We start from the raw sequence: 144,179 nt of genomic DNA on the forward strand, positions 1-144,179 counted from the left end.
ACTTGGTTGTAGAAAAGGATGTCCTCAAATTTGAGAACCATCTTTTATCAAAACATAACGAGTTACTGCAAAAGCTAGAGGGCTATTAACAGAGGATTCATTTGTTGGACAAACATATCAAATATTATCAACGAAAGAAAACTATTTTAGGCCTTTAAAATCGACAAAAGGCTCTTAGAAATATTGAGAGTCTCAGACGAGGAGGAGGTGGTTATAGTAAAAGAATGTAAGCATTAAGATATATTTTTTTTCACTTTAAAAATATGAAATATGACTTTGTTTATAATTAATTATATTGATTTGTAATGTTGAATTTGTTTAGGTCTCTTCTTCAACTGAATGCAAGTGAAAGAGATTCTTTGAAAGCATCTCAATTTTATTATCATCTTCTTCCTTCAGTAGTTTCAAAAGATATTTTGGAGAACAAGAAATTTAAAGAAACAATACTTGGAGTCATTTTTAAAGGATCATTCTTTGGATACTGAGTTAGTGCGGAAGACACTAGATAATATTGGTATTAGTTGAGATGCTTATATACAACTTTTCCAGCTTTTACAGTCAAATATGAAGCAAAGACAAGTACGTAATTGCATACTTCCAAGGCCATTTGTGGTTAGACAGAGAGTGAATAATAAAGTGATAGAGATTTTGGGTGAGACTTTCCATATCAAGGCTAGCTTCAAGGGTAAGAAAAAGGAAGTTGCATTCAATGAATTTAACAATATTTTCCTTGGCTTGCCCACCCTACAATGTTTAATGATTAGATTCTACGACTTGTCACTAGAAGAGGCACAAGGAGTGGCTAGATTTGTGGTTAAACTTGATGAAAGTGAGATTCTAAAATGTAAAAAACTAGAGATGGTCTCTATTACCTTGATGAATAGAGCACTTTCACTAGATCATTACAATCACTCAATGTCATTTAGTGTTCAATCGAAACACAATATCTGGTGGCTAGGAGCATTCGAAGTAGATATAGAGGATTTTGATATATTGTATTGGGTTTTTCATCAAACACCAATACCTGATGTTATTAAGAGACAAAAAGTAGGAGAAGAGCTATTTGTTGAAGGATTTGGGAACTATAAGATAGAGTGGCACATAGCTGGTGACTTAAAGACACTTAAATGTGTGTACAATGTATCAAAGGGAGCCAACTCTAGATCTCCTTGCCTATATTGCATGTCCTCATCCATAGAGTTGAACTCAAGCAATTGGAATCGAGCTCTCTCTAAGCACAACAAGGATATTCCTTTAGTGAATGCCCATATTTGTACATTTCATGCGCTTTGTGGAATAATTGAAAAGCTTGTTCATATTTATATAGGATTTGCATGGAAGCTGAAGCCATTATGAGCGCTAGAACATATGATATAACAAAGATTGAAAAAGTCTTATCTGCAATTGATTTGCATGGTGTTAATGTTGTTATTGAACCAGATTAAGGATGGCAATTGTATCTCCAAAAAGCCATCTATTGGTGGAGTGAAGGCTAGAAGGTTCCTAGACTTTCATGGGGGACTTGGTAAGTTAAACTCTAGGAATGGTGACTCAACTATTAGATACAATCTGTGGAAGTGCCTACATAATGCATCTAAGGATCATGTTGATAATGGACAAGTTTGAAATAGAATAGCCAATGTTGGGGAAACACTAGACAAAGTATTCTTTTATTGTGATAAAACTGAGTGGAATGATGATGATCTCAAAGACTTCAAAAACCAATTGAACTTTTTAAAAAAGCAATGATAAAACTGAGTGGAATGATGATGATCTCAAAGACTTCAAAAACCAATTGAACATTTTTAAAAAAGCAATGACAGAAGCTTGGAGTGAAATGTGAGAAGGATCAAAGCTTGCATGAGAGAGCAATAGCGAGAGAGAGAGAGAGAGAGACTCACAATGTGGGAACTCCAACAGTCACAATGTGTGATCAGCCTTCCCTTTATTCATTTGTCACTAAAAGAATAAAGAATAAAGTGATGATGATGGGCATCCCGCACCTGCAATGTGCAAGCGCAGGTACTGTCAGTGTAGTAATACACGAGCGGCGAGGCGGAGGCGCCTTTACCCCCAACAACCTCCCACTTAAAGGCAAATCTGTCCCAATGAGGAGCAAAAAAGAAAAAGAAAAGACAGTACAACCTGTACACATGTACAACAAGATGAGGAAAGGCATCATCTCATCCCACGCCCATCAATCTCCTGAGGAAGACAAAGCAATCCGTAGAGAGGTTTTTGGTGAGCAAATCTGTAGGATTCTGGTCAATCGAGATCTTGACAAGGTCAATAGACTTGTCCTCAACAACCCCACATATGAAGTGATACCTCACCTCAATGTATTTCATATTCGCATGAAAGACTGGATTCTTGGCTAACTGAATAGAACTCATAGAATCCGAATGCAATGTAGGGATAGCATCAATACCAAGGTCATGAACCAAACGGCCTAAGCACATATTTGCAGTGCCCTTCAGGTATCTCATGATACCCTTCACGGCATCCCAATGCTTCTTGCTAGGTGTAGCCATATAGCGTGCCACAACACCAACTGCAAATGCAATATTTGGATGAGTGGCTATCATGGCATACATAAGACTACTACCGCAGATGCATAGGGAAACTTGGCCATCTCGGCTCTCTACTCATCTATATGCGGACAATCGGCATGTGATACCTTCAAATAAGAAGGCAATGGACAGAAAATAGGCTTCATGTCCTACATGTAGAAGCACTCAAGGACTTTATGAATGTACTCCTTGTCTGACAAGTAGAGGAGTCCCTGATGCCTGTCACATCTAATGCGTATACCAAGTATGTGAGAGGCCTATCCCAGATCCTTCATCTCAAAGCTCTTCTTGAGCTAAGTCTTAAGAGCATCTAGCTCATCATGAGCTTTCCTTGTTAATAGCATGTCATCCACATAGAGTACCAAAATAAGCAAAGATCCATCACAGGCTTTCTTTGTGTACAAGCACGGATCCATAGCACTACGGCTATAGCCCTCTGACTGCATAAAAGTATCAAACTTATGGTACCATTCCCTAGGTGCATGCTTCAAGCGATAAAGGCTTTTCTTCAACCTGCACACTAGGTGCTCCCTACCATGCTCTACAAAGCCCTTAGGCTACTCCATGTAAATCTCATCATGCAAGTCCTCATGTAAGAAAGCCGTCTTGACATCCATCTGGTACAAGTCTAAGTCGAGTTGTGCAACCAAGGCCCAAACTAAGCGTAGGGTGGTCATCTTAACCACATGAGAGAAGACCTCATCAAAGTCAATACCATGCTCCTGCTTAAAATCCTTTGCTACCAATCTAGCCTTGTATGCTGGCTTGTGGTGTCCAGGGGTACTTTTCAGCTTGTACATCCACTTGCATGGCAAAGACTTCTTGCCAACAGGCAAGGAAACCAAATCCCAAGTCATATTCTTATGCAAGGAGTCTATCTCAGACTGCATAGCCCTTTCCCAAGAGTGACTATCACCCCTGCGCATGGCCTCATCATAGGTGAGAGGCTCTCCTACATCTATAACCAAGACATAATGCATGGAGGGCTCAAATCTAACAGGTGGGCGTCTATGTCTAGTAGATTAGTGCACTATAGGCTCTGCTGCTTGCCCAACATTCTGTCCAATACCCTGGCCATGAGCATCTACTATTGATGTAAGCTATCCAGCTAGCTATATGGAAGCACATGGCTCCTCCTGAAATATAACCCTGTGTATCTCCACGACTCTCTCAGGCTGCCTATACATCTTGTCTTCATGGAAGACTACATCATGGCTGCGGATGACTTTCTGTGCATGTGGATCCCATAGACGGTAAACCATCTCTCCTGCATCTCCATACCCAAGGAATATGTATTTAACACTCTTAGGATCTAGCTTGGTATGCTTGTCCTTGGGCACATGGTAGAATGCCTCACATTTAAAGTCATGAAAATGCACTTCGAGGGAGGCTTTCCTATCCATACCTCCTTTGCAACTTGAAAATCAATGCCACTACAAGGTGATCTATTAACGATATGTACCGTTGTGGTAACTGCCTAGGGAGGGGTGTAGGGGGTGGTCAATTAATGCTTAATACCCCTCTCATCACATAACTACTCAAAAGCACGCGAGACATACTCACCCCCATTATCTGTCCTTGGAAATTTCAACCTATGCCCAAACTAATTTTTTGCCAAAGCAAGTCATCTCTAAAAAACTTCCAATACATCAGACTTCTGGTTTATGGGATAGTCCCATACTTTACGTGAAAAATCATCTATGAAAGTAACAAAATACTTCACAACCCCCAAACACTAACAGAGCATGGGCCCACAGACATCAGAATGTACCAAAGCCAATGGCTCACTCATGCGTGACATACCAGACTTCTTATGCGAAGACCTAGTCTGCCTGCCATTAAGACAATGATAACAAGAATCAAAATGAGAATAGTTAAGGGGTGGTAAGTACTGCAATGTAACATCTCTCCCGTGTCTCCCCCATGAGAATCCCCCCCTTTCAAAATTTTTTAAAATTAACTCAAAATTTTTTTACCTCTCTCTTTCTCTCTCTCTCCCTACCGACAGCATGTCGGGGAGAGAGAGAGAGAGAGAGGGAGTAAGAGTCGGAGAGGGGGATATGCACCCCCAGCTGTAGGGGTGGCGACCGTTAAATGGCCGTCTCCCCCCCCCCCCCCCCCCCCGTGGTCTCAGGCGCCACCCCCCTTCTCCATCTTCAACACCAGCCCCCCTGCTCCGCCTGACGTGCCACGCCCCCTGCTCTGCCCGATGTGCCATGCCCCCTGCTTCGCCAACACTCCCCCAGGCTGCCAAACACCGCCACGTACCCTCACCACCATCATTCTCGCCATCATAACGTGATTGAGGAGGAGGAGATGATGTCGGGCTCGACTATTAGAAAAGAAGAAGCTTCCACAAAGAACCTTCTTCAGGGTGCTTCACCCGCGGATCGTGTAAAGCACACAGTTTGCCTGTGAAGGGAGTTTCCTTGCAGGAAGCGAGGACTGCCAACTTGCAGAAAACTTCAGCACACCCTCCACCTGGCCGCGACTTATTCCCAAGTCCCAATTGCAATGGCCCCAAAGTGCCACACAAGAGGAGCACATGTAGGAGCAAGAGGAGCATGTACACCCAAAGTGCGGGAATCGATAATACCCCTCCTGCGGATGTTCAGGTTCCATCAAATTCACCCTTTTCGTTTCCACATGATGTGGGTGCATTAAGTATAAATTCGCATAGGGAAAACTTAATGGCATTATTTAGAATGCTTTGTTTTAAAAAGATCATAGGAATGTTTGAAAAAGTTTTAAATTTCATGACAAGGTACTTATAATTCTCACACCATCATGATGAAAGTTGTTGCATTTTTGGATATATGGTTCATGTGTTAAAAGATGCACCTATGCAATAATGTCCTAGCTGCATCTCGCATATAGGTTAAATATAAATTGCGATGTTCTTGTGTGTTGGAAGGTTTGCATTGGGTAATTTACATTGGAAAAGAATGTATTATGTTGTATACAATGCATTTGTGCAATAAAAATCCCTTGTGACGATCGTAAATAGGTTAATTCATAGAAGGATGTTTAATTAAAGAATAGATAGTTGCTATGGAGAGGAATAAAAGAGTTATATTTTATTTAGAATTCTCATAAGCAACTGCATTCTTATTCGCATGACTTGCATGGGACAAAAAAAGATTATGTTTTTATAGCATTATTAATGTACGTAGCATAACTTGCATATATAAGTAGATGTATGAAAAAAAAGGGTTATATTTCATTTGATGAAAATCATATAGGATGCAATACACATGAAATGATAGTTACATTCAATATGAAAGATAGGTTAAGTTAAGTTAAAATGTTGCTTAGTATTGCGCTTGCAGAGTTAATCCAGTGTTCTCGTACTTAGATTGTTCTATGTTGCGAGTAAGAGAGGATACCAGGTCTTAGGACACGAATACTAGTAATATCGACAAACGAAGGGATGTAATTCCTCAAGATAGGCACTGCTACCTATCTCGTGCAACTAGTTTGCAAGGTCATATGCTATTGCAACTAAATCATAAGATGCTACTATTACATCCTAGGCCAAGGGAGGCGAGATCTAATTACAAGTTAGATTCGAAGTCGAGTAGTCACCCTACTACAACTCTCTCTCTTGGGGACCGATTTGTCAAACTTAGGGAAGGTATAAACCCTAACCCAGAGAAAAAAGGGAAACAAGCAACTTAGCTTGCCAAGCCCTTAGAATCTCGCCAAGTCGCGAACGATCTAGGATCAAATGTTGGGAGTGTTCGGGAAGAAGGAATCACACCTTAGTAGTTGGTCGTACGAACGACCACAGAAATGATCGTGATTGTACACTTAGGTATATTGTTTGAACTTCTTTGCTCAAGGAACTAATTCAAGGCCAAACACGTATTGCTTCAGGTTAATAGCATGGAGGGAAAGGCAGGTTCAGTTACTTTCGACTGCCTGCCTGGCCCTATCCAAGGGGGTTGTTAGCCGCGCGGGGTATATGGACCGAACCCACCGCGAGAGGTCTCTTCGTGGGTGCTGCTTGGAGCGGGAGGACGCTTGGGTGCTAGGGGAGGCTTTGGCCGTAAATTCCTTGCCTCCGGATCCCGCACAAGAGACTGACGGGACTCGAGATGGGATCTCGAGGCCCGTGTACTAGTCTACGGGCAAAACTTGGAGTAGCAATCCTGATGATTGCTGGGATAGCCTTTGGCAAGATACTTGATGTATTTCAAGACCATGATAAATAAAGATCAAATATTTAAAAAAGGAACTTGCTTGACATTTTTTTTTATGTCAGTGCCTAAGTTACGTGAAGGAATTTGTGTTTAAATTGATTAATTAAGGAAGCTGCCTTTGTATGTCAAACATAATGTGGTAGGTAATTAGATAACTAAGCAACCCGAGGAAAGTGTGGTGGACGTGGCTTGGGTCCATCCTACGGAAGGGTGGTCTCGGTTAGCTGGGAACTTTTTTCAAAAGACGTGATAACGAAACTGTGAAGACCTAGAGTCAATAGAGTTAGAATCCCGATTTATGCTATTTTAGGGGAACGGAATGGGACTATGCCTTATGGGCAGAGAGGTTGAGCTTTGCATCCCTCTCATTTCCCATTCTCCATGAACCAAGTGCAGCATAAATCCACTTCGACTCTGATGTTCCTACGCGAAGTTGTTCATCTGGAGCTCGACGCTAGCCACTTCCTAGAGACTTGGCTGATAGGAAAAGAAAACCCTGACTTCAGGTTGGTCCTAAGTGGGAACGGCCGGATACTTCCGCTTCGGGCCAGACTCAGGAAGACCTAGATCGCAAACCCTATGATATTCCTTGCGAGTGCCAGGTGGCACTTTCTAGACTCTCTTCCCAATGGGCTGCTAAGACGTGTCCCACAAGTGGACAAGCAGACCCGTTATAGTTGGTATCAGAGCAAACCAACAAGATCTAAAGATTATAAGGGAACTTAATGGAGGAAAATAAAGGGAATAAGGGGGATAAACAGGGGAGGGTGAGTAAAACAGAGCAGTGTTTTCTATTGAAAACATTTCTTTACTCACTTATGGATGCTGGGTTGCAGAGTCACGAAGCATAGAGCAAGTTCTTGGTGTTCCAAGTCATGTTCATGATTGCAATACATGCTTCGAATTATTGTCAGAGGCTTGGCATGATGAATATTCTGGACCACATCTATAATCCTTCGCCCCTATATGAGGAGCGGAGATGGACGGGAGACTCGGGAATATACTACATAGCAGCCCACCAACTCGCATAACTTCAGACCAACTTGAAGAGAATCAAGTGGATGGAGGATTTAAAGATCGTGAAGCTGTTTATCTTTGTCGAAGCTCGCATAAATGCAACTTTGCATGTTAGCGGTCCTCAAGTCAAGCAGAACAAGTATGTCTATGAAGAAGTGACCCAGGTGATCTCTGCTGATAGAATCAAAGTGTTAGGGCGCTATGAGAAGAATGGATATCAAAGGAAGGGATACCCCAAGCTTCCTACGACTTACCGTTGCCTAAAAATTCATGACCCCACTCCATATTATTATTCTGTCCCTGTAGCTGATTGTAACACAATCCTATTTTCCCCAAACTGATTTATTAATCAGCCTGTCCTACTTATCCAAAATAAATGTACTCAAGGGGGTTATGCCTTCATGAATAAATAAGACCTTTTATAATTGTCTATCTTGATCATAAATGTTAACTAAGGTATTAAGTGATTAAATCACTTAGCTAAAAAGCAGTGCTAATCGTATTAACGTAAAATGAGAATGTATGATAAGATGTTAACATAAAGAATCTTATTGTTCAGATGCAACCCCAAGCGCAGGTTCCAAATCCGACTCCTACACTAAGTCCAACTGTGGCTCAAGAGAATAAATTCCTTCTCAAACAAATTAAGCCACCCAAGTTTGATGGCAGGGGAAGGACTGTTCAAGCCGATGCTGAGATCTAGATTGAGTCCATGGAGGACTATTTTGAGGCAGCAAGAACTGCACCTGCTAACCAAGCCATGCTCGCCAAACTTAAGCTAACAGGCGAAGCGAGACTTTGGTGGAAACAGTGGTACATAGACCAAGCGATCTCGAAGGGGACAGTCACTTGGGATAAGATTAAGGAAGCTGTGCGAGGGAGGTATCTGCCACCTGCCTACCGCACACAAAAGATGAATGAATTCTATGACTTGAAGCAGCTAGGATTATCCCTTGAAGCATATTATTCAAAGTTTGTCTCACTCCTAAAGTATGCACCTCCAATGGATATGACACATCAGGTGTCAAAATTCTATATTGGATTGAATCCACCCATAAACACTCAATTAGAATCAATGCGCCCAAAGGACCTACAAGATGCACTCATTCGAGCTGCTCCAATAATACAGGAGATGCAAACCAAACCAAGGAATAGCAGGATTTGGCCTTACAAGGATCAAAATAAGGACATGTCTAAGGCTCAGACTAGGAGAGCACAGGGTTAGAATCAGGGCCAAAAAAAGAAAGCTAGAGTCAATGATGTCAACAACTTTGTTCCAATACAAAGCAATGATCGCAACCCACGTTGCTTCCATTGCAACGAGCCCAGACACTTCAAGAGGGAGTGTCCCAAGCTTGGCAGAGGGCATCGCCAGGGGCAATTCCAAGGTCAAAATAGAGCCACTCATGGCCAAGGAACCACCGTTATGGCCAGAGGGAGAACCTCCAATGTTTCCACCAAGGAGTTGGACAATGAAGAAGATCCATCCATGAATGCTGGCATTGAGAGGGCAACGGTTCACGCCACTCTTCACAAGAAGGGTCCGAATCGCCAATTCTCAGCGATTCAAACTCCATCAGAATATCAAGGTAAAAGCTTCAAAACCTTGATTGACTGTGGCAGTATACATTCCTTCATTTCACCAATCTATGCAAAAAGATTATGGATAGCCACAATAGATGCACCTACTTTACTTGTAGAATTAGCAAATGGTCGTGAGGTCACTTGTACTAGGCAAACTGCTAAGGTGAAATTCCTATTGGGTGAGAAGCCAACTTCTGTGAGATTGAGGGTAATTAACCTAGGTGTCCACAAATGTTTACTCGAAATGAATTGGCTAATACCCAATGATGCCCACATCCACTGTGGGAAGGGCCAAGTCTCCTTCCGAAATTTTGAAGGGGAACTAGTCACGACTCAAGGTGAGGCTGGTAAGCCAAAAATACAGTTGGCAAAAGCAACACGGATAATAAAAGGTGTTCAAAAGGGTCTACATGTCTATCTGATTAAGCTGAATAAGCTAGATCAGAATCAGGAATCTGGAGAAGAACCTTCATGGTTAAAGGAATACGCAGACATATTCCCTGAAGATCTGACGGAACTTCCTCCCCAAAGGGAAGTCGACCACGAAATCAAACATGTGCCAGGAGCTGCACCGGTCGCAAAGAGGCCATATAAAATGTCCATCCCGGAAGCTATCGAATTGAAAGAGCAACTCAAGCAACTGTTAGACCAAGGCTACATCCGTCCTAGCAATTCTCCATGGGGAGCTCCGGTGTTGTTCCTAAAGAAGAAAGATGGAACGCTTTGCCTATGCATTGACTACAAAGGGTTGAATCAAGCAACCATCAAAAATAAATACCCCATTCCAAGAATAGATGAATTACTTGACCGTATTCAAGGGGCGAAGATCTTCTCAAAGATAGATCTCAGATCTGGATATTATCAGATAAGGATCAAAGAAGAAGATATCCCAAAGACTGCATTCAGTACAAGGTATGGACACTTCGAATTCCTAGTGATGTCATTCGGGCTGATGAATGCTCCTGCTACCTTCAACAGGTTAATGCAGGATATCTTTACCCCCTATCTTGATGACTTCGTACTCGTCTTTTTTGACAATATCCTAGTCTACTCAAAACATGGAAAGGATCATGAACCCCAACTTCGCATTGTTCTTGAAACAGTGAGAGCACACAAGCTTTATGCCAAGAAGAAGTGTGCATTTTTCAAGCGACAGATTGAATATCTGGGATTCATTATATCAGCAGAAGGAATTTCAGTAGATCCAGCTAAGGTCAGAGACGTTCTGGAATGGCCAAAACCAACTTCTGTCAAAGAAATACGTAGTTTTGTTGGGTTGACAGGGTGGTATAGAATTTTCATCAAAGATTATGCTTTGATTGCAGCACCTCTGGACTGATCTACTAAAGAAGCAAGTAGCAATTGTATGGTCGCCTGTGCTGAACAGACAAGCTTTGACAAACTAAGGCAAAGCTTAGTATCAGCACCCATCCTAAAACTTCTTGATCTTAGTAAGGAGTTTGACCTGGTAACTGATGCTAACGCACTCGCTTTAGGATGTGTACATATGCAAGAAGGTCATCCCATAGATATTCTTCAAGAAAATTGAAGAGCCATGAAAGGAATTATGCTACCCACGACCTGGAGCTGTTGGCTGTCATCCATGCTCTCAAACTTTGGAGACATTACTTGCTAGGTCACAAATTTTCCTTTGTAATGGACCACAAGAGTCTAAAATGGATTTTCACCCAGAATGAGCTCAATATGAGGCAACGTCGATGGATCGAAGTGCTAGAAGAATATGATTTTGAAATCAAATATAGGCATGGAAAAGAGAATGAAGTTGCCGATGCACTCAGTCACAAGGCATTTCTAAATTCTCTCATTTTGCAAGATCCATCAACAGCAAGGTCTCTAGCCACAAAGGTATCAATGCCAAACAACCCGATTCTTGAGCTAGCAAAAGAAGGGGCATTTCATGACCCAATCTATCAGAAAATGCTAAGGGGGATCCCCATCAAGGATCAAGATCCGAAGCTAAAGACAAAGTATCAAGAATTTTCCATCAATAGTAGTGGATTGGTCTACTTTAGGACAAGATTATGTATCCCTGCAAGCCAAACTCTCAAGTAGAAGATACTTTGGGAAGCCCATGACTCCCCTTTCTCAAGGCATCCTAGTTATGCCAAGACCCTTACTACAGTCAGAAAGAGCTATTATTGGGAAAGGTTCAAGGGAGACGTACTCAAATATGTCACGGAATGTTTGTCTTGTCAACGCATTAAGGCAGAACATGTTAAAATCCCTGGGAAATTGCAACCACTTGACATTCCACAAATGAAATGGAAGTTCATTATTATGGACTTTATTGTTGGCTTACCCCAAGTTCAGGGAGGATATAACTCTATTTTGGTTATAGTAGATATGCTCACCAAGGTTGCACATCTCATCCCTGTCAAGATGAACTATAAAGCTTCAGACATCGCAAGATTATTCATCAAGGAAATATTCAAATTTCATGGGTTACCTAGAAGAATCATTAGTGATCGTGACTCTCTTTTCACATCACACTTCTAGAGGGCTATCTTTGAGGCTATAATTTAACATGAAAAATACATGACAGTCCAGAGATATATGTTGGCTATAATTTATGACAGTAGTGTACAATGAGAGCTAAGAGTAGGCAAAACCCAATATTCAATTTAAGTCAATCACTGATTTTCAATGCAAAACCAAGTGGGCATAAATAAGCATGTAATAGTAAAACTAACATGAGCCAACACCCAAGCATGTCAGACAAAGTCCGTCAGTAAAGTCGGTACACCCCTAATCAATAGGGTAAAATATACATACCACTACCAAGACCTGACACAAGTCAGTGTTTGCTCAGTGAATACAAAGTTGAATTAGCCCAAGTATATCTACACAGACCAAGGTATATCAACCATACATCATCCGCCACCAGGAGATCCCGGTCTCAAAGATCCAAAAGCTCAATATGCATAACCCGCACTACTCAATGTCTGATAAGCATACAAAGACACTCCCACTGGCACAAAAGTTGTAAGTGTCAAGAAAATAAGCTCAAACAAAGCATGTAAAAGCACCAGTGATGGAGTATCCAAGATCATACATCAATAAGACATCCAGAGCATATGAGCAATCAAGTATCCAATATCATGGAGACACCCAATCAATCTCTAATGAGCCAAAGCAAGACCAAAATAAGCTCTAGAATATCCAAATTCAAGCCCAAACGAAGCTCCAGTAGCATTCAAGTTCAAACAATGTAACTATCATGTGTAAGCATCAAGCATGTACCAATGGGTCATACATAGACCATAGGTATAACCTCTATCTCAAAGCATGCCAATGTAGGCCAATATCAAGTAAATGTCAACCAATACAGAGCTCAAACAAGGCTCAAAATACATTCCGGAACCATCCAAAGCATTTGCCAACCTTCATTTGCATCCCAATAGTCATATGAAACACCAGGGAAGCACCCGTGTGATGTAAAATTGAGTATTTCAAGCCACTAAATCAGCTCCAAATTATGGCCAATCAATAGGCATACATTCCCCTAACATTTGGGGACTATTCAAGACCAACATGGCATCAAATGTCAATGCCAACCAAGCATAAACATAAATTGTTGATGTAACATTGTTTCTGGCTGCCTGTGGACTATGAAAATTTGTCTTGGACTGAGGTAAATTATTCCTCAAATCAATGCCAATGATAACCACCATGCCGAGTATCAAGGGGGTATTCCCAAATGCCAAATGAAGTGTTTTCAAGCTGCCAAGGGAGGGCTGAAGTAAAAAACAAATTTTTGCAAGTCTTCAAGCTGGCCCAAATAGGGCTGATGTTGCTAGCTATGTTGCTGGTTCATGTGGCATTAATGGGGTGGAAGGGGGGCTCAAGTAGGGCCTAAAGAAGACCTACACAAAGCCTTGTTAAGCCTAATCAGGCAAGAGCCAAGATATGAAATGGGGAAGCTCCAATGGTTGGAGTTATGGCTGCCCCTTCCTGCTATACCCTGCAAACTGAAATAAAAACTCAAAATAATGCTTCAATATCTCTGAAGTAATGCCCTGAGGGTGCCCAAATGGGCCAGTAGGTAGGTGTTTGAGAAGTCGAGGAGCGATCAGAGAGCTCAAAGGAGTTGGATATGGCTGCCAAGAGTGAGAACCAATGGTGTAGGGATTCGAATGAATGTTGAAGGAGTCATAGACCAAGCTCGAAATTCTCAAGAAACCATGCTCTGATACTAGTTGAAAGGTGAGAAGGATCGAAGCTTGCACGAGAGAGCTATGGCAAGAGAGAGAGAGAGAGAGAGAGAGAGAGAGAGAGACTCACAATGTGGGAACTCCAACAGTCACAATGTGTAACCGGCCTTTCGTTTATTCATATGTCACTAAAAGAATAAAGAATAAAGTGATGATGATGGGTGCCCGCCACATACAATGTGCAGGTGCGGATACTGTCAATGTAGTAATACATGGGTGGCTAAGCAGAGGTACCTTTTTCCCCAACATGGGATAATCAACACTTCACTTTATGGTAAGAAGTTTGCATATGTATATCTCTTTATTGTCTAACTCATATAGGGTTTTCTAATTGAATTTCTTTATTTTTTAACTCTGCAGCATATTTTATACAACCATGCTCCATATTTTATCAAGAAATATGGATCTCTATCTATCTAGTCAACCCAAGGTATGGAAAAATCACATTATCAAGTAAGAACAAAATACTTTAGACACACAAGACATGGAGGTGGAAGATACAAAGCAAACAATTTATTAGAGGTCTTTCCATGGTTCTACAGAAAAATTTGGCACAAATTCAAGCTCAGATACACAATCGCATCATGTAATACATCATCTTTGGCAAGGACTATATCCACTATTACCCAAACAAGAAAAGAGGGATATTTAAACTCTTGTGCAAAGGAAAGATATTCAGAATGGTTACAAACTAGACAAAGAGATGGAAAAACATGGGTTTCAAGAAACCCTTAACATCTTTTAGTCTAACTCTGTTGCAAAAGAGTCTTTAGTTTCAAAGAATTCACTAGGTCCTCTAAAGGAATCTTTTGTTTCATCCTACTCAATGAGACCTATACATTTCAGGAACTCTTGTTTTCTATAGCCTGGAAGGAGCTTCAAATTCTTGGCATCTCCTATATGGGAGAGCAAATAAGAGCCAAGAACTCCAAAATATCTTGCCCTAGATCCACTATATCCAGGCATGAAGCCAAAAACTCTTACAAATTCTTCCTTCTCCACCAAAATTATCTTGCCTGAATCTCTATTGAAAGCTTGGAATCCAATCACCTTGGAGATAGCTTTCAAAGCCATTATTGGCAAGCTTGGAGAGCTTAACAACCTACTATGATAAATTGCAACTATTTGATTATTTAAGCTTCCAATATAATGACCAAGGCTTTGACTTTTGCCAAGCTTCAATGGCCTTGAGCCCTTGGCTCTTCTCCAAGGAAGTCGTCTGCATCTTCAATTTCTATATGCACAATAAACCATAATAGTATAACATCTTCAATTTCTTTATGCACAATAAACCATAATAGTATAACATGTCAATAGATAAATATCCAATAATATTTGTCTATAATGCATAACATACTCTAATATAAATCACAATGGATATCTTAGAATTACCTTTCATACCTTAGGGTTTTCATCTTCTTCAAGAAGACTATCATCATATAGATTTATTGAACTTTTTGGTTTCTCCTCTAATGGAGACTTCAATTTCTCTTCGTACCCCATGTTATTAGTACCAAGTCTCTGCTGAATTTGTAAGTACTCTTCCTCTGTATAGGTATCCCCCCTTTTCATATTCCACAATCTGATCAATACAAGAATACAAGGCTCCAGAGCTATCTTGAAAATTCTCTCCCTCAACATCAAGAGTTGCTAGCAATTCCTCTTCATAACCTATATTAAAATTATTATCATTTTGACCCCATATTGCAAGGATTGCCAAGCAGTAATCTTCTCTAAGATCAAAAAGGTGTTGAATATCATTTAGCAATACATATCTCTTTTTGTTGATGAGATAACTAGAAAATGTTGGGACACATTTAAAAGGACATGTTTCAATCTCTACACTCAACTCTACCTCCTTTTCTTCCACTTTTGTAATGTTCTCACTTTTGAACAAAGCAACATAAAATCCTTGCACTAAAACTAGTTCTCAATATTCTCTTGAAACATTTCCCCCTTCTCTTCAACTTCTTTGTCCTTGCATGCAATATCCTCTATCTTTTCTTCTCTTATATTATATCTGAAGAACAACTATCCATATATTGAAGATATACAAGAAATCCAACATCCTTATATATAAGAAGACATTGATACTCATTCTGATGAAAAGGGCAATCTGCTTTCCACTTCTTGAATTCCTCATCAATAAGGCTCAACCTTTTCTGCAAAGTTGTTCTAGCAGCATTGGTAGCTTCCATTACATCACTATAATGGACAAATCCCTCAATCTCTAGGCCTTCCACATGTCTATCATAAAACTCCCTAAAATCCTTCAGTTTATCTTCAAAATCCTTCAAGAGCTCTTGCAAATCAAAGGGAACATTGAGCATATCTCCGATGTAAACAAATCTAGATGAATTTCCAGTTGCATGAAGAAAATCAAAGAGCTTTTCATCATAGGTATCCTCCAGATCCTCCTCCTCCATTCCCTCTAAAGAAAACTTCCTTTTAGTCATCCTGATTACTCACAAAACCAAATCTAAAAAATAGAAAATTAAAATTAGGGGCATAATATACCAATCCGCATTTGCTCATATGCAGAAGACTAAAGAAAGAGCGCTAAAAAATTTTAGTCAAAACCTACAAGGCACTGCTTTTGTATTTTGATAAATTTAATAAATTTAATATATTAGAGATTTAGAAATACAAGATGAATGAAGTGAATTTGCCCTTTATGTAGCATAGAAAGCATGTAATTCCACGTCTCATCAATCAAATTTTGTTTTACATTCACGACTCATGAAACGCAAAAACAATGATCCAAACCACTTCACAGTTCATAAAATCGTGTTTCACACATCACTTTAACAAAAAAACTGGACAAATTTGTATTTTATACATCCGAAAAACTTGTCCAAAACAATGCATCAAGAACATCAAAACTCCATCGTTTAACATGTGTACAAGACCAATATTGATAGAAAAACTAAGTAGAACCCTTATAGAATTTCTAAGTTCCTGATGTATCTTTCTCCTCTTAAACCAACTAACACATATTAGTGTTTAACAATGACACCTTATTTCATTCATCTTGCATGTCAAAATTCCTAAGATACCACACATCGTTAATTGATCAAAATACAGTGCCTTATAAAAAGCAAGTTGACTAGTTGAGGAGTAGAGGAGGCACACAATTTCGCATTTCATCGATCAGTTTTTATTTGACATTGAAGACTCATGAAACACGACAACAAACTTTCAAAACCCTTTGCAAATGGTAAAATCATGTCTCATACGTCAATGAATCATCTTCAATGCCTCGAAATTCACCATTGCAAATAAAAAATGTTAAGAAAAAGTTTGATACTTGATATTTGAAGTCCCTACTACTGAGAATAAATGGTTTTTTGTAGTTGTCATATATATATATGCCAATGGTTACCACACGTTTGTTCAAGAAGTACATTGCACTAATTTAGAGAAGATGCACTTAAAATAGAAAAGAAAATGCTAATAATTATCTTTTACCTTTAAAAAATGGAGCCATAAAAACATTATCATGCCAAAAAAAGTAAGTGACACGTGGCACAACTTCCCAAGCAAAAACAGCCTACCCATCGCACATGTGAAATTCACTATACATTACAGTAGCCACATGCATAAACCAACAACCTTTTAAACCCAATTTCCGAACCGCAAAAGAGTTTTTTGAAGACAAAGCTCTTTCTATGCTCGATCACACCAACACAATGCTAACTTGGTCACAATGCAAAATTATTCTTCAGCGCAAGGCGACTAAAGAAGGTTTCATCGCCTAGCATATGCGTTGAACCCTCGAAAATGTAAGTTTTTTGAAAAATATGAGTTAGCTCTGAATCACTTGACAATACTTGCCAAATCATCCCAAAAAAAGCCAAACGTTTGAAACACGATTAGTCATGGCTCTTCCCATGGACAAGAGTTATTTTGTGTTTCATACGTCACTTAGAATGTAAGTTTCTTCAAATAGAATCATGGATCAACAGAGCTTGATCACACAGAAGAATAATTTTTTTCACTAATATTAATAAGATTTAGATGGATAAGATTTAAATATTATTTATGTGAACATTTAGATAGATCTCATTGAGAATAAGATGTGAGATTTGCAGAATGAGAACTATTCTATTGTGAGACTTGTAAAACTTCATGACATGAATTGTCTTTGATCAAACATGTATCCAAAAAAGAGGTTACGTGTGAAACGCGAGAGGGTGTTTGTTTTTCTTGTCCAGAAAGAAGGCCTCCTCGCATTTCATATGTCTTATGCCTGCATTGTTTTACTGAAATTAGAGGTAGACTATGTTATTAGTGTTTGTTTGTTACTTAGTGATTGTAGATAACATTATATAAGAGATTTGGAGATTTTTTCTAGTTTGGTTTTTTTTTTTTTTTAATGTTTCAGATGGCTAGAACTAAGGCAGATGCAAGGAAGCAGAAAGTTGATCCTAGAGGTCTTGCTTCAAAGTTCCATTGGTCCTCCAAGCCTTCCAAACTTACAAGGAAATCAAAGCCAAGGAGAAGGTTCTCACAGCATGTTAGGTGCCTAAAGGAGATTAGAAGTGCAATGAAGACTCTGAATAATGCAATTCCAAAACTATCTTTTGAGAGGCTTGTCAGAGAAATTTGTGACAAGCATAGTCTTGATAGTTTTAGATGGACTAGGGCAACTCTCAACTATATTTAGGAGGCTACAAAAGATTTTTCAATTGAGTTTTTCCAAGATTCTTATATATGAGTTGCTCATGCACATAGGCTTACACTTATGGATAAAGACATGATAATTCTCAGGAGATTGAGATTTAGGTTTTCAAAGGTCCTTGAGCCAATCCCCCTTTTGATGTGAAGGCCTTCAATATTTTAATGTGCCTCCATATAGAAAGAAGAAATATGATCCAAGTCTTAAGATTGAAGATGTCACCCATGAAAAGGACACAAGACAACATGAGAAAGAGGAAAAGGCCACAAAAGAGCAGGCAAATGAATGGAGGGAGTACAAAAAAAAGAAGGAATAAGAAAAGGAAGTAGAACAACTCCCATCTTTTGAAGAGGAGTTAACTACCCTTCTTGAAAGGGATGACCCTAAGGGCTCCAATATTTGTTGCTTTTTATCTGGTGATATTAACAAAATATCTGATATGGTATTTTTGGACTCTAAATGTGTTCGAACTCAAGAATAAAGTGAGAGAAGTAAACGACTCTATTCTTCTTGTTGGGATGAGGTATAGTATACCAAGATTTATTTTTACTCACTATATTTTTCTAGCAATAGACTTTCATGTTGATGCTTATGAAAAGACTTGTCATACTTTTCTTAACCATTGGTGCCCAAATAGCATATGTATTCATAATGACTTGTATGAAAAAACTCATTGCACTTTTCTTAACCATTGGTGCCCAAATACCATTTCCAACTACTAATGTGATTTTTTTAAAATCATGTTCCACCCATTTTTTGCTTATTTTTTGCCTATTTGGTTTATTAGTTTGCATGGAAACTCTTTATGAAAGAGCCTCAAGGTTCAACCCTCACTCACCAAGCAATAAGTTATCACTCTTCCCTCCTCTTCAGCATCAAGGCATGAAGCTTTCACTCTCTTCCCCCTCGAGCAAAAAATTCACTCTTTCTCTCTCCCACCTCTCTCTCTTCCCCTCCTCTTAAGCATCAAGGCATGAAGCTCTCACTCTCTTCACCCTCAAGAAGCAATCGCTCTCTCTCTCTCTCTCTCTCTCTCTCTCTCTCTCTCTCTCTCTCTCTCTCTCTCTCTCTCTCTCTCTCTCTCTCTCTCTCTCTCTCTCTCTCTCTCTCTCTCTCTCTCTCTCTCTCTCTCTCATGATGTCAAAGAAGCATAAAGCCTTTACTTTGCATGCATCCATGCGAAGAAGCATAGAAAAAGTCCAAATCTCATATTTGGATATGCAAGTATTGTGGCAAGCACTATAAGTAGTAGGACGATGCTTCTTAAAGACCTACCCAAGTCAAAGAGGGCAAGTTTCTCCATGCAAAGAGATCCCCCAAAACATCATGGATATGATTTTTGTCATGATCAGTGGGGGATTTCTAGCGATAGTGATGCATCGACAACAATGTCCACCACCCATGATGGAACCTCAAACATTGTCATATCTTCGTATGAACACCTCCACCATTGGTGGTTCTCAAGGAATGTTTTCCCTTTTGTACCTTGGTGCTTTCATTTTCTATCATTTATTAACAACAAACTTCAAAGGTGTCACATGCACTTATCACCTTCAATGCCTCGCCACCGCTTAGAAAGTTCTCTTCAAGCTTCAATGACTCTCTCAAAATAATTCCTATTGATTTTTAGATTTTCATTTTGGGGACTATAAACCACATCCAATTGCAGGCTTGGATCAATTCTTGGTAACTCGATTGCAAGCATGGATAAGCATAAACATCCATACAACCTCCATATTGATTTAGATGATGAGTATCTACATATTTGCAAAAGAGACAAGGTATCTGGTAACATACCAAGTGTGTTAGAAGTAATGAGATCAGAGGGTAGAAAGAATTTATGGGCTAATGGCAATTTGTATCCTAAGGATCCTACAACAACAAACACTCCTCCATTCTCTTCATGTTCCTCATTGCTAAGGTTTGTTGGATATGGTCGTCAAGGGCTTCTAGCTTATACCTAGAATCTATTAGGCCATTCAAACATTTTGAAGTTGGAGAACTAATGGTTACACCAAGAAATATATATAATGAGAAAACAATTAGAGGAAAGCCAAGGAAAAATAAGGAGTCTCAAAACCCAACTACATGCAGTTAGACATAAGAAAACGATGTTGTTGTTGCATGAAAGGTAGAGAAGTCTAAAGAATATTGAGATACTTGAGCCTAGAAATGAAGGTTGCAAGAGAAGAATAATAGCAATACAATAATAGTTTGTCACTCACCCTAAACAGGTTGTATTCTCCTTATGTGTTTTGGGAGCATCAAGTCCAAAGCAAGTGCTTATTCTTGCGAATGCATTATGAATCCATATGTGTGTCATCATTTTATTGTAACTAATAGGGCCATTCTCCATCTGGACAAAGCCAAAAGGAATGTGAAGAATGCATTGCAAGCCTACAACAACATCATTCCTCCCAAAGCTATAAGAAACATGTTAGCCAAGTAAAGATTTAAGAAGGGCAATGAAAAATGTGTTGAAAAGTTCTTGCAAAGGTCTTGGCTGGATAAAGAGGGCATCCAAAGCACCCTAGACAAAGTGGGGATTAGTAGACAAGGCTACACTTAGCTCTTCAAAGTTATGCAAGAGACATTGAAGAATAAAAGGATCAAGGTGTCTTTACTTCCAAAGACATCCTCAATTCAACAAACAAGATGCAATATCAACTAGAGATTCTTGGGAGTCCTTGGTGAGCCCTTTCACATCATAGATAGCTATCTTGGAGTGGAGAGTGCTAAAGTATGGCAATCGTAACATGTTCTTTGACTTAAGGACTTTACAAAGAGCTATGATTAGGTTTTAAAGGCTAGAGCATATGATAGCAAATGGGGTTGCCATTTTTTTAATCAAGCTAGATGAAACTAAGATTGTAAAGGGTAAGAAAATGGAGAGAGTTTCTATCACTCTAATGAATAGGACTTTTCAACCAAGAAGGCATGCAATGAAGGCACAAAGCCCTCAGTACACTTTAGCATACAATCATAGCAAGACATTTGGTGGTTGGAAGTGTTTCACGTTGACACTGAAGATTTTGATGTATTACACTAGGTATTTCAATGAACTTTTATACCTAAGATGATAAGTGCTCACAATAAGGAGAGAAAAAAATAAGTGCTAAATGGTTTGGAAAATACAAAGTGAAGTGGCACATGGCTGCAAATTTAAAGACACTATAGTGCATGTATAACATGTCAAGAGGTGCTACTACTAAGAGTCCTTGCATTTACTACACAGTTGTGACTAAGGAGTGCCATACTACTAATTGGAATAAGGCACCTGATAGACATATCAAAACTCTCAAGCCATTCTAGGTATTCCTTTAACAAATGTCCAGACTCCACATGTGCACATTATTGCATGCATTATGTATAATAGTAGAGAAAATTGTGCATCTCTACATTGGATTTTCATGGAAATTGCAATCCCAAAAGGCTAAGGATGATGTTATCCAGGCTATTGAGAAGGTTCTAGCAAACACTGATCTCCACAGGGACAATGTTGTGATTGAGACAAATCCTCGAAGATCCAAAAATGGAAATAGTGTTCCTAAGAAACCCTTAATAGGTGGAATTAAGGCCATAAGGTTTTTGGGCCTCCATGGCAAGCCCGAAAAAAGGAATTTAATGAAAGGTTCTTCTCGTATTTATTACAACCAATGGAAAGCACAACACAATGCAGTCAAAGACCATGGGGATGATGAAAGACCAAGGAGTAGGAGGGCCAAAGTCTGGGAGGCACTAGACATAGTGTTCATGTTGTAGTGTGATAAAAGACCTTGGCCCAAGGAGAATCTCCCAGCCTTCAAAAAGGCCCTCCACAAATTTAAAATCTCCACAAAGGATGCCTAGAGAGTAGATCATCTCATGCACTATAAAGTAAGGAACTGCATATTTGGTTTCTATGCCTTGAACTTATTATTTAACTCTTAACTAACCCCATCTCTCTCTTTTTGTGAATAGTATATCATTTGTAGTCGCAGTTCATGGTTTGTATGGCAGTATGGGAGTTTGTCAATCCTGTCCACCCAAGGAATAAAAAAAGTCTCATTACTAAGCAAGGACTAAGAACTTTAGACATACAAGACACAGTGGTGAGACACAGTGGTGGTGCACAAAATGCAAATAGCCTACTAAAAGTTTTTGAGTGGTTTTACAGAGTAATTTGGCATAGAACAAAACAGAAGAAGCAAAGAGGAGGTGGAAAAACTTAGGCATAGCTCTTTTATTATAAATATCAAAGCAAAAGAGATAAAAACCATCCAATAATTCATGTGCAAATGAAAAGTTTTAACAATGGCTTGGCATGTAGGGAGATGCAAGGCCAGAGATGGGGCTCAAAGAATGGATAATCAAAGCTTTTATTCCTTGTTACATGGGCTCAAAAAGAATGGCTTTATCTTCTTTGTTGGCATTTCATCATCCTCATCCTTAGAGGTTGGCAACTATATAAGTAGTGCCGACACTATTGAAAGTAGTGACCACACACGAACCCTGTCTGTCATTCGTTGCAAAAATTCTCCTTTTGATTAAGGATGCAAATTGCACAAAACTTCGATCCCTGTTGCAATAGTATAAGCAATGTATGATATGTAGTAAGGGGCCCTTAAAAATTGGCATCCATACCCATTGATACCAAACACCCATAATGCAAATTGCTTGTCAACCAAAATTATTTTCTTTACATTCGTTGGAAGGGCATAGCCTCCACAAGACCTAGTCATTACCTTCAGTGCAAAAAGAGGGAGCCTTGCATTATCAAGGAAATACTCATTATGAAAATTTATAATTTATGATAATGAACATTAATGTTCATCATTTATTCAAATTAATATAATATTTCTCTACAATACATCACATGACATAATATTTGTGTGTATGTATATACATTTCTATGATCCAATTTTCCAATGTATTGTGAAAGAGCTGCATCCTTTTTGTACGCTATTGACTTGGAACTACTAACATCTAATGTCCTTGAGTCCTTTTCTCAAGTAAGAAATTTGTTAGTCATTATACACCAAGACCAAGTTGTAAAGATATATTCTTAGAAAAGAATACCAAGTACTATCATTAATCAAGAATAAGGAGAGCATAAACTGAATACTAATTCATTTTTACTGATTTCAAGAAAACATGGCATCCACAACGGGATTGTACCACTCCCATCCTCGTGTGCAACCTAATGCCTTGTACTTTTTTATGTTGCCTAGGCCAAGCCTTTCAATTATTGCAACTCTTTTTTCTTTAGTATGCAATTTTCGCCTCTCATAAGCCCCAATCTTTGCTTCAATGCATTTGAGAATCTACTTGCCCATAACAAACTTTACATCTTTGACAGCAAAATCAGCCAAGAGATGCAAATTTATCTCATCAATCGCCCTCACTAAACTATGCTAAGACAATGAGATTGTAATCCTCACTGATATCTAGTGAATTCATTGTATTGGTCAACAACAGATAGTCAATCTCATCCAACATTGTAAATATAGGCAAAGACGAGACAAATAAGCTTCCTTCCTCACATGCATTGATCAATTGCATACTCTCTAGGTCATCAGGGGCAACTAGGGCTCGATCAAAACTCTACAAAGTAGCCTTCGCTCTCTCCTCCTCTACATCAAAGGGTATTATCTCATTTGCCTCTTCAACCTCTCTAATAGAGATGGCACGTTGTCTTCTATCTCAACATGTGATCCTTGTGTAAGTTCCTTCTCGGTCATTTTTATCCCTTAGCATATGCAAATAGCAAAGGAATGAAAAAAGAAGATTGCAGAAGATGACACCTCTTTGAGTGTATTGCGCATTTCTCTATGTCCTTGTGTGCATAGCCACATAATTCATACAATGCCAATGCTTTCGAGAAACCACTCACATGTAGAAAAATTTGCATCTTCCATTGCAAAATCATCCAAGAGATGCATATCTATCTCATCAACTATCCACCTTGAGTCAATCTCACTAAACTATGCTAAGGCAGTGAGATTGTAATCCTCATAGATGGCTAGTGAATTCATTAATCAGTCAATAGTAGATAGTCTAGGTCATCCAACTTTGTAAATATAGGTAGATAGGCTTCCTTCCTCACATGCATTGACCAATTTCATACTCTATAGGTCATTAGGGGCAACTAGGGCTCGATCAAAACTTTCCAAAGTGCCTCCACTCTCTCTCCTCCTCTACATGAAAGGGTATCACCTCATCTACCTCTTCAACTTCTCTAATAGTAATGGCATGCTATATTCTATCCTCAACATATGATCCTTGTGTAAGTCCCTTCTCGGTCATTTTTAATCCTCTAGGAGATGCAAATAGCAAAGGAATACAAGAGGATTGCACAAGATGTCACCTCTTTGAGTGTATTGGGCTATGTCCTTGTGTGAATTGCCGTGTAATTTATCCCGTACCAATGCTTTCGAAAATCTCCTTGCCTATAATGAACTTCACATATTCAATCAAAAAATCAACCAAAAGATGCAAATCTATCTCATCAACAACTCACTAAACTATGCTAAGGTAGTGAGATTGTAATCCTCATTGATGTCTTGTGAATTCATTATATCAGCCAACAACAGATAATCTAGGTCATCCAACATTGTAAATATAGGCAGACACAAGACATATAGGCTTCCTTCCTTACATGCATTGACCAATTGCATACTCTTTAGGTCATTAGGGGAAACTAGGGCTCAATCAGAACTCTACAAAGTAACTTGTGTTGTCTCCTCCTCTCCGTCAAAGGGTATCATTTCCTCTACCTCTTCAACCTCTTTAATAGTAATGGCAAGCTATCTTCTATCCTCAACATGTGATCCTTTTTAAAGTCCCTTTTGAGTCATTTTTATCTCCCAAGAGATGAAAATAGCAAAGGATTGCAAAAGATGACACATGTTTGAGTGTATTGGATAGTTCTCTATGACCTTGTGTGCATTGCCAGGTAATTTATCCAACATCCTAGCTATCTTTCTCTTCATGACTGTGTTGATTGCAAAGTCATTAGTGTGTGAGCACATTCATGTGCCTCTATGGTCATTGTGCCACTTGAAGTTATTCTCCAATGTTCCTCCATGTGGATACTCAGCACATTCATATAGGAACACAAAAGATTCTCAATAGGAAGTGACATAGTAAGCATATACAACAACTCAAGAGCATAGAAATGAAAGCACGCATTGTAGAGGAACATAAAAAGCTTTCCATCTAGGGTTTCCTCCATAACATCCTCAAACTCCAACAAGTATTTCATCCTATTTCTTGTTCATAAAAGAGAAAACAAGCATAAAGGGTTGGTCAAAAATTTCTCTGAGGCCAAACAAACCACCTAAACAAATTCTCACCCATACCATAAATGAGGGTCACCACCAAGCGATATGAGGTCTCTCTGCAAGTGGGAGAAGTTTCCCTCACTTGTTGGTGGTGACCTTTGCAGACTTCACTACATATAAGGGTCCACCAAGCAATATAAGATCTCTCCACAATGGTCTCTCCACAACTAGGAGGGGCCTCCCTTTGCTTAGTGATGACCCATGAGGGCTTCACTACACACGAGGGTCACTACCAAGTGATATGAGATCTCTCCACAAAACAAATGGGAGAGTTGTCCCTTGCTTAGTGGTGATGCATGTGGGCTTCACCACACATGAGGGTCACTACTAAACAATGCAAGGGCCCTCTGTAAGTGGGAGGGGCTCCCCTTGCTTCGTCATGAACCATGTGGGCTTCACCGCACATGAGAGTCACCACCAACCGCATGACAGGGGCCCTTCATAAGTGGAAGGGGCCTCCCTCACTTGGTCATGACCCATGCGAGCTTCACTGAACACGAGGGTCACCACCAAGTGATACAAGGATCCTCCACAATTGGGAAGCCTCCACAAGTTGACATGAGTGTCCTTCACAATTTAGAGGCACCTTCAACTCTTGGTCATTAGGCATGCAATCTTTTCCACATACAAGGATCACCACCGAGCAATAGGGAGCTCTCCACAAGTATGAGGGGGGGCCTTGCTTGGTGATGACTCATGTGGATTTTACAGTATACAAGGGTCATCGCCAAGAGATACGGGGTTCCTCTGCAAGTGTGAGGGGCCTCCCTCACTTGGTCATGACCCATATGGGCTTCACCACATACAAGGGTCACCACCAAGTGATACAGAGGCCCTCCACAACTGGATACAAGTTCCCTCCACAAATGAAAGGGGCTCCATAACGAGGAGGGGTCTCCCTCTCTTTGTCCTAAAGCATGCAGGCTTCACTGCATATGAGTATCACTAACAAACTATAAAATGGCTTGCCACCCATAATAAGAGGGGCCTCCCTAGCTTCATGGTGGGGCCAGCTCGGGTTTCAGCCCACACCAAAGTCACCAGAGAGCAATATGATGACTCTCCACTTAGTGGAGGCACCTCATACCTATTGTGGATTTACAACACATGAGGGTCACAAACAAGCCTATCCTAAACTACCATTGAGGGCATCCCCATTAGAAAACTACATGCCCCTTTAATGAGTGTCTAGATACATGAAGTTGCTATTCAATTTGGCTAGAAATAGGACCAAATTAGAAATAGCCCGCACCTATTGCCTCGTCGAATGGCACCTCGTGCAAAGAGTCGACGTCCATTGTTGGATTAGAAATCCTTGAGATCTCCTATGCCTCTATCACAACAATGAGAGTATAGGGTTGAACTAGGAGCCAAATGAGAGCAAATTCAAGAGGAAGCAAGAGAGCTAGCATAGTTGAATGAGATCAAGAGAGCATGAATGTAGTAGGAGAGGGCTACCTGCTCAAATTCTGAACCCTAAACCCTTTTCTAGAGATCCCTATAGTGCAACATACACTTATATAGTCAGTGGTCCCCCTACGGAGTTAATGTGATTATCTCTTTTAGTTACATTGCTAGTTCCAATATCCCATTTTGTAGCATTTGGAATTTGGAATTAATGAAAGGAACACTTTTCTAGGATTCTCTCTTTTTTTGTTTTGTCTTGCGTGTGCGTGTGCGTGTGCGCGTGTGCGTGTGCGTGTGCGTGTGCGTGTGCGTGTGCGTGTGCGTGTGCGTGTGCGTGTGCGTGTGCGTGTGGGTGTGCGTGTGCGTGTGGGTGTGTGTGTGTGTGTGTGTGTGTGTGTGTGTGTGTGTGTGTGTGTGTGTGTGTGTGTGTGTGTGTGTGTGTGTGTGTGTGTGTGTGTGTGTGTGTGTGTGTGTGTGTGTGTGTGTGTGTGTGTGTGTGTGTGTGTGTGTGTGTGTGTGTTGGTGTTGGTGTTGTTTGGGGGAGGAAAAGGGTTAGGATTATCAGTCTCCAATATTTTTTATTACATTTTGTTCCTTACCACATGATTAATCCATATGCTTTCCTACTCCCATCACATCACCATATCATCCCCACCACGTTAATGAGTGGTGGGGCTCCTCTTGGTTGCATCCTCGAAGGTCTTGGCCCTGCCCTATGAAGATCAAGGCCTAATTTTGATTACTATTTTTCCTATTTTTTGGCTTCTTTAGTATTTCTATAAACTTAGCTATAAATGGCATGCTTTGTTGGAGATTATGCATGTCATTTTTCACTGGCATTACATATACTAGTCTTAGATTTGTAGACAATGTGAGACTTAGTCCCTTTACCTTATGCTCCCGAACAATCTCCCATGCTCATCATTTACAAGTGAGAGGTGACCTTTCCCTCATCCCGATAGGGATTGTTGTCTGGCTCCGAGGTTCTAGATGAAGGTGATAACCTTCTCAAGTCTCCTCTATATATTGATACCTCACTAGCTCCAGTCTCACCCCTGACCACCCTTACATTTGGGACTTTCAGTCTTGTCTCTGAGGATCACCACCAAGTGATTCATGGCAACCCTTTGCCTAGGGTAGTCTTTATCGCTTTGGTGGTGACCTTCATCCAGTGTTCTTGTCTTTGAGAGTCACCACCAAGTAGTTCTTATCGCTTTGCCTAGGGGTAGTCTTTATCGCTTTGGTGGTGACCCTCATCCAGTGTTCTTGCCATGGGGAAACCTTTATTGCTTGGTGGTGACCCTTGTCTAGTGTTCTTATCTTTGAGGGTCACCACTAAGCCATTCTAGTAAGGGAAGCCTCTATTGCTTATGTTAGTGACCCTCATCTAGTATTCTTGTCTTCGAGGGTGATCACTAAGCAGTTCATAGTAACCCTAGACATAGGGGTAGTCTCTATCACTTGGTGGTGACCCTCATCTTGTGTTCTTATCTTCAAGGGGGGTCACCATGAAGTAGTTCACGGACCCTTGCCACCCAGGGACAACATATATTGCTTGGTGGTGACCCTTGTCTAGTGTTCTTGTCTTCAAGGGTCACCACCCTACGATTCATAGTTCATAAATGTAAGGGAGAAACCCTTGTGGCTTCATGGTGACTCTTTATGGTATATGTTTCAGGGTTCATAGCAAGGGATCTCTCCCATGGAAAGGTACAAAAGATAATAGGCTCACTACGCAGTTCCTAGCAAGCCACACAAGATAGAGACTTGAATATAGCCTACAATACTATGCTTGTCCTTCCAAATATTGGTTTGAGAAATCTGTGATCTTTGGGCCATAAATATGAAATGGACCTTCTCATTAATTCGCACACATCATGAGATTGCTAAAGACTTTTTCATCAAATTTTTTGAGGACGTATATTTTCTTGCAATCCATGCCCAAAGGGTGATAGTTGTGCCTAGAAATTTTGATAGCTTACACCACTTCGACTCTAGTATGACATGCTTCTAAATCCTGTGGAGATCTCAAACTATCGCACGTGGGAAATTCTTACTATCTTGCCTCCACCAATGATGAGCTAGGAAAAGATCCCCTATCTCCCATGAGAGGGACACATGCATACAAAGAGCACGAGTAGAATCCCAACTTGAGCTTAAAATAGAACCCACTAGACATGTCAAAGCGTACAAAGAGCATGAGTAGCACCCCAACCCCACCCTCGAATAGAGGTCACCAAAACCCATTGGCCTAAGACCAAGCCCCATGAGTCCAAGCTCGATCCCCAACCCCAACCCCAAGTGGCCCCACCCCATGAGCCCCAACCCCAACCCTAGGCCCAAGTGCCACACTCCACTTCCATAAGCCTAGCCCTAGCCCCCACCCCACCCCAACCCTAGGCCCAAGTGTCTATGCCCCACAAGCCCGAGCTCGAGCCCTAGTCCCATCCCCAAGTGCCCTTGCCCATGAGCCTAAAGCCCCAACTCGAGCCCCATCCCCACCCCAAGTGTCCCTGCCCCAAAAGCCTGGGTCCCTCACAAATAAAGCATTGCCACATCCATCAAACCCCACCTCTTCTACATAGTCTTTATCCTCTACCTCTACTTCAACTTGTCCCTGTGAACCTCACTAACCACCACCATTTTTGATAGAGAAGAGTCATGCTCTTAATAGGGAGCTCAACACCATCCTCAACAAGTGCATGGCCTACCTGGGGGGCATTGTGGCCCCCGCTCTGGCCATTATATGCTTGAGAGGCCAACAACTGGAGGCTGAGCTCGACAGTCTTAACATTCAAATGCTTTGTCATCCTAAGAAGAAAGGTTGATGGACTCCATTATGGTTTCCATACAACATTAAGTTCTTACTATTTATTATCTGGGCATCTTAATCCTTGATCTTAGTAGTAAGTATGTATGTTGCTTTAATCATCTTTTTTTATCCCCCTCGTTCTTTATAGCTATGTCATAACTTTGTTGCCACTGCACTTACACAATTCCATATATTGTCTTGATTTTCTAATATCAAGGGGTATACAATATGATGCCACCTCATGTCATGTACTTTTGAGGATGTTTCTTTATATGAGGATTGATGATATGCAAGTTGTTTTCATTTTCTATCATGAGTAGTAAGTGCTTGATCAAGAGCATTACTTGTTTGTGTTCATTGGCTTCGTCTATCCTAGTTTTGGTGCTAGTACTTTGGAATCCTTATCTTGTTCAATGATATTTATAAATAAGGATCATTGGAGTCTTATCATGTATAACATACAAACAAATATATGTTTTTACAAATACTATCGGCAAGGGCTACCAACGTTGATAGTAAGTATCTACATCTCTCCTTTGACATTAGTTTGTGCTCTTTGAATGTATCTTCAAGAGAATAAACTTGGCCTATGTCTCTAGAGCCACACACAAGCTTGTAAGCTAATGGAGAGCCTTGCATACAATCAGGAAGACCTTGTGGGCACCATGACTACATGGATTGTGCAAGTCCCACAACAACCCAATCAAAACATCAATTGTGGATGAAGAACATGTCTTAACGCATTTCTTATCATGAACACTCTATATGATCTTCCAAATTTGAGTGGTTTCTACAATGAAAGCTTATTTTTGCCAATTGAAGCTCGCATTTTGTAACTCTATTTTTGGTGCAGTATATTAATATACAAAGCTACTCTATGTTTGATGTTAAAAAGTTCAAAATCACCGCCCTTCAATTTATTGTAGCTTGCATTGCCCAACGTTGCAAGGAGGAGGTAGTGCGAATGGATGAATGGAGAGAGAGAGAGAGAGAGAGAGAGAGAGAGAGAGAGAGAGAGAGAGAGAGAGAGAGAGAGAGAGAGAGAGAGAGAGAGAGAGCGCAAAGGTGGTGCAAGAAGAAAGAAGCTTAGTCAATGGCCATGCATGCATATAAACAAACCATGTGACAATTTGAAGTCAACATGACATATGTGGAAGAATGGATATCCAATCCAGGGCAACTATGGAGAACATGTTGCAAGTGGTGGATAGCAAGCCGCAGGAGGAGAGGGCCAAGGTTGGAAGCTTTGTGGTGTGATATGGAGGATGTCGCACATCAATCCTTCCAATCCTAACCACAATCTCGCTGTAAAGGCCAAAACCACCCCCACTCTTGACCTTTCAACCCCTCCCTCGAGGGAACTCTTGAGCCTAGCCTTCATGGCCTTTACACTATAATTTTGCAATGGTTTATTTATTCATCACTTTGTACACAACACATGAGAAAATGAAAATATAAAAAAAAGGTTTCCATTCATATTGCTAAACTTGGTGGCTATAATTTTTTTGTAGTATCCTCTTTCTTATGTGCAAAAGACTCTTGAAATGTGTCTTCTTTATGTGAAAAGTGCATGTGTAATGGCCTCTACTAATTCAAGTATACAAGTCAAACTGACAGCTTTCTAATACAAGACACAACATTGTCTGTTATCTCTTTGCACGTAAAGTTATTTTCCTTTCTCATTGGGATCTGGCAGACATCAAGAGAGAGTAATTATAGATAATGTGATATAAATAAACCATTTGATCATATAAATGTAAAGCAAAATAAACAATGCAAATAGTAATGCACCTTTTTATCATCAACATAAAAGTTAAACGAAGTAGAAGTTGGATGTGTTCATTGTGCAAATCCCTCCTAATTGTCATAATGTGCACGTTGACCCTAGCTTCATAATGATCAAAAGTTCACTATTTATCTAAATATCAATTTTCGATATTAAATTCCAAAAAATATCATGTTTTAATCTAATGGCATCGACTTTCCGTAAAGGCAGTGCCATCTTCTATAGGAGAATGTCATAATGAAGTTTTGAATGGCAATCATATACTTGCAACCTTAGAATCTAGTTGCACCCTATAGGAGTTTCCATCTTGTACCTTTAAATGCCAGCCTGCATCCACAAACTCTAGGATACTATTTGTATTTGGGCACTTCACTAGGAACATGGTTCGGACTTCAGTGCTAGACAAGAAGTCTATAAAAATGGCTATAGGCATAAAAGTAGATATTTTGCTTTGCCTACTTGAAATGTTGGGCTTCAAGCATTTCTGCATCTCGTGAAAAATTTTACACATATAACTCTCACTTATCCTTGAATCTGCTAGCGGACACTCTCTGCTCTTAAAATTTGAAAGGGAAAGATTAGACAAGGTTTTCCATTGCTCATTGGAGGGAGGTTGTATATAAAAATGATCGTAAAAGAATATGCCCCCGTCGACCCCTTGTTAAACTCTTAACCAACAGAGGCATGGATTATATTTACATTTATCACACATTCCACTGTTTGCCACTCTTTAAGGCCAGATGGATACAAGTCTATTAACATCAAATGGTCTTATCAATTACAAGATGAATAAGAGACACAAATATTTATTCATACCAAAAAGTAAACACAACGAGATTGCACTAACAATTGGGTCTGTGGAGAGGGAGATTGGAGGCATTGGGCTCAAGGTGAAGCTCCTTATACATGAAAACATGCTACATACACACATCTTGAATTTTCTTCTTGGAGCCATCGAGTCGAAAATCTCTCATCTTTCCCTTCTAGCATGAGAAGAAAATGTTGGCTATTGAGGATCTCTTGTGCTTTTTTGGCTGCATGATTATCCAACTTCCCTTTGTTATGGTCAGGGAAACCCACATGTCTTGCTCATGAAGCGTATTATAAGTGACTATGGACTTAATAGAACCACTAGGTTTTTTGCATTGAGAATATGCCTCCATGGAGTAGAAAGATGGATAACAAAAATGTGCAATGGAATGGAGAGAAAACAAAAAGCAACTACAAGGGATGTCGAGTAGAGGGAAGAGAGGAGGAAATGAACACTGAAATATTTTAATAAACAATAGCATTCCACCACCTTTTTTTGCCTCAATAAGAGAAATGGTTGAAATGCGATGACAAAACATTACTATTGAAAAATGACAATCACTCCAGCCCATCTCAATGAGACTAACAATTAATCTAGTTTACTACTAGAAAGTGGCAATCAGTCAAGCCATTTCAATAAAACTAACAATTTCAAAAATCCCAAAATTGTTTTTTACGTAACGGAGCCTTCTCCTCATTGGTGTACCCAAAAAGTGACCTCAAACTCCCATTAATACATGTACGTAATTAAGTGCAATCTCATCTTCAATGTTCTCAAGCAAGAGCAATCTAAGAAAATGGTGAAGGAAATTGCAAATGTGGTTCCATGTGAGGGATGGACTGGTGTCACAAACACTATGGACAAAGAAGATTTATAAAGATAAGGAGAGAATCGATAGAGCAATTGTAAAGGAATTTCCTATGGGTCTTATTTTCCATTTTATAGGGTGTTACACAAAAGCAATTGTAAAGGAATTTCCTATGGGTCTTATTTTCCATTTTTTTAGAGCGACACAAAGGTATATACCCACACAATAGTTACAAAGGTATCACAAAGAGAATATAGAAATGTACACATAAGCCCATTCATGGTTTTACAACATTGGCACTTCTAGCCTATAAGTCAACCATTATGAATATCAAAGCTCTAACCAGACTGGCTTGTTTATATACAATCTCTTGTGCCATAAATAATCACAACAATGTGTTTGAGAATCTTGGGTGTTAGTATACATATTAAAGAGGGCATGTATCATTTACTGATCATTCTTATTGGAGAAGAGATTCACTTGTGGAACCTCTCTTTTGGTGGCAAACTTTTTTCTATACACTTGGAACTCTTTAACTCATAGCCTTAAGAGTCCTGGCCCAAGATTCCTCCTCATGTGCATGTAAAACAAATTACAATGTCTATTCTTTCATCCACATAGAGACTTGCAATCAACTTAGCACACAATAGTTAGAACAACTACATTATTGCTACACTAGCTTGCCTATACTACAAGCAATGCTTGGTATAGATAATAACAAGTAAATGGTGAATTGTAAGAGTCGAGACTCATCAATGATATTTTTAATGTTCTAAAGAGAGCTCACAATGAGCACCATCACGCATGAGAAATTTGAACAAGTGGCAACAAGGGCTTGATCATTTGCCACCCTTCAACATCAAAGGAGAGTAGCAAGAAAACATATGTGAGATGGAAGCCTAGTCATTTCAATCTCATGTTGTGATGATACCTTATTGCCTAGACAACCATCATTTGATGATGATGGTAATCTCATAATTGAGGATGAGCTTGATGGTGTCGATCATTCACATTCCAGATATCTTTGAAATCTCTCTATGAGCACTCCATGTGAACAACATTATTAATGTTAATGATAAGGTAGCTCATCCTACGCCTCTCTATCTGTCCAATATTTTCTCTTTTTTATATGATGCATCATGCATCTATCATAATCAAGTTGCATCTACCGCACGTTGCACATGTGACATATATCATAGAGTTTCTATTCATCACCCCTCTTGGATTCATTTACTCTAATGATATTGCTATTTTGGCTTTAAATATGTATTCTACCATCTCACTGTCCAAAATAATTAAGATGATGTGTCTGAAATGTATTTATTTGAAGGTACCTTATGAAATCTTAAGGTATCATTTAGTATGGAGTCCTCTCCTATACAATAATGGACCTTTCCAACTTGACAACTAAGAGAGAGAAAAAGAGAGAGAGGAGAGAATCCTTTACGGAAAAAAAGAGAGAATATCCTGCTCATGTGCAGCTAGACATGGGTCTCATTTCATTTTCTTAGATTTTGGGGCTGTTGGCACAATTGAGTCACTCCTAATGCATTCATCTTGGATTTGGCCTCCGGGGTCCTATGTCATATTGCTAAGCTCAGGGGTCTTTTCCATTGGCAGTTGGCTCTTGTTCAGCACGCTGGCCTTCTCCCTAGAGAGGATTTAGTTGATTGGCATATGGCAGTATCTTCTTCTCTGCCATGACTTTTGCATGTCTTATGTGATTGATACAATTACTCATTATGGAGAGAGAGAGAGAGAGAGAGAGAGAGAGAGAGAGAGAGAGAGAGATCATAAAATCCCTGAGACAAATACTTAATAGTGACATGCATACTACAGTAAACCATAAGGTTGCACATGGCAACAAGTACACTATGAAACAAGGACACGTCGTAAGAAAACTGCCAGATATTGAAGTACCTGAAGAAATGCGTTAGATGAGAGCCGCCTCTACAAGAAAATATGCTACGCAGCCCGCAGAGAATACACCTACATAGTGATTGAGAGCTTAAGTGGGGCTGACGAGTTCTTCATTGTCAATATCAAAGTTGTTAAGGTTCCAGCACTACTGTGTTTTTGGTCAGCGCAGATATCCTGAGCTGTAGTACGCATTGCAGCACTGTATTTAGTGGTCAATTGCATTTCGGACAAGAGTCCTTGCATCATGGCATGTCATATGAGTGTCAGTGTTCACGCTCAGCTCGACTCGCAAGGAATTTCCTCCTCCATATACCGGTTTGGCGCAGAAATTCATCTTTGAGACCTGGACGCGCTTGATTTGCTTTTTGGCAAATACCCACTTCCCCTCCTTCAGGCTCCTGAAAGTGTTTGCATCAACAATTTTGCTCCTTGGCTTTATAGCATTAGCATGACCCATGTCAGCTTCGCCTTTCACTTCTGCACACCATTCACTTGCACTCTTTCATTTAAGTACAAAGAAGAAATTATCTCCTCATCATCATCCTCGTCTGTATCACCAGCATCCAAATCATACTGTGTTGACAGCTCATTGTCTCCATCCTCATCTAGTTGAAACTCTGACTCATCCTCGTTATCCTCATCTGTTTCACCTGCATCCAAATCATAATGTGCCTCAAAATCATCCTCCTCATCTGCCTGTGCCTCGAGATCATCCTCCTCATCTATCTTTAACTCAGCCTCGCTCTCCTCATCAGACAGCACAGCAGTGCTGTAGTTTTTTCCTTCGGCATTTTCTGAATCAGGATACTCACTCTTACTGCCAGCAAAAAGGTGACTGTCAAATACATCATCATCCCATTCCTCTTCTGCTTCCAGAGCAGCTCGCAATTCTGGGGACAGTTCTTCTAGATTTTCTCTCGATGGTATGTCCTCTCCCTCTGGCCAGCCTCTGTACATTATAATTTTGCAATTCTCTTGAGAGACTAATACTCCTCCAGTCAACTTCTGTAAAGAACCAAAAACACACAGGCACACTATGTTTAGTCAGCAAATCTCACCAGCACAGGACAACTAAACCCAGTTATCTTTGTCACTGATTGGAAATAACAAAATACCGACCTCCAGTTCAGAGACTAGATCTTGAAGTGAAGTTCCGCGACCTCTACCCTTCACTCCAATCTTCACGAGTGCATGATGCAGAAAATACACACGGATAGCTCTTGCCAGCCCACTCATCATGTTACTCTTGCCTGTGCATCAACAGTTCAAGAATGATAAGCATCACGAGAAAGGGCATATAATGAAGCAAGCACATACACATTTTAATACATGGTCACTGTCAGGTCAGTCAAATAAAAGCAGCCATAGGAACAGCTGTAAGAGACTTCAAATGCAAGGGTGGTTAACCAAGCGAGCAGTATGTCTACAATAATTGGTCCAAGTCAAATTAGATTGATTTAAACATGAATAAGACCATTGCTGACAGAGATTGGGGTCACAATCATGGAAACCTTTATTCCTGGCAGCTACAATGGTCACATGACCTTTTTTTTATTCACCGCTTGAATACACCAAGTACCCATAAGAAGGGTTCAGTGGTAAATGCTTTAAAGTCCAGAATGACATGTAGATAAAAGAATTATATACTGTCTAGGGAATACAAAGACCTATGGTGTCGAACAAATTGCATCAAATTATCATCAAAGTAGCCACCATTATTGATGAAGCAAGGGTGCCTCATATGGTGAAGACCGTCCTTACCAACTAAGTTTGCTCCATGAAGCACACAACACCCCTACAGCAAGTCATCAAAAAGAAGTTCCACCAAGGAAGATCTCAATGCACCAATGGGCAGCAATAAAGCAAAATGTTTACATCTACACATTTCGATGAATCTGGTCAGAATCCTCTGATGCTATTTTGACAATGGTCATAGGCCTTCCAATATATGGGTTCCATTTCCCGAGTATCTCTTTGCTTTTGAGTTTTTTGTGCAGGGTTCTTTTCTTTTGCAGTGTTTCTCTCTCTCTTTCCTTTGTCTCTTGTGTTCAGCTATCTATTACAACAGTTTTCCACGCTTCCATCACTACATCCACTTCTTACATGGTATAAAATTGCAGGATCATTGTTCTTGCTGCTGTTTTATACTGTTTCAGGTCTGATTTTTTCCTTTTCATCTACTCTTTGGGCCTGTTCTAACTGTTGTGACTGATTTACGGCCTGGGCAACCATCCTCTGCTAATTTTCGGCCTGTTCTTCTGCTATTTTCTCAACATTTCGCAGTCTGTCATCTCCATTTACAAATTTTTGGGGCTGTTTCAAGGCTGGCGACCTGTTCTTGACCCTTTCAAATCTGCATTTTGGGGACAGCAGGCTGAGGCAACCTGTTTTCTTACAAGCCAACTGCATTTACTGCTGTTCCTATCTGTGTTTTACTGATCAGCATCTGCGTTTTGTTTTTTTGCTTCAATGTAGGACTGTGAAGGGATGGGTGACAGGTTTCAGGCTATTTTTTTATGTGCTTGGTATGTATTTTCCTTTCGTGATACATGCTCAGCTTTAGAGAGGGTTCATGTGCATCCGGTTGTTGTGTTCTCATCACTACACTCCGGTTACTATTGATCTTTTCTCTATGTATTTTGGGCATACTTTTCTCCCTAAAGATCCCTTGTCTTTCTTCATCTTCTCGGTATCTCCCTCCTCATGGCTCCTCCGGCCTCTCCTCCTCATGGTCAACATGCAAACATTCTTTACACATCTACAAGTGTTATGTTGGAGACTTGTTGTGATGAGCTTCAAGAATCTGTGAGGATGCTATCTCTTGGTACTTCAGCTATTCCAGTTTCAGAGAGGGGTGCCATTCAGTGAAAGAAGAAGAAGTCTCCGTGCTATTATTGTGGCAAAAACGGACACCTCTGAAAGGACTACACGACATTAGCAGCTTTACGACAGGAGCTAGCGAAGACAGTGATGAAGGGTGATAACTCTCTCGACAAGTCTTCCTCCTCTCCATGTCCAAGTTTAGGCTCTAGCTCTGTGGCCCCGGCCATGGTTGCAAGGGCCTCCCAGATTGCTAGTACAAATGATGCATTCGTCCCTCACAACTCTCCAGTGCCAAAGAGGGAGTGTGAGAGGGTGGTGCGATGGGATCAAAGAGCCTCATCTATACAAGTATACCAGTGCATAGGTTCCCAAAAGGGGTTCCCCTGATGCATCGACCGAAGTTTAGCAAGTTTAAATCCTAGAGCTAGGATTGACATCCAGGATCATGATGAGCTAGTTCTTTGATAGAGAGTGGATTTGGCTCCTAGTCTGAGCTCACATGAGACACTTTGGCGGTCAAACCAAAGGTGGGGAATCCATGGTCACATATGTTTAGACGTATTTTTGACAAGATAATCTTGTATGCTATTGCGAGACAATATTGACAGATATTGAGAATTGCTATAATTCTTCTCTATTTTCAGGAGTTGATATGATTGACATCGACGTCAAGTTCTCTCCGAGGCACCTTGGTGGTGACTTGCGTACCCACTACTTAGGTAACCATGGTTCTACTCTGATGGTCCTTGTTGTATATACTATGATGAGACCTTATCATTGTATATTGTATTGTATTAGATCACCCATGGTCTGAGAGAAGGTGTAAGCAGATATGTCAGTTTATGGTCAAGTCTATGCATACCAAAGAGGGGTGGGCACATTCTAAATATTTTAGGTGTTTTTTATTTGTCATTTTGACGGTGTTTATGGCATTTATTCCAGGCCAACCAGCATTAAATGCTGGTCGACCTAACATCATTTATGGCATTATTTTTGCCTATTTATTTCAAGAACTCCTCCACCACAATTGGTATCATGCATCATCTGTCATTCATCATCTAACATGTCCTAATAGAGGGAGAGAAGCAGGTGTTAGTGCCTTCACAGCCGGTGACTGACATTGGTTTTGTACCATCTCATATCTTAGTATATGGATTCCATTTCCCAAGTATCTCTTCGCTTTTGAGTCCTTTGTGCAGTGTTCTTTTCTTTTGCAATGTTTCTCTTTCTCTTTCCTTTCTCTCTTATGTTTAGCAGTCTATCTCAGTAGTTTTCCGCACTTCCATCACTGCATCCACTTCTAGCACTAAGAACCATGATGATAGGATGAAAATGAGGATGAAGCACCCCAACTGGAAGAGCAAGGTAGAAGCCACGGCCATGATAGCATCAAGAGAGACGTTGCACGATCCACCTCAAGAGCGGAAGCCTCCCTACTGGAAGAAGAGCAAATCTCCTAGAAAGATAAAACCACGAAAAGAACGGTATGCATCCCATGTCCCCAGTCCAAGAAGGACCAATGCAAATCTGTATATTAGCCCTATGCTAAAATACAAAAATCTTGCAAGAGAGAGGATGAAAATGAGGATGAAGTGCCCCGACTGGAAAAGTGGGATAGAAACCACCGCCATGATAGCATCAGCGGAGATGTTGCACAATCCGCCTCAGGAATGGAAGCCTCCCTACTGGAAGAGAAGCAAATCTCCTAGAAAGATAAAACCACAAAAGGAACGGTATGTATCCCATGTCCCCAGCCCAAGAATAACCGATGTGGATCTGTATATTAGTCCTATACTAAAATACAAAAATGTTACAAGAGAGATCAAAATCTGCAAAATAAAGGTTAGCAACAAAACAAGTAAAGCTAAACGAAAGATAAGCAATGAGAGAGAGAGAGAGAGAGAGAGAGTGTGTGTGTGTGTGTGTGTGTGTGCACGTAGTAGAAGACTAAAAACCTAGAGGAATGCTAGACTAACCTAGGGTGTTAGAGAAAATCCAAAGAAGTGCTAGCCTAAGGGTGTGGCCACCAATGCATACGGCCATCAGCAACTCTCTGCCAATGAAATGCATGACGGGATGGAAAAATGTGTGTCTAGGATGGGGTGCAAGAGGAGACCCCGGAATGGATGCAATGAGTGCAATAAGAGAGGAAACAAGACCAATTAGTTAATCCTTAAGGGTAGCGAAAGATATGGGCTGCTAAGGCTGTCCATGTGTCACATCCCCAACGGCAACTCTGCCAAAAGAGGCACAGGGGGCATCAGCAAGAGGCATAGCCCCAATGGACTACAATAGAAGTGGAGACAATTCACAATAGTCTATTGTGGTTTCTTTGGGTAGAAGACCATGGGCCTCGGTATGACACTCCTCATCCACATGGCCTGATCTCTAGCAATGTGTGCAAATCCTATTCTTTTTAACGAGTTGTTACTAGATGGATTTAGTTTCTTTGGTTCCCTCAAAGGAAGGGATAACACCCTTCTTTTGAGTTGCCTTTGCATCTTGAGAGTTCTTGCCACTTCTAGTTTTCCCTTGCAAAGAAGAGGCAACCAAACCCCTCTCTAAATAAGAATGTGGGGAGGACTTCTTGTGGGCTTGATCATGTAACATCACATAACGCAAGAACTGACATTCAAACTCATAGAAGGTTGGCAATTGAGGCAACAAGATGATGTACTGGGGGATGAAGTGAAAATACTTTTCATGAAGCTTATTCAAAAATAATGTGACCTGATCATCATCTAGCTTCGAGGATCCAATAGTGGCAAACTCAACGAGTAACTGATAATATTCGGCCACCTTGACTTTTAGACCATCCCCTTTCTTATTGGAAAACTCTTGAAGCTCAAAGTTAAGATTGATACGTCGAGTGCAATCTTCTGCCGTGTAGCAATCAATGAGATGACTCCAATGCTTAGATGCAAGGGAAAAATAATGCAACTAAGAGTGGAACTCAAAAAACAACCCCTATATTTAACTCTGCATTGGTTGTAGCATTGCAGGCTCTCCATTGACAGATGTGATCAAGGTGAGCCCATCATAGGCTGTAGACCAACGACTAGGTCCCAAAGTCTCTAAGATTCAAACACATGTTGCATGAAGTTCAACCACATGGTGATATTCGACACCCATTAAAACGAGTCTTACCTGTGAAGGCATTCTTAGCCGTAGCAACAAGAGTGGTAGTGCTCTAGGATGAGAAAGGTGGGAAGGGTGGATGGCTAGAGTACACTTACGATCTAATCCCAAGGTGCCCACCATGCATGCGTGAAGTATGCACAATGGATCCAATAGTGGAAATGGACTAAGTGCGCAAAGGCATGGTGACCTTATGAATAGCCCATTGAGGAGGGACAGAAACATGTGGGAAGAGGATGAAAATTCCTACGTGGAAGTGAGCCATAGAGCATGTAATAGCACACCATAATCAAAGAATGGAAATCCCTATGTCTAAGAGGCTAATAGATGAGGAGGTGAGTTTTCAAGGGATTTTGAAGGGGATGCTTGTCACCGCCATCCAAGGGTAAACAAATGTGCTCACTTGCCGATATGAGTAAGGCACAGTGTTAAAGGATGGCATTCCCACTAACGATGTACCAGGGTGCAAAGTGGCATTCACCTGGGAATAGCTAACATAGGATATAGAGAAAAAGAAGAAACTAGAAGCAAATATGAAAAACCCAACTCACAATGTGTTGGATGCAAAAGTGGAGTGCAATCCTAGATTATTGAATGCAAAACAAAGAGATTCGAGAGATGTGGGTGGGATGGAAAGTAAGTATGATAGAGAAGTGCCAACTTCATGCTCCAAAGAAGCAAAAGACACAATTCCAAGTATACATGCAGATATATATATCTACATCTAGAGCCTCCTCAATTAAAATTGACATACTAAAATTTATCTGGATCCTGCATACCAAAAGGAGAAACAGAGGAGGGTTTTGATTCATATGACTCAAAGGAATTATACGAACCTGACACTGAGATTAGCTGAGATAAAGATGATTTACCAATCATCCCAAATGCCATATGTCCTCCTTGATCAAAGAGATAGCCAACCTCAACAACCGGTTCGAATGTACAAAAGCTAGTAGAAGGGAGGTAAGTTGAACCATACTGTTGCACATGAATTCTTCAAACTCCTCATCTATCATGAAGTCCAAAAAAGGATAAGAAAGTGAAGGTGAAGGTGAAGCATCATTTTCCTCGTCGAGTCCATAATGCCTTCTCGAGGCCTCTAGTGATGGAGAAGCTTGAATAGACACTTGGGGATCCCAAGGAGTCTAAGAAATTATACAATGGTTACGTGTCATCTAGGTATCTCGAGCAAAACCAGGCCTTCACAATAGCACAAGATACTCGTTAAAAGAGCATTAGCTTTGATACCATGTGAAGTATGCTAGGGTTTACATTCAGAAAACACAATGTACAAACATGAATAAAACACAATACCTTAGACAATAACGCAATAAACGCAAACCCTAAACGCAAAACGCAAAACTTAAAATTCAAAACACAAACACAAACACAATCTAAGAGAGAAGAGAAGCTCTAAAGTGAATGAATCAATGCAGTAAATGAATGTAAAAGTGTACAGAATGCTCAGGGGCAAAGCTGTCCAACCACCGATGGCTCTCATGGGAGCAGGCTAAGGGAGGTATCAATGTGTGTCATCCACCGAAGACTAATCCCAAGTGATGTAACCACCAATAGAAGCTGAAAGAGTGCTGAATAATGAAGGGTAGTAGGCTACTCACAAAAGCACAGCAATATGGAAGCTGAAATCTGGTAAATGAAACAATGTACCACCAAACAGAATCCGAAAATTGTGCGCTAGAGCTATAGCAAGGCGACAAGCTGGGACAACAAATGCAACAATCTAGAGCAGTTGCCAACAGGACACGCTAATAATGACATAGCAGCAGTCAATAAGGCTGGACAGCCACTGAGTGAAGGCTGATAGCTGAAATCTACACGTAGAAGCGAGAAACCTGCACAAAAGGATGGGGCTGAAAGGTGGGCAGCATGTCTATTTATAGATGCAGAAGGATCCTCCCAACTTAGGGTTTTGCATGTGGGACACAAACTCTCTAGAACTGCTCCCTGTTTAGTGAAAACTTTGGTAATTTATATGTTTTGGAGCCATTTTAAAGAGCTAATCAGTATGAAATGAATTTTTAGCTCAACAGATGGAAGCATGCCGAACTACTACAGGTGGCTGTCCACCCAAAATGCAGCAGCACTGACACCCTCTGCAAATGAAAACACAGTAACCAGCACAGCATCAGCTGCTGCTCCTTTACCAAGGAATAACATAGTTGTGCATTTGGCTGAAACACAACTTCTGAATCCTGTGAGAGAAGAAAATTCAGCTGTCAATGCTTGTGACAGCAGCAAGCAAAAGCAATCTGATTCCGAACTGTTGCCAATGATGAGATGAAGCTGTGTGATGACCTTCAGGGGCTGGCAATCGGTATGCAGGAAGGAAAAAAAAAAGGCTGCATCAGTTCTCCATCTCAATTGTGAGAAATGGTGATAGTACCATGTTAAAATGGCAATAGAAGAAGGAAAACACAAACAAAAGACAGAAAAGCTGAAGAGCAAATTTGAGAGCCATGAAGAAAACTAAAAGAAAGAACTAAAATCTAAGGAAAAACCATATTTGGGTGGGCCAAAAGTGTGGCCACAACACAACTCACCACAACAGACTAAAATGTTCAAGTGGACTATAAAATGACTTGCCACAATAGACTAAAATGGCCAAACTGACCACAGATAACCAAAAAATGTGAAAGCTCCATAATGTCCCTAAATGATTCTGTGATAGGGCTCACAACTAGGAGATGGTGTACACATGTACTGCTTTCAAAGAGGACGAGAGCTTCTGCTCCTGTAACAACAAAATATCAATATTCCAGCAAGGGCTGGTTGCAGCTCCTACCGAACTATTTGTCAAAAATAACAGGTATGCTCTGATACCATGTCAAAATAAGCGATAGTGCAAAGAGACAGTAGGGTAGAAGTGAAGAACACAGAGTGTGGTACAGCACACACTAAGAGAGGAGAGACTCAGAAACACAAGAAGAGCAGAGTGATGATGACTAAATGGAGGAGGAGCTAAGCTAAAAAAACGCAGGTCCCAACAGCCCTTGTGATAGATGAGTGACGCCAAGTGATGGAGGAGCTAGGCTGCAAAAACGCAGATCCCATCAGCCCCTGTGATAGACAAGTGATGAAATCACTAACGCTTGATGATGTAGACTATCACCAAAGGCTAGGATGTTGACGCCAAGTTAGGGATGATGACATCACACAAGAAGAAGGTCTCCAAATTGAAAAATGCAAGTGAAGGTGGAGCCTAAAGGAGAAGGATGCTGATGCCAAGCAGATGATGGTGACCCGATGTGGAAGATGCTCCAAACGCAAGGCCTGATGCTGAAACAGAGCACCTGAAGTAAAAGAGGAAGGTTGAAGGTAGTCACGAGCCACGAATCGCAATGAAGGGGTGTGAGGGTAGTGGAAGGGGCTACTGAGAGAAGGAAAGTGGTGATGGTGACTAAAGAAGGAGGTCAAAAATGACTAAAGAGAGAGGTGGCGGTAGGAGTGCGAAGAATGAATAAAGTGATTGCCTATTTATAGGCATAACCTATCTAGGGTGGCACACCACTGTGTGGGCACCCACCGAAAAAGTGGCCAAAATGTGGATACCGGCCCTTTTTGGGGCTGTTAGTGCAAAACCCTAAATGAAGTGTGTAAACTAAAGAAGTGGCTTCTCAACGCTATCAACTTCCTAGATCCTTGTGCTCCATTGCAATGAAGGTTATGGATGTTCTAGGATGTTGTTAGAGGAGCAATAAACAAGAGTGGAACAAAGAAAGAGATGGTGCACATGTACATAGGATCAGGAATCTACTATGAAATCAAGGGGTACAACATTTGAGCAACAGCTCACACAAACCACGGGCTCCTTCTCTCCAGACCAAGAATCAGGAAGTACAAGACAACAAATGAGGCTACACACCCTTTTTTTATAGGGAGAAACATGGGAGAATACTAAAGAAGTCACCCATGGATTATTTGGGTGCCCATGAACCTGTGAAATGAACTTCCAATACCCTCTCTCACAGACACATGCATAAGCCATGGACAAGTACACCTAATATGCACCATGGACACTCTTGCGAGATCAGGGCTGGATGCACCTTGAAGAAGAAGGCCAATGCAAAATTTCCTCTCTGAAACCCATCTTGCACCACCTCTAGCCAACACAAGCTCCATAGATATCTCATATTTACACTGAATTCCTCTACTTAAGCATAGTCAAGCCCTTCAGATCCCCTCATGGGAGACCAAATGAACACACCATGTCACACATCCCATCATGAATTTGGTGCTAGACACGCCAGTCCAAGGTTTGAGTTGCAAAAACATATAGATCTGACAATGCACATCAAATCTACCAAACATGAAAGCGCATTGACATGCCCTCTTTTAGGAGCATTTACAAGTGTGCAGCATCACTAGATGCTGAGATAAGCCATACACTCTAGTCAATTCACCAGCCCTTCAGGCCACACAACACACTGGTAATGTGTCATCAGCCACTAACACCAAGCAGACATCACATGAGACACATGCAAACCCACCACCATAGGGTAAGTTTTATACCTGGAGCAGCTCATCACCAGGCCATGTTAGCAATGCAGACCTCTAGACAAGTAGCCACACCATAGGGTTAATGCACAACACATCAAATATGTGCAACCACCTTAAACACACATTAAAAACACAAAACGTGTTGCTGCTAGAATATGCAAAAAAATGCACAATGTTGACAATCAAGCATGACTCCTAAGCATATCTCCTTCAAGAAACCTAAACATCTGATACAATGTTAGAAGAGCAATAGAGGACAGAGAACAAACAAAGGCAGAATGCATAAACTGTAAAAGGGAACAAGAATAAAATGTGATAATCAAAGAGTATAACTGTTGAGCACCAGCTCACACACTCCACAGGCTTCCTCTCTCCACACCAAGAATCAGCAAGTATAAGACCATGAATCAGGTAGCATACCCTGCTTTTATAGGCAAAACAAGACATGGGATGACACTTACAAAAAAGCTGCCTGTGAATTAGGGTTTGGGGGACCCTAAACCTATGAAATGACCACTCTCAATAAATGCTAGGTGGATACTCATAATGAAATCTACAATCAGCCACACAAGTTCCTGCTCAAAGTAGTCGAAGACAAGGATGGACACTTGGCTATTGCTTTAGAGGGCAAAGTCTGAAACTAGCTCAATGGCATAGTAGGGGGGTTGATGTTTGCCCCTTGTACCATGAAGTGTGCCTCCATCAGCCAAGCCATCAGTTGTGTCTCTATCAGCGCATAGAAGAGTGGCCTAGGGCAATAGCCACTCAATCATGTCTATGGGAGGGTGCCACTACTGTGTGGCACATAGTGGGATGCTAAGATAAGGGCACTCTGCTCCAATCCACTAGCTGATGTCCATTTTCCATCTGGGCCACTGTTCTGAATGCAGCTCTAGCCCACTTGCACCCAAGCAGTATGGCAAAAGCTCTATTGTGCTAGTATTGGGTGACCTCCACTACTTTCTCCTCAAATCAATACCTGGTGCATGTGTTCTGAAGGAAGGAGTAGAAGTTTGGCGCATTCAAAAGGGCCAGCAAGTGCAGCTTGCCATTCCAAGATTTTCAAGTCACACACATTCCCACCTCAAAAAGAAGGGGAGCTCTCTGCAACCTGCAACTCTCATGTGCAACCAAGGAACATCATGGAAGAACTAAGGTAGTAGCTGAGCATGGTGTGGGAATGTGTGGGCTGTCAAGGATGAAGTGCAGCTTCTCTACAAACGGGATATACCATGGGACATTCCTGCTATCTAGGTAAGGTAGTCACCATCTCAACGTTGAGCACAAGAGGGGGATTGTCCCATGAGACTGATCGAAAGACCACAGTCTCCTTGCAGTCCTCTGTTGCTGAACAGATCAAATCTACCCAGATAGGGTCACGTGTAAGGTTGTTGACTGGGGATGCAACATGGAGTTACGTTAGGATTGGACAGGAGGCTTCCATTGTGCTTGCCCAAGGGGCACTCCCATCTCAGGGACCTGCCAAGAGGACAGGAATGAATGTCGTTGCAAGGAAGGCAGAAGTGAGTTGATGCAGCCAAAGGTGAGGAGAAGAGCCAGAAGAGGGCAGGAGGATGGCAAGGCAGTCGATGATGAGGCAGCATGGAGGAGTGAAGGAGGTGACAGGCAGCAGACACGTGGAATAGAAAGGGGAAACTGACAGAGAAGGAGGTGCCTGTCACAGAACACACAGCATGCTGCCTGTTTACCTAGAGGAAGGCAGTGGCGAGAAGTTGAGAGGGACAGATTTTTTTGATAAGTGTGGATGCACATTACCAAGGGTTGCAATGCTAGGAACAGCAACAACAGGTATAAAAGAGGAAATGAATGCAAGGAGATGGGAGGCTGAAGGCAGTGAGAAGACAGGAGGCAACTGTTCGGAGAGGTGACTACTAGCAGGGTTACAGCAGATCAACAGTGGCAGGGAAGCTTCATGTTCGTCTAGTACCAAAAAACGCAATGCCCCTCCTTAAAAGAATTCCAAGGCACATTTTTTAGCATCCCTATCAATACTTATCACCATAACTATGGAAAGGTGAAAAAGACAAAACTTTGGAAAATCTTGCAGACCTTCGACACCTCACACACTCAATCTCACCATTAAGATGACAATCATCATGACTGCACAAATGCTTCAACATTATGACAACAAACGTCATATAACTACAACCCCCCAAATTTCAAAAGACACAAAACTTCCTCAGTTGAGCACTATACTTGAAATATCACAACCACCAATGCAAACGTTTAGAAATATTAGAACCCTTAGATATAACAAACTCAACCAAAACCGCACAAAGCCTTATCCAGTTGACCAAAAGTGGTTTGACCAACCAACCCCTAACATAGTCTGCTAAGAGCAGGACTAACATTCTTTAAATATCAGGAGTGAGAGAAAATGCTAAAAGCTTGACTGGAAAGGTCATTGTGACCCTGAAAACATACATAGCTAAAAATACTAGAAAAAGGCAACGTGAGGAGGGGCTAGGAGAGCTTTCACCATCTTTATTCAAACTCAAATTTTTAACTTGGAACCATATGTTTCATATATAGCAGCAATTACTGAACACTTACCAACGTGGAACTGAGATACACTCCCCATATTGAGAGCTTCTTTTCTGAGTTTGAGCCGCTCAACATTTGTCAACGGGTCAGCCCTAAAGACTGGACCCAATTCGACAAGCTTTTCCAGTTTTCTCATTTTCTCTGAGGGAGTTTCTGAAGACCTTTCATTCTCAGAAATTGTAGCAACCTCTTTTCCAGCATTCCCAAGCAGAGGGTCATCCTGAACTCAAAACAGACAAACTATGAACCAACTCGAGTGACTGTTCTAATGCAAACATGAGTGCCATCTTTGAACAGAGTAGCATAGAATAACATTCTGACAAAGCTGCAAAATCCATTTGGCTCTTAGGTTCACTCATTTTTCTCGCTGGAGTCAAACAATGCTATATTCAACAGACTGAGAATACTTCAAGCTTATTTACATCAATTGCTGGCTGTTTTTACACAATAGTTACAAGTGAAGAAGTTCTCATAGGTAGTTGGAAGCAATCCATCAATACCACATAAGATAGAGCAGACAGAATTTCTGTTTATCATCCTCTGTGCTGATTCAGACAATCTCATACACATAACACTAGCATTCCTGGACAAACTTGCTGAAGGGGGAAACAAGAATTGCTGTACACTGCAGTTCTTTTAGAGGTACAACTGCATAGCTAGCAATGGTCCACCATCCCCGCAACAGAAGCACCTGTCAAGAATAGCAGATGCAGCAGGCACAGCAGGCACAGCAGGAACAGCTAAATGAACAAAGCACAAGGCTAAGTTTTGGTGCAGGCTGGTTGATACAGCAGTGTTTGATTACATGGAAGTAGCATGGATGGCTGGAGCAGCCAGAGCAGTTACCATGCAGCAGCAATGAACTGCTAGAGCCTAAATTGCAGCAGGACAGAAACATGGAGCAACAGGGAAGGTCATCCGGCAGCAAGCAATCAGAGACTGAGCAACAGGTAACTACAGAAGCTGCCACTGAGATGTTGGAAGAAGAAGAATGGCCAGACCTTGGTCCCTTCATATAGAAAATTTTGGCAGATTTGTCCTACTGAAACCTAAGTTCTGTTTTGGTTAAAGTTTTGGCCCTTGGGGCTGTATAACAGCTTCCTCTATCAAAGACTCCTCAACACTACTTCATCCAAACGTACTTGAAGAGAAGGACATTGGAGTTTCAGCTCCAATAAGGGTGGACACTGGACTCCACATGCTTGGGTGACAAACTACAGTTCATATTTGAAATAAGAACAATACAGACTCCAAACTAATTCCTGACATGGCAGATGATCACATGATAAGTCATAATGTGATTGAGAAAATGCCAAAGAAAAATACCCGATTAAGCTGCCTCACTTAGGAACTCATATTCTTGATTGTAGTTATAGGTCGAAAACCTTTATTGTACAAAAGTTTTGCTGCACAATGAAGTTATATGTGTGCATTCTTTCCTTGAAGAAAAGAGAAATCTATCAATAAACATATCGCACAGAAACATTCCATTTAAAATACAAATGAAAAGTAGCCATGTAAAGGAGTCCCACATTACAACAACATAAAAGGGAAGCCTAATAAAAAGGCTGGGTGAACAGCCACTCAGGCAGTCTATAATGCCAAACCATTTATGCCTCTAGATGGAAGTAGTTGCCTATATATGACCTCTCCCATCTGCAAAGAATGAACAATCTCTCTCCAAATCTTAGAAAGAGTCTTTGCAGTAGAAATGTCTTGTAAATCAATGGCATGACTGCACCTTGAAGTCCAAATGAACCAAGCAATAATGCTAGCAATCCACCCTATCCATGGCAATGCTCGTCTCTGCCTTGTTGAGCCACTAAAATTAGACTTTGCACTAATTAATAATTACAATGCATTACTCCCTACTTTACTCTCCTTAACACAGCCCCAAAAAGCATTGATTCCTGGATACCTAACTAAATTGCTTTATTGGCATCCAATCATCCTTGATTCATTCCACACTCAGCCTTCAGCAATCACCCCTCAGCCCTTGCACTGCTTCCACCTTCTTGGAGGACATCGCCACCAATGGAGAGCAGCTGCCAGCTGCCACCTGGCCTGTTGCCACACTTTTGGAGCTGTCATTTTCTGTCGACTGTCATCACAACCTGCCTAGGCTGCAATTTCACTTGCTGTCAGCTGCGTCTTTCAGCCAGACAGGCTGCCCAGCTATTGCCATCACCTGCTGAAGCTGTTGCCATCATCACTACTGCATTTTCAGCCACCTGCTCTATGTTTTGCTGCCGCCCAGCCTTCTAGCATCCCACCAACTGTGGAGGACTGCATATCACTCCCTCTATTTCCATTGATATCATTTTCCAGCCTGGTGGACTGCTGCTGCTGTGTTTCAGAACACCTTTGGATCTTCAACACATTCGAGCCTTTGGTAAGACCTATGTATGGATGTAGACGAACGAACATCCATTAATAGGGCTTGGAGAGAGAGAGAGAGAGAGAGAGAGAGAGAGAGAGAGAGAGAGAGAGAGAGAGGGCGTGGGGGTAGAGAAGGGAGGTTAGACAATACTTAGCCGGCCTTTGTTGAGCGACGTGTGCATGTGCTAAGGCATGGCCATATATGCATTTGGTATGCGTGTTGGGCCTAATACGTGTGCATTCTTTCACTTTCGAGTCTAGAATATCCTAAAGACTAACATATCTTCAAGTTTGAGTGATGCTTGCTGGGCCTTTTTCACAGTTTTATGCAATGACAAGGTCTTTTCATCATACAATGGCTATTTTCATGGCATTCAAGTTTCCTTTCTACAACTTCTTTCATTCTGTTGTTCCACTCTTTCTACTCCTTTGGCTTTCAATCACACTTGGGATCTGAGAGCAAGTGTTAGCACACAAGTTATCTCCTATCTTTCTTTGTGTTCATCTCTTGGTTGAGCCTCCAACAAAGCCTACCAGAGGACAACTGGAACTTTGGCATCATCTTTATCCGTCAACCCTTTGTGTACTACAGCAACCTTCACCCTGGACATATCAAATGGAGATTAGGGTTTCTCAAAACATGCCCAATGCTGCCTATGGCCTTCAATCTTGTTCACTCTCTTCATTGCAACCCATGTCATTTATTGGAAGTAGATGACAACATTTCCTACATTGCGTGGCCACTTTCCATGCCATGTTGGTGACACATTACAGACCTGAATGTACATATTCCGTACCAAGTATGAACATTGCAAGAAAATTCTGGAGCACAGCAATCAGTCACATTATATGGGCAGTTACCAAGAGGAGTTGGAGTATGTGGATTCTTGTACACACCTAGGAGTCTTATTTACATGTCCCACTTTCTTTGTGAGAAAGGCAGAAAACACTAGACTAACAAAAGGATACACAACATTTGGTGGTTTGGAGAGGATGTGCTCATAGGAACCATTTCAAAAACCCCACACGAAGTTGTGGCTCTTTGATACACCAGTCAAATCCACATTACTCTATGGATTACAGATATGGTGGCCCAATCTCTATCACCACACCTGATCAGGTTGCACTTATAATGGATAGAGGTCGATGGAGAGACCCCTTGTATCCATGATCTCCAGGATGATCAAATGCAATGCCTTGGTCCCACATAGGATCACCAAACTTGAATTAGCGACCACACGAATTGTAGGAGAGGACCTCACCACACCTAATCAGGTCACACTTATGATGGATAGAGGTCTATGGAGAGACCCCTTGTATCCATGATCTCCAAGATGATCAAATGCAAGGCCTTGGTCCCACATGGGATCACCAGATTTATTTGAGTTAGCAGCCACATGAATTATAGTAGAGGACCTCACCCAATTAGTCACATACATGCACAGCTTATGGGATCTACCCAAAATAGGTACGCACCACGGCCTCTTGAGTCCTCCCAACAGCTTGCCAAAGAGAGTGATGCCTCATATTTGTATGCATAGATGTCACCCTAGTTTGAGCTACATTGCTGAAGCATGGACAAGCTACCCCCCATTCTAGTACTCCCTCGATGCACCATCCCTCACTTGGAGACACTCAAAGATTGGTAGGGTCATCAGGATGGACTTCACCCAGCTAGATACTAGGAGAATATGCTCGGCACCAAGGTAGGAGCTTGGGATGAAGATGGCTTTCTATAGAGAGCACATCTTCTAAATACTACAAATGATGGATTTATTGCCCACCCAAGATACACGGACACCCACCTTTCACATGGGATTAGATGTGCTATTGTAAAGTTGCACACCTCTTCACATCAGTTAGAGGAGTCGAACAACTTAGAAAAACTTTTACTACAGCTCTAACTAGAATCTTTTCAATTACAGCAGACTTTCGTTGTGGCTCCTTCAAGCTCAACAGAGTATGAGTCTAGTCACTTTCTAAAATCCTGTGACGTTTGCTATCCAAAGCTATGACTGCTATACACATAACTCTAGTTTGCATATGAAAGCAACAATATTGAATGCTGTTGGGATTTTTTTTGTCTCGTGTATTTGGTTCTGCATGCCTTTTGGATCCTATATAAGTACAATCAAGCTTGTTTGCCATTTTCCAAGAAGAGGATATATTACAAACATGTGAGTTTACTCTTGGTTCTTGGCATGAAGGACATTGCATTAGCACTGCAAGACATGCATGCTGGGTAAGACCTTGGAATTATTAATAGCCAAAGTTTAGAAGTAAAACTTTCAATTTAGTTGGCCAAAAGAGTGGTTAGCACATCAAATATGATGGTTTGGCAAGACATTAAATTAAATTCTAATGTTTGAATGAACTATTTGAAAGTTTGAGCAACACAATTTCATTGAAATATTAAGAAAATCAGCATGGATTTTCATGTGCAAATAGGGAAAGTAGAAGACATCATTTCCAAACATTTCTTCCCACCAATTGCTACATGCAAACTAAGATAGGCCATTATGGGCTGCATGTAAGCTAATAGAGAGCATTTTGGATCAAGGAAGACAATTTCTAGTAGTGTAGAGCTCAGGAACAACATCCTAACCTCCTGTTGCTGATTTTGATCGCATTCAGCTGCATGTCACTTTCTCTCTCCTCTCGCATTGATTTGCTAGCTTGGATTAAAGTAAGATCTCTTCTTCTTCTTGTAGCAATGTGTTCTAGCTCAATAAAGCTGATTGGGGTTGCTAGCTACTGTAAATGACCCTTGACAGGAGTATGTTGTGCTAAGAAATGCACTTACCCACTTAAACAGCCCTAAAACATGCTTATTTTAGGCTTATTTTAGCCAAAACCCTAAAACAGGGAGCGGATCAAGAAAGTTAAGTGGGAGAGGATCTAGAACCCTAATTTTCTATAAATTAGCAGCCAGCCCTCCACTCTTTCACAATCTCGTTTTTGCAAGTTTCAGGTGTTACCAGCTTGCTGCCCACACCCCGGTCACGGAGGACATCTCAGTCCTTGCTGTCCATCACTATTCCCTACAATCTAGCGCCTGTTTCCAGCCCTCCACACACTGATTGCTGTTGTTTCTGCCTAGCGACTGACTACTGTTCATCTACACTGCTGTCGTACAACCTGCCACGCCAGCAAACCGTTGCGTTTGCAAGCTCCAGCCACCGCCCTGACAGTTTTCTCTCTCCTATCTGCAATCACTGCAGTCTCTCTCTCCCGCAAGCTGTCCTGCCTGCGTTTTCAGTCTTTCTCTCTCCTGCAGGCTCCGTTTTTAGTCTTTCTCTCTCTTGCAGGCTGTCCTGCCTGCGTTTTTAGTCTTTCTCTCTCCTGCAGGCTCTGTTTCTAGTCTTTGTCTCTCCTCACTACTGTCTACATCAGATTCAGCTTCTCACTGCTGCGTTTGCTGGTGTTTGACATCCAGAGGCTGCCTTGCTGCGATTCGGGATCCATTCAGAGTACGACACACTCTTCGGCTCATTACCCCTGCCTTGATCCTAGAGATACAGGAGTTCGAGGTTCAGTATTCACTCACTGCACAGTGTGTTTGTTGCATGAGCATCATATTATTAGTAGTCATATCATTTTATTTATTCACTGTGTTCATTGTCTCTGAGTTACTCTAACCCTAACCCTAACTGTGTTCTTTTTATCAGTCTGTGCTTTGTCGTATGGTTTCTGTTTATGTTTCTGTGTTAGGGTATTTTTCTTTACATGGTATCAAATATTGGTACTCTCTGAGAAACGTAGGCCTTTGATCTGAAAGCTCTTCGCAAGAAGCAAGAACAATAGTAGGTTCAAATGACTTCGAACACATCAACACCGATTCAGTCTCCAGATCAGCCTATGCCAAGAACCGAGTGAGAGTGGGCTGATCAACTTGCTCCACAAAGTTCCAACATGGTGGGAGAAACATCTGAGTACATGGAAGAAAAGATAGGCAAGCTGACCTCTGAGGAATATAAACTGATCATAGCCTATCGACAAAAGAAGATTGAGGAGCTCGACCGAGGGATTGCCCTTCAAGAAAGGCTTCTAAATGAAGGTATGCATGGATTTCACTCTTCAAATGTTACATGTAAGTCTGATGATGTTGCAAGGCCCCCTCTTGGAGAGCAAGATCCAGAGTATGTTCCATTTTTTCAGACTCTTCCGTCCTCTCTGGTGCAAGGTACTTTTGATTCGTCTTTTGTGCCTTCTTCTTTTACCTCTTCTGTTTTGCAATATACCGGTAGAGATCATGTGGAAGAAAGAGTCAAGTCTGTTGACTACGGAAAAGGTCCTCTAGAGGACCAATTCTTGTATGTTAACACATGTCACAGGGATTATAAAAAAAAGCCAGGTAACTCTTCTTCTGTCCTTCCTTCTTTTCCGTCTACTTCACATAATCAGAATGAATTTGGTGTTCCTTTAACTTCATTACATGGTGTATCATCATCTTTACAGTTTCATTTTCAGTCTTTAAATGATAAAAATGAACAAAAAAGAATCTGCACCTCATACACCTCACTTTCAAAACCCACCCATCCCACCACATTCTTCCGCTGCTTCACCACTTCCATTTACACCATTTACATTTCCATTTCAGACACTTCATGTTGCACCGCACATCACTCCGGGGTGTTATGGAAACATAGGCACATCCTTTAGGACCTCATCCTTCCCTCAGTCGGGTGGTGTTCCACCTACCTCATACACACTTCCAGGATCATTGCAGCCTAGGTATCCCACTCAATCTCTCCGGAGTGTGGATCAATTGCCTCCACAGTTTGCCTCCATGGCATTGCCTAGTGGACCTTCCGGTCATAATGTTGTGTCCAAGCCTTACTTTGGACAAGGCTACTGTATCCCAGTGCCTCCACCTACACCGGCACCTTATGAAAACATCCATGTTCCAATGCCTCCGCATCAATTGGTACTCATTGGACACTCACAGCCTACTTCTGCCTACCCACCTCTTCCCTCTCCTTCTTACTCTTATCAGACACTCTCACCTCCACCATCTTTCCCACCATCATCTTACTCCACCCACCCAACACCTCATGGTTCTAGCTCATCTTCTGCCAAGAATGCATTTAATGACAAGACTTAGTTTAACGGGTCAAACTTTACTACTTGGTCGAAGTTGATGAGACATGTCTTTGATTCACAGAACCTATAGGATCTAGTGTAGGGGTTGGAACCCCAACCCGATCCCGCATTTGTTCCATACGAGGTCGTCCGCTCATGGAAAGCTAAGAATGTCTCCGCTATTGTCGAGCTAATGCAGGGCTTATTGCCAAAGTTTCATTCTCAGCTTCAACATTTTGACTTAGATTCAGAGCGATGGGCACACTTGACTAACCGCTATGTGGCTCGAGATAGGCCCCGTCGTATTAATCTTGACCATGAGCTTCAGCTTTTCAAAATCACTGACCAAGATGACTTGAAAGTCAAGTTGTCTGAGTATCGACGTCTCCTCGCTGAATTCTCCACTATAGGGACTCCCAAGTCCTCTGACAATCAGGTCACATTGTTCCTAAATAAACTCCCCAAGAAATACTTCAATTTTGTGGAAGGAATAGTTTCAAAGCCTACCATGCCTACATTCTATGAATTTGAGTGTCAGTTGTTGCGTTACGCACGGTTGTTCGATCAGTTTCATATGAATTCCTCTTCAAGGGGGGCTCTTCTTGCTCATTCTCAAAAAGGGCAACAAGGCAAGGGCAAAACAAACCAAACCTCCACTCAAAATCAAAATCAGACTCAAAAGCTAAATCAATCTGGGAATTCTCAAGGAAACTCCCAGTCACAACTCAAACCTGGGTGGCAGAATGTACCTAAAAAGAAAAGGTATTATCAACATTGTCAAAAGGCTGGCTATTTTGACGACGAGTGTCAATCAAAGGCACGAGGCACAGCACCAAAACCTTAGTCTTAGACCCCCGCCCCTCAGTCGGGCAACCCCCAGCAGGAGAGGCAGGGTGATGGCAAGGGGCAGTTTAAAGGTCAGACTCACACTGCCACCGCACAGCCATCTCAGTCGACAGCGTTCTCAACTCCAGAGGGCTTGTCTGACTGGTTTGCAGAGGCCCATATCGTCTCCATAGAGACATCAGATGCGAGTCTCGTCCACATCTGTCAGTTGCCTCCCGACGAGATTACTGCAGAGGCCCACTCGTCACAGCCGAGCACTTCAGCTCCAGTTTGGATTGTGGACAGTGGAGCTACACATCACATGACTCCTATAGAGGACATTTTCCGTACCCGAGCCCTTGCAGTTGGGCGGGTCCGTGTAGAAACAACTCCTCAATCAAGATTTAGGCTCAAGGTTGCATCAATTTTGCCACTGACAAGGGTTCGGATCTGGCTTCGCTGGACAATGTATATCATGTCCCTCAGCTTGGGGTGAACTTGTTATCTATTCAACAGCTTTGCCGGTTGGGGCGAGCAGTTTTCTTTACAGCGACCACAGTCGAGGTCCTTGACTCTCTAACTGGTTTAGTGATTGCTCGCGATGAGGCACAGCCTAATGGCCTATACCACATGACACTTTCTAACTGAGCCGACCGCTGAAGGCTCTGTGTTCCATAGCTTCCAGGCCTTAGCCACATCTCGGGAGCCTACGCACAATGAGCGTCTTTGGCATTTTCGCTTAGGGCATCTTGGTTATGACTCACTTTATGAGTTGTCACGCCGTGAGCTGGTTGAGGGCCTTCCACGCCTGAAGCTAGCTCAAGATGTCTGTAAAGCCTATCAGCTCAGGAAGCAGCACTATACCCCATTTCCTCAGCAATCTACACATAGAGCTGAGGATCCCCTTAGACTAATTCACGTTGATATTTGTGGGCCAACATCCACTGTTGCTTTGAACGGCGCACTGTATTTCTTTTTTATAGTGGATGATCATTCTCGATACATGTGGGTGTACTTCCTCATGCATAAGTCAGATGCTTTCACATATTTTTCTGCTTGGGTGCTGCTGGTTCATAACCAGATTGGTCATCATGTTGGGTGCAGAAGGAGTGATAGCGGTGCTGAGTTTATCTCCCATGAGTTTTCCGAGTTTCTACAAAAGCATGGCATTTCTCACCAGCTCACCTCTACCAACTCCCCCTCTCAGAATGGGGTCATAGAGCGTCATGGAAATGGCGCGCTCTATGCTTTTTTCAGCAGAGCTTCCTGAGCGCCTTTGGATCGAGGCTATTAACACTTCGATGTACATCCTCAATCGGTGCCCGACTGCGGCTCTTTCTCAAAAGACCCCGTATGAGGCATTTTTTGGCTCTCGGCTTGTTATTTTCCACTTCAGAGTCTTCGAGTGTCGTGCATACGCACACACGCTTGATGACAAGATAGGTAAGCTTACCACTTTGGATCAGACACGGTCAGTGGCCATGCCTCTTGATCCTACTGTCCACTTGTCGAAGGATACCCTAGGACAGCTCTTCGATGCACACTCCTATTGTTCTGTTGTAGGAAAACTTCTTTGGTTAATTCACACTAGGCCAAATTTAGCTTACTCCGTTAGCATACTCAATCAGTATTTCACAACACCTAGGATGTCACATTGGATTGCATGTCTTCGTGTATTGCATTATTTGCAGTATACTTTTTCTCATGGCTTGACATATGGTTCTGGCTTATGTTTGTAGGGGTACACTCATTCTGATTGGGTAGGAGATCATGACACCCGGTGTTTCCATGGTGGCTACCTCTTTACCTTGGGCATGGCTCCCATTTCTTGGTCCAGCCGTAAGCAAGAGACGGTACTGGCTTCCATGGCCGAGGCTGAGTATCGGGCTCTCTTCGATGGCACCACCGAAGCCATCTATCTGAGGAGTTTACTGGCGGCGCTTCATTTTTCATGTGACTCTCCCATAGTTGTCTACTGTGACAACCAGAGTGCCATTGCCCTTGCGAACAATCCGATCATCACACCACAGACACGGCATATGGGAGTCCACTTCCACTTTTACAGCGAGTAGGTTGAGCTAGGCACTATTCGCCTAGAGTTTGTGCCTTCATCAAATAATTTTGCAAATATCTTAACCAAAGCGGTCAACCAGCTGGTTCTTTAGTACTTGCTACCTAGGATCGGCTTGGGTACACCCTCCCCTACTTCAGCTTGACGGGGAGAGGGTGCTTCCCTCTTGCTTTCCCTTCCAGTTTCAGAGGGAGCGGCTCCTACTCTTGATCGTGACAGTGATGATGCTTACAGTTTTTTAGACATTACATTCACTTATTCTTTTGTATTGTATTATGGGCATTTGTAACTTCATCCACACTATCAGGATGACCTGATTGTAAAATGGCACTTGGACAAGTGAACACTTCCCCTGTGAGGGCACTGTCCTAATGGCACCATTGCATAGTATATTGTATGAGCATGACATCTTGCATCTCCCTTTGCATTACCCTATGCATTGGCATTCAATTCATGTCAACATGCATCTGTGCACATTTATCCCTTTTCGGTCTTTTGGAGTGGTTGACTCTAGGATCCACCATATTCATAGCATAACACATGGCAATTCTCCTAAAGGCAGTTTCCCTACCCTTGCTTGCTTGCTTGCTTGCTTTGCTTGTCTTGCTAAGCCCACCATTTTTTTTTTTTGCCTCTCACATATTCAACACATGATTGACACATACACTCACTTTTATCATCCTTAGGCACTTATCCTCGTCAGTGCGAGGGATTGGCTTGCTAGTTTTGTGAATAACTTGGATTTAAAACTCTCTTTATCTTTTTTTATCTGTCACTTAATCAATCGCTGCCCCTATAGTACTTATGTATTATCAAAACACTGTTCAACAAAAAAAAACAAAACAAGCAAGTTCATTGTTGATTCCATCCGCCTTTGTAGGCCTTGGTAGGCCCTTGGGCAGCCGACGAGCACCCTTGGTCCGATGCCCTGACCTCTTTGGGGTGATCACTTGGGCTCCCTTGGTAAGATATCCATCACCTCTGTAGTCTTGGTAGATCACTGGGCAGCCGACGTGCACCTTTTGTCCAATGCCCTGGCTGCTTTGGGATGGGACGCCTTGGGGTAAATCAAAATTTAGGCTCGCCTACTTTTCTCACCCTATTTTGGGCTTGAGAGGGGGTGTTGTGCTAAGAAATGCACTTAGCCACTTAAACAGCCCCAAAACATGCTTATTTTAGGCTTATTTTAGCCAAATCCCTAATACGGGGAGCGGATCGAGAAAGTTAAGTGGGAGAGGATCTAGAACCCTAATTTTCTATAAATTGGCAACCAATCCTCCACTCTTTCACAATCTTGTTTTTGCAGGTTTCAGGTGTTACCAGTTTGCTGCCCACACCGCGGTCACGGAGGATATCTCAGCCCTTACTGTCCATCACTATTCCCTACAATCTGGCGCCTATTTCCAGCCCTCCACACGCTGATTGCTGTTGTTTCTGTCTGGCGACTGACTGCTCATTATCTGCACTGCTATCGTACAGCCTACCACGCCAGCAAACTGCTGCCTTTGCAGACTCCAGCTGCCGCCCTAACAGTTTTCTCTCTCCTATCTGCAGTCGTGCAATCTTTCTCTCTCCTACAGGCTGTCTTGCCTGCGTTTTCAATCTTTCTCTCTTGCATGCTCCGTTTTTAGTCTTTCTCTCTCCTGCAGGTTGTCCTGCCTGCGTTTTCAATCTTTTTCTCTCTTGCAGGCTCCGTTTTTAGTCTTTCTCTCTTGCAGGTTGTCGTGCCTGCGTTTTTAGTCTTTCTCTCTCCTGCAGGCTCCGTTTTTAGTCTTTCTCTCTCCTCACTGCTATCTACATTAAATCCAGCTTCTCACTGCTGCGTTTGCTGGTGTTTGACATCCGGAGGCTGCCTTGCTGTTCGGAGCACAACACACTCTCTAGCTCATTACCCCTGCCCTGATCCTAGAGATACAAGAGTTCGAGGTTCAGTATTCATTCACTGCATAGTGTGTTTGCTCCATGAGCATCGTATTATCAGTAGTCATATCATTTCATTTATTCACTGTGTTCATTGTCTCTGAGTTACTCTAACCCTAACCCTAACTCTGTTCTTTTTATCAATCTGTGCTTTGTCGTACGGTTTTTGTTTATATTTCTGTGTTAGGGTCTTTACAGAGTAGACATCAGTTTTGGAAGAGAATAGCAAAGCTTTCTGTTGTGTATTTCCTCTAGAGTGGAAATTGAACATTCATGCAGTCTTTTCAGGCCATGGAAAAGTTGGGAGGACTTTACACTGAATATTGAAGCATGTCAATGCCTAATAGAGAACCATTAGATCAGTTTTGTTATGTAAAAGATTGGTGTTTGTAAGAGAACAGTGACAAGGTCAAGGGACAAAGCTGGACTAATTTGTAAGAGCATACATTGAGGATTCAAAGACAAGACAAGGACTAACTTTCTATAAATAGATAGGCTGCCCTCCATTCAACCCAAGCTAGTTTTGCGGGTTTCAAGCCCTCTAGCTTCACTACCCGCACCCCGTTCGCGAAGGACATCTCAACTGAGATTGCTCGACCTTGTCTACACCCATCCATGGCCTGTTTCCAACCTCCATCACGCAGTCTACGTTGTTTTTGCTCTGTTTACTACATCCGCTGCAGCATCTAAAATGGCGACCTGTTCTACTACTGCATTTGTGATTTGCGGCTGTTGTACAGACTTCCATATCATCATACTTGCATTTTTGCTGCCATCAGCCTGCCACATCATCAACCTACTACGTTTGCAGTTTTCTCTCTCCTCTATCTATATAACACTGATCCAACATCACTTTTGATATGTCTGCTACTGTCAAACATCTTAGAGGCTGCCTTGCTGCAATTCAGGATCGATCAAGGGTACAATACACTCTCCATCTCATTACCTTTGCCCCAGTCCTCGAGACATGAGAGTTTGGGGTACACTTTTTGAAACCAGCCTTCCTTCTTGGAATGGGTGGTGATAACCTGATTTAAGAGTTAATTACTGCAATAAATAAATGCACATAAAATGAAATACACACTTTACCATAACATTCTTGGACAGCAGACACCCTGTTGGCCCCAAAATTGGCGCCCCTTGCAGTATTTCTTTAACTTTCATTCAATTGGAAGGAGTACAACTCGAGATTCTTCAATCTCCTCCTACTAACCAATTGCTCTTGCTGTCATAAATAACCAGCAAGCTTTATTGGTCATTTACCCCTTGATTCACCCAGGACTTCTTCTCCAATTTGACCCTTGGCTGGCCAAATGCTGCCCCAAATCAATTTGGGATGGGCTGGCTCCTGAAATCCCTTGATAATCCTCAATTATCAGCTGCTGATTTCAATTCCTTGAGCCTTCAATCTCTGGCACGGATCCCAAGGTGGTTGCTAAACCCTAATTTCTACTGTAAATTAGAGTTTACTGCAGAAATTATAGATCAGCCCACCAAAAATGGCTGAGATCTCCTCTGAATGGCTGAGAATTGCTGAGAATGGCTGAGCATAGGCTGAAGGAGATGAGATAATGCTGTAGAGAGAGAAAATTTTGAGATTTGTCGGGAAGAACTGATCAAAATCAGTTGCTGCCCTGCTGTACCAGCCCCAAACGGATGTACCAACAACAATAGGAGCATCAGAGACTGTGATCTTCAAGAGAAAGTGCATCAGCAGCAATTCTCAGCTTCCCAAGGTCAAGAATATGCAATCTCCATCACCAAAATGATCTCCAATGGCTGGGAATTGGCCCCAAAAGCTGGCAGCAACAGTCCAACAGCTCCAAAATGAAAAAACGAGATTTCCCTCTCCCTTCAGCCCTATTTAGCCTTTCCCCCACTTGCATGGGAAGGTTTTGCCAAGTGGCAACTTTCTTAATCCATTTTCAGCCATTTCCAGCCATTTAATTAATTTTCAGAATTAATTAATTCTGAAAACTAATTCAGCCCTTAATCCATGCCCAGAAAATTGACCTTGCCCATCCAAAAATTAATTGGCTAGGCCATTTGCAACCCAAAGTGGTCCCATGCATTAATTGACCCTTGGACAAGCATTAATCCATTAATTAATGCCTAGTCCCTAGTGTCACCACTGACACTTAATGGCCAATTAATGGTCCTAGGAACAAACTGACACCAAAATTCACCTAGAATCTAACAAGTGTAACTTGTTACAACTTTTGCCTTTGACACCCATCTTTTTCACAGCGTCCTTGGGCCTTCAACAGTAAAAAAGTAGCTTGCACCTCATATGTGCAACACATGTGCATCTTTTAATTGCACATTTAATTAATCCTTTAATCAAATGTCAATTAAACATAAGCAAAGCATCAAATTGTCATGTCCTCGTGACACTTTTCATTTCTTGCATAGTTTGTTTGTTGCATGAGGATTGTATATTCAGTATTCATTCATTTATTCAAGTTCCATTGTGTTCAATGTCTCTAAGTTACCCTAACCCTAACTATGTTTTGTTGAGTTTATGCTTTGTCGTATGCTTTCATTTATATTTCTACGTTAAGGTATTTCTTCCTTCTAGCTTGATTATTTGTGAGGTATTTGTTTGCTAATTTACAATTTAGTTTATTGTACTTGCTAGTTAATCAAATGCATTCGCTCCTCCAAAAGTCCCTCCCTCTTGTTCACACCTCAGAAAATCCCATTAAAGATCATATAAAGCCATCTCAAGTAGGCCTCAAGAGCCAACTCTAGGGAGCCCAACACCAACCTTGACTACTAGACTTGACTTTACATTGTCCTCACAAGTGTGAGAGTGAGTGCGCAACGGAAGAGAAACACAAACACAAAGAGAAGTAGAAAGAGAGAGAGAGAGGAAGCAAAAGATGAGGGAAGAATATTGCATTGATTGAAGAAGAATGCTGAATACAATGATGACGACTGATCAATCCTTGCACATAGCCCGAAGCGTCAGTGAAGATGTGAAGAAGAGTGTGGAGGCACTGCTAGGGTTTGCACACAAAGTGTATAACCATGACAAAAGCACAATGAGACAAACATAAACGCAAAAAGCAAAACTCAAACCCTAAACGCAAAGCTCAAAACTCAAACACAAAAACTCAAACACAAACAGAAGAAGGAATAGAAAGAACACAACTCTAAAGTGAATGAATGTTGTAAATGAATGTAAGAGTATACAGTGTGCCCAAGGGCAGAGCAGTGTGTCGGAGAGTGACGTCAACCGGAGACAAATCCCAAGTGCTATGACTACCAGTCAAAATGACAGAGTGAGAGAAACACCCAACGTTGATCACCAAAGTGTGAGGAGACTGAGGCAACTGCAAAGGATGATGCCTGATGATGTGAGCGAAGCAGCAAAACATAGTAGTAGAACGCCACAGTAAAACACCGCAGTAGAATGCCACAGTAAAACACTGCAGTAGAATGTTGCAGTAAAATGCAGCAATAAAACGCCGCAATAAAACAACAAACAAGGTGATGGCAACAATCACAAAGGCTAGGACTGCCACGTGGTGGGAGACTGATGGCTAAGATTTATACACAAGGATGAGAAACCTGCACGGAAGAGATTGAGGCTCAATGGGGGCAGCATGTCTATTTATAAATGAGGATGGACCCTCCCCAATTAGGGTTTCATTGAACTCTCTCAAACCGCTCCCCATTTAAGGATTTTCATTAAATTAAGCTTGTTTTGGGGATGCTTAAGTGGCTAATCAGCATGGAATGCATTTCTTAGCTCAACAATAGACACCAGATCAAGTTGATGACGATGGCAATACCAAGCATAGAGAGTCGGAGTGTGACCTGCAAAGGGGAAGGCTGAAGACTAAAGAGTGCGTATATCTGCTAAGTGGGGGGCGAGCTATAAATAGACATAAATGCCCAAATCTGGCCAACCTCCGTCTATTGAGGCCAAAAATGTTGGCTGACCAACAATAAATGCTGATCATGTAGAAAGAAATGCCAAAAAAAATAGGCCACATCCCAAAAAAATCCCATGTGACAAAGACAATGTGTGGTGGATGTAGGCAAACTGTGGAAAGTAGTAACTGGCCTAGGAATGCACACAAGAAGCCAACAAATAAAGAAAATGCACCTAAATTGCCAAAGCTCCTATGTCTTTGTCAAACTCTAACAAGAGCTCACAACCAGGAGATGACAGCTAACATGACTAACACAAGTAGGCTAACACCTCCTCTCATATACTGGGAGTGTCTAAAGACCCAACAACCTCACGTGATGAAGCATAGAAGCCTCGGGCAAAGGCTTCATGAAGAGATCAGCTGCGTTGTCCTCCGTGGGACAATAAGCCACCACCAACTCGGAATCCACAATCCGCTCTCGAACAAAGTGATATTGAACCTTGATGTGCTTTGTGCAACCAGGAGACACAGGGTTCTTAGCCAAAGCTACAGCACTCTAGTTGTCCACACGTAGCTCCATAGGGCCTAGCTAAGGAAAGCCAAGTTCTACCAACATGCGGCAATGCCAAACTGCCTACATAGCTATGAAACATAAGGCATGATACTCTGGGCCACAGTAGGCTGCTTCTTACTACTCCACAAAATGACGCCTAAGCCAAGGGAGAAGGCATAGCCTGTAGTGGATCTCCGTGAATCCACATCGCCTTCCCATTGAGAATCACTCCAACCAAAGAGAGTAACCCCCTCTCCATACATGATGTCATAGGATCAAGTCCCTTGTAAATAACAAAGAACGCGCAAGGCCGCACTCCAATGCTCCAGAGTGGGAATCATCATGAAATAAGACAACAGAGCCGCAACAAAAGAAATATCTGACCGACTGTGAATAAGCCACATGAGGGAGCCAACAAGACACCTGTAACAGGTGGCATCAGTAAGGGAAACCCTGGTTGTCAAAAGCTTGGACTCTGGATCCATGGGGCATGAAATAGGCCGACAATTGGCCATACCAAACTCTGAGAGAAGCTCGAAAATGTATCGGTGCTGCAAAACAAAAAATGCCATGTGTCATCTGATAAATCTCCAATCTAAGAGAAGAGTGAAGAATCCCTAGATCCGTCATGTCAAACTCCTGTGGCAAAATCTTCCAAGTACGATCAACCTCTTGAGTATAGCTCCCTGTAATGATAGGATCATCCACATACAAGATGAGCAAAACACACCTTGCACCCTCAACCTGGAAATATAGGTTGGGGGGTCATGAGTTGATCGATGGAAGCCACTCTAAAGTAATAAGAGATCAATCCTCTAGTACCAAGCTTTGGGAGCTTGCTTTAGGCCATAGGGGGCCTTCCGCAATTAGTAGACATTGTTCTCCTTCCCCTGCACAAGAAAACCAAGAGACTGGGAAACATGAATCTCCTCCTCAAGGACACCATTCAAGAAGGCAAACTTTACATCCATCTAATAAACAAACCAACGATGTTGGGCTGCAAGAGCCAAAATAACCCGAATAGTAGACATCCAAGCCATAGGTGTAAAAGTCTCAAAATAGTCCAACCCTACCCTCTAAGCAAAACCCTTGGCAACAAGCCGACCTTAATAGGCACATCTTGCTAAAAGGGAGACTATATAGCCTCCAATACCTACAATGCACATGTCGAAAGGAGAAACTCCCCATCACCAAGGGAAGAGATCTCCTCCTCATCTGAAGAAGGCTCCCCTTCTGACGACGGAACATCCCTAGAAGACTCTAGAGGGGAGACAGAAGGGGTGGAAGTATGCAACGAAGTGGAAGTAGTCACATCCGTCAGAGGTGGTAGAGAAGCCAGAGTCGAGGATGGAGGAGGAGGGGGAGGAGCTGAAGATGAAGAAGAGGTGTAAAGAGCCAACCTAGAAGGGAGAAGTGGAATGAAAGGTAGAGGAGGGTCAGTGAATGACAAAGAATCACCTGCAATAGAACAATCAATAGGATCCTCGGAGGCCAAAGTCTCTTCGAAGATCACATCCCTACTCACCTCAAGCTTCCATGTCATTGGCCGTAGAGTCAATAGCCCTTCGTGGTAGTATTGTAACCCACAAAGATAAGCTTCCTTGACTTCGAGTCAAGCTTCGTCTTCCTCTTCTTCTTGTCCACATGGACAAATGCATCACAACCAAAGATGCAAAAATGAGACACGGAAGGCTTTCGACCAAAGAATGCCTCGTAAGGTATCATGTCATGTAACACATATGTCCAGGAGCAGCTACGGACGTGAACCGCAGTAGCCGCTACCTCACGCCAAAGCGTATGAGGAAGACCCCGATGCTCTAACATCAATTGAGCCATCTCTAGCATGCTCTGACTCGCACACTCCACCACACCATTCTCCGAAGGTGTGTTCGGATGGGTATACTCCACCTGAGTGCCGTGGTCCTTGTAAAACTGAGAAAAGAGATTAGTAGTAAGCTCGCCACCATGATATGCTCATACGCCATGAACTTTGAAAGTAGTCTGTGTCTCCATAAACACCTTCCCCTTGCAAAAACAGGAGTACACCTCACTTTTGTACTCCAAAAAATAAGGCCATACATAACAACCAAAGTTATCTATAATTAGCATCAAATACTTGGCCTTCCCAAGGGAGGCTGTATCCGTAGATCCGCAAAGGTCAATGTGAATCAACTCAAGTGGGGAATAAGCCCTCCTAGCGGTAGTTTGGGGATGTGGCTGCCTATGTTGTTTGCCCCTCACCAGAAGTGTAAATAGGAGGGAAATCAAAACGTCCCTCCACCTTCTTCTTCTGAGAAGTCTGTTTAATCGCATCAAAGTGAAAATGACTATAACAAGCATGCCAAAGCAACCCAAGCTCATGGGAAGACTGCGCAGCTAAGGTTGTGAGAGTGTAAAGCCCACCCTCTCGGGAGCCTATCCAAAGAACACCACCTGTAGAAGGATCCTTCATTGTCACCGCATCCTATATAAAGACCACACGGATACCAAGCCATGTAAAACCATGAACAAACAATAGGTTAAAACCTAAATCCGGTACATAGAGAACTTTGGCCAAAGAAGACTACCAATTAGGCAATAAAGGAATAGTCCCCACTCCAAAAACAAGAACAATAGAAATGTCACCAATGGTGACTATGCCCCCCCTAGCACTCAAGTCCTAAAGCCAATCCTGTCTATAGGTCATATGAGAAGAGGCAGCAAAATGTAAAATTTGATGTCACCTGATGCTAGAAAGTTGTCGCCTATTCCCTAGAGACCATCGCCTAGCTGACTGGGAGTGCAAACGGGCAATAAACCACTTGTTCGAGCAGTAGCGCCGGCTAAAAATCTGTGTTTGGGAGATTTGGGCTGCTCCTCCACGATGAAAACCTACTCTTCAAGAAATATCCAAACTGTATCCTCACTTGGGCGATGATACCATGTGAAAGTGCGCAACAGAAGAGAAACACGAACACAGAGAGAAGCACAGAGAGAGAGAGAGAGAGAGAGGAAGCAGCAGATGAGGGAAGAATATTGCACTGATTGAAGAAGAATGTTGAATGCAATGATGAGGACTGATCAATCCCTACACACAGCCCAAAGCATCAATGAGGCCACCAAATCAAGCTGATGACGATGGCAGCACCAAGCACAAAGAGTCGGAGTGTCTAAGTGTGCACCTACAAAGGGGAAGACTGAAGAGTGTGTCTATCTACCAAGTGGGGGGCTAGATATAAATAGCCATAAATGCCCAAATCTAGCCGGCCTACATCTGTGGAGACCAAAAATGCTGGTCACATAGAAAGAAATGCCTGAAAAAATAGGGACACCCCAGAAAAATCCCAGATGACAAAGACAATGTCTTGTGGGTGGAGGCAAACTGTGGAAAGCATTAGCTAGCCTAGGAATGCACACAGGAAGCCGACAAGTAAAGAAAGTGCACCTAAATTGCCAAAATTCCTATGTCTTTGTCGAACTATAACAGGAGCTCACAACTAGGAGATGACAGACTGACATGACTAACATAGGCAGGCTAACAACAAGCCCTACAACTACATCCAAAAGAGCCGTTCAACTAAGCCACATCTGCCCTAGCCCTAACTATCAAGGGCAGTAACTTTTTTTTTTGGGGCAAATAAAGTGTGGCTAATTATATTACTTCAGGAAAAACCTGAATACAAGGAAGTGCTCATGCTCAACAAACTAGCTGGAGCTGATGCAGAGTTACAGATATATCAAGTATACAAACCTCTCAGGGCGGTCTAGGGGGGATGGGGGCAAGAAGCCATGGAGGGGGGGTGTATCGCCATCCAGGGCTGCCTCCCTGCATCACGAAAAACAGGTCCTGGCCACCCCAAGTGCGCATGAAATGAAAATGGAGCTCCTGCCGAGCTCGAGACTCACCCTGCACCTGGTCCCATCGATCACAAAGGGAGTGGATGATGGAGGTCCAGAACTCTGCTAAAGTCGTCTGTATTGAAAGTCTCTCCCCACCAAAAACCTCCTGACACCGAGCCTTCCAAATACGCCATCCAGTAAGACTCCCTATGATCTCCCATACCTCAAAGCGGTTTGTTGTGGGCTCCAATACCTGGCGAATGGGTAGAGCCTCCAAACCAACCATTGCGCACGACCCCTGCCTCAATAATGAATTTCATGTCCTGCATCCCAACCTCATACAGAAGGTGACGGCCCTGGCTAATTGCCGGCCAATAGAACGCTCCCCATGAGATATATCCAAGGCTGGGTGCTATACGGCAAAGGATGCGACATGCTCCTCTCCACACAAGTTGCATCGCCTCACATGACCAAAGGCAGTGCTTTGGAGACTCAAGAGGCTACTATGTGCAGCGTTTACAACCTCCCTCCTGCATCTAGGCTAACCAACTCCCCACCGCCGGGCCTCCATGTGCCACTAGTCATAAGAAATACGATGCCCTCCTTGACCTCCAGCTATCCCATAAGCGGCACCAGAAGGTCTATCGGAAAGCCTGCGTAATGCTGTGCTCCGCCCAGTACCTGCTACAGGACGACGCCTAATCCATATCCTCCTGCATCAATACGTGTCTGCCAATCCTGGTTGTGTACTCCAGGAACCTCATTGGCTTCTTGGTGACCGTAAGTGGCCGGCCATAGCCGCTCTCCCGGATTCCACTCCAGCTCATCAAGTGGCCTACCCTCCCAAATTCAGAGGGGCCACTCCCTGAGCTCCTCCACCTGCATCTAGGCTAACCAACTCCCCACCGCCGGGCCTCCATGTGCCACTAGTCATAAGAAATACGATGCCCTCCTTGGCCTCCAGCTATCCCATAAGCGACACCAGAAGGTCTCTCGGAAAGCCTGCGTAATGCTGTGCTCCGCCCAGTACCTGCTACAGGACGACGCCCAATCCATATCCTCCTGCATCAATACGTGTCTGCCAATCCTGGTTGTGTACTCCAGGAACCTCATTGGCTTCTTGGTGACCGTAAGTGGCCGGCCATAGCCGCTCTCCCGAATCCCACTCCAGCTCATCAAGTGGCCTACCCTCCCAAATTCAGAGGGGCCACTCCCTGAGCTCCTCCCAGACGACATAAGGGTCCAGCCGACATGTCTTCCCTTGAAGGCCAACCACCCGAATCCTCCTCCATGAAAGGACAGCTATCCCCTCGTCTTGCTACCCTCTGTCAAGGGCCAGACGCCCCCCCTCCTACACGGTGAAGAAAGTCCCATGTGGGGCGTCTCCCACTCTAATTGCCACCTGTAGGGGATACCTGCTAGTGAAAACCTAGCGGTCATACCTCCTCAGGCTCTATCGGCTCTTGTCTCGAGGAGCCAGCCACTCTTGAGGTATTGCTGCGTCTATCTCCTTCCTCCTCAAATCAACTCCTCTCTAGCAACTTGATGCCCGCTACAGCACCTCCTCATCCACCATCCTGTACACCTTCTGCCATGTCTTAATGGTATGAGCCGGGCCGCCGCCTCCCAACCAGCCCACTAGATGTGGGGGCACTCACCAATCTATACCCCATCCCGATCTCTGACCTGGGGGGTCCAGATCGCCGGCTGGCGGTCTATCTCCTCCTGCGGCTTGGGGGGCTCTGAATTAGGGCCCTACGGAGGCCCTGCCACACACGAAGCAAACTGCGTAGAAAGGGGGATCGGGGGGGGTCATCTAGGCTGTCGTGAAGATCCATCTCAAGGATAGTCTCCAATCACCGCCAAGCCTCACTCTACATTCCTAGAGACCCTCCTGCAATAGGACCTTCCAGGTTTGCCCTCCTGGTGTGAGGCCGCTGACTACTAGCTTGCCCAAGAGAGCCATACTCTGATATACTCTAGCTCTATGATCCCAAGCCCTCCCTCTGACCGATGCTAGATGATGGTTGCCCACGCCACCTTGGCCCGGGATTCCCTGGAACCGTCTAACTTGGCCCAGAGGAAGTTCCGCACTAGGCGACGAAGCTAAACTACACAAGACGAGAAGAAGCACCAACACAAGGCGATGTACCAAGCCGTTGCTAGGAGAACCTAGTTAACCACCAAGGCTCGGCCTGCTAGAGAAAGGTGAGCAGTACTTCAATAGGTTAGCTTCCTCCGAATAGAGTCAAGGATTGGAAGAAACTGTTGGTGGGAGCGATGTGAAGTCCCACCTGGAACCCTAGGTAACGGATGGTCTGCCCTCTGCACACCCATCTAAATCCCAAGTGGACGCCCCACTCCGTGCTAGAGTCCGGGTCTATAAGAAAACTAACCAGTTGACTTTCGCTCCCGCTACAGTACTAAACACCTCAAGAGCCATTCTCACTCTCTCTAGCATCAACTCATCGTCCTCTACGTAAAGTGTTGTATCATCTACATACTCTGAGTCTAACAACTTCGTCTCCTCTCTCACTCGAAGTTGGAGGCCGCATAACCCACTTACACGTGACCATCGCCTCTGCAAAGAGTAATCGCCTCTGCAAAGAGTAAGAACAGGTACAGGGCCAAGGGACAACCCTGCCGGGCAGATCTCTCCAGCCGAAACTCCCCCCCTTGCCTGCCACCTATGAGAACCCTGCTGGTGGCTGATCTGTAAAGTGCGGAGACCCCGTAGATCCATGCCTAGGAGAAGCCCAACCTCACCATAGTGCCCTCTAAGAAGTCCCAGTCCACCCTGTCATAGGCTTTCTCAAAATCCAAGAGTAGTACAGCCAATCCCTAACCACTGTGCTGGACCCACTCTATCGCCTCAAAGAAGGTGAAAACATTGTCTAGGATGCTCCTATTCTGGACAAAGCATGTATGTGTGTCATGAAGCACAGGGCAGAGTCACCTACCAATCATCTTTGCCAATGCCTTATAGGGTACTGACAACAAGGTGATCGGTCTCCACTAGGATAGCTCCAACCGGTCTCCCCCTTTAGGGAGGAGACTGATAAGACCTGCCGAAAGACTTCCTAGCATCCATCTTGAAGTGAAAATCTCCTGGAAGGCTAGCAGTAAGGGGTCCTTCACCACCTCCCAGTAGATAGTGAAGAAGGCCTTAGAGAGACCATCCTCTCCCACGCATTTCTACCCGTCTTGTGTATGGAAAGCCTCCTCTAGTTCCTTCTCTGTGAAGGGGGCTAGGAGGGAGCGTCCCATCTCCTCTGTGATGAGGGATGGGATGTAATCCCAGACCTGCTGTCTACATCGTTGTCCTCTAGCTGAGGCTGTCTCCCATTGGAAAAGGTGTTTGTAGTAGTCGGTGGCGATCTCCATCACCTCGACTAGGCTAGAATGAGTCCTCCCATGCTGATCCCAAAGGCTGCGTATCTGCTTTCCTAAGGTGCGGGGCTAGTGCACCTGGAAAAACTCCCTGCACATCGTGTCCCCCTTCCGCACCCAAAAGGCTGCCGAGGTGTGGAATGAGAACTCTGAGCACCTATCCTCTAGGTCGGCGATGGCTACTCATGTGCGCACCTTTTGTGCGTGGAGGATGGGGTCCCCTGGTGCCTCTTGTAGTAATCTCAACATGGCTGCTAGGTCCCACCGAAGTGCTCTCTCCTCCTCCCAACTCTACTGCTTGACCTGTAAGGCTGCCTCCTAGCAAATACTGCTCGACTCGGCTAGGACCTCTGCAACCTCCTTTGCGATCCAGCCCCTCCTATCCCACTCCCTAGTCCAAATCTGCCACATAGAACCTGTCCAACCACTCCAGCAAGACTCTGCCTAGCCGCTTGTATCCCCAAGAGAAATCCAGTGACCTCTTCCTCCCGTGGAAAGTTGGGTCTCTCCAAGCATTGCGTGCTCCTACTGCCATTAGGAAGACCTCCCATGCCTCATGCTCCTCCCCAACCATGCCCTAGTAGTTTCTGGATCTACCCTGCTGGTCCTCTAAGGCCTCCAGGCTGTCGAAGTCTCCTCCAACAATCCAAGAGTCCACCTCTAGGAGTCCTACTACAATTTCTACCCAGAACCTATTGCGTGCCCTAACCTCAATAGGGGCATAGACATTGAGGACTCCAAGGCACGAGTCCCCAATATCCAATCTGATCCATAGAACCCTCCTTGCCACAATCGTCCCGTGGTCTCATACACACGCAGTGAGGCTCGGGCCGATAGAGGTGCATATGCCTCCACTCCTCCCATGGGCACCGATGGCGTGCTCCCAGTAAGTGTGTGAGCTGCCCAAAAGTACCTTCCCTACCCGTTGGGCCTGAGCAAGAGTGAGCTCGTGCTCCTATAGAAGTAAGATGTCGATCCGTTCGGCAAGGACAGGCTACAGCTCCTACCGAACAATCAACTTCCTGGAACCACGTGCTCCACTATAGTGGAGGCTATTTACATTCTAGAATGCAAGATGTAAACTCATGGGGAAACTTGTGACTAACCGAACAAACATCTGTTCAGTGTGGAAACTGTTGACGGAGAAAAGGAGCTATGAGGCATGCGGATACGCTTCATTGCAGGCCTGGATGGTGAACTCCATTCCCCTATGGTAGCCCTCAAAAGGACCATGGGGATGATGGATGCGCCTGGTGGTACCACCAGGGCATCTATCAGCCAAGCTGAGAGGCGAGACTCTGTACACTGGTAGAAACGGGCTGCCTATGCCAAGGGCCACTCAATCACATCCATTGGAGCTCTCACTGCAGAGGGGCTCAAAAGATAATGCTCAAATATGGGACCTCAGCCCCAGCCCACCAGTTAATGTCCATCATGCAACCTAGCCACTACTGGGGAAAAAGTGCCACTCCACCTACTCCCATCTCTTGGGAGATGTGATCTGCCACATGGCTCTTCACCTCCTCCTCTATCTGAGTCGACATCCAGTCTCCTATATGAGAGCTCTGAAGGAAGAAGGCGTAGTTTGGTCCATCAAGTGGTGCTAGTAGATGGACCTTGCTACTCCTTGACTTGCGTACCACGAAGATTCCCACCTCCAAGGGTAGTGAAAACTCTCCGCGCTTCGCAACTCTCAGGTAAAACCACGGCCCACTCCGAAAAAACTCGTGGTAGCAATTGTGCCTGTCTCGGGAAAGTGTGACGGGCGGCATGGACGGATGCGCTGGTGGCTGTGTGGGGAGGGGGAGGGGGAGGGGGGCTAGATTGCCAGTGAGTGGAGGATGTCGGCGTACGGGACTCCTCACCTCCTGTGGGGGGGAGGGAGGGGTTCACCTGTGCCAGGTGGGGATCAGGGATACTGGTCGACAAGGGTGATGGTGGCCAGGGGAAGGATCGAAGGATGGTGGGGTGGTCGGAGGTGCATGGCGGGTGTCGGATAGGCCGGTAGCTGTAGAGGGGTGGAGGTGTTGAGGACTAGGGTCGGGGGGGGAGTCGTGGGAAGGGGAGATGTGGGATGTGGGATGTGGGATGTGGGATGTGGGATGTGGGCCCTCGGGTGAGGTGGCCCGTGATGTCTCGATGGGGGGTGGATGTGTAGACCTGTGGTCCTACCAGGTGGGGCAAGGAGAGGGGGGCACGTGATGTTCTAGCAGGGGGGTGACGCTCGCCCTCCTACTCCCTACTACAGTGACTGTGTCTGAGGAGCTAGCTGCGGCCCCCCTTGCCGTCTCCCTCGCTATCGTCGTCTTTGGACCCATGTAAAGTCGTCCGCATCCACCTATGGGCCTGTCAGTGAAGCTACCTTGGCTCCGAAGCGCATACACTCTGTTGCCAGATGCCCAAAGTCATGGCAACACAGGCACTGCCTTAGCTTCCCAGTCACAACCACCTGCTGCCTAAAGGAGTGTGCACCTACCTCAATCTCTAGAAACTGTGGTATGTTCTTTGTCTCTTTCACTGCCACCTGTACCTTTGGGACTCCTACGGCTGTCACTGCGTCTGCAAAAGAGGCGGGAAGGACAGTTCCGAAGAGCTGTCCAAAGTCTTCCACAAGCTGGCGATACACTATCACCGGTCTGGGGAAGAGTAGGGTGACCAAGTATCTAAGAAAGTTGTTTGTGGAGCGCGAATGCCTCCACTGTGAAGCCACTGTACCAAGGGACCATGTAGATGACGCCCTTCGTGGAACCATAGGGTGAACTGGCCACTAACTCACGGGCTGCGTCTATCGAAGTGAGTCGTACCATGAAGATCCCTTGCCCCACGAGAATTACCTCCACAATCTGCGTCGTGTCGATGCGCAACGTGGAGTGAAGCCAATCCCAAAGCTAAGCCCTGGATGGGGAGTGTCCTACAACCTGACCGAAGATTGTTGTTTCTTTTAGCTCCAGCTCTGTGGCGCAAACTGCTAAGAGCTGTTCCTCACAGAGGACGACGTGCAAGGTAATTGATTTGGGGGGCACTCGCAGAATGCACCAGCATCTAACTCGAGGTTTCCATTGTGCGTCCCTTCTAAGAACCTACCAATCACACTGCTGTACTACCAAAGGAGGGGGTGTTGCTGCAAGTGGAGGGAACAATGGGGGAGGAGGTGTGATAGCAAGGACCGAGGGGTCTATTTTTGAACGACAGTGGAGGCACCGAGCGCCACGGGTGATTACATCATGCTAGAGCCACACGGGTGGGGGGGGGACCTGGAGCCACAGGGTGAAGACCAATGGGTGCCTAGGGCTTTAGACTCATGTCACAGAGTGTGGTGGGCCCGAAATGTCTCGCCTGGGGGGCATCACGGGGAAGATACCAGGGCGGGGAGGGGAGGGAGGCAACACAAAATGGGGTGCGGGCGGGCCGGCGGGGGGGGGATGAACCTACACTCATTACGCACTCAACACGGCACAGAAAGGTAACACGATATATGAGCTCAAGGTATACTCTTGTATTATTCAATCCAAAAAGAGGGACAACATAGACACATCCCAGGACTACACCCTCGTGACGCCGCATATAAGAGGATTCACCACTGGGTATAGGGAATCACATGTAGTGTGGAAACAAGGCAGGGCTTGAGTCACTACTACTCCCTATATAGGTGCATTCGGTAGCAACAGCATGGTATAGCTACAAAGCCCTTACACTCACCCCCGCTTACTAGATTGCTGTCCTCAGCAATCTAAGGGTAGCGCTTGTTATTGACTCATCCGGGGTCTTAACACAGCTTTTCCTATCAAGCTGGTCAGTGTCTGCCGGTCTATGTGACCGCGGGGTCTTAACACAGTCTCTACTATCAGACTGGCCAGTGTCTGCTGCACTAGGACTTGGGGGTCTTAACACAGCCTTTTCTAGCAAGCTGGTTAGTGTCTGCCCATCTAGACTGGATTATTGGGGCTTTGTTTTGCATTTATTGATGTTTATCACCATGAGGGTCCACCCTTGACTCAATTACATTTGAGGAGTGGAGGCATATTGGGGTCTATGATTGAGAACCGCTTTGTTTGGGTTGGAGAGGCTCAAGGGTCATTGGAAGGAGCAGGGGGGTTCTCCTCGAGCCAAAGGGAGAAGGCATCTTTGCCGCGTTCGCGAACCTCCGCTTCTGAGATCCAAGTGGCCTCCTTGAGTGGACGCCCGCGCCACTTGGTGAGGTATTCAGGGAAGCCTCTTTGTTCCCGGCGTCGGAGAAATACTTTTACTTCGAAGGGACCGTTGGAATGGAGCATTGGTACGCGCCGTCCCCATTGGTTATCTTGATAGAACCTGCGTAGAAGACGAGCATAAAACGCATTATGAACACAAACACTGTCTGGCAGGTCCAGTTTGTAGGTGACTTCGTTCAGCACTTGAGTGATTCGGTAGGGTCCATAGTAGCAGTGATTGAACTTGGGAGTTATGTTCTTGGGAAGTGACATATTCTTAGAGTTGACTAGGACCATGTCTCCTTTGGTGAATAGTACGGCCTTTCTTTTCTTGTTGGCTTGCTCGGTCATGGTGATTTTGCTCTGCTCGAGGCTCTGCTTAGCCGCTGCATTTCGGTCTCTCCATTTCTTCAGGAACTCTTCTGCATCTTGATCTTCCGCTTTGGCTGCTCCAGATGCTAAGGCCAGTGGTGTGATGACTTCTTTTCCTGTGGCTAACTCAAAGGGGGATGTACCCCGTTGCCAAGTGGATGGAGCTCTTGTAGTGGAATTCCAAGACATCTAGGTACAAGGCCCAATCTTTCTGGTCCACTCGGGCATAGCTCCGGAGATAGTCTTCGATGCCTTGGTTGACTCGTTCTGTCTGTCCATCTGTCTCCGGGTGGAAGGATGATGAGAATCTCAATTGTGTTTCCAGGGTCTTAAAGAGTTCCTTCCACATGTCGCTTATGAATCTTCCATCTCTATCTGATACTATTGCCAGTGGTAAGCCATGAAGTTTGAATACATGTGTGAAGAAGAGGCGTGCTACCTCCTTGGCATTTAGTGGTGGTTTGGCCGGGATGAAGTGGGCCTGCTTGGAAAAATAGTCCACCACTACAAAGATGATTGTGTACCCATGGGACTCGGGTAGTTCCACAATGAAATCCATGCTGATGACATCCCATGGGCGGTTGGGTACCAGTAATGGTTGTAGTAATCTTGCTGGTTTTGATCGTGGTGCTTTGACCAGTTGGCAAGTGGGGCAGGTTTTGATGTAGTTTATTACTTCTTCCTTCATATTCGGCCAAAAGAACTGCTTCCTAAGGGCCTCCAAGGTTTTGCTTTGCCCTTTGTGTCCTCCAAGTCTACCATCATGTATCTCATGCAAGATGAGTTTCTTCAACTCCAAATTGTTGGGGATATACAATCTTTTGCCTAAAAATAGGATACCCTCCTCTAGGGTGTATATTCCATGCACTGCTTTCACATCTCTGATTATGTTGTACATTCCTTGGTCTTGCTCTAGGGCCTCCTTGACTAGTTCTATGAAGTTGTTGATGACCACACTAACAGCTTTCAGGTCAGCTTTCCGGCTCAAGGCATATGTTATTTTATTAGTGGAGCAGGGCTTGTGTTTAATCTCCAAGTCGAATTCTGCTAGGAAGTCTAGCCAACGGGCTTGCTTTGCCGATAACTTGGGTTGCGATTGGAAGTATTTGAGGGAGATATTGTCGGTGAAGACTATTGTGTGCTTGTCTTGAACATAGTGCTTCCATTTTCTAAGGCAGTGGATGACTACCAACATTTCCTTCTCATGTGTACTCCACCTTGTTTCAGCATCGGTAAATTTCTTGGACTCATAAGCAATGGGGTGACCTTCCTCCACCAGTACACCTCCTATGCGTAATCTGTGGAAATTTCAAAGGGCTTGGTGAAATTCGGCACCCTTAAGACGAGAGTTTGGCTCATGCACTTCTTCATCTGCTCAAAAGCTTCCTGTTGCGCGCTCCCCCATGTAAAAGGGTGATCTTCTTTGGTGAGGTGGGAGAGGGGGGCTGTGATGAGGCTATAATCTTTTATGAACCTTCGGCCAAATACTGTGAAGCCATGGAACTCCCGCACTTCTCTTACAGTTTTCAGTACAGGCCATCTTTGGAGAGCTTTCACTTTCTTAGGATCCACTTTGATTCCAACTGCTCCTACAATAAAGCCTAAGAACTCCAACTCTTTCACTGCGAATTCACATTTTTCAGGCTTGGCATATAACTGATGCTGCCACAGTTTCTCAAAAACTCGGCGTAAGTGTTGCTTGTGCTCCTCTAAGGTTTTGTTATAGACTAGGAGATCATCTATGTAGATAATGATAAAGATATCTATCTTAGGTCTAAAGACTCCATCCATGAGGCCACAAAATGTGCTTGGCCCATTGCTTAGGCCGAATTCTAATACTATCCACTCAAAACTACCATATCGGGTACGAAAGGCTCTTTTCGGAATATCTTCTTCTGCTATGCCGATCTAATGGTATCCTGATCTAAGATCAATATGGCTAAAGTACTTGGCCCCATGCAATCTATCTAAGAGGTCTTCCACTAGGGGCATTGGGTATTTGTTCTTAATGGTGATTTTGTTAAGAGCCCTATAATCCACACAGAGTCTAAGTCCCCCATCCTTCTTTTTGACAAATAACACTGGGGCACCAAAGAGGGGATTTACTAGGGTGGATGAACCCTTGTTCTTTTAGTTCATGTAGTTGCTTCTTCAATTCCATGAGCTCGGTGTGGTTCATGCCGTAGGGAGTTCGGGCCGGTGGGGCAGAACCTGGGATCAACTCAATCTTGTGATCCACATCCGTCTGGGTGGTAGACCTTTGGGTAGCTCTATTGGCATTACATCTCTGAATTCTTCAAGTATTTCTATCACTTCTGTGTTCTTGCTTTGGTGTTTGGACTTCTTGCCATCTTCTTTTTCAATTGGTTGGATCATACATAAGTAGACCATATCTCCTTGTTTGACTGATTTTTCTACTTGCTTGGCACTACATGTCATGATATGCGGCCTGATAACGGTCCCTTGGACCGGTGCATTTTGGATCTGGCCTCTTGGTTGGGTTGCAGTTGGCTTCACCGTTTGGCATGACACTCCTAGCTTATTCTCCTTCATTTGCACCTTGATTGGCGTCCTGCCAAGCAGTTGCATTCTTTCGCAGGGTACTCTGACGCCTTCTCCTTGCATATCTAGCATCATTTCATTCACACCTTTACCGAACATTGCAATTACATATTTGTCATAGAATTCCAAGCCCAGTATCACTTCATAATCATCCATGGGGATTACTAAGAAGTTGAGTTTTGCTTTCCACTTGTCAGCTTCTACTTGGACTGCAAAGACTTGTTTCACTTCCTTGGCTTCTCCTTGGGCGAATGTTCCTGTTAATCCTTCTGGGGCCTTAGATAATTTCCTTGTGTCCACCATGATGGGTTGGTTTCCTTCGCTCACTCGGCCTTTGATATATAGATGGTGGACGGCCCCGCTACTCTGGCCGCCATGCATTGGGGTCGGGCGTGACTGTCCCTACCCTTGGATGATCCATACTTTCCTCACTTCCACTTGGGATTTCTTGGATACGCGGTGGTTGTGGTTCTTCTCCTCCGTATGCACTAGTCGCATTCACCCTTAACCCGCTTAATGACGTTGTATTTCTACCGGGCATATGTTTTGGTAGTGTGGGCCCCTGCATTTGAAACATCTGATCCCGATGGACGGGCCTGGGAGTCTCCACCATGATGTATTTAATCCTATGGGTCCATACGATGTGCTAGGGGTTGGCCCGTAGTGATTGTTTCCCCATCTTCCTGCTGCTGCTCTTGGTACTAATGCGGTTTGTGACACGGCCGTTGTGGTGGTGGTGTTTTGGCTCCTTGTATCTGTGAATGACCCTCTAGGGGCATTGGGCCTTTGGTTCCATGAGTTGTTGTTGAAGTTGTTGTTGAACCTGCTTTGGTTCCCTTGGGCCGTTCTTCTGCCTTCCAGGTCCACTAGTCTTTTGGCCATTCTCATGGCTTCTGCTAAGCTTGTTGGCTCCTCTCTCTCCACATCTCTTCTAGCCCATTCTTGCATCCCAAACAAAAATCCATGTAATTTAGTATCTGTATCCATGTTTGGTAGCTGCAGTATAATCTGCCTATATTCGCTTATGTATTCTTTTATCTTCCCTTATGTTTGTTTGAGGTTCCTCCATTCATCTCTCACTTCGAATTTTTCCATCTTTGGAATGAAGTAGTCTTTCAGTTCTTCCTGGAGTTCTTCCCACGAAAAGATGGTGTGGCCCTGCCTTGCTCCATTAGGTACCAACTGGCAGCGTCCTCCTCCAAGTAAATGGTTGCCACTTCTGCCTTCCTATCTTCAATTATTCGTGAATACTTCAAGTACCTATCCACCTTTGCGATCCATTTCTTCAAGACCAGCCCGTCTCTCTCTCCTTTGTACTTGGCTGGTTGGGGCATCTTGAATTTTCCATAGTCGTCTTCTAAACTGTCACTATCTTCCTTTTCTCTACGGTGGTGCTTCTTCTCCTTCTTCTTGTCTTTCTTCTTGCTTCCTGCTTCTACTACCTTCTCCTTCTCTTTCCTTGTATCTTGCATCCTCCTAGATGTCTCCTCTCTACCCATTCTATCCATCTCCTCTTGCATTTTGTGTCTTTTCTCCTCTTGCTATTGTATCACCCATTCTCTATAGCCCTGCTTCACTTCTAGTTTTTTCTTCCTTTCCTCTTCCTCTTCCTTCATCTGCATGTTCCTCTATATTGACTCCAGCATGCCTGACATGCCATCTAATTGCCTTTCCACTCCGGCCACCTTCTCCTCTTGGGCCACTCTCCATTCTTGTCCTCTACTCTTCTTCCTCTCCTCCATTGTTGGGAGGGTGACATTCTCCCTTTCGTCCTCCATGTGGTTGGTGGTGATGTCGGCACAGGGAAGCTGCGATGAGGTCAGCGCGGGGAAGCCGCATCTCGCCTGTGGTGGAAGTGGTCATGCCATGGGGAAGCCATGTCACGTCTTCAGACGGTGGGGTGTCGGGGTTGGGACGTCGCGCCGGGGGCCGACACGCCGGGGTATCGCGACGTGGGGCGACGCGACGGGGGGGGACACGACATGGGGCATCGTGCTGTGGGTCGTTACGACTTCGTTCTCTTCGGGGCACTGGATCTTCTCTCCTGCTTCTGTGAGCACTCCTTCACTCCGAGCAAGAGTTGCTCTGATACCAAGTGTGATAAACTTGCACTCGTTACACACTCAACACGGCACAAAAAGGTAACACGATATGTGAGCTCAAGATATACTCTTGTATTATTCAATCCAAAAAGCGGGACAACATAAACACATCCCAGGACTACACCCTTGTGACGCCGCACATAAGAGGGTTCACCACTGGGTATAGGGAATCACACGTAGTGTGGAAACAAGGCAGGGCTTTGAGTCACTACTACTCCCTATATAGGTGCATTCGGTAGCAACGGCATGGTATAGCTACAAAGCCCTTACGCGGGGGGCGGGGGGAGCAACGGCCTATCAGCCAGCACCGGCCTGTCAGTGGGTGTTGTTCAACAAGGGTACGATGGAGGGGGTGAGGGCAGCGGTAGGGAGCCGTCGTTCAGGGGAGTAACATTATTCCTCACTAACCTCAAAAGTTGCACCCTGTCACTACACCCACCTCTCATGAGGGAGTAACTTTATCCACAAACCAATACATTTGCCAATTCCAAAAGTTCCTACTTCATGCACACTCCTCAAAGAGTCCACTTAAGCACATCCTATAGAGCCATCTCAAGTAGGCCTCAAGGGCCAACTCTAGGAAGCCCAAAACTAAACCCAACTACTAGACCTCTCTCCGAATTCTCCTCAAAGACTCTATACAAGGGTGCATCTAGAAGAACCACCCAACTAGGCTTCACCTACCCTCACCCATCTTAGGGAGTACCCATATCCCCTAGTAGCCTCACAAGTTGCAATCCTGCCCTATGCCTAACTGTAATGATGAGCGAGTAACCTTATCCCTGGATGTGAGTAGACATCAGTTTTGGAAGAGAATATCAGAGGTTTTTGCTATGTATTTCCTCTAGAGTAGAAACTGGACACTCATTCAGTGTTTTCAGGCCATGGAATTGCTGATAGGACTTTATGCTGAACATGGAAGCATGTCAATGCCTGATAGAAAACAATTAGATCATTTTTGTTGTGTAAAAGGTCAGTGTTTGCAAGAGGAAAAGTGACAAGGTAAAGGGACAAAGGTGGACTGATCTGTAAGAGCATACATTGAGGATTCAAAGACAAGGCAGGGACTGGTTTACTGTAGTTTATTAGGGTTCATGTGTGATTTGTCCATTGCAATCAAATGTGATTGCCAAAAACGGTATTTGGGCACATGCACATCGGCAAATATAAGCATGGAACACAACGAGCATCAGAATTCTATACTCCCAATTGAGAGCTTTTCATAATCAAAACAAACACAGCAAGCAGTGCCAGGGTTTGGGGCCCATGTGTCATCTTTTAGTGTGAGAGTAATCTAGCTCCACTATTTGTGGGTATTTTTTTGCTAATTTACAATTCAGTTTATAGTGCTAGCTAATTAATCCAGTGCATTCACTGCTCCAAAAGTTCCTACTAGAACTCACACTACATTGTCCTCACAAACCCTTTAAGTGCATCCAAAAGAGCCGTTCAGGCTTCAGCTAAGCTTCATCTGCCCTAACGCTCACTGTCTCTTCAAAGGGTCTACTTAAGCACATCCTATAGAGCCATCTCAACTAGGCCTCAAGGGCCAACACTAGGAACTCAAAAAAAAAAACTCCAACTACTAGACCCCACCCCAAATTCTCCGCAAAGACTCTATACAAGGGTGCATCTAGAAGACCCATCAAGCTAGGCTTCACCTACCCTGCCCCATCACCATATCCCCTAGTAGCCTCACAAGTTGCGATCCTACCCTACACCTAACTATGATGATGAGTTCAGAGCCAGTAACTCTACTAGAACTTTTGGCAACGACTCAAGCAAGCCGAAATTTGACATCAATGTCATCAAGAATGATTCTACACCAAACAAGGGTATCTTGAAGGGGTTGCAAAGCCCCCAAGCATGAGCCTAAGACCCCATTGGCATACAACTCTAGGCTGTAAGAGTGTGGTGAGGCATTAATACCAGTACACATTGCAAAAATTTTACAAACTCGTGCCTTTTCTCTGTATAATGGCTGGCGAACTCCCTCATCTCACAACATCACATACTGCTGCCAAGTCACTCAACGCATGCTAAGTAAATGAGTTTCTTCTTCTATTACATTCACAATCTCAGCTCATGATAACCACTATTTTCATTTTTTAGTTTTCTTGAGGTCTTTTGCAGTCGTTCATCATTGCTATCTTACTTTTATTTTCACTTCTTCCTCCTTGCCTTCTAGACTACTGTTATGTACATGAAGTTCAAAGCATACAATCCACAAGTTTTTGAGATATACCTCAAAATCCTCATCCAAAAACAAATTTTCCATGTCATGCTCTGATTGCAAACTTGAAGTATCATCCTCAAGCTGTCCCACGTCACTCTGAAACAGAAAAAATAATCAGAACCCCATCTATGAAGGACAAAAGAAGGTACAAAATTGCATGTTCAGCAACTACATTCATCATTCCCTGGTACTCATAGATTTATCACCCTTAAACTAACACTTCATAATCTTACCAATCCAGCTTTTAACTTGGCTATTTCCTGTTCCAGCGTTTGGATGTGCTGTGAAAGGGACTGCAATAAACAAAACCTTGATTAAGGTACAGTCTTGAAAAGGGGAACTGCCAGAAAAAAAAAAGGCCAACTTGAAAATGCCCACTCAGTATCTTTTACAATAATGGCCAATAAAAGATCAAGAAACAATAAGTTCAATTTCCTATTCTTCCAAGCGAACATGTCTTGAACTCGTCCACATAATAAAACAAAATAATGTTTTACCAACTTACTGATGGGACAATTTGCACAATAACAAGCTAATACATTATGAATCTGATAGAGCTGGAAGTTTGAAGTGTGCTATAATTGCTCTACCACAAAGGCTTCTGTGCAACAGCAACCATAAGATAAAATCCCCTCCCACCATAAAAAGGTAAAGCTGCAGCTGATTATTGAAAGGTTGAGCTCATGCAAACGACCGAACACTAGGAGAAACCACAAACCCTTGACAGGCTGCTTCAGCGAAAGACACTAACAACATTGCTGGAAAGAATCAGCAGTTCAACATAGTTTGGCCGACATTTGCAATTCATTGCCCAACAAACAATGATAACAGATCTAAACCATGTATCACAACTATATTAGTTCTGGAGTAAGATGAAAGCACTCGTGCACACAATGTGTAGTGACCGGGAGGCACGAAGATCGAGACACACGGTGTTCGTTACACGTGGAGAGATAGAGAGAGAGAGAGAGAGAGAGAGAGAGCAGAATAGAGAGTGTGCACAATTTGTGGGTACAAATGACAAGTGTACCTCTTTAGGTTTTTAGATAGATATATATATGTAAGTACAAGTGCCAAGGGTGTGTTCACACCCGAGCACATTAAAAGGCACGGGAACCTTTATTCCCAATAACCTCCCACCTAAAGGCAATATGCCTTAAGAGGAGAAAAGAATCAGCTAAGTCTAGGTATGTATAAAGCTGAAATACATATATCTATCCAATTCCCATCATCTGTCGGCAATGAGCAAACCGCTCTGTTAGAAGACCCTTTGTGAGAAGGTCTGCAGGATTATCATCTGTATGCACTTTGACAAGCTCAATGCTCTTGCTGTCAAGTACATCTCTAATGAAGCGGTACTTCACCTGTTTGTGCTTCGTCTTTGCATGAAAGACGGGATTCCGTGCTAGCATGATAGCACTCTGACTATCACAATGGAGAGCAAGTAACTCTGTGATGCCAAGCTCTCCCACCAAACGTGAAAGCCATAAAGCCTCCTTGCATGCCTTAGTGGCAGCCACATACTCTGCCTCTGTAGTAGACAATGCAACACACTTTTGTAGCCTGGATATCCAAGAGATTGCTCCTCCTGTGAAATTAAACACATCCAAAAGTGAACTTTCTACAATCCGCATGACCAATATAGTTTGCATCCATAAAGCCAACAACAGATGCCTTCTGCTTTCCAAAGTAGATGCACAACTCCTTTGTGCCTTTGAGGTATCTCATAATACCTTTCATTGCTTCCCAATGCTTTTTGCCAGGGTTTGCCATGTATCTGCTAACCACTCCCACTACAAAGGCAATGTTAGGACGTGCAGCAACCATGGCATACATCAATTGCCAACAGCTGAAGCATATGGTATCTTGGCCATTTCAGCCTTCTCATCATCAGATGTAGGGATGTCCTCTGCACTGAGTTTCACATATGGAGGCAATGGAACCCCAATTGTTTTCCCCCCCTCCATATTGAAACGCTGCAAAACCTTGGAGATATACTCCTACTGAGATAGATAGAGCAATCCTTTTGACTTATCTCTAAGTATTCACATGCCAAGAATGTGATTTGCATCACCAAGATCCTTCATGTCAAAGCTGCCATGAAGACTTTGCTTCAATGAGTCCAAGGCATGAGTATCCCTGCTAGCAATTAGCATGTCATCAATATACAGAACCAAGATAATCAGGCTGCCATCTACAGCCTTCTTTGTGTACAAGCAGTGATCTACTTGACTTCTATAGAAACCTTGAGATTGCATAAATGTATCAAATTTATAATACCATTCTCTTAGTGCTTGTTTCAACCCATACAAACTCCTTTTAAGTTTACATGCCATTTTTTCTTTCCCTTTTTCAACAAACCCTTCAGGCTACTGCATATATATATCTTCATACACATCACCATGTAAGAATGCAATCTTTACATCCATCTGTATGAGTTCCATATCTTCAGCTGCAACCAAGCCCAAAATGGTTCTCAATGTAATCATCTTGACTACAGGAGAGAAAATCTCATCAAAGTCAATTCCATGCTCTTGCTTGTACCCCTTTGCAACCAATCTTGCTTTATACTTTGGTGAGAAACCAGAAGTGACCTTCATCTTGTAAACCCATTTGCATGGAAGTGTTTTTTGCCCTTTAGGCAACTGCACCAAGTCCCAAGTGTCATTTTTCTCAAGAGATTCCATCTCTGACAACATGGCTTTATATCATTTCTTGTTGTCCTATTTATCCATTCCTTCCTTAAAGCAAGACGGTTCACCACAGTCTGTCAACATGACATAATCAACCACATTATTTGCACCAGGAATGGATCTATCTGGTTGTCTAGTAGCCCTAGACGATCTCCTAACCCAATGATCATTGTTTGCTGGGTGTCGAGCATTTTCAGCTTGCTTTCTTAGCATTTCAACCTACAAATCAGCATTAACAACTTGCTGTCCTGGCTATTCTTGCACATGTAGTGGCTCATTATCATGGGCAATAGCTGGCTGATCATTTCCAGCATTATAATATGCATTTACAGGTTCATTTACAACAGATATTTGCTGCTGTACAACGGGCACATTTTGCTGTCCAAAAGGTATTTCTTCTCGGAATACAACCCTATGAACCTCCTCAGTCTTTTCGGGCTGTTTATGCATGCAATCTTCCTGGAAGATAACATCATTGCTACGTACTACTTTCCTTTTCTAGGGATCCCATAATCTATACTCCATTTCACCCTCGTCACCATATCTTAGGAAAATGCATTTACAGGACTTTGGCTTAAGTTTGTTGCGTTTTTCTTTATGAATGTGCACAAAAGCCTCGCAACCAAACACTTTCAGGTGAGCATATGAAGGTGGCTTGCCCAACCACGCTTTTTGGGGAACTCCCCCAACCCAAAGACCTGTTTGGTGACCGATTAATCAAGTGTACGGCTGTCATAACAGCCTCTACCCAAAAATCATGGGGTAATGCAGCATGAGACAACATCGTACAGACCTTATCCTTTATGGTCCGATTCATACGCTCTACAACTCCATTTTGGGATGGATTATGAGGGGCAGTGAGCTCCCTTTTTATCTCTTTGCTGTCACAAAATGCTTGAAAGGCCTTGGACACATATTTCCTACCATTATCAGAGTGAAGACACTTAAGTGTCTTATTAGTTTGATTTTCAACCAATGCCAAGATTTTTTTAAACTTGTCAAGCACTTCATCCTTGCTACGAATAGGATAAACCCATACCTTCCGTGTAGCATCATCGACAAAGGTGACAAAATATGTATTTCTCCCTAAAGATAATCCTGGCATCTAACATACATCTAAATGTACTAACTCTAGAGGAGAAGATTTCAACGAAAGAGACTTTTTGTGAGACGTTTGTGCATGTTAACCATAAATACAATGATCACAATGCTCAAAATCAGTATAGTGAAGACAAGGCAAGTAACCCAAACGAGAAAGCACTTTCATTCCTGTTTGACTCATGTGTCCCAACCGGCCATGCCACAAAGAAACGCTTGGCTGCTCGGTCACGGCAACAACATGATCACTCATACTAGATACATGGAGAGGATACAAAGTATCACTTTTACAACCTCTGGCAATCACTCTAGATAACTTACAAATCTTCCATTTTCCATCACCAAAGGTGGTATGAAAACCATCATCATCTAGCTACCCTATGCTAATCAAGCTCTTCTTGAGCTGAGGTACATGCCGTACATGCTGAAGTGTGAAGACAGAGCCATGCTGAAACTACAACTGCACACTGCCAATACCTGCAATGTCACATGCATTGTTGTTCCCAAGATGGACAACACCATGTCAACCCCCTCTATAGGCAGAGAACCACTCTCGATGAGGGGTGACATGAAAGGAAAAACTTGAATCGAGAATCCAGGTATGCATATCCTCGTCTATATCTGCAAGTAAAGCATGTGCACCAAAGTGTGAAGAGACCAAAAGTATGTCATTCCCACTATCCTAACCGTCCAGAGTGACTACATTCACCTCTTCAATTTTGACACTGCTCTTCCTAGGTTGACCCTCTTTCTTCTCTTCCTTGCTATCATCTGTCCTCTTGCCCTTTCCTTTCTCTTTCTTCCATTTGTAGCAATCACCTTTAAAGCCAGCCATGTTTCAGCCCAGATGTGACCAAAAATCAGCAAATGCAAGCCTAAATTGTCACATAGGTGACCAAGGTACAAACAAGTACCAACCAGCAATAAATGACCACGTAGAAGTAGAGATTTCAGATCTCTAATTAAATTTTCAGAAGCACCAAACCATGTGCTACAACATTCCACAACTGATTACAGCTGTTCCAAGGGCATATACATCACATTACATGAGAAATCCCAAATTTTAGCTGCAATTTCTGTTATACATGTACCCACGGGCATAAAATTTGACACGAACGGTCAAAAGCCCCAAAATTTTTGTACTCAAAGCATCAACCACACATCTGCATTTTCTCTGTCATGCATAGAACAAGCCAATTTTGCCAAAATAGAGCAATTTCAGCAAAACCCCCAAATTTTCCAAGAGTTGGATGTCCAAATTGCATGGAATTGAGCCTGCATGTATATAAAATGACCAAATGGTGCACAAATTTTGCCGAAACTGCAAAAGCCCCAAATTGCGCGGGGTCCAATGTGCATCAATGTCGAGAAATTGGGTAAATTTCAGCCCAATTTGTGCATGTACATGAAAAGCCCCAAATGTGGAGGACAAAATGTCACAAATTCCTGCAATTTTTTAGATAGATATCACTGTTGTATCTTGCTTGCACCATTTCTCGACAAATCCCCAAATTTTCCAAGCCCTACATGCACTAATTTCAGTGAAATTGAAAGAATTTCACTAAAATGTGAAAAGCCCCAAAATTCCCAGGCAAATGTGCACCGACTTTGCAATTTCTGAGTCAAATTGTCCAGTTCTGCGTTAAGATCCCAAAATTCGGGAAAAGCCCCAAATTTCTGGGCCTAAATCTGCCCAAAATCCTGACTGTGCCTACACGCACGAATCCCCGTAAATGGGCAAAGGGCTTGTTTGCAAGGAACCTTTGAAAAAATTAAAAATTTTTGCAAAGGAAAATGATGAATCTGGTCCTGTTGACCAGATGCAGCCGTCGTGACCTATCGCCTTGCAGAAAAAGTGCCGCCTAATGCCCCGGGAGCTATCACTTGCCAATCGCCTGCTGTTGGAAGCTGCCGCCAGTCAGTCGCTAACCTGTCACGTGCTTGAAAGCTGTCGCCTGGTTCACGCCTGCTTGCCAAGTCAAGAAACAACTTGTCGTTTGTCTAGAGATGACGTTTTTAACCTGGCCTATACCCTGGAACTATCGCCTGATAGAAACACGACCTATTGACCTACACGAACTTCGTGAAGTGAACGCCTCAACCGCAACTCTAATACCAGTTTGTAGTGACCGGGAGACACGAAGATCAAGACAATCGGTATTCATTATGTGTGGAGAGACAGAGAGTGAGAGAGTGCAGAGTAGAGAGTGTGCATGATTTGTGGGTACAAATGACGAGTGTACCTCTTTAGGTTTTTAGATATATATATGTAAGTACAAGTGCTAAGGGTGTGTTCACACCCGAACACATTAAAAGGAACGAGGGACTTTATTCCCAACACAATCAAGAAAGCACACATGTACAAGGAGAGGGAGAGAGAGAGAGAGCTAGAATGATAGCTTGTATTAGGATAAGTGTTGAATGACTACATTACAAGGTATGTTTCTAAGGTACAAAAATATCATGCCTTAGAGGGGTGGCCTCATAAGAAAAAGACCCTTCCCCCACAAGAGGTAGAAACTATTCCCAAGTTAGAGCACATACACATCTCAGCAACCACCAAAAAAATACATAGATGCAATCATCCCCAATGTGAACAAAACAAGATCAGATGATCCATCCCCAAAAGGAAGTAAGCATGATGCCTTGCAAAAGACTTAAACTTTTCTCGAGAAAAAGTTTTTGTGCAATCAAGTGCATCTTGCAAAGTCATCTCCTACCTATGAGCCTCAGTTTGAGTCAGACAAGGACATTAGGGGCTCAGACACTTAGTCTATCGTGTGTTTTGGAGGAGGCCACTCTGTTTAGAGCATGCATTTCTTTTTTCATTGATTCTAGGTGTGTTCACACTGGCTGAGTTATTTTCCAGCCCACTGCATTTCTTATTCAGTGACAGTTGATTGGAGGTCGTGTTTACATTGGCAAATGGGGCGATCAGCCTTTACAGTTGACAACCAGCATTTCTTGATTATTTTATTACAGATGATCAGGTTGGCCAGTATGATCGGGTGCCCTCACTGATGCAATGACTAATCAATCCACCTTTGTATTCAGCATTCTTTTGGACTTCAGTGCAAATTTCTCTTCTTTCATTGCAATCTTTCTCTTCCCTTCCCTCTTCATGTTCACGTTACCTCTTCTGTTGCGCACTCTTACATTGTATCATCGCCAAAGTGAGGACTCTGACGTTCTACCAAGAGAAGATCACATTCTGTAGGTGGTCCCATAGGTAATTACCAAACACATGAGCTTTTTGTGTGCTTGCAGGTCTATTTGAAGAGTTATGGAGTACCGGTTTCAACATGTTTGATGACTCAGATGAGGAGACCATTCAATTACCTTCACTAGGCAATCCCATAAGTTAGACCATCGTGATGAGCAGCGCAAAGATCGACATTCAAAGCCTCATTCGCGCTCTGATGGATAAAGAAGATCAGAGCACCCTTCTCCCCCCTTGCTTCTCTACATGTTTCCCACAGGACCTATATTACAAGTCCTCACAAGTCACATAACCATGATGGCACCTTCTATTCAAATGCTCATGCTTCCTTAAAGAAGATTGACTTGATGGTGCAAACTACTTCCTTTGGTCTTGCAAAATGGATTGTATACTTGATATCTTCAACTTGTGGGACTTTTTTAATACCCCAGTCCCCCATCCTATGGAGAATCCCCGTATTGGTTCCACTCTAAAGCCCGATCCTATTATGAGTTTGCAAGATTCTATCCTTATGCATGTGCACAAACTTCAGCCCACAACAAAGGTGTGTACGAAGTTGTCTTCTCTTTACCATCAAAAGACCTTTGCCCACCATATCACCATAGAGAAAAAACTCCGAATACTTTCTATTGATGATTCCCCTTCTAATCACATCAATGAGATGGAGGACACACGAGATAAGCTTGCATTCCTTAGCAAGACAATCTCATTAGAGAACATGACAATGATTCTCCTTACTCAGTTATGGTCTCCCAACCTTAGTCAACTGTCATCTCCCAAGTATGATGTCTTCTACACCAGCTTGCTTACCTCCAGGGTGGGGGTTTGGGAGACTCACTTACACAAAGAGCTAGCTCTGATTGTTTTGGAAATGAAGAGCAACTCAAGAAGATTGGTACTAGTGGATCCAGCCTTACTAAGGATTTTATTGCAAGTTCAAGAGGGGGCAATAAGAAGGACAAGAAGGCTAAGGACAAGCCTAAATACTCACACTATGGGAAGGATGTACAAAAATACTCATCTACAAAAAACAAACACAATTGTACAACAAAGCACAAACCAATATAGAACACAGTTAGGATTAGGGTAACCTAGAGACAATGATTACTAAAGAAGATAATGAATAAATGTTGAATATATATACAATGCTCAATGCAACAAACACACTATGCTAAGGTGAAATACTAACCCCTGAACTCTAATGTCTCTAGGGCCAAGGCACAGAGTATGAGTTGTGTTAGCCTGCCATTTATGAGTTAGTCATCTCCTAGTTGTAAGCTTTGTCAGAGTATGACAAAAACATTGGAGCTATGACTCTTCTAGATTATTCAGTTTGTGTGCATTACTTTCTCAGTGAATGCCAAGTATGTTCACACTATGCATGTAGGCAATTATCTAGCTTTGTCAATGGTATGCAACTACATATTTACGATTTTCATCATATCCGCGAGTCAAAAATTGGTCAATGGCACTATTATGTCCCTTATTTGCTCTATCATTGTCATATTCTATCAGTTTAAACTTTAACTTGTATGTCAATCTTCTCCATTTCAAGCATATTAGTTGGAGATTAGGGTTTCCTCTCCATTTCATGCACACTGATCACTTTAGTAGAGTGCCTTCTATTTTTGCAACGTGGGCAGCTAGGTGGCCATTTTCAGCAAGCGCCATCCTTTTGGCTTCATTGCCATGTTCTTGGTCTTGGTCTTATTGCCTATTAATAGGCAGCCCCAGTCCATGCCTCCACACATCCATCACATTCATTGATCACACCATTCCAGCCAGTCATTCTCTCTCATCTTCCTTAAGTCACATCCTCTACTGCAATCTGGCACCCTCATTGACACACCTCCATAGCGTGCAAGGGCTGATTATATGCAGCCTTGATGTTTTCCTTCCTCCCTTCCTCCAGTTCTCTTTTGCGTTTTCATTTGCTCCTCTCTTCTCTCCATGTTCCTGCTTCTATTGCACACTCGCACACAATCTTAAGACTCTTAGCCTTCAGTGTTCCTATGCTTGCTTCCCTTTTATATTATGTTTCTGTGATTGGACTTGCTAATGTTTTCACACGTGTGTAACACAAGCATATAACTTCTTATATTTTGAAGGGATCTACACACAAAGACTTCCTGCTTTTCCATTATTGGCAGCACTGTGCTAATCTCGGCCTCAAAAATAGACCTGAAGAGTAAACTTTGTTAGCATATCCCTGGAAAAGTAGGTGTGATCACCTAAGCTATGGTGATACTTAAAACCTTTCAATGATTCAAAAAGCTTGGTGCCAAGAGGATGATGGTCTAGGATGATGGCCTAATCTGTGCAGGACTGATGTTTCTTGTGTGGCTGCTGAGAGTCAGCAAACTTATAGCTTCAAATTTATCATTTCAACAGCAAGACCATGTAATACTGCATTAGCCTAATTTGAATACACAGCAAGAAAGCACCTAAACATATACACATACCGCTTGGCGCTGAATTTCCAGAGACCGCTGAAGTGCCTTACGCTTAGTCAGAAGGTTTCTTGGCCTCAGCTCTGCTGGCCTTCGATAATTTTTACCACGATAATATATCATTGCCTGCCCTTTAGATGTAGGCACTATTGCAACCAAGATTCCTCCACTTTCAGATTCCAAAATCCTGGCAGTATCTTGAATCTGTCTAGGATTCCGTTCTTTGTAAATTATTTTGACTAGTTCTCTGTGCTTCCAGTGCAAATGCATATTTTCAATAACCCCGTCAAATACTCCACGCCTACCTGTAAAATAAAATTTGCATAAGGGTGTAAATGTAATGAAGAGAAGATCAGACAGGAGTAAAATCAATGTTGCTACGATGAAAAATACACATACCAAGAAGAAGGAAAGCTTTTGTCTTCAACCCAAGTCTTCGAAACATGAACCTCTCTTCTTCTGTGATCGTTTCAGTATCAACTGGCCTACTGATGGGCTTCAAAAAAGCTTCAACCTTTGCAAGATCTTGTTCTGCCTTTGTTTTTTTCTTGACTGCCTGTAAAAGAGTACCAGGGAATGGTTAAGAGGATAATCTCAAAGGAACCTTCACAGAAAGTATGTGACCACAGCAAGACTGTTGGAATTAGTATAATGCCTAAAAGTGTCTCGAAGCAACCTTAACAGAAAGTATGTGACCACAGCAAGACTGCTGGATTTAATTTCAACCAGAATCCAAATTGACTTCAAACAATTTCTAGCATGGCCATCCACCAAACCAAGGCAAAATTAGGTTGTTATAACAGTATATTAAATGAGCTAGCTTGCTTACTCCTACACACCTTACGCCAATTGATGCAAGCTCAGCAATAAAAATGCGATGTCAAGTGAAAATTTTGAAAACAGCTACCATCATATTGCCATTCACAATTATCAAAGTTTATATATATACACATACTAGTACATCAACCCAGAACACTTTACTGTTGAAGATGCCAAATTTTTCTATATGCACGGACACACTTGCAGCAACCAATCTACCTACTTACCAACATGAGCTTCCTCTCCATATGCCTTGCCAAAGCAAGCCGCCTTGCTTTGGCAGCCTCTTTTTTGAGCCTATTCTGCTCTTCCATGTCCATGGTGAGTACCCAGGATGGCTTCACATCAGGTGCTGCTTCTGTGGTTACGGCTACACTAGGTTGGATAGGTGAATCTCGTGCCACTGCAATGCTTCTGTCTTCACGTGCTTGCTCTTCTTCCTCCTGAAGAGATCGCACCATTGCCTCTCGCTCCGAAAGAACAGCAGCCACTTGCTGAGGTAGAAAATCTTTACCTCTATAAAACGTGATGAAGAACTTGTCTCTAGAAAGAAGAACCCCGCCAGTAAGCCGCTGCCTCAACATGAAACTACTGTCAGTACAATAGAGAGAGGATAATCACAAAGAGGTCAAACTGATTGCTTCTCATCCTTACCTTAATTTCCTCAGCCATTCTTTCATTGCTAGTATTTTGCACACCCCTTTTGATGGCTATCTTTGCAATCTCAGTCTTCTCCCACAGCTTTACCATTGCTGCGGCAAGACCTTGGTTGCCTTTATTCCTCCCTTTCTCATCCATGCCAAACAGAAAAGAGAACACAGAATATTAATATAGGCTGTATGTTTCACAAACAGTGGAACAAGAGCAATTTAAAAAGTCACATAGCAATAGCAAGTAAGATTACCCAATACAAAATGTGGAGCCAAGGGCCTTGCTATGCGGCGAAGATTGGTGAGTTCTGCATTTGATAAGCTGGGTTTAACTCCATAAGGCAGGAGCCTGTATGGAGGTCGGAAATTTGGAACAACTGCAGGAAGCAAATCTGCATCCACAGGAATTGGCTTTAAACCTGTCCAGTCCTGAAACCTCGGTCCTAAGTCTTCCAAAATGCTCTCCACCTCCATTTCATGGTCACGATCAACAAAAGGGTCAGGTTCGACATTCAATCTCCTAATAACCTCCACAATTTGAGACTCTCTCTCCTGCTCAATAGCATCAATGCAGTCTTTCTCAGTATCTGCTTCAATGGGTTCAATGGTTTTAGCTTCCCTTGAATCAGAGTCACATCTTTGCGGCTCATGTGGAGATTTCACAAAGGGTTCATTCTTGCCTTCTACGACCCTGCCAGATGTTGTAGCATCCTGCAAGCTGCCTTTCAACAAAGTCTTCTGCCTGTTTTCTGGTGAAAGGAGACCCTCCAACTTCTTTGTCAAGGTAGTGGGACCTCCATGTTCTCTGTTATAGTCACTGCCTCTGTAAATAACAGCTGAACTTCCTGATCTCCAGACTACTAAGCCACCAGTCTTTCGCTGTTGAATTGCACAAACAACAAAATCAAAATCCACACGTATACAAGCTGTGACAAATATATATATATTGACTTGAATTACAAGTCATGAACTGAAGGTTTGGATCCCAAACAAGTCATGACGCAGTACCACAAACTACTTACACTTCTTTTCTTTTGCCTAAACAAGTAGTGCCTGCAAATTGATTAAGTTTCAAAAGAATTTAACAATTTCAAACACTCTGCTCCGGCATTGTTGCATACACTATCATCAATGTCATATACAGCCTGCCCACACTGCTTGTTCTCCATTTGATCACACTGACCTCTAAGTCCTGGTGTGTCTTTTTCATATTCAATGCTGCAGGCCCATCACATTTGACTCTGACGAGCTCAGACGTCTGCCATCTTTCTTTGATACCTTGAACCATGCCATCAGTCACCCCCAATCTCCCAATTTTGATTTTTACTTGGATCTTAAGAGCTGCTTCCCGAAGCCTTTGAAGCTCCTCTGGAGGGATAGTGAGCTCAGCCAAAGTGGGAGGCTTCACCCTTTTACCCTTCTCTGCTCTCTCCTGTGCCTCAAGCTGCTCATCCCTTTCCCATGGAAACTTGGTGTCCATTACGTCTCTTCCTGGTTCCGGGACAGGGTGATCAGGTGTGCTCCAACCTTTTCGTATTGAAAAAAGGTCTTGATTTGGCTTCGGAAGGAAGAGCTCTCCAGCTGTGCGGCCTGCCAGTGATCCCCTTCCGGGCCCAGCCTTCTCTGGCAATTCGAAGGACTGCTGAATGCTGCGCAACTTCTCAACTATTCGCGCCATTGCTGACATGTCCTCTGCAGCTTGTCTATCTCCTTCTCCAGGTCGCTCCTTTTTTTCGCCCTCTGTGTTTTTCTGTTCTCTGCCCCCTTGCTGCCATGGTGCAGGCCGGAATGCACAAGCGACATCCCTCTCAGCCTGTGTGCTACTAAAATCCTCTACTGCAAGGCCCTCCCAGGGGGCCTGCAATGATGGCAAGCTGGTGGAAGGCTCTTGGGAGCCATCGGAGAGATCACGGGGGTTGGCAGGAGGCTCCTTGTCAATGTGCTGCCGATTCTCGGCCTCGATGATCTTTGCAAGGGCAACAAACCGCGAGCTCCTGCGCAAGCTACTAAAAGGAGGGGGCAGGAGGGACAGGAATGGGGTATAGGAGCCAGCTCCACTGCCGAGGCAGGCCGAGGAAATGCCGGTAGAGGTGTGCGGATGGTGCTCTGAGGCAGGCAGGTGGAGGAGGTGGCTTCCTGAGGCGAGAGCCATCACCATGACAGCATAGCAGGGCAATGCTGCTGGTGCGTTCTTCTTCTAAAGTTTGATTGTGAAGAATTGAGAGGCTAATCCGCGCGCTATGGGAGGGGAGGGAGCTGGAGATCGTCCGGGGAAGTGGCTATGGCGGCAGAGGATTCCCTGCGCCAGCCTTGGGACCCTGCAAAATATCAGTGAGTATATCTATCTCATAGAAATGGGGAGTATAAAGATCATTATCATCATCATCAATTTGTGTTACCCCACAAAGCGAGGTTAGCGGGCCTCTGGCCAGCAATATACAATACAGGATCTTGTTTTTGAAGTAAATCAGCTCAACAATACTTCATTGCAAGTGAAGGGAAGTTGTCCCACGGATGCTCCACTTGCAATGATCCATTGTGCCCGGCTCCGACCCATTCTTGTCATTCATCACGTTGGTTACACACCAAGTGACGGACGGCTAACCCCCATTCCAAGTGTGGGCATGCATTTTTTGAAATTGGGCCCAATCATGGCCGTCATACCTTTACACACCAAATGAACACAATTTGTAAAAAAATAATAAATAATAAGTTTACAAACTTTTTGATTGGTTGCAAATGCAAAAAGTGCACCCTTGTCCATCGCTTTACAAAGTGGCAGGGGAGATTCCCCGTCCAAAAGTGGGTGGGGAGTTCACCTATTTAGCAAGTAAACAACTGATCATGTCCTCTCTAGTGTGTAAAGGATTGTGGACACCCAACCCTTAAATAATATTGGTTAAAGCTTACAAAGTGGGCATCAGTCATTTGGTGTGTAACCAGCCTCACAAGATGTTTAAATTGATTCCTACTATAATTCCCACATTATAATTACTAGTTGGTGTGCCTGGGCCTGCTATCGCATTCACATGATGTGAATCATTGCAAAGCTCACAAGGCTACGTCTCACTCACTTTGCATTTTTTCCCCTAACATAATTATTATTGGAAGGCCAGGTGCCCTTTGCAACCCAACTCAAAAGCTTATTTGAACTAGTAGTTTGCATGCTCAGAAATTTGTAGACACTCTCTTAAAACACATTGCAAAGTACACATTTTAGACCAATGTCATAAATGGATAGAACAATTCAAAGTTGAAAGTGCATTTAGCCCCTGCATCCAATAGTGGACTACAAAGTAGCCTATAAAGAAAAGTAAAAAGTATATAAATAATTATAAAATAATTCAAAAAATATCTATTTTCCTCAAAGGGGCATTGTTAGTGAGCATTGGAGCATCTGTGACATTGTGTAGTGGCAATACTCCCATGTTTTTTCCACACGAATGGTTGCAACAACCACAATCTCTGAACTTTCTTTTACTTGAAATGAACATGTTAATTAATCACCTAATAATAGGGACTTGTATCAAAGAAGAAATAAAATGAAATAGGAAATGTATTTCCAATTACTAGAATTAGAAGAAGGTACACAATTCTCAGCTCCATTGGACATAATAACATCAAGGTGCAAGTGATGCACACTAACTAGGCATGAAAGATCCATAAACTCACGATGCTCCCAATATCGCAAGATGAACAAACAATGTCTTTTTTTAATCTAGAATACTTCCAATGAGGCAAAAACAAAAAAACGTTGGACATAAGTCCCATATTGAATCTCTATAAATGCAAGACTGGATGAATCCAAGTATGGGAGAGTTGGTAGACACTCGATAACGCAACCAAGGCTCCTGCGCATAATGGGATCTGACAACATGGATGTGTATTGTTCTTGGAGATGCATTTGAGCTTTTGATACTATATGTGTAAACAAGGGTAGACATCTAAAGAAACCAATGACAAAAGGTGAGATGCTAAGCATGGCAAGAAGTGCACAAATAAGCAAGAGAGATCAAACTTTAGAAAGAAGACTCTACGAAGAAACACGTATGAAATCATTTAACCCATCGAAAGTGAAGCTCTCAAATCAATAGGGCATGGGCGGTCTAGTCTTTGTCATGAAATTTGTTGCAGCAAGTTGTAGGTCCATCGGTAACTAAATGGAACCAAGCCGTACGACTTGTAAGTATCCTTTGCTAGTGTTCTTTTCCAATTCCATGAAGTTTTTTCCCAGGAGTTAAGACCCTAATTAGAGACAATGACATTTTACATGTAGATGAAAATTCCCATTGCACAATTCATCTATGCTCAAAATTAATTTTTAGGAGAACATGCAATCAAACTTAATATTAAATAATAACTCTATTTGGTGATATACATAGAGACAAACTTCCAAACTTTCCATGGCACCAATGTTTTTGTTGAAGTGAAAAAATTATTTCGATGGTGTGATTTGTAGACTATTTTAAAAATTGCAAAGGTATGTCAAAAAAAGCATATGTATATGAATGCCAATCTACATTTGCAAAAGCAATACAATGATTGCAACAATGAATTTCAAATTGTTAATAAAATAAGAAAACAACAAATAAATATTGCAGACTATTTTTGAGAAGTCAATTTCATGGCTCAATTCGATGAGAGATGCCAACCCATTAATGTCAACATGCCATTAAACATAGCAACATACAAATTTAAAGATGCAACTTCCTTTTTCAAAACTACAACTTGTTCAATGTTCTCCTCATTGACCGAAGTGTTTATCTCATGCTTTGATCCCCTTGAATCATGCCTCCCTCTTTTCATCATGTTATCCTCCACCAATCGCCTTATTTCGTACATCCCCTCTATTGCACCTTTCAACACACAATGCGACTCTCCAACAATGCTATGGAGGCGAAGATGTGTACTCTACAACTCCGACAGAACATCATGTAGGCATATAGTCTGTGCTTGTGTTTTCTTTGAAAAAGACTGCATGATTTGGCCAAATTAACCTGTCAGTTTCTCAACTTTAGCATCAAATTTTCAAAAACTCCAAGAGGAAAAACAACTACCCATCATCTCTATGGTTATTTTATGCTTTGGGATGGAAGGCCATGCATCTCGCCTTGCCTCATCTTTTGGTCGTGGGTACATCAACCCCTTCTCCATTGGCACAAAAGACATGGACCTAAGAAACATGTATATGCAACACTTTCAATAGCATCTTAGAACAACACATCATAGCCTTATATGGAGAATTCAAGCAGAGCATTGAACAAAAAAGTGTTTAAGAGAAATGCAAATAAAGATGGAAGTAGCACATACCCTATTGAATGACACCAAGAAGGTAAGCGTCATCAAGGCATGGTTTTCCCAATATATTTCACATTACACACATTCATTGAATTAGGAGATGTTGCAAGCACTAGTTTAGAATTTGTAAAATGCATAATAAGGGTAGAGGATTGCCCACCCTCCATCACCATGCAAAAGGCTAATCATGCAACAAACCCAATTTGAAAGCCAAGTCCTAAGAAGTTCAACTATTTCCATGAGAAGATGTAAAGCCATACATTATATCATCTATCATGGCAACCTTGAATCATTCCCACAACTAGCCTAGATGCATAGGATCACAAAAAACCAACAATGTTGCAAATAGTGCATGAGATTGTCAGCTAGTTTGAACCATCACAACATCCTCCATGGACATGTACGATTCTTGCTCATTTTCTAGCAATCCCTTAGCTATGCAAGAAACTTTGAAAGTCGGATACAAAATTGCATCAACCATGCATAGGTCCTCAAATGGCTTACAACCCCTACACTCTATGAGAAGAATTCTCAATGTAGTAGAGCTCACTTATAGAAGGAGAAACAAAGTAGATGCAACCACAAACATCCCCTCTTTTTTCATTTTATCCAAAATTTTCTTGTTGCATTGCAACCCGGTATTAGGGGAACTCTCAATACAAATAGCACATTTTCCTCCAGATGATTTTGGTTGCAAACAAACCACTCAATCAAAATTGTCTGATGCATGCGAGTGTTAGAAACTAACTACCTTGTATCATCAGTCATCACAAAAGGTGACAACATTTTCCCCTGGCAAGTGCACATTCAAATGTATGATATATGGCTTCTCATTATGCAATTGATATTCAAAAATCCTCTAGCACGCCTCATATGCAAAAAAATATATCAAACATCAAGGTATATCTATACTTCATCTAAAGTTTCAACCATGTGGAACCATTTGCTACATTTGATGGGCCCCTTCCCATAGATTGCAACCTTATAGTCACGCAGTCATGGAATTTGTAAAGGTATCTTACAGAAAAGTGGTAGAGCATACCTTTGCATTAATGTGTGCTCTATATTTTTTAAACACGTAAGGATTGTAAAGCACAACCCAACAATTGTCAAGGTAGGCACCTCTAACCAAAAGTTTTCTCCCATCATTTCTTCTCATATAAATTGGGTAACCACAAACATGTTCTACTGTGAAATTTGCAAATGTGCATGGGTGATGCCTTGAACATTTTCCATTTACCATGCATGGACTTTTGGGACCTAGATGGCCATGCATGTTAAGCAACAATTGTTTCAAATGCCTTAGGTAATTTCTATTGGTTAGGAAGCTTTACACAAACCATCCTATCATAGTGATCAACATCCTTTGGATTGAATGCATCACACAATATTTGAAGTGTATGTGAGTGTGGCGAGCCTTGTTTTTGTAACTCCACTAGCTATTGTCACATAGCCCACAACTTTGCCAAACAAACTTTTCCTCACATAAGTGTCTCCATCATATCCTTGTGCTTTTGATAGAAGACTCTAGTGGTCAAGTTAGCAGGCTGATCATGCACTGTCTGACTAGGCAACAAAGAATCCCTAATCTCCACCTACCTTGGATTATATGTGAAGGTGATGAAGAGATCAAGTTTACCTCTATTATGAACCATGGCCATGATATATTGATATAAATCTTCACTATTCAATGCTACAATATGCATTCACCATAAAATTTTGCAACAATCTTCCACATTTGAGCATGCATGTAATGATGTCATCTTGAACTTGAAGATTATATGCATAGTACTCCATTTGTGTAACATAGTCTTTCTTAGGCACGTTCTCAAGAGGTATACTATCATCAACTATGGAGTAAGGGATTTTCAAGTGCCACCCATCTTCTCCATTAGGAAATAGAATAACATACAACCATGGCATGTAGCTTTGATGCAAGTTGGACATAGTGACACGTATGCCATTCCTCATGTAAATGTTATGTTGTCATGATGCAAGCTATCATCATTACCTTGACCCGGTATAATAGCAGCAACCTCCTTGCTAGTTGACACAGAGTATTGTCTCGATATTGTACACCCTTTCGTAATTTTCATCCTTATCTCTACTGCAGGATTTTCAAGAATCATCTCTCCAATAGTTTGAAAGACTCGAGCATAGATGTTGCAAGTATACATCATTGCTTACAAGGAAGACAATATGCCTGAATCAAGGCTAGGCATTACATCTATATGCACGTCTCTCTCTCTCTCTCTCTCTCTCTCTCTCTCTCTCTCTCTCTCTCTCTCTCTCTCTCTCTCTCTCTCTCTCTCTCTCTCTCTCTCTCTCTCTCTCTCTCTCTCTCTCTCTCTCTCTCTCTCTCTCTCTCTCTCTCTCTCTCTCTCTCTCTATGTGTGTGCACACATGCATATGCCCCATGAATGCATGCATGTACAATTATTTTTCTCTTTCTCATTGCATTTATTCATATCTTTTTCTCACATCCCCTCGATAATATTATTCTTTGAGGATGGCACCAAGTTTATGTTCATTGTCAAGGGAGCCAATTCTATAACTGTATAGATTATGGTTGAACTCAACAAGAATTAGTTGAAGACACAATGTTAGGCTTCGTACTCAACTACAAAGCTTCCAAGTAGGTCTTTCTTCTTCGCATGATACAAATCAAAATGCTAGATTTGAAGCTTTTAATGTTACACGTCTTCCATTTTGTAGACTAAATCAAGTTCCTTTAGCACCCTCCATTCTTCGAAATACAAATCCTAATGAAGCCCATAACGTCCTAGCATTAGTTGCACCTAAGCATCCAAGTCCAATGGGGGAAGTGCAATATTTTGGGTTTAACACTTCCCAAATAATACTTTATATCTAGCATATGACAAAACCAATTTTCGATCCTAACAATGGAGGAGCTCTTTTCATACTCAACGAGATACCTCGGATTGCAATGCATCCTGCAATGCATGTGCTATGTTATTGTGACCTTGGATTGCACAATCTTGTAGACATGAATAAGCTATGCTCTCAATATTATGCAAAGATTTGGACTTTTGAGTCTAGGGTTTACTATGAGAAAGCATTGTTGTAGGAATGAGAAGGTTTCATTGCCTCCTTTTGAGAGCCACCCAAGCCCTTGCATGGTTTGTTGGTTGGGAATAACCATGATAGTAGAGAGATTAAGAAACAAATATTTGCCTACAATACTACCCTTGCTTTTATCTCATTGGGTGTTGAGATAGATGAGCCATTGATGTACATATGTATATACATAGGCAACCATACTCTGTGTGTGTGTGATAGAGGGAGATCTTAAAGACTACAATGAATAATTAAAACATATGAGCGAGGAGAGAGAGACCTATAATACTTCATTAAAGATAGAAAATAATCATTAAAAGACCAAGTTACCATAACAAGAAAATTGTTCCCATGAAAAATAGTAAAGGGAAACAATGTCAGAGAAGTAGTCCTTGGAAATAGAAACCTAATGTTGAAATCTAGATGGCCTACCAATCATGTTACTACTACCAATGACACAATGCATATTATGAATGGCAATGGGCACAACATTTGCATCTACCCTAGCTACTATATCCTTCTCAAATCTTATAGTGATTGCATTCGAATACTCAATATAAGACTTAAGATTGGTAACCTTAGTCACAAACTTATCAAGTTGAACCTCCCAAGATTGGGGTAGCAACCTACAACTCGAGGAGGGACACAACACAAGGCCTTCAAGTCCACCCCACAGCATACCCCAGATCTCACCAAACATCTCTTTGGTGTTATTTTGAATATATGAGACAATGTCTAGCAAGCCTTAAAGTGTAGCGTTGACCCTGGACCTCTAAGAGTTGTCATGTTGTGCCACAGTATCTCTGTGGCCCACGCTACTCCATTTCTTGTCGTATACACTAAAGTTCATGTGCGAGGAAGCCATCCAACACACCACATGAGTGATGGCTTTGGCAAACAATAGTCAAGGCTCTCTTAATAGCTTTATCCTTGGCAATTCCCTTGGCTCCGCCATACATTGACACGTCTTTGTGGAATGGATAACACAACCTTTAGAGTGTCATTGTTAGATGTCTCTGCTGCGGCATTAGGGTTTCAAACTTTCATATTTGATAAAACACAAACAATTAGATTTCTTTTAAAAATACATAATTGCATTTTTCAATACACAAATACATTTGAATATTTGAATACAAAGCATATATTTGAAAGGAATTGAAGTAAAACCATAAATATTGAAAGAATATGGATGTTCATCAAGCATGTAAGTCTCACACATTGTGGAAGATAGCCACACAAAAGCACTTGGAATAGAGTGCACCTTGTCTTGACTGTGTTGCGCTTACTTTACCAATCACCACTTTTGTGAATTTGAATCGTTCAAGAAATCACATAGTAAAGAATACATACCTAAATGGAAGGTCCATGGTTGAGCATGAAGCCTAGCATTGTGTCTTTGACTTAATCTTGTTTATTTTAACCATAGTCTCTTCGCAATTGTAGAATTTGTTCTCTTGACAAAGGATGTGACATTGGTTCCATCCTCTAAGAACAATACTACCACGTGCTAAGAACAAAATATATGAAAAAATGAGATGAAATGTGTGTGTGTGTGTGTGTGTGTGTGTGTGTGTGTGTGTGCGCGCTCATTTTCATAATATACATACCAATGCAACCCCAAAAAGTTACTGCGTAATAATAGGATACAATCATGTTCAACATTTCTCTCCCCTCCAAATGTTCATCAAGCATGAAAGTTTCCTTGCTACAACTCTCTCTCTCTCTCTCTCTCTCTCTCTCTCTCTCTCTCTCTCTCTCTCTCTCTCTCTCTCTCTCTCTGGGGGAGTAAAGGCACTTGTGCCTAGTTGTCCATGAGTTACTGCATTGACAGTACCTGCACACTTGTACATTGCAGGTGGCGGCCACCCATCTTTGTCACTTCCTTCTTTATTCTTTTAGTGACATTTGAATAAAGGGAAGGCTAGTCACGCATTGTGATTGTTGGAGTTCCCACATCTTGTGGCTCTCTCTCTCTCTTGCTCTTTCCACCATAGCTATTACTTGTATTCACGTGTTTCCACTCTGAGCTCACTCCCTTCAATTAGTATCAGAGCCATCTTCCCTGAGAGCTCAAGCCTGCTGACTCAGCTTCCATTTGAATAGCTATAGCTCAATATTTGTGGTAGCCATGGTTTCTTCTATTTGAGGTTAGCATTGATGTCCCATTTCTTCCTGGTTTCTCAAGGCTTGTCCAAGGCTCCTTTGGAGTGTATTGAGCATTCCTATCACCACCATAGTGCATAGCATAACCAACGAGCCATCAACATTTGTTCACCCCTTTTGGCAACCTACTACTCATTTTGTTTGCTTTTGACACATGTGGATGATTATTGGGTAACTTCTTAGTACTCATAGCTAGTGTTTGAGCTTCACTGGATGTGGCATTGATCAGCGACCATTGCTGGCTATAGCAAATAGGTCTGTTGTAATACTCCATGATAGCCTATCTCTAAATATCTACTGACACCATGCTTATGTGATATGCTCTTGATATTGGAAAGTTATGAGGATGTACTAAGGGTGCCATTGGATTGATTTGAGCTAAATTGGCTTGGTTGTAGTAGGGTTTTAATTACTAGAATACAATGACTAGCAAGCTATTCGATTGTGAAGGGTCTTTTCTACGGAACTTGAAGCTTGCTTATGGTTCTATTCATCCCTATTAGTGTGAGGATCATTGTTAGATGCTTGGAAAATGTATTGGGAATGTCTTGTGGATGCGTTGAGCTAATCTAACTTAGATTTTAGAGGCTATTTTACTATTGTACACAATGGGCATTAAGCGCTTATGTGGGACAAGGCTATGCCTATTATGCTTTGAAGCTACACGGGTACATCACTTGGATGTATCGATGTCTATCATTCAGGCATGCATCCCTATATGTCAATGGTGACACTTGAGCCTCACTTTTGACCCTGGTTACATATCTTGGTTGCTTTAATGGGTTATGTAGTTACAGACTTGAAACACATATTAGGTTTTATGCTTTCAAATGTATGCTCTATGGATCTTGGATGTCTCGATATAATTCACATGATGTTTTGAGCTTTGCTTGCTCATTTGGCATTTGACTTTTGCTTTAATGGGAGCTATTCAGCTTTATGTACTGAGCCACATTGGCCACTTGGATGTACTATAGATTCATGTAGTTGAACTTGAGCTTATTATAGTGAGATGTCTCATTGTGCCATGTACATGCTCTTTTGATATTTATTGGATGCAGTTACCCTATTGTGGGCTAATTTGATCTCTTGGCTTGGACCTGGTGCCTATGTCTATCAAGGTGTTGTTAGTGGTATTTAAATGCTTTTGGGTTATGTATTGAGCTTTTACTTAGTGGGTTATGCATTTGGCAGTTCTCTTCATTTACCCTTGAGATATCATGTGCATGACATCTATGCCTATTGCATGTATGGTTATTGACACACTATAGTTGCGATAGTCTTGAGTGTTAGTTGTTCCTGGTTTCTTCCCTCTTGGTTGCTCAGAGTTGGTTGTTGGCATATTGCTGCAGTTTATTACAATAACTTGTCATTTCATTTTTATACATTCTATTTGAGGGCAGTCACCTAGACTTGACAATCTTTTGCTTATAGATTGTGGATAACTCATTACTTTGGTAGTATCTCATGTCTCCTACTTGATTTAGCAATGGTTTTGGGGCCAATTTGTAGGGTATTATAGCAACATGTCTTACCCTTCCATGTACTTGCTTGGTCTCATTATGGCTAGTGATTCTCGCGATAGCACTATCTTTAATATTGAGAAACTGGATGGGACCAATTACAACTATTGGAAGACCCAGATATGGCAGATTTTAGTGGAAATTTTATAGGTTAGGCCACTCAAAAATGGGGGTGCTAAATTGGAAAACATTACGGTGGAGGATTGGGATGAGCTGGATGAGATATGCAAGTCCACTATCATTTTATCACTCTCTAAGTAGGTTCACTACAATGTTGTAATTGGAAATCAGATTGCATATAAGCTTTGGACATAGATTAAGAATCTTTATGACAAGCAGAGTCCTGCATTTTAAATGTATTGGCTGAAACAATTGATGGACCTTCGCATGAAGAAAGGGACTTCTATGTTTGCGCACTTGAATGAATTGTAGGATGTTGAGAGTGCCCACTTGATAGAAGAGGTGAATTAAAAAAAAGTGGATGCTTCTCATACATCACATGCATTGACTATGAGAAGCTAGCAAGATGGAAATGGCTATTGTAGAGACTCTAATAGGTCTTTGTCTAGGACATGTGGATAGTCTCACAATAAGTCCGGTGGTTGTAAGTTCGATCTTACTTGTCATTATTGTGGGAAAGCATGTCATATTTGGCCATAGTGCTATAAAATGCGTGACGGCTCAAGCGCAAAGAAAAGGAAAAGGGTGAAGTGCAGGACAAGAATGATGATTGCAACATTATGTCTAGCAAGTCTAGTGTCAAGATTGAGAAGATTAATATAGTGTAGCCTGATATATCTAAGAATCTTATATTGGCAACTTCTTCTTTAGATACTTCACAAAGAGACTAATGCTTTGTTAGGGCTATACTCAATGTTGGTTGATAGATTCAGGGGCTTTCTTTCATATGACCCCATGTAGAGAGTGGTTTCACTCCTATCATAGTATGATTGGATCAATCTAATTGGGTAATGATTTGGCATTGGAGATAGTTGCTATTGGTGATATCCAGCTATATGCTGATTTCTGCATCATGTTCACTCTTCATGATGTACGTCATATACTTGCTCTCACAAAGAGCCATGTCTCTACGGTGATGGCACCTTTGATGATGCAAGTTATATTGTCTTTTTTGGTGATTCCTCGCGGAAGATTTCCCATGGGTATCTTTTTATTGCACGTGGTGCTAAGTTTAGTACCCTCTATCCTTTGCTTATATTTGGGTCAATTGACCACGTTTTGGCTATGGTGGCTATAGTTCCACATGTATCTATTTGGCATTATTGCCTTGAACACACGTCTTTGAAAGGAATGAAAATGCTTATTAGTTTGCAATATCTTCCATCCCTAGAATATAAGTGTTTTGAGTCTTGTGATCATTGTTTATATAGCAGGTAGACACGTAGTATGCATAAGAAGTTTGGCATGAAGTGTATGTGTGAGCCTTTGGCTCTTGTCCATTTGGATGTATGTGGTCCTATTGGGGGTAAAGGTGCCTCTACCTAGATGCCCATGTGTTAGTTATACTGATAGTACCCGCATACTCACACACCTGTACATTGTAGGTGGCGAGCACCCATCACTATCACTTCACTGTTACATTGCTCAATCCGTTGTGTCTTTGGTTGGTCTCTTTTTTTGCCTATTATGAGATCCACTCTATGCATGATGGTTATGCCTATGGGATGTATCTCAGTCTGACACACTATTTCTTTGATAGTTCTCGATGCCCATTGAATATTCACTCACCATTAGTTGGAGCTATTCCTTGGTGGTTATAGTTTGTCTTATATCAATGATTGCCCCTCTTTGGCATTGATATCTTTACTGATATACTTCATTTTCAACATGTTGTAATTGTAGTTTACTACACTATTTATGTGAGCAATCACCTTCATTTGGCAGCTCTTTGCATTGAGTTTGTGGATAGTTCATTACTTGGTCAATACCCTTTGTTTTCAGTTCGATCTGGTAGTGGTTTTATAATTGTTTACAATAATTACAATAGCATGCTTTGACAATTTGTGCACTTGTTTGCCTTCATTATGGCTGGTGGCTTGAGAGATAGTGCTATATTTAATATTGATAAATTGGATAGCACCAACTATAGCTACTGGAATGCCCAAATTCGACAAGTTTTAGTGCCAAAAATGTAGGTTAGGTCCTCAAAACATAAGGGTGTCAATCTTGAACTTATTGATGTAGAGGATTGGGATGAATTAGATGAGCTATGTAAGTCCACTATCATATTATCCCTCTCTAAGTAGGTGTTCTATAATGTTCTTTGATGGGTAGTCTTCTATGCATGGGAATTATGGGAAAAGACTCACAATGTCTATTAAAAGAAGAGGCTTGATTCTCAGATGTATTGGCTAAAGCAACTCATGGACCTTTGCATGAAGGAGGGCACTTCTATGTCAGCTCACTTAAATGAGTTTCATTCCATTGTCAGTCATTTGTCTTCACAGGGTATTCAATTCAAGGGCACTCTTATTCTCTTGTTCCTCTTAGTTACACTACTTGAATCATGGCATACATTTTATACTACTATGTGTGCCAACATACCTACTGATGGGTTATAGTTAAAAGATGTAGAGGGTGCACTCTTGAATGAAGAGGTTAGCAAAAAGATTCTTGATGCTCTCCATACCTCTCATGCTTTGATAGTACAACAATAATGGTAGGAGCAGTAATGACTGCCATGGGAGGGACTCTCAATAGTCTCTCTCTCAGTCATGTGGATAGTCTTGCATAAAGTCCCATAGCTGTAAGTCCTAATTGACTTGTCACTACTGTGGGAAAGCAGGGCATATTCAGCCAGAGTGCCATAAAATGTGTAAGGACAAGTGCAAGAAAAAGGGCAACGGTAAAACACATGAAAAAATGATAATCACAGCATTGTCCATAGCAAGTTAGACATTAAGATTGAAGAGATTAATACTGTGCATAGTGATTTTAATGATGATTTCATACTTATGGCTTCTTCTCTTGATACTTTACAGAGCTAATCAATGCTTTGTCAGGGTATACTCAGTGTTAGCTCTGTTAGATTCAGGGGCCTCCTTTCATGTGACCCCTCATAAAAAACGATTTCACTCTTATTGTAGTTTGATTGGAACTGTTCGTTTGGATAATAACATGGTACTAGAAATAGTTGGTATTGGGTAATGACAAAACAGTTGGTACCAGGTAATGACATGGCATTAGAAATAGTTGGTATTAGTGATGTCTAGCTCCGCAGTTTGGTTCAGAATGCATGTTTACTCTACATGATGTATGTCATGTATTGGCTCTCACAAAGAGTCTTATCTCTGTTGGCACTTTGGATGAAGAAGGTTACGTGGTTTCTTTTGGTGACTCCTCATGGAAGATTACTAGTGGGAACCTTATCATTGAACATGGTGCTAAGTCCGACACTCTCTATCCCTTGCTTGTATCTGGGTCAATTAACCATATTTTAGTAGTGGATGCATTTCCACATGTATCTCTATGACATCATCACCTTGGGCACATGTCTTTGAAAGAAATTAAAATGCTTACCTATTTGCAGTATCTTTCGTCCCTTGATTATAAATGTTTTGAGTCTTGTGATCATTGTTTATATAGCAAGCAAACATGCAACACACATAAAAAATATGGTATGACACACATGGGTGAGCCATTGGCTCTTGTTCATTTGGATGTACGTGGTTCCATGCCTTGCAAGTCATTAGGTGGTGCGAACTATTTCGCTACCTTCATTGATGACTATATGCATAAGGTCTGGGCATATCCTATTAAGTAGAAATTAGAGGTCTTGGCTACATTCAACGTTGGCTTACTTTGGTTAAAAACAGTTTGGGTATAGGCTGAAATGCCTAAGGCTAGATAATGGGGGTGAGTATGTCTCTAAAGCCTTTGAGTAGCTTTGTGATGAAAGAGATATTAAGCATTAGTTGACCGCCTTGTACACTCTATCCTAGAATGGTATGGCAGCTGAGTGCATGAATAGGATGATTTAAGAGAACGAGTCTGTAGTATGCTTAGCCAAGCAAGCTTACCACAACATTTTTGGATTGAGGAAATTACTATTGATGTACACTTGATTAATTGGTCCCCATGCACCACTATTGACTATCATGTTGTAGAGGAGGTATGGTCTAGAAAAACCCCCTCTTATACTCATCTGCATATCTTTACTTGTGAGGAATTTTTCCATGTTCCCAAGGACAAGCGCAATAAGCTGGATTCTAAGTCTAAGAAATGCATATTTCTTAGTTATGGTGATGTAGTTGAGATAGACTATCACCTATGGGATTTGTAGGCTCCGAAGGTTATCCGTAGCCATGATGTTGTTTTCCATGTGAGGAGAAAATGCATAAGCATCCTGAGCCTATCGTTGAGGTGGTACATGGGGTGATATTTCCAGAGGAGCCTCTTGCTATTGTATAGCCAGTTAGATAGCTTGCAGTAGTGGCTAATGCTCTAGTGGCCTAGGTCCTTGATGCTCCATAAGATGTTTAAGCCCCATAGCCTATTTTAAGGTAGTCTACTAGAGATAGATAACAACATGTAAAATTTGAGCCCTCTATGGATTATATTATGGTGACAGATGTTGGTGAGCCTCTTACTTATGATGAGGCCATGCACAAAGGTGATAGTCACTCTTGGGAGAGGGCCATGTAGTCAGAGTATGACTCACTGCATAAAAGTCATACGTGGGATTTGGTTCCTTTGCCTAGTGGCAAGTGTTCTTTGTTATGCAAGTGGGTCTACAAGTTAAAAAGTATCCTTGGATGCTCCAAGCCAATGTACAAGGCCAAATTGGTTACTAAGGACTTCAAATAGGAATATGGTGTGTGTTGGGGATAAAGGCGCCTCCGCCTAGCCGCCTTTGTATTATTACACTGATAGTATCCGCCACTGCACGCTGCAGGTGGTGGGCGCCCGTTCACAGACACTTATTATTTATTCTTTTAGTGACAGCTTGAATAAAGGAAGGCTCGACCACACATTGTGGTTGTTGGAGTTCCCATTTCTTGTCTCTCTGTTTTTTGCTCTTGCTCTCCCGCCATAGCTCTCGCATGTAAGCTTCGATCATTCTCACCTTTCAATTGGTATCAGAGCTCGGCTTTCCAACTTTTGAGCTTGGCTCGTGGCATTCTCAGCTTCCCATTGACTCCCTACTTGCATTGGGTCTCCATCCCAGCAGCCATAGTCGACTCCCTTGAGCTCCCGTTACTCCCCGGCTTCCCGAACTTCCTTTTGGCCTATTGAGATGCCCTTAGGCCCTTCATTCAGAGGTATTCAAGCATTCTCTCTCTCCACTTGGTTTGCTGAGGCTTGTTAAGGCCTATTGTAGGCCACCCTTGGCATCCATTTGAGCCCCCCTTCCACTCATTAAGCCCAGTGGTTCAACAATATCTATAGGAGAAAATGCACTAGTTTTTAGCATGTTCTTGACAGTAGCCCCACACTTTTCATCTCCAGCTTCTTCCCTAGGCCATTGGGCACTTCAAAAGGGTCTCATTTGATGCCTATACACATGCTTGGAGCTTGGTATTGAAGCCTCGAGCATTGACATTGACTTAAGTCTAATTTGGCACTGTTTTACGACTGTCATAACAGTCCACATGCAGTTTATAACAGTGCTACAGTGACATTTGATTTTTATGCTTGCCCAACATTGCTATTTGATGCCCAGTTGGTCTCGGTTGATGCCTATTGATTCAAGGATTCATGCCTATTGATTTGCCACCATTTTGGAGCTGATTTTTATGCTGAAATATTCAGTTTTGCATAGTGAATCTTTGATGTACATAGTTGGGTTGAAGCTATTTAACTTATGCTTGGTTATGCCTATGCTATTCGGGCATACATAGTGATGTATTGACATTTGGGGACCGATTTTGAGCTTGGCTTACACTCCGGATCATTGATTGTGCTTGAGCTCGGCTTTGGAAAGCATTTGGATGCTCCGTCTTTGATGCACTTATGGCATGCTTTGGTCTATGCTTGACCGCCTTGACCGCCATTACGGGTTATGTCACCTATGCATGCTAATTACATTGTTTGGAGTCGCTTGCTACTGGAGCTTTGTCTTGGCTTAACTTTGGACTCCTGGATCTTACTTGGGATATTTATTGGCTTGCCAAAGTTTATTTTGGGATGTACTTGATATCTATCGATGCTACATATGGATGCTCTACCGCCTACATGTTCAGGATGCATCATTGATGCTTGATCTTGGACACTTGTCATTGGTGCTTTTACATGCTTTGTTCGAGCTTTGTTGCTTGATATTTATGGCTTTTGTGCCAATGGGAGCATCTTTGAATGCTTGACAGACATTGAGCAGGCAGTCTATGCTATTTGAGCTTTTGAGACTATTTGAGATTTCTTACCCTTTGGGATGATGCATGGTTCATATGTCTTGGTTCCTTCCGATGCTTATGAGCTGACTCTTTGACTTGGGTCCCTTTCCTTGTAAGCTGACACCTACTTGTGTCAAATCTTGGTAGGCATGCACACTTTGTTCTGTTGACTGGGGGGGTGTGCCTACTCACTGGCAGATATTTCATGCCATGTTTGGGTTTTGGATTCATGCTTATCAACTGTCATAGGCCTATGTTATGCCTGCATGATGCTAGTTATGGTCTTGGTAGTATATGATTGACTTGGGATCCGCTTTTGGCACAGTTAGCTCTCATTTACTGAAATATGTCATTTATTACAGTTAGCTGAAATTTGCAGATTTTGAGTACTTCTATGAGAGTAATGCTTTCTATTTGATGCTATCTTAATCATATTTGGTGGACAGGTGCTTCTTTTGGTAAAATCCACTCTTTCAGCCAGTTTTAGTAGTGATTTTAGTGCATTTTTTGCTAATTACAACAACCTACAATTTTACTGTTTTGCATTGATTTGGGACAGTATGGCTGGTCATTTGAAAGATACAGCTCTCTTTAACATTGCCAAGTTGGATGGTACCAACTATGGGTATTGGAAGTCCCAAATATGGCAGGTTTTGGTGCAAAAATTACAGATTAAACCCTTGAGTTTCAAGGGTGTCAAACCTGAGAATATGGATGATGATGTTTGGATGGAAGTTGATGAGCTCCTGAATTTTCTCCCATAAGTCCCATGCACTCTGATTCTCATCTTCAACAGGAGAAACAATGATGCTTCCCGCTCTTCACATGCATTGATCGTTAGAGGTGGTAGAAATGGCATGCATGATAATGATCATAAGGGCAGGGACTCTCAAAAGTCCAGGTCCAAGTCACGTGGTGGCAGTAAGTCCCATGGACGGAAGTTTGATCTTACTTGTCATTATTGTGGGAAAGCAGGACATATTAGGCCGCAATGCCATAAAATGCGTGATGATAAGCGCAAGGAAAAGGGAAAAGATAAAGTGCAAGAAAAGTCTTCTGAGTGTAGCATAGTACCTGCCAAGACTAGTGTGAAGATAGAAGAGGTTAATGTCATGCAGGCTACTAATTTAGATGACGATTACATACTTGTAGCTTCATCATGCGATGCCTTACTGACTTGTGAGATACACTCTATGTATGCGTAGTAATGGCTCTTGGATTCGGATGTATCATTTCCTTGTAGAGATTGGTTTTATACCTATCGCACTATGTATGGTTCTGTGCGCCTTGGTGATGATAGGTCTCTTGACATTGTGGGCATTGGAGATGTTAGGCTGCAGTTTCCTTCTAGCAGCTCTTTTATTTTGCATGATATACGCCATGTACCTGTGTTGACTTGCAACCTTATGTCAGCTGGACAGCTTGATGATGCAAGGTATTTTATGTCTTTTGGAGACTCTGCATAGAAGATTACTTGTGGTAGGCTTATACTTGCAAGAGGTGCCAAGTCTGGCAGCCTCTATCCGTTACTTGTATTTGGAGCTACATTGGATCATGTTTTGTCTATGGGTTTTATTCCCCATGTATTTCTTTGGCATGCTCGTTTAGGGCATATGTCTCTTAAAGGAATGAAAATGCTCTGTGCTTTGCAGTATCTTGCACCTTTTGACTCTTCGCATTTTGATTCATGTGATCATTGTTTGTGTGGCAGGCAGACTAGAAATATGTATAAAAAGTCTGGTAAGAAATTCATGGGTGAGCCCTTGGCTCTTGTGCACTCAGATGTATGTGGGCCCATACCCTGTTAGTCACTTGGTGGGGCAAAGTACTTTGTTACTTTTATAAATAATTACTTGCGTAAGGTTTGGCTTATCCCATAAAGAGAAAATCCAATGTCTTAGACACATTTCAGCGTTGGCTTGCATTGACAAAGAACCAGTTTTGGAAACGGCTCAAATGCCTAAGGTCAGATAATGGGGGTGAGTATGTATCATGTGCTTTTGAGCAGTTTTGTGACGAGCGGGGTATTAAGCATCTGTTGACTTCCCCTTACACCCCACCCCAGAATGGTATGACTGAGCGCATGAACATGACCACTCAAGAAAGGGTTCGTAGCATGCTTAGCTAGGCTAGCTTACCACAACACTTTTGGGCTGAGGCAGTTATTACTGTAGTGCATCTCATTAACCGGTCGCCTAGCAGTGGCATTGACTTTCAGGTTGCAGAGGAGGTATGGGCAGGCAAGCCCCCCTCTTATGATCATTTCTGTGCAAGAGAGATGGGTTACTGTCTCTGGGATCTGTAGGCGTGGAAAGTGATCCACAGCCATGATGTCATCTTTCTTGGGGACAAAATGCATATGCAGCCTAAGAAAGTGGTTGAGGTATGTAGAGTTATTTTTCAGGAGGAGCCGCCTGCTCCCATTCAGCTTGCTCCACGACTAGCTAGACACTGTGCAGCATCACCTGATACTCATGGCCTAGATGTTAGACATGTTGATGTTAGATAGGATGTCGGTTAGGTAGTAGAGCATGGTTTGAAGCGTTCTATTAGAGATAGAAAACTTCCTAATCGTTTTGCATCCTCTATGGGTTATGTACTGGTTACAGATGCAAAAGAGCCTCTCACTTATGATGAGGCTATGTACAAGGGTGATTGTCACTCTTGGGAGAGGGCTATGCAGTCTGAGCTTGACTCATTGCATAAGAATCATACTTGGGATTCGGTTTCCTTGCCTTAGGTTAAGAAGGCTTTGCCATGCAAGTGGGTGTACAAGCTGAAAAGTACTCCTGGATATCCCAAGTCGGCATTCAAGGCTCGATTGGTTGCTAAGGATTTTAAACAAGAGCATGATATTGACATTGATGAAGTCTTTTCTCCTGTGGTCATGCACAGCTTGACCTGGACTTGTACTAGATGGATGTCAAGATGGCTTTTCTACATGGGGACTTGCATGATGAGATTTACATGGAGCAGCCTAAGGGCTTTACTGACCCTGGCAAGGAACACCTAGTGTGCAAACTAAAGAAGAGTCTATATGGCTTGAAGCAGGTACCTAGGGAATGGTACCATAAGTTTGATGCATTCATACAATCACAGGGATACAACCGCAGTGCTATGGATCCGTGCTTGTACATGAAGAAAGCCTATGTGACAGTTCTTTACTGATTTTGGTACTCTATGTGGATGACATGCTTTTAGTAGGGATAGTTCATGAGGAGCTAGATGCTCTTAAGGCTCTACTCAAAAAGAGTTTTGAGACGAAAGATCTGGGAGTGCCCTCTCATATACTGGGTATGCACATTACACGCGATCAATCTTAGGGACTACTCTATCTGTCACAGAGGGAGCACATTCATAAAGTCCTTGAGTGCTTCCGGATGCAGGATGTTAAGCCTATTGGATGTCCATTACCTTCTCATGTGAAAGTTTCACATGCCAATTTTCCACAGATAGATAAGCAGAGGGCCCAGATGGACACAGAGGCTTCTGGCTATGTGTTCACTTATGCTTGAGGGGCTATCTTTTGGATGTCCAGGGTGTAGAAGTGTATGGCTCTTTCTACTACAGAGGCCGAGTATATTGCAGCCACAGAGGCTTGCAAGGAGGCTATCTGGTTAGCCACAGACCTTGGTATGACAGATGCTATGCCTACATTGCATTCGGATTCTATGAGTGCCATTCAGTTGGCCAAGAATCCGATCTTCCATGTGAAGACGAAACATATTGAGGTGAGGTATCACTTCATTCACGAGGTCATTGAGGACAAGTCTATTGACCTTGTCAAGATTCTGATTGAGCAGAATCCTGCAGACTTGCTCACAAAAAGCCTCACTATCGAGCGCTTTGCCTTCCTCAAGGGCATTGGATGAGATGACGTCTTTTTCCTCATCATTTTGTATATGTGTACATGTTGTACTGTCTTTTCTTTTTTCTCTCTCACTAGGGCATATTCGCCTTTAAGTGGGAGGTTGTTGGAGGTAAAGGCGCCTCTGCCTAGCCGCCCGTGTATTACTACACTGAGAGTACCCGCCACTGCACACTGCAAGTGGCAGACGCCTATCACAGTCACTTATTTTTCATTCTTTTAGTGACAATTTGAATAAAAGAAGGCCCGGCCACACATTGTGGTTGTTGGAGTTCCCATTTCTTGTCTCTCTCTTTCTTTCTCTTGCTCTCCCGCCATAGCTCTCGCGTGCAAGCTTCGATCCTTCTCACCTTTTAGTGTGGACTTTGATGAAGTCTTTTTTCCTATTGTGAAGATGACTACCCTATGTTTGGTATTGGCTTTGGTTGCTCAACTTGACTTGGATATTTATGAGATGGATGTCAAGATGGCTTTTCTTCATGGGGACTTGCATGATGAGATTTACATTGAGCAACCTAAGGGCTTTACAGAACATGGCAGAGACCACCTAGTGTGCAAATTGAGGAAGAGCCTTTATGGCCTTAAGTAGGCATCTAGGGAATGGTACCACAAGCTTGATACTTTTATGCATTCATAGGGATATTATCGTAGTGATATGGATTCATATTTATACAAAAGAAGGCTTGTGATGGTAGCCTTATGATTTTGATCCTTTATATGGATGATATATTGATGGTTGGGTGTTCATGATGAGTTGGATGCCTTGAAAGGTCAGTGCAAGAAGAGCTTTGAGATGAAGGACATGGGATAAGCCTTAGATATGCTTGGGACGTGCATTACGTGTGATTGCTCTAAGGGAATCCTTTACTTGTCCAGAAGGAGTACATTCAGAAGGTCCTTGAGCGATTTCATCTTTAGAATGTTAAGCCTATTGGTTGTCCTTGAGTGGTTTCATATTTAGGATGTTAAACCTATTGTCTTCCCTTTACTTTCTCATGTGAAGGTTAGCTAGGCCAATTGTTTGGAGTCTGATGAGCAAAAGGCCGACATGGCCAAGATCCATTATGCATCTGCACTAGACAATTTGATATATGCCATGATAGCCACTCGTCTTGACATAACATTTGTAGTGGGGGTTATGGCACGCTATATAGCTACACCTAGAAGATGGCATTGGGATACCGTCAAAGGTATCATGAGGTACCTGAAGGGCACAACATCTATGTGCATCTATTATGGTGGAAGTTGATGGGCATTGGATGAGATGACATCTTTTCTCATTATGTTGTACTTATGTACATTTGTACTTTGTCACTTTTTTCTTGTTCCCTCTTCACTAGGGGCACATTGGCCTTTAAGTGGGAGGTTGTTGGGGTTAAAGGTGCCCATGCCTAGTCACCCTATATACTAGTTCTATTGATAGTACATGCATACCTACACACTTGTACATTGCATGTGAGGTGTATCCATCACTATCACTTCATTCTTTATTCTTTCAATGATATTTGAATAAAGGGAAGGCTAATCACATATTGTGACTATTGGAGTTCCCACATCTTGTGTGTTTCTCTCTCTCTCTTACTCTTGCTCCTTCCATAGTAACTCTTGCTTCCGCTTCGTGCTTTCACTTTAGTGCTCACTCCCTTCAGATCCCATCTCCTGTCACTCTGCTAGGTTATATGGAGTACTTTGTCACATTCATTAATGATTACTCACATTGGCTTACTCTATTAAAGTAGAAATCGGATGTCTTGTCCAGCTTTCAACATTGGCTTGCTCTTGTTGAGAACTAATCTAGTTAAATACCTAAGGTCAGATAATGGGGTTGAGTATGTCTTGAAAGCTTTTGAGCAGTTGTGCAGCAAGCGGGGTATTAATCGCCCATTCACTGCCCCTTACATCCCTCCCTAGAATGGTATTACCAAACGCACGAACATGACGATTTAGGAGAGAGTCCATAGTATGCTTAGCCAACTAGGCTTACCATAGCACTTTTGGGTTGAGATATATACTATTGCCATACATTTGATTAACTGTCCCCTTGCATTGCTATTGATTGCCAAGTTGCAGAGAGGAGGTATGGACTAAAAAACCTCCATCATATGCTCATTTGCACATCTTTGATTGCAAGGCATTCTACCATGTTCTAAAGGACAAGCGCAATGAGTTGGATCCTAAATCTGTGAAATACATCTTTCTTAGTTTTGGGGATATAGGTGAGATGGGCTATGACCTATGAGATCTACACCCTTGCAAGGTTATCCATAACCATGATGTCATTTTCTATGAGGAAAATATGCATAAGCAACCTGAGCAGGTAGTTGAGGTACATAGGGTGATCTTTTAGGAGGAGCCTCCTACTCCCATATAGCTAGCTAAATAGCCTGCAACAATTGATGCTCCCATGGCCTAGGTCTCGCCTGTTGTGCAAGATCAATGTACTTTGAGATGCTCTACTAGAGCTAGATGTTAGCTTGAATACTTTACACCCTCCATGGATTATGTTATGGTGATAGATGTAGGTGAATCTCTCTTATGATGACTCCATGCATAGAGATGATAGTCACTCATGGGATACGGCTACGCAGTAGGAGTTTGACACCTTATACAGACTGACCATGCATGGGATTTGGTTCCTTTACCTAGTGGCGGGAAGGCATTGCCATGCAAGTGGGTATACAAGCTAAAAAATATCCCTTGACACCCCAAGCTTGCTTATAAGGTTAGATTGGTAGCTAAGGGTTTTAAACAAGAATATGGTGTTGAATCTAATGAAGTATTTTCTCTTGTGATCAAAATGATGACCCTACACTTGGTAATAACATTGGTTGCTTTACTAGATCTGGACCTTTATTAGATGGTTGTCAAGATGACTTTTTTACATGGGGACTTGCATGATGAGATCTATATATAGCAACCTAAGGGCTTTGAAGAAAAAGACAAGAAACACCTAATGTGCAAGTTGAGAAATAGATTTTACGGTCTTAAGCAAGCACATAGGGAATAGTACCACAACTTTGATGCTTTTATGTATTCACAGGGATATAGCCATAGTGCTATGGATCCAAGTTTATATAGGAAAAGCCTCGTGATTGTGGCCTTATGATTTTGGTGCTCTATGTTGATGATATGCTTATTGTTGGGAGAGCTCATGATGAGTTGGATGCCTTAAAAACTCAGCTCAAGAAGAGCTTTGAGATGATGGATATGGGATAGGTCTTTCATATTCCATATTCTTAGGATGTGCATCATGCACGATTGCTCTAAGGGACTCCTTTATCTCACACAGAAGAAGTATATCCAGGAAGTCCTTAAGTAGTTTCATATACAGGATGATAAGCCTATTGGGTGGTGTCCTTTATCTTCTCATGCGAAGGTTAGTCAAGCTGATTATCCACAGTTTGACGAGAAAAATGTAGAGATGGCCAAGATCCCTTATGTATCCACCGTGGGTAGTTTGATGTATGCCATAATAGCCACTTGTCCTAACATAGCATTTGTAGTGGGAGTTGTGCCACTCTATATGGCTATACCTAGCAAACGACATTAGGATATTGTGAAGGATATCATGAGGTACCTAAATGGCATAACAACTATATGTTATGGTGGCCAATATACAGGAGTTGTGGGATACATTGACTCTGATTATGCATGATATGTAGATAGTAGGAAGTCCACCTCTAGCTATGTCTTCACCTTTGCTCAAGGTGTTGTTTCTTGGATGTCAAGGGTGCAAAAATGCATGGCCCTCTCTACTACCGAGGGGCTTGACGGCCCCCTAGAGAGCCCCTAGATACGCATGCAAAATGGCTATGTGTAAAGCCATTGTATTAATTAAGGTTTAAGGTAGATATTTGTATATTCTTCATCTTTAAATTATCAGCATAAAATTCATATTATCCTCTTTCTTAGTAGTCCAACTAATAGCCTTCTTTGCATACTTACAATTCACTAAACATCACTATTTAACTTTCATTTTGAACTACAACTTATAATATACAAATTTCATTATATTTAAGATTTGTACCAAAAAAAGAACTTACTTAAAAGCTCTTAATCCATACTTAATTTAATCTAATACCTTAATACTATTACTAATATTTACTTATTATTGTTTCAGTCTCGAACTATATTTAACAAAGGAAGTACAAACAAATGAAGTCCATTCCTAATAAAAGTTTATGAGAAGATTTTAAAAAATAAATAAACTATACTCTATTTTCAATCCTTTTTCTAACTCACTCATTATCAAAAGTTATTGATTTTTCATTACTACTATTGAGAAAAATAAAAATATTTATAATAATTACATTTGATCATAATGCATAAAACACTATTAACCAAACATTCTTTATATTGAATGTAGTTTTAATACCAATTTTTATCTATAATCTTTTCCATTTACTCTTAATATTTACTAATTACTATCCAAAAACATTTTCACCATTAACATTCAATAACTTTAATTTCAAAAGTCCATTTAAGCTAAGATTTAATCGATTAATTCATTGTGACCTAATTCAATTCCATTTTGGATTCTTATTCTTAATCTTTCACTAGCACTCTTAATTATTATTAATTACAATAAAAAAACTACCATATTTGATACTAAAATGCATATCTCTTTTAGTAGATTCATCTCCAACATATAAAACTTCATTTTTAGGTTCCTTTCAATTAGTCTCTACCGATTTAGTTACATAATTAGTACACACTAAAATATATCTATTAGAACAATGTCATATAGGTGGATCAATTGGACTAACAAAATCTATACCCCATTTCTCAAAAGGTGCCAATGCCAATACAAGAGTTAATGGCATTGCAGAGGGCTTAGTTGGTCACCGAGTACGTTGGCATTTATTACACTTTCTACAATGTTCATATGTATCCTTATATAAAGTAGGCCACCAATAACCAAGAAACAATACTTTCTTCACTGTCAAATCTCTTACAAAATGACTACCACAAGGTTCATCATGTAATGCAATTAAGATCCTTGGTATCTCATTTTCTTGAACACACCTTCGATAAATTTCCTCATGAGGAAAATACTTATATAAATAGCATGACATCAAAACATAGGACCGTGACTGCAATAAAATACAATGGCATTCATGCTTTAGTGCGGTTGATGGATATTTAGCCATGTTAAGAAAATTAGCAATACCAGCATACCATGGTATTGTGATAGAAACTTTAAACAATTGAGCATCATGTAGGTCATTATATCTACACCTTTCTTTGTATCATCAGTACTTAATCAAGACATATGGTCCACAAGAACATGTGATCGGCCCACATGAGTAATTGCTTCAAAATCAAATTCTTGAAAAAGTAACATCCAAATGGTAACTCGACCACTAAGTTTGGGTTTATTTAATAAATATTTTAATGCTTTATGATCCACATTTAAAAAAAACTTGTTGCCCAACAAATAATGTCTTAACTTAGTAATAGCAAACACCATCGATAAACACTCTTTCTCAGTTGTTGTATAATTTTTCTCAGTGCATCACTTAAATTTTGACTAGCATAATAAATTAGATGATCTATATTCTTATCATCTGCCTAACACAGAACAACTCCCACTACATCCATAGAAGCATCAACATGAATATGAAACTCTTTAGTCCAATCAAGTGAAACCAAAATTGGACCTTCAACAAAATTAGCTTTCAAATTCTCAATTGTAGCTTGGCATACTGAATCCCAATCATAAGGTTGATTCTTCTTAAGTAGAGTAGTTAGACATGAAGCTACCGCCACTGAAAATGACTCAATAAAGCGTTGATAAAAATTTAGATGGCCAAGAAACCCTCGTAATTGCTTCAAATTTTGTGGTGAAGGTAAATCAACAAATTTTTGTACTTTTGCCATATCCATTGCAATACCATCACCTAAAACTACATGGCCTAATAGTATTCCATGTGGTACTCCAAAAACACACTTATCAGGGTCTAAAGAAACACATGTACTCTCACAATGTTTAAATACCTCTTCCAATCGATCAACCATATTATCCTCATTACCATGCACACAAAAGTCATCTAAGAAGACTTCCATCCATTTAATAAAAAAATATTGAAAGATTGCCATCATTTCTCTTTGAAAAGTAGTTGGGGCATTACACAAACCAAATGGCATTACTTTATAGGCAAAGATCCCCCACTTTGTAGTGAAAATAGTTTTAGGCTGATCTTCAAGGTTAATCAGAATTTGATTATAGCCGCTAAAACCATCCATAAAAGAATATAATTGATGTCCTACCACATGATCTAATAATTGATCAGAGAAAGACAAAGGAAAATGATCCTTATGAGTGTGCTTATTCAGTGCACGATAATCCACACTTATGCGAATTTCATTGGAATTCTTCTTAGGAACAATGACTGTAGATGAAACCCAATCACTTTACACAACAAGATAGATAAAACCCACATCTAATAATTTAATAATTTCATCATGTACTTTATCTGCATAGTTAGAATTTGTACACCATTGACACTGGCGTATAGGTCTAACACATGGTTCAATATCAATGTAAGGTTGGCACAATTTAGGTTTCATGCCTTTCAAATCTGCATAGCTCCAAGTAAACACATGAGAATATTTCTTTAGAACATTCTGTAACTTCTCCAAAGTAAGACCTTGTAACTGACTGCCCAATAATAAAAATTTATTAGCTGCCACTTCAAAACATGTTGTTTTGATTTCTGAATTGCACACGTAAGGTGTTTGAACCCTATTAGGTTTAATAATTGGTACATTAGTGGATTTCATCATGGGTACATGACATAGCCAATTACCCACTCTAACTTCAAATTGTTGATCATGAGATGGTGAATCGCAAGATGTTTGATATACAACTAATGCACTGGAAGGTTCCTTTGGTGGAGAAAACTTAGTGATCTCAACCATATAATGATCCAACACATCTTGCTTTCCCATTAACGCATGCAAGTCCTTTGAATAATGCCCTATACTTTTGTTTTTATTCTTACTTTGATCAGGTAAACCTTGGCGATAATATTGCAAAATCTGGTTATGAAACTCAAGACATCATTGATCTTGAAAAGTCCACTTCCATCTCTTACATTTCAGCTTAAGAATCAACATGTGAGGATTTTCATTTTCTTCTCCTTGTATGTGACATCCTAAAGAGTGAATAATTCTCTTTAGCTCTGTAAACTTTGTTGAAGCCATTGGTTCATGCCATGAGAGGTGTGGTTCAATCCCATCACCATAAATTGTAAAGTCCATAATCTTTTTGGTGGGATGTGGTAAAATCTTTCTCTTGCCACACTCGTCACTTACACGTGAAAATAAATTTCCCATCCTAGATCTCAAAGATACTCCCCCTTTTGGATGATCTATTCAACGTAGTTGATGATAGAGCCAAGGGACATTTGTAGCCCCCTGGCCCCTAGGAGACACTAGGACGCTTTCACTTTTTCTCTCTAAAGACAAGTTGTTATGAGATGTCGAGCTTACCTCTACTTGCAAAACACTAATGTCATGAAGGAAAATACAACATTAATATTTGCACCTTGGATTAATTCCAGCCTTTGTAAATTCAGCCCTAGCCTATGTGTACATGTGTGAACAGCCCTTAAGTTTGGAAAGAGGGTTAGAATAAAAGGGAATAGAGGCCAAAGGCAAGACATCTTTTGATCATTCAATAATCTTGGCTTTACCATTTTCTTGGAGTTAGCTTCTTCTTAGCCTATGAAGCACTCAGCCATGGCCGTCATGTATTCTTGAATCCCCAACCATTAATACATGATGAGGATGTCTTGGTGCAATAGATTTGTTAATTCTTTGCTGTAGCTTAGTTAATTTTCAATTTCAGTTAGATTTCATTCCCTGGTTGATTGCTTTCTTACATTGGTATCAGAGCAGTAGCTTAGATCCTTGCAGAAGTCATTTTCAAGTACTAGATTCAGTTTCCTAGGCTAGGGAGAGCAAACCATAGTTAGGAATTTGAGTGACAGGACTTGACAGGACATGAAGGCTTCAAACCAGAGTTACATGTGAAGGTCTGCTACAAACAGGGATGAAGATGGTGATTCTTGGCATTACTAATGGAAGAAATGGCGGGCTCAGCCAAAATAGCAGGTCGTGATCAAGATTTGAGCCAAAAATTGGGGTAAGTGGACAAACTAATGGTTACAGGACTTAGAGGAAGGAAAAGTTAGAGTTACTTTTCATGAAACAAGGGTTTCTTCTCTTTTCCTTCAAGCTGTCCACAAGAATCCATGGCCAAGACAAGATCAGATCTTCTCTTTCTCACTCCTATCATGAGAATGGATTACATGACCTTCTTCCCTGCTTCAGGAGCTTCAATTGGAGTAGCTAATATAGCTACTTAGCATTATCTTGGACTTTTTGTACATGAGTATGTACTCACGCTGTTTGCGCCGCCTGCACACACTCCCCTACTGCGTGGAAAAATTCAAAAATATGAGGTCCTTTAAGCATTGCTAATGATCCTTCTAACCCTGGGCAAGAGGTCTCTCACAAGCTTCTTCAAGATTCTTACCATTGTGGAGTTTTCTCTCTTCTTCAAAACCCTAGCTATGGCAGTTTGGGACAGCATTAAAGATTCCTGAAATTTTTGAAGCAAATCATGGGGCTTTTGTGGGCAAAGCATCTCTGAAGCTTCCTCAACCATTTCCCCTCAAGAATCCATCAACATTGGACCGACATTGAAGGAGATTGAAGCCAATGGAGGTCTAGGTATTCAATGGACAGCGGGCCAAGGTCAAATTGGGTGGGATGTCTACCTAGTACGTCCGAATGTGCGACTCGAACGGGCCGAGTCTATATGGGCTGAGTGGCTACGTATTTGAATGTGTCAAGAGGACTTAGATGGGCCGAATGGTGGAAGACGAGTGGCCGAGGGTCGATTTTGGGACTCGGGCCGCTTGGACGGCCGAAGGTGGCATGTTTTTTCTAAAATGACAAAACATTTGTTGTGCCCAATGATTCTAAGCTTCACATTTTCCAACCACTTCTAGATCCTATCTATGCATGAAGGAGAAGGTGTGGGTATACCTGTAGTGGGCAACAAACTTGTCAGCAGCAGCAAGATTAAAGTGAATCCACGCAATGGAGCTCCCCCCCCCCCCTCTCTCTCTCTCTCTCTCTCTCTCTCTCTCTCTCTCAACCAAGGTTTCAAATGAGCTCTCCCTTAGCCTCTTGGCTCTTAAACCCCTTTCCAATGAAGGTATTGCCACTCCTAATCCCTCACTTTTCCCTTGATCACACTTTCCCCTTGATCACTCTTGATTTCCTATTTTTCTTGATTTGTGTCCTGATCAGGCTTGTTTTACTGAAGTAAACCCTATGCTTTTCCAATCTGATTTCTTAATCCTAACCTACTCTAAATGCAATAAGAATTGAAAGGAAAGCACTAAACTGATTTCTCCTACTCTCCTAATCATCAAACCATCAAAATAACCAACATACTTACTTGTTGTGAACATTAAAAAACCGAAAACTTCCTACCTATCTCAAGCTCTGGTTTGGGGATGAAACCCTTACTTTATTGCTCGATTTTGAAGCGTGCAAACACTCAAGCTTGAATCCGTGGTCCCAACAACGAAACCAAAATATAGAGGTGAGCTCGAGCGTCAAGACCCACGGACTGCTTATTCTTTCAAGGGTTTCAAGCTGAGCACTAATGGCTACCTCTCACATAGCCAACGAACTATCCCTCTCTATGAGTGTAGTGAGGTTGCGTCGATTCCCGAATGAGTTGCCTTCTCCTTCAAACACATTGATAGCTCCACTATTCTTGATGCGAGCTCAAACATCCTTAAGTCTCCACCTCCAAGCTCCATCCTCCATAGCCGTGCACGAGACAAGAGAAGAGAAGAGAAGAGAAGAAGAAGAGAGGAAATGGTGAAGAGCTTCACCTCCTTGATCCCTCACCCTCACACACTCACTCCCTCACACTTTCCCACTCCCTCTCTCAAGCACACATAAGCAAGAAAGAGGAGAGAAGAAGAGAAGAAGAAGAGTCTCTTGTTGCCACACACCAAAGAATGAGCTCTCATTCACTTTTTAAACTTTATATACATGCCCTAAAATCCCATGGGTACCCATCCCCTTTTTTACATGACCGACCATTGCGGCAAAGTCATTTTTCCCATTCCCTTCTACTTGGCCTATTTCTTTAGTTTATGCATGTCAACCCTTTTACAATTTGCATAGGAGAGAGCTTGGTGCTCTTTTACAAAAATTTTGGGGCCCCTTTGACTTAAAAATACACTTTTGCCTTTAGCTTGATTTTAGAGGCCATCCTTGCGCCTTTGCTTGTTCTTCGTCCTGCTTCTTTCATTACCTCTGTATTTTACTTCTTTTTCTTCCATCTCGAGCTAGGTTTAACAGATAGTTATATGCAAAAACAAAAGCAAGAATCATGGAGCCTTAGTGGGCCAAAACATTATCTATTACATCTACAATTAGCCCTTGCTGAGCCCTTGGTCAGGGAGACTTAGTAGCCCCACATCTTCAGGTGCATCTACAAGTATTGCAGATAAAGACAAGTTGAAAAAGAAAGTGTCAAATGGTAATGATATATCTACTAGTCAATTTTTATGGAGATTCCAATGGTTTAGAGAGTTTGGATGATGAGCTTGGTATTCCTTTAGTCAAGACACTAGGTGTATAAAGAGCACATGGTAATGTAAAGGCTCCTTGAGTAATCCAATGGTACACAGGTCTAGTAAGTTCAAATACCCCATTAAAAGATTTGGTTTTGAAGGTTATGCAACTCACCATTGTGCTTATATGGTAAAGGTGATTAAGGATGTTGATCCCACCTGTTTTGAAGATACTATTAGTCATGCTCATTGGGATGTAACAATGGATGAGGAGATGGCTACATTATAAGACAATAAGACTTGGGATCTAGTACCATTGCCTAAGGCAAGAAAGCTATTGGCTGTAAGTGGGTTTACAAAATCAAGCATAATGTAGATGGTTCTATAAGCGAGTATAAGGCTAGGCTAGTTACAAAAGTCTATGCTCAAACATATGGCATATATGAAGAGACATTTAGTCTAGTTGCTAGAATAACAACTCTTAGATGTGTTTTCAATAAGATGGTGTTATAGAGAAGCTAATAGATGGATGTGCTAGAAAGGAAGGGAAACCAAGTATTTCTCAGCCAAAGTTTAAAGTTTGTAGCAAATGGATGTCAAGAATGCCTTCTTATGTGGTGATTTGCAAGAAGAGGTGTATATGGAGTAGCCAACATGTTATGAGGATTTAGAGTATCCCACTTATGTGTGTAGGTTAAAGAAGGCGGTCTATGGACTAAAACAAGCACCTAGAGCATAGTTTGACAAGATTGAAGAGTATCTTGTCAACATTGGCTTTTTATGTGTCTGATATTGATCACTAACTTTATGTGAAAAAGAGAGATGCAAGCTTGGTCATCATAGTTATCTATATGGATGACTTGATTATTATAGATGATAGTGATAGTGAAATTACTGAAGTCAAGGACCTTTTGAAGAAGAAGTTTGAGACAAAGGTTTTGGATGAGATAATCAAATGTGATGATGGTATATGGCTGACCCAAAGCAGTATGGCTTGAATATATTGTCCAAGTATGGTATGATAGCATGTAAGCTTCTTTTAGTGCCATTGGAGTAAAATGTGAAGTTGAATGTTGATATTGGGGATGAGATAGAAGACCCTACTATGTTTAAGAGGATTGTAGGGAGTCTAATTTACATGATTATCACAAGGCCCAGACTTGAGTTCTGCTATTGGCCTTGTTAGAAAATTTATGCAAATGCCTAGAAAGTCTCGTTTGGATATAGTTAGACACATATTGAGGTATGTGAAGTCCACTTTACATTATAGACTTTTTATGAGGTAGGTAAGGATATATAGATGTTTGGATATACATATGCAGATTGGGTTGATAGCATGTTTGGCAAAAGATCTACCTATGGATTCGTGTTTTCCCATGGTAGTGCAATAGTTACATGGAGTAATAAAAAGTAATCTGCAACTGCTTTATCAAGTATAGAGGCTAAGTATAGATGTGCTACTATGGCAGCATGTGAGGTGGTATGGTTGCAAAAGTTATTGGGTGATTTGGATGTATAGGGAGATGGTCCAGTTGTCATTCATTGTGATAGTATGTGTTAACCCTCAAACGAACGAAGGTGGAAAATCCGAAAAAGCTAAAGCAAAAGACAAAGACAAAGGCCAAGGAAAAGAGAAACGAAAGACAAAGACGCACAAGGAGAAGAGTCTTAAATAAGGGAGAAAGGCGCACAAGGAAAAGCGCAAGTCAAAACTTTTGTAAAAGAGCGCAAGTGCATCATGGTTTAATTCAAGGAGCGCTGGACTCTCACCCGTGCAATTTGTAAATGTAGATGGGCAGTGGAAATGAAGCTAGGAAGATAGAAGGACAATGGGAAAAAGGGCCTAGGCTACGGTCGGCCATGTAAAAAGGGGATGACCGCCCAAAAGGGATTTAGGGTTTTGTATATAAAGTTGAAAAGTGAATGAGAAGCTCATTTTTGTGTGTGGCAAAAAGTGGCTCTCCTCTTCTTCTTCTTCTTCTTCTGCTTCTTGCTTGCTTGAGCTTGTGCTTGAGAGAGGGAGTGTGAGAGTGTGAGGGAGTGAGTGTGTGAGGGTGAGGGACCGAGGAGGAGAAGCTCTCCATCTTCTCCTCTCTTCTTCTCTTCTCTTCTCTTCTCTTCTCTTCTCTTCTCTTCTCTTCTCTTCTCTTGCTCGCAGCAATGGAGCTTGGAGCGTGGAGCTTGAGGATGGAGCTTGTTTGAAACTTGCACTTGGATCGTGGAGCTAACGGAGTGCGTGGGAAAGGAGGTAACTCGAATGACACGGAGGTAAGCTCACTACACCTGTAGATATGGATGGCGCGTCGGTTATGTGAGAGGTAGCCATTAGTGATTAGCTTGGAACGCTTGAAACAATAAGCGGTCCGTGGGTCTTGGCGGTTGAGTGAAAGCTCCCACATTTTGGTTCCGTTGCCGGGACCAACGGATTCAAGCCTTGAGCGCTTGCACGCTTCGAATCGAGCATTGGAGTAGGGTTTTTCCCGAACCGGTGCTTGAGGTAGATAGGTAGGAAGTGAGGGAGTTTGAAGAGGTATTCGATCTCCTTAGCAAGTAGGTTTTTGGTTTTTTGGATTTGGAAAAGCATATTGGAGTAGTATAGGTGATTCCTTTGTGATTTGTATGCATTTAGGATAGGAAAAAACAAAGAAAAAGAAGCAAATAGTAGGGTCTTCTGTTGCTGTATAACAGGCTAAAACAGGAAAATAGGAGCACAGATCCTTGGAGTGCCATTTGATTCAAGCACCATAGTGATTCCAGGCATGTCTGGCATTCCCTTGTAGTGTCTTGCACCTATCTGGAAGTTGTTGGATGATTCGGTGTAGTAGACGTCAGCCTAGAGGCATCGCGTGCGACTCGCGGGCCGTCGGCTGCATAGTCGGACCAACTTGTCCGAGTCCCAGAATTGGACCAGTCCAGAATTGGAGGACCAGTCCATAATCGGACGCTCAAACAACCGTCCAATTGGACCATCCTGTCCGATCGGACCACTCGGACCAACCTGACCGATTTTGAAAATCGAACCACTCGGACACTCGGACTCGAACCACTAGGACAATCCTGTCCGATCGAATGTTTGTCCGCCGATCGAGGCAATCGGACCACCCTGCCCGATTTGATTCCCAGAATCAAACCACCCAAAATCGGACTCGGACCACCAAAATCAAACCAATCAGAATCAGACCAATCCAGAATCGAACCAGACTGGAATCAGACCACCCTGTCAGATCCGATCCCCAGAATCGAACCACTTTGAAAATCAGACCACTTTTTCGATCCGACTCCCAGAATCGGACGTGACCAAAATCGGACCACTGGGTTGATCAGACTTCTGAAATTCGGACATCTGATAATCGGATTCTTGAAAATCGAACAGGTATTTAGAACACAAATTTTGACACATCTAAACTTCGATATTGACCCCAAAGGCTATGTAGAGCTAAAGACATATCAGAGATCCATCATTGGGCTGAAATTTAGAGCACGTAGTTCAAAATTTGGCTATAAATGGTCCTCCAAATTGTGCATGGCTTTTACCATAACGGCCCTGTGAACCAGGGGGACTGCCCCCCCCCCCCTCGGACCCCCGCAGAGGGGGCTCTCTCCGCACCTTCCCCAAGTAGGTTGGAGAGAAAATGCACATTGTGACATGTCCTCCAAATTGGACCCTAGTGTAGTAATGGCTCTACACAAGCATGGATTCTCACTTGCAAAAGAGCAACTAAAAGCCCATACCCGAATAGAGAGAAACAGAGACCCTAGAACGTCAATGGGCCAATCTAGCCATCAAGGGTAAAAAGGCCACACCACGAGAACACAAAGACATTGTGTTCATACCATGTCTAGTCAGAGTGAAATGCAACATCAGCAAGCTACAAATGCCAAGATGACTAGACATGACACTCTTGACGAGAGATGTACCTTGAATCGCACTGCACTGACGATCCAAGACATCAGTGGAGAATCCACATCTGGTCGTGCACTTGAGAACTCAAGGGCATCTGTTAGAAGGCTTAAATTTACAAGCCAGGACTCGGAAGATGAAGACATAGTACCACCTGCTTATCTTAGGGTCAAACTCACCGCAAAAAGAGAGCATAGTGTTGATGCTCTCATTGATGAAGGAGTAGATTTCAATATCTTGACTTACAAAGCATGGACTCTACTAGGTCAACTAGAGCTCAAACCGACTGATGCAACTCTTAGCCCTTATGGGGGACATCCACAAGCACTCATAGGGAAGTGCAAAATCCTTGCGACAATTGAAATGGAAAGCTTACCTATCCTATTTCATGTTCCTCAAAATAGTGCTAGCTCTGCTGGAAAGAAACCCCCCTAGGAAGACCCTTCAAAAGGGCGACTAAGTGTGAGGCCGACTATGTAGCACAGAGGATACACCTGACACTATCGCGTGTGAGGATAGTCACAACCTTCAACAAGGGTGACCTCATCAAACCTCAAGGGAAAGGCAAGCAAGGCACTGACATAACAGTCAAGCCTACTAACGAGAGCAAGGACTTGTTGGAAAAATCGATACAAGCACAGGTCGAACAATGAGAACCAGTGAGTGAGGCCAGGCCTGAAACAAGAAGGTCAAGAGACAATGCCAAGGACGGGCTTTGGACTTACAAATATCGTAGAAGACCCCAAAAGAAGCCCGAGCCTTATAGACGAATGCATCTATGGAGAGTCAGCACAATGCCGCGATGGATATCCAAAGCGTTGCTACGTGCTCAAGGGTATTATGCAGGCAACCGATGGATTTGGGTACCAAAACCCCTTGTTAAACCTCCTTTGTCGGGACTGAAGGCCAAGACGTACCAAGAGCAAAGAATCGTAGGAGGAGATGTAAATGAAAAACCAAGTCCCAAGTCAAAAACAGTGGAGTGACTGAGCCCCTCTTTGTCAAAATCAAGAAACCCAACGGGACCAATTGGAGGGGAGATTCTCAGCCTAGTGTGCTTGACAAGCAGACATCAGATGTAATTGTTGAGGATACGCAAAAGCCACTAGTGCCCAAGGAGCCTTTGATTCCCCAAGAGGATAGCAAGCATCATAGGCACATCATTGCTCATGGCAAGGTTAAATACTCAATAAAGCAAATAGCAAAATCATATAATAGCCACGAGAAAATCTCCCAACCAGTGTCAAAGCCACTTAGGAGTCCCAAGACTTCTACACCCTCTTCCCCTAAATGGACATGGGAAGCACAACACTCATCAAGTGCGGCTACTCGATCCGGATCTCTACCTACATCAGAGCTTCCAAATGTCCAAGAGGTGGGACATGACACCCCCCTTAGCTCTCAACCTAAGGATATGCCTGTGCAATCCACTGTGGCTAGCTCAACTTATACTCGATCTACGCAAGTGAATGCTCTAAGAGCAACGACCACTTCCAATTGCCCTAAGGACTTGACACCACAATCCACCAATAGTAGCAAGTCCACTGAACTAGCTGCTACTACTACAAATCAAGGATCACAGCAGTCACAGCCCTTGGCCATGACAAGGCCCCTTGCGGAACGTGTCCTCAGTGATTTACCTGTAAAGGAGGTGTCACGACCTACCTCCTTAACAACTCCAGCACTTCCAAAGCGCCTAAAACCTAGGCTGGAGGAGTTAAGCATAGGGGAATGGACGAAAAAGCTAGACTCGTCCAAAAGGGAGACAGTTGTACCCATGCAACATGGCAAGGCTACTCCGCAGGCCACGACTAGGTCCCATGAGGACCCTTTAGAGAAGGAAAATGTTGAGGCCCGACCAAGCACATCAACAGTCAATATAGCCCAGGATCCTGAGACATTAGATGCAACTGCGCTGACCAAGAAAAAGAGGAGGAAAAAGTGAAAACAACAACAGTTGCACATGGTTGTGGACCCCAAGGACATTGGGACGAAGAGTGCTGGAGAGCTGGGGAATAAAGCATCAAGTCCATCCACCAATGAACCCATTGATGTCTCTCCTAATAGCGGTGAAACCTTAGTCACATCCGTGTGCTCCGACAAATCAAAGCAGTCGTTACCATCAATGGCTGCTTGCAACACTCTATCCACTGACAATAGAACTCGCATTGACAAATCAAGAGTGGATACAACACTGTCACGACGGGGTGACGAATTCGCACCAGTCACACCCAAGGAGAACCATGACGCAATAACGAAGCCTCAAGAGAAACATGGAAACCCCAAGAGCATGAGCAATCCTAGCATTGACCAATCTTACTCATATAGGCCTGAACCCCCAGCTATGCTTAAGGCTAGGCAAACTCCTAGAACCTTGCATGAGATAGCAACCGAGCAAGCCCTCATCGAACATAGAAGTGTCACAGAATGCTTAGCTGAGTTGGATGCTAAGCTCAAGGTGTTCGCTCGTGTCTATGTCCTAACAGACATGCGCGTATTCCCTAAAGAGCAGCTTAGAGATTACTTGTCCTTCCCCTTATCTTGGGAAGAGCAAGAACATGTTGACGAGCACTATAACAAGCTCTTACATGAACGCATGCGACTCATCTCTGAGGAGGAGGCTGACAAACTGCGCTTAATCGTCATGTTCAATGAAGTGCTATGCCGACCGAATCTCGTAGACATAGAGCAACTAAAGCGATTGTCAACAGGCAAGAGTCCATTTGAGTAGCGTTGATGCGAATGCTGCGTTGCAATGGCCGAACTAGGGGCTTAGATCATGACAGTCTCTGAGGAGAGATTGGCCAAATGGCGATCTCAAAGAGACCCAACCTATGTGGCACCAACTTCCCTTCGAGTGTTGACTGCCATTCGGGGTACGGACTTGGCTGAACCTAGCCAAGAAAACTCTCTATTTGATAAGGTTCTCACTGAAGAGGAGTTACATGTTGCCAGTAGACTCGGACAAGGGTCCATGCTACTCGGTGTGGCAAAATATCTATCGGTACTAAGTAAGCTGCCACGAGTGCTGGATGCGTGTGCCACGCTCCAGTACAACCCCGAGTTCTACAATTGGTTCTTATCCTCATGAAGTGACATGGATTCATAAATATGTATATAAATAAACACTGATTTTTGTGTCACCGTGTATAAACAATATCAACACACACAAGTAATGATAATCAAGCGCAGGGAGAAGAGTTGGGTCTGACATGCTAAGCTCCTCAAGTCCTCCTCTCATCACGCATTTAAAAGCCATGTGACCATCCCCACCTCCAAGTGAAGGGCATGCAACCCACATTACCGCCATAGGAAGCCTTAACCAACGACTCTGATGGTGTAGATAAGGTGTAGTCCCTTTCTATACACCTCTTCCCTTTCTGGTCTATCCTTCCGAGGGGGAGCCCTGCCTAAATCCATGACTGCCTCAGCCGATGTAACTCAGCATGAACCAAGATCTGCTAATGGCAGGAGGCTAAATATACATCACGGGGGCCATCCCTCTACAACAACACTGCATGCCCCACCCCTCCCCTTCTCGTCCTATGCGCTTGATAACCTGCACTATAATCCCTTACATATGAAGGGTCTTATCATGTGACAAATCCTAATTCTTGATTCGCATCTTACAGGCCCCCCGCGAGGAAAACATGGAGAACCAAGGGCAGCTAGCTTGCAAGGATGCTCTCCGCAGCCAACGGGAACATGTAGCACATGCCCCTCCGCCGGTGCACTACGTGCCCACTCTTAAAAGGTATGCCAAGGAACGCGGCCCCAAGCGACACCACCTCGAACGAAGGCCGAAGAATCCACGGGCCAGGGGAGTGAATGCTCAAGGAGGCGCACACAATGTGGCAACACTAGTGGCACAAACCCCCAACGTACGCTCGGGCACCAGATGCTCAATGGCAGAAAGGGCAGCTCGGGATAGGGCAGAATTTAATGAATTGTTTAAAGACATTCTAGAAACGGTAGTGGCCCGGGACTACACCATTCATGTCCCGGCCAACATGTTCCCTGTCCAGCCTCATGGGAGCCCCGCACTAGCACCGCCCCGGTCGCCTAGCCAACCGGACTCACCCCACCTCGTACCTATCAACTAAATCCCTATGATGTACAAGTAGCTCGACAAGTCAGCATGCTAGAACTTTTTTTTTAAATGAGTAAAGGGGCAAGATCCCCACTTGTACACTTTCTCGTTACTTCTCGTTAATGCATGCGACCTTAACAAGCAATGAAATAGGCATCCCAATAGACATCATAGAATTTTGAAAAATTATGTCTTATCATGATTGCATTTGTTCGATGCACTTAACACAAACGAGCATATACTCTCACGAAGTGACAAGTGGATGCAAGATAATACAGGTCCTTGTACGAAAGTGTTCAATGCCCGATCACTGCAAGACCATTGACCCCACAAAGAGCCGCGACAAAGCCACGCTGCCGAAAGCAAAAATCACCCTTGCCGACCACCCACATCGCATGGCCCAACGCACATTCATGGGCCACGCTCCCTTTCTGGGTCAAGCTCTATAGTTGGCTCACGACAGTCATTACCTCAATTGTAACAACATCGCGTGTGTCGCAAGGAGGTTTGCAATATCTCAAGTGTATCTCCCCATCTCAACAACTGCTTCTCTAACAACGAGGCTAGGGCACAATCATCACTGTAATATCCATTTCTTGAGCCTTCAAGCTTGACATTTTCCAACCCACTGAAAGGCTGATAGCCTCAACATATTGCAATGGTTGTACTCAAGCAAGTCAAAAAAGAAAAAAAAAGAAAAAAAGAGGAGAAAGAAAGAAAGAAAGAAAGAAAAAAGCACAAGAAAAAGCAACAAAAAAAAACCCAAAAAAAAACAAACAAAGAAAAGAAACGAACGAAAAGAGCCACCCATAATCACAGCACAGCACCTAGGGGTCCTCAAATTAGGTACGTCCAGTGACCTTGATCGACTGGCTTCGTCCCTAGTCCCCTAGCCCTTTAGCATCACCCACAATTGTTGAGGGCACATCAAGGGCAGGACATACCTAGGGAGCTTGTCTCGCCTATGGTTAGACCTGTCACCCTGACCCACTTGCACCATTCCCTCTTGCACTCTGCCTTAATACCATTGCAATCAATTGTGGTAAGCACCGCACGATTGGCCATGAAATGTACACCGTCCTCATCAAGCAAGTCCAATAGCTTCCAGCTATACCGAAAGTGCGGTGTCCCTGTATTCAATTATGCTCTGTCGTGCAGTCACAATGCAAAGGATGTCTCATATACCTTCACGTGAACTTCTTCTCAACATGGACAACTTTGCTACATCAACACATTGTTACGAGAAACTAGCATGTGGTCTTCTAACTATGTAATATCTAAGTATGCATGAGCACTCACATAATATCTGCACCGAAGTATATACACAGTTTGGGTCCTCAAATGTAGGATAATACTCTCAGCTTGCTTAGAGTTCGACTTGTCTCCCAAACTAATCAAAATATGTCTTGTGCACAATAGAGAAGACTAGCACTACCCTTAGGGAGAGACCACATGAGAGGTTTTCAATTGCACGTGTTGGAGACTCCAACGAAAGTGTCGTTCGCTCTTCATCAACACCCAACTCTGAATGCTTATCCCTTACCATCCGACAAGCCCGCAAAGAATCATCATGTGCAGAATCCCCAACAAACCAACACTTGTGCTGGCCATCAATGCAAACCCCAACACAGAATAGCCCTACCACCAACTCCAACAATTGTTCACCAGCCACCTTGGCTACCAACAGGCCCCTAGGACCTTCTGCCACACCACCACCAACACTCCTCCACGGAAACCACAGGTGTCCTTGTCACCCACGTCTTCGGTGCATGCTACAGCCTGCTACCTACAACGGTGAGTGCCATGGGACTGGCACTCGTCTAGGAGGGGGGTAATGTTAACCCTCAAACGAACAAAGGTGGAAAATCTGAAAAAGCTAAAGCAGAAGACAAGGACAAAGGCCAAGGAAAAGAGAAACGGAAGACAAAGACGCGCAAGGAAAAGAGTCTTAAATAAGTGAGAAAGGCGCACAAGGAAAAGCGCAAGTCAAAACTTTTGTAAAAGAGCGCAAGTGCATCATGGTTTAATTCAAGGAGCGCTGGGCTCTCACCCGTGCAATTTATAAATGTAGATGGGCGGTGGAAAGGAAGCTAGGAAGGTAGAAGGACAATGGAAAAAATGGCCTAGGCTATGGTCAGCCATGTAAGAAGGGGAAAAGGGGATGATCGCCCAAAAGGGATTTAGGGTTTTGTATATAAAGTTGAAAAGTGAATGAGAAGCTCATTCTTGTGTGTGGCAAAAAGTGGCTCTCCTCTTCTTCTTCTTCTTCTTCTTCTTCTTGCTTGCTTGCTTGAGCTTGTGCTTGAGAGAGGGAGTGTGAGAGTGTGAGGGAGTGAGTGTGTGAGGGTGAGGGACCGAGGAGGAGAAGCTCTCCATCTTCTCCTCTCTTCTTCTCTTCTCTTCTCTTCTCTTGTCTTGCTCGCGGCAATGGAGCTTGGAGCGTGGAGCTTGAGGATGGAGCTTGTTTGAAGCCTGCACTTAGATCGTGGAGCTATCGGAGTGCGTGGGAGAGGAGGTAACTCAAACGGCACGGAGGTAAGCTCACTACACCCGTAGATATGGATGGAGCGTCGGTTATGTGAGAGGTAGCCATTAGTGCTTGGCTTGGAATGCTTGAAACAATAAGCGGTCCGTGGGTCTTGGAGGTTAAGTGAAAGCTCCCACAGTATGAGTAGCATATAGTTAGCTAGGAATCTAGTATTCCATGCTAGGACAAAACACATTGATGTGCATTACCACTTTGTGAGAGAGAAGATACTTGCACAAGAGATTGACTTTGTATATGTCAACACACTAGATCAGCTAGTTGACATTTTCACAAAGGCATTGGATATAGAGAAGCTCTGAATTTTTTAAAGCTTACTTGGAGTTACAGAGACACAGTTGAGCTTGAGGAGGAGTGTTGAGATATCAAGCTCAACACGTGCAAATATTGATGATGTGAACCGCTTAGTTAGATGGGTTCGCCAGTCTACAATTAGCACGTTAGTGGTCATTGTAATGACACGGACGCTATTGAGTTGGACCTTGGTACCCTAATGACTCGCGGCCAATTAAATTAGGTTCCATGCACCTTCCTACAATTGGCATAGTTATAGCACTAGTCGATTAGTATATTCAATTATGCATTGTTTGACATAGTAGGTCACTTTCCTTTATGTTATATCTTATCTATACTTTGTGTGTATTGTGTTGTGCCTTTAAAAAAAAAATAAAAAACAAGGAAGAAATGTTTTGGCCTCCATTACTCTTTTTGTGTTCTTAAGTGAGCTTCCTCATGTGTGTCTAGTGTGTGTTTGGCGCAACAACTCAAGCAAGTCCCCCCACCACGCAATTTGTGACAATAGGCATGCCATACTTAGTAGCCCATCACATCATACATGCATAGATAGCATGTGGCATGCATATATGGTGGATATACATGCACGCATGGCTATCTTGCATGTTATTATGGCAATCCGTTCTGTAGACCTCTCTGATGAAGTGGTAACGCACCTCAATGTGTTTTGTCTTTGCACGAAAGAACGGAGTGAATAGCACTCATAGAATCCAAATGCAATGTAAGGACCACATCAATAATACCAAGGTTTTGTTGCAAACCTTAGTAGCTACAACATACTTAGCCTTTATAGCTGCTTATTTTGTGCCATTTTCACACTATTTTTTACAAAACTAAAGGGCTTTTGCTCTGTATTATAAATTATTTTTCATAAAATTTAATTAAATATAAGGTTGTAAAGCCATATTTGGGTTATGCTGAGGTGGAACTAGAAGTTGAGAGTCAGGGTATTTTTAGATGAAGAATTTAGGGAGCAAAAAAATAATAAGTGATAGAAGGTGCATGCGAAAAAAAATTTAGTGAAAAGCGTAGATATTTTGGAGACAGATAGAAATACAGGTATAATTTAGCATGCATACATGGAGTTTAGGTCAAGAAGCTGTGGGCAGAGACAAATTAGGTCCAAAGATGTGAAGAGATATCAAAGAAACCGGTTCAGGTGGAAAAATTGTCATTTTTGAAAAGAGGTTATTCAAAAAGTTGAGAGGGGGGTGTTGTCATGTGAAGAGGGGAGTTGAAGAGAAAGCAAGAACACAAGAAAAAATGGACATCATAATTGGGGAGTGTATTTCTGATTTTGCTGCAGATGTTGCCTCATTTTCGGCATGGATTGGATGCATTTGATAATCTCTTACATCTCCTTCAGCCTCATACCATTCTTGATCATGATTCTTGAGTGTAGAGAGAGAAATTTTCAACAACATTAAGGAGAGATTAATGTGTATTAGTGGGAAAAGAGAAATTTTAAGAATTTTGAAGATTGTTGGAAGTGAAGAGAGAGAAGAAGTAAGCACCAGAACTCTCAAATATAGTGGATCATCCTTAATTTATATCTTCTTAATCAGGTATGAATGTTTTCATTAAAAAGTGAATAAGAAATGGATAGAATTTATGATTTATGGTTGTATGCATTCATTTTATGATCTGTAAAGGTAAAATGGAAGAGAAGAATTAAAGTTATTGCATTAGTTGCATTGAAATGGTAGAGAAATGGCTGAAATTAGGATAAAAACTCCATTTTTAGACCATAATTAGGAAAATTTAGGATTTATGTATAATTTTAATAAGAAGTAAACTAAAAAAGAGTTAGAATACATTGAAAGGAACCTAAAAATGAAGTTTTATATTTTGGAGATGAATCTACTAAAAGATATATGTATTTTTATATAAAAAATGGCAGTTTTTAACTGTAATTAGTAATAATTAAGAGTATTAGTAAAAGATTAAGGATAAGGACCTAAAAAAGGGTTAATTGAGTCATGATAGTTTTAATAAATGGACTTTTAAAATTAAAGTTATTGATTTTTAATGGTAAAAATAGTAATTTTGGTATTTTGGGTAGTAACCAGTAAATATTAAGAGTAAATGAAAAAGATTATAGATAAAAACTTATATTAAAACTACATTCAATATAAAGAATTTTTGGTTAATAGGGTTTAATGTATTATGACCAGATGTAATTATTATAAATATTTTTATTTTTCTCGATAGTAGTAATGAAAAATCAATAACTTTTGATAATGAGTGAGTTAAAGGAAGGATTGAAAATAGAGTATAGTTTATTAATTGTTCAAAATCTTCTCATAAACTTTTATTAGGAATGGACTTCATTTGTATGTACTTCCTTTGTTAAATATAGTTCGAGACTAAAACAGTAATTAGTAAATATTAGTGATAATATTAAGGTATTAGCAAAACTTAAGTATAGATTAAGAGCTTTTAAGTAAGTTCTTTTTTTGGTAGAAATATTGAAGTTAATGAAATTTGTATATTATAGGTTGTAGTTCAAAATGAAAGTTAAATAGTGATGTTTAGTGAATTGTAAGTATACAAAGAAGGTTATTAGTTGGACTACTAAGAAAGAGGATAATATGACTTTTATTCTAATAATTTAAAGATGAAGAATATACAAATATCTACTTTAAACCTTAATTAATACAATGGCTTTACACATAGCCATTTTGCCTACATATTTGGGGGCTTTTTAGGGGGCCATCATTTTTTCTGTGTTTGCCAGGAGAGGCAACGTGTTACTTAAGGAGAAGCGGGGGTAGTCTTGGCTGGTTTTAAATCTAAACATAAGCTAAAAATGAGATAAATTTTAAGTCAAAGATAAGATATTAACAAGGAACAGAAACAAGGAGGAAAGGTCTAATAGATCTTTCAATCACTTGAAAACCACACTCTCTTCAAAAGTTCAACATCCCAAAAGGGGCACATAATAAACTTCCACAAGTATGGTAGGAGCAACATATAAGGAGACTTCCCTAAGAGATGGGGAGAAGCTATAAAGTCTAGGATTAGAATCTTATGCCTATTTGACATTGCTGTAGAATTTAACTTGCGATTATGAGACCTACCCCACGAATTTTCGATGCAACCTAACAAGATTTTGATGTACCAATATAACGAAGCTTTCTTGCAAAGTTTCTTTCCTGAATTGCCAAAGGATATACAATGCGTTATTGTTAATAAGGTATAGGACACTGATTTAGTGGATGGAGGTAAACATTTTGGACTTCAATTGTGGGTTGATGTTGAGCAATTATGCACTTGGAATTGGATGTTTCAAAATGAAGCAAAGGGGATTGTCTTGTTATCTTCACATTTTAAGTTAGTCGATGAAATTCAACTTAAAACCATTAGTGTGAACCACCATTATGATTGGTTTTCTAGAGAGTCGTATAAAACTTTTAGGAAAATAGACTGGGCTTAAGTGTCTCAATGGGTAGTAACAACGAAGGGAGTCAACATAACATTTGATATAAAGGAAGCGCGGGAAGTGGCTGAATTTTTAGGTTTAGTAGAAAAGCTTAGTGAGGGCATACCTTATGGGGCTGAGGATAAGAAACTATCTAGCATTCTTCGAAAGTTGAGTTTGCACAAACAGGGTCTCTTACAGCAGAGATTGATACAAGGATGTGTTTGATAGGGAAAATCATCGCACACGAGAGTGAATGAGTTAAAGCCAAAAGTTAGCAAGGGGAAGAGATAGCCAAAAGAAGATTGGAAAAGTAAATTGAGCAAATAGTGGAGCAATTGGAACAATTGAACATTGAGCTACAAAATACCTTGCAAGGTGGGTTGGATTTGTCATTAGAAACCGGAAAAGTCACTGGAGAGACATCTTCTATTGGAACTGAGTCAGATCACAATTGGGAAAGGCAAGTAAAAAGCTCTGAGGGAATGAGTGGCACCAATAAGGGTAGCTCGAAGAAGGGATCAACTACTAGTGAGAAGAAAGAAGAGGATACAAAAGAATAGGGTTAAATTTGTGGGTTCTAATAATACTTCCATGGTAACAGTAGAAATAGGACAGACGACACTCCTATTAATCATACGATAGAAGATAACAATATAGACAATTTTGTTGAATATTGGGATCTTAGTAGATTATTTGCTGACCCAAAAGAGCGGGTTCTAATCTCCAAAGATTTAGAGGAAGGCTTAAGAATATTCTATATGCTTGCGAGAGCACCTGTGCAACTTACAGATTTCACGCAATACTTTGGTCATTGGGATGATGATCTTGACATGATATCTAGCAATTCGAGGTTACATGCATAGCAAATGAGATCATTAATGATGATAAAAAACTTCACATATTCCTAGTAACTTTGACGGATGAAGTAGCCTTGTGGTATGGGAATCTTCTTGCTGCCGCAAGGGCAACTTACATAGTTTTAAGAGAGGCATTTTTAACTAAGTTTAGGTAGCAAGGGTTCCAAGACTGTTTAGGATTGGAATTTGACTATTTAGTGTAGAACCCAGGAGAAATTGTGGAACATTACATTGAGAAGATGGAGACATTAATTAGGAAGATGGGACAAAATGCTCCCTCAGAGGATATGCAAAAACAAAAATTTATTGAAGAATTGCAAGAAATAATGAGGGAACATGTGAGCCTGAAGCAACTGGCTAATTTAGCAAATGCAAAGACAAAAGCACAACGGTGGGAGGAAGTACAATTAGGACAATTGAGGAGGAAAGGGCTATACAGTAAACCTCGATTAGTTCCTCAAGTATGTACCAATCATTGCGGCTAGTACTCCATATGTAGGAGCCCTGATAGCTCCTCAGGCTACTTACATGACAAATGAGGGCATCGCACCATCATCAATACCATACTCAGGATTAAATCTGTATCAGGTACCACCTATATATCCACCACCATTGACAGTAACTGCATCTATAGTACGGAGTTTAGATGAGTTTAAGGTGGCTGGAGCTGATAGCCAAATCCTTGGCAGATATGAAGAAAGAGATTCTGGCTTAAGTAAACCCCAATGTGAAGGGTGTTTAGCATGTTAGCTAGCCTGCTAGTACAATAGGACCAACTCTAGTATCTAGTCAAAGGTATCCCACATCGCCAAGGTCTAATACCTGGTGCGAAAGATCCCACAGTTTCAATCATTCACCAATAGAATGTCCCACACCGAGTAGTTCTTGATCAACTGAGAAATTTATGTTGTGGGGGTATTATCTGAGAAACAATCGTGTGGAGGATCAATGCTAGGTTAAGCAAACTCATCTACGACATCAAGCAGCCCAAATATAACGTATCCCCTATCCACTTGTAGGACACGTCTTAGTAGCCCATCGAGAAGAGAGTCTAGAAAGCGCCGCCCGGCACTCACAAGGAATGTCATGGGGTTTGCGATCTAGGTCTTCCCGAGTCTGCCACGAACCAGAAGCATTCCGGGCATTCAGACTTAGGACCAACCTGAATCAGGGTTTCCTAATGGTCAAGTTCCTAGGAGGTAGCTAGCGTCAATCCCCTAGACGAACTACTTTGCGTAGAAACATCAGGGTCGAAGCGGATTTATATTGCATGTGGTTCAAGGAGAATGGCAAAAGAGAGGGATACAAAGCTCGACCCCTCTGTCCGTAAGGCATAGTCCCATTCTGTTCCCCTAAAACAGCATAAATCGGGACTCTACCTCTATAGATTCTAGGTCATTGTTACCTCGCTATCAATTCCTTTGAGAAAAGTTCCCGGCCAACTGGAACCACCCTTCCGTAGGACAGACCCAGAGTCACGTCCACAGCACTTTCCTCAGGTTGCTTTAGTTATCAAATTACCTACCACATTTAGTTTGACAAGCAAAAATAGCTTCCTTAATTAACCAATTAATCATTGGTTCCTTCACGTAAATTAGGCACCGACACGGAAAAACAATGTCAAGAAAGTTCATTTTTCAACATTTGATCTTTATTTATCAGTCTTTGGA

The 144,179-nt window shown here is 42.2% G+C and overlaps 1 protein-coding gene across 1 annotated transcript; it reads right to left on the reverse strand.

Moving 5' to 3' along the window:
• Positions 1–35,001: 35,001 nt before the first annotated feature.
• LOC148013406 (CRM-domain containing factor CFM3, chloroplastic/mitochondrial-like) lies at positions 35,002–96,858 on the reverse strand. The gene is made up of 11 exons (XM_087668440.1): positions 95,689–96,858; positions 94,760–95,384; positions 94,510–94,640; positions 94,083–94,427; positions 93,436–93,592; positions 93,049–93,341; positions 83,809–83,868; positions 83,585–83,671; positions 48,203–48,413; positions 36,269–36,399; positions 35,002–36,154 (listed from the first exon to the last, which is right to left on the reverse strand). Exons 1-11 carry the CDS (start codon positions 96,661–96,663, stop codon positions 35,621–35,623), a joined length of 3,549 nt encoding a protein of 1,182 aa, XP_087524566.1. The 5' UTR covers positions 96,664–96,858; the 3' UTR covers positions 35,002–35,620.
• Positions 96,859–144,179: the final 47,321 nt, after the last annotated feature.

This window comes from Lygodium microphyllum, chromosome 26 (assembly GCF_053477565.2).
Source record: "Lygodium microphyllum isolate KBCC chromosome 26, Lygodium_microphyllum_v1.1.10, whole genome shotgun sequence".
NCBI lineage: Eukaryota > Viridiplantae > Streptophyta > Polypodiopsida > Schizaeales > Lygodiaceae > Lygodium > Lygodium microphyllum.

Coding starts and splice junctions, on each gene's coding strand:
- LOC148013406 (XM_087668440.1), bottom strand. CDS start 96,663: ATGGTGATGGCTCTCGCCTCAGGAAGCCACCTCCTCCACCTGCCTGCC. Junction 93,593..94,082: donor TGGAGAGGAAGCTCATGTTG/GTAAGTAGGTAG, acceptor ACTCTTTTACAG/GCAGTCAAGAAAAAAACAAA. Junction 36,155..36,268: donor ATCTAGTCTCTGAACTGGAG/GTCGGTATTTTG, acceptor GGTTCTTTACAG/AAGTTGACTGGAGGAGTATT.